This window comes from Anarhichas minor, unplaced genomic scaffold (assembly GCF_050575085.1).
Source record: "Anarhichas minor isolate MPS153535 unplaced genomic scaffold, ASM5057508v1 ptg000043l, whole genome shotgun sequence".
In the NCBI taxonomy this organism is placed as follows: Eukaryota; Metazoa; Chordata; class Actinopteri; order Perciformes; family Anarhichadidae; genus Anarhichas; species Anarhichas minor.
The window spans coordinates 5468433-5594802 of NW_027466489.1; the positions used below are offsets into that span (position 1 = coordinate 5468433).

A 126370-nucleotide genomic window follows, 5' to 3' on the forward strand; every position below is an offset into this window, starting at 1 on the left:
GGTTAAATAAAGGATTCATCCTCCCTCCTTCCAGCAGTAAAACTTGTTCTACTTCGTGTCTTCAGCCTGTGTGTGTGTGTGTATGTGTGTGTGTGTGTGTGTGTGTGTGTGTGTTGCTCACAAGTGTGTTGCAACTTGTATTTGTACATACATTCACATGTGCAGGGATATATAAACATTGGGATACATTATTGTGCATTGTTTCATGTAGTTGCTTTGTTTCATATCCACAAGTGCTTAAACTTATCACACTTCTCTGTGGAGGTTTATCCATGGCTACAACATTTTACTGTACACAGCAGAGAGAAAACCTAACTAAAATTCAACAAAAAGTGCCTACAAATTAACCCGATTCTTAGAACTGTGTTGGCACTGTCCAAGGACTGGAACATTGATGTTTGCACTCTGGGTTGACTAACCTGTGGCTCTGAAAACCATTTACAGTTCACATCGGGGACAAGAGTATTTGGCTTCATCTCTGTCAGTCTGCTCTTCTACTTACACAGCAGTGAATGACTGATAGCAGCAGCTCACAGGCTTGAAGCAGTTGGAAATGTATGAGAAAAAAGTGTCACCTTGTTCTGTGGGCTTGTGCTGTGTTATGAAATGACATGAAAAGGGATTGGCAAACAGCTGACTTGCACACAGTTGTCACGCAAAAAGTCGAGTTACTATTTTAAGTGTTGGAAATGTTGCATGATTTATTCAGACTGTTTGGGCAGAAAGTTGGAGGGGGGGGGGGGGGAGAAGTGAGCGATAGAATGACAGAGGACCTTGAAATTTTGACATGAGTGTAACGATTGATTCGGTTATCTTTCAGTTTGAGCAAACGCACAGTGTTTAGAAATCCAGGTTGTCACAGCTATGTAAAGTCTGTTGACATTATGGACCAAAGAGAAGTACAGTGTGTATTGTACAACCAATGCCAGACCTCCACAAAGTTGAATATACAATATGCTCAGTTGTTATCTTGCGCATACAATGCACATTGTTGGAGGTATTTAATCATCTGTTAAGGAACATCATTGCGATCATAGTACACAAACATATTCAGATATAATTCTTAAGATGTCAGTGCTTAACAGAAGAAAGAAACAATTTAGTAGTTTGTGAATTGCATCAGCCAGAATATGTGTAACTGATTTTTTTACCATTTTATTGATGTTCCACTGGATTTAAAATGGACATGAGTAATGCTGCAGAAAGTTCTTACTATCTGACTTTTTATCAGTCATGTTTGACTGTGTGTGTGTGTGTGTGTGTGTGTGTGTGTGAGTGTGTGTGTGTGTGTGTGTGTGTGTGTGTGTGTGTGTGTGAGTGTGTGTGTGTGTGCGTGTGAGTGAACTCTCCTGTGGTGGTGTCGTGTTACATCCCAAAGTGAACTGATAGGTCTCATCTGTCATCCTCTGGTCTGTGACTCATGCGAGTTATCTGTGATCTCTGAGTTAGTCTTCTCTCCTGCTGCAGTTTTTACCTGCTGGAAATGGTAATTTGAGACATTTTCTAAAGAATCTGCACAGCGAATAAGAAATGAAAAGACAAGGTAGTGCAACGGGGTTTAGAGTAATGCTGTGTTCGCACCAAACGCGACGTGAATTATTCTAAAAGGGATAAACAAATTAAAGCCATATTAGCATCTGATGTTCACTGTGTGCACATTTAGCCAATTTTAGTTCAGTCATATATTTCGTTTCCTATTCCCTATAGATAAAAGTGGTGTTTAATGTCCTTCAGATCAGTGGCGGCCAAAGCATCCCCAGTTCACATGAGTAGCTTCAGAAGACGCTTGAGAGTGAGAAGACCACTTAAAACATTGACACACGGTGTTTTCAGATGATGGGCTCTCGTAAAGGTGAAGCCTCTCCTCCGTCAAGCCCCCTTTAAAGTGAGGTGGCCTGTTTGTGAGCAGCTGGAAAAACATCCTATGAGTGGACAGCTGGATCTGAACAGTAGGAAATTGTTGTCGCTACAGGGTGAAACACTTGTAAGTTAGAGGAGCAGGGAGCAAAGTGAGCGCTGTGGAATTTTACCAGGTCAACTTTATGTAAGAGGACAGAGGATAAGAGTCATACAGCCAGAAACACAGAGAGAGAGACTGGAGCCAAGAGTGGAGGATTGAAATGCTGTTCATGGGGCAAGAAATGAAAGTCTGGGATGTCTGGTGCCTGAAGCTCTGTCTTCCCTGCATGACTCTGCCTCTATTAAGACCTGTAATTCATTTTTCTCTTTGTCATTGCTGAAGCTCTTCACTTCCGTCCAATGCGTGAGTCATACGGTTGTCAGTCAATGGATGATTTGATGTGGGTTTATTAAAGGGAGGCGCGCCTTTCTCTCTGACTCAATAATTGCTTCCTCCTGAAGACAGACAGGCTCAGCATCTGCTGTGAAGAATAGAGGAGGAGGTGAGGAAGGGAGGGTAGGTTGCCTGTTTTTAGAAGCATGCCAGCTGCCACAGTCTGACCCTCGGGGGTGTCTGTCTTCCTCAACACAGGTTAGGAGCTGCCCCATGCAGCCACATGCCCAGTCAGGGGACCTGACTGTCTCCAGTCATAGTCCTTTTCACGTTTACCACCACAAACATTTAAAGCATCTTTGCTAAGTAAGTGAGGTTCGGCTTGTGCTTCCAGCTGCATCATCTTTGTAAATGACTCTGTTTTCAATCTTTTAGGTCCATTTTGCCATTTTATATCTTTTATAAAAGTGTACCATCATCTCTGAAATCATACAAAGCACCTGAAGTTTTAAATGTGGCAAGATGAAACATATGCTTTCCAATACCTGACATGGGTAACACTCTGATTTAAACTTTAATTATTTGTCAACAACCAGCCTATAATATCTCCTGAAGTCATATTTTATATTACTGTGTTCTACTAAATTGTGATTCATTATCTGTTTATGCAGCAGCCGTCACTTATGTGTACCCACAGAAGGAGTTATAGTACATTAATAAGAGCTTATATCTGCATACAGCTGATAGTGTGTAAAGTGTCGCTGTTGCTTGTTTCTCTCCAAATTAAAAAAAAGAAAGATCATTTAGATTTTTGCCAGCCTCTTTTGTTAGATGTAATGGAAACACTGGCAAAGCTCATGACCCTGAACATCACTTAACCGGAGCAGCCTTCACATTACTGTTATCACTGGACCAAATTTTCCAGCAGTCACTGATGAGTTGCAGATGAAGGCAGTACCTCTGCAGTTTCCAGCTGCTCATTAAGGCTGCTTGACAGTGTATCACTATTTCAATTATTTTTAGTGCCGCCGGCCCAAGGGCAGCCGCGTGGGTGAGAGGAAGGAGGGAGAAACAGGAGACAGAGGGGGATGAAGAAAGGGAAATGGGTAAAAAGAAAATTAACACATTTATTATTTCAGGAAGGAGGAAGGTTTTCAAGTGTTGTATTAGCTGCATTAAAACATATAGGCCTCTATTCTGAACTCCTTTAAATGACCTTATTTTGCCATTGCAACATTAATCAAGCTGGAGTCTATTTAAGCTGTAACAAGACACTGACATATTATCACCTTTATATAGCGAAGTTGTTTGCAAACAGTTGCCTATTACACATCAAGCAAATACAGAGCAACATTAGCATTCATTTGGACTCCTGTTTCTGTCCGCCTATATAGATCCTCAATTCACGGCCCAATCAGCTCTTTGCTCTCCACCGACTCCTGAGGGAAATATCTGGTTCCTAAGCTGCTAAATGCTCCACAATGTTCACCAGCTAGTTGCTAACTTTGTTTGTCTTCTGTCTGTTGCTGGACAGACAGTGTGCAGTTGGTTTTTAGAGGTTCCTTATCCGATGCAACTGTCCAAGGACAGAGGATGTGGCATGTTGTACAGATTGTAAAGCCCTCTGAGGCAAATTTGTGATATCAATGTTTTTTAAGTCTGCCTTAAAACAATCACACAGCCTAAAGTTAGAGTATTTTGTGTGAGAAATTACTCAGGACTGTTTGCTAGCTGAGCTATAATAAAACAACAAAAACTGCTGAACATGCATTTTTGCACCGAATGAGGACTGTTGATTTGGTCCATCTCTTAAGAAGTTATTTCTTCATGCATTGATAGACAGTTAACGCTTTAATACACTGTTTCACAAAGTTTTTTTCTGCGGATCCACTAATCTATAAATCAAGAGAGTTTGTGCGTTATTGGAAAATTATGCACATGTCGAATGCTTTATAAGAAAGATCAAATACAGACAGAGTTAACATGCTATCTCATTGTTTCCATTTCCTCTCATCAGTTAAACAAACAGAATGTTCACCAGCCTATCATATTAGATTTAATGTTATAAGTAGGCTGCAATTATCAAAACAATACGAACATGCAGGCTCCCTCATGTGACTTAAAGGTCTACTGCAGATACAAATGTGAAATAAAAGACTATATAAAATATTCTTCAAATTTATTTGGCGACCTCAATGAAATCTCCTGCGACCCACATGTGGGTCCCGACCCAGTCTTTGGGAATAGCTGCTTTCATACATAAATGTATCTTTCATAAATACAGGCTTGTTAAAATTTTTTAAAATGTGATCCTACCTTTAACGACGTCCTCTGATCTACTATCTATGATACACTATGTGTTGTAGATGCGATACAGATCAGTATGAGTTCATATGATTTGCGGAAAGAAAAGTGGAGAGGAAACCCATGTAGAGAGATCAGTAAAACTCCACTCAGAAACATGCCAGTCTTATCTGGGCAGGTTCCGAACCACTGAACCACGAGGATTTCAAGTCATCGACACAAGCTGAAAAGCTGGCGAAGAGGCCTGCAGTTTATCGTGTATCCCAGATTTGGCACAATGTGTTCTAAACACAAGGTGATAGACATGTGAAAGTACTGTACTCACACCAGATATATTGCATTTTATCTGGATAGATGACTGAGTTTGTGCTCTTGAGACACAGGCTTTGCGTCACTCTGGTGACCTTACAGGAAAATCCACATTGCATTACTCCACGCAAGTGACAATACCAGTCATCACCATTATCGTACATTGGTTATAGCCCTTATGATGACGGGCTAGTACTGTGATATAGGGCTGGGCTCTGGGTTGGACTGAAAACCCCCAACTTTGTTAAAAACTCTCTGAACCTAAAAGGAAGAATGTCCTAATGTGTTTTTAGATCCTCGGTGTGTGTGTGTGTGTGTGTGTGTGTGTCTAATCTGAACATCCAGATTTAACTCTATCTCTTTTATGGTGCTTAACACAATCATTATCAGTGTTTGTTGTCCTTAAATAAGTGCAAACTCTACCTGTGTCTGATATCAACTTGCCTCCCAAGGGAGAGATCAGTTGTATCCAAGCCTGGTCTAAATCTGTCAACGTGTAAACACAGACGCCCCCAGCTGCAGACCCTCCGACTGTCTCCAGTGTGATGAATGATAACCTGCACGCTCCTCCTGACTGACAGCAGGCTTGCGTGTGAAGATGCAGGCTGCCTCATAACTATACACCTATGAAACCTGGGGAAGGGGGTGGTGTTAGAGGCCTCCCTTAAATTGCAAAACACCTGTATCTGACTCACACAGAGTTAATCACACACCGTCACGGCGCAGCAGAACAGCCTGCACTGTTCCACACTGACGGAAGAGAGAGAGAGAGAACAATGAGACGGACTCTGTTCTATCTATGTTAGACCTTTCATTTATTTTAAAGTAGCATGTATTAAATCATTCAATTATTCTTATTCTTATTAGGTGTTTACTGACACACTATACAACATTTCTCTCTACATCAATTTGTACCTTATATGCTGCACATTTCTATTGCCACTGTACCTTTGCTGTAAAGTAGGACTCACTGGATTGATGTGGCAGAGGATTAGTCTATGAGCAAAAGACTCGGGGCGGCATCTAGACATCCATTAGCAGCTGCGTGGGATATACTGTACTGACTGTGAAATCCACAGAGAGATGCATTTATATCAATTTAAACCAGGTGCATACTGCTGTATGGCTGGTGTTGGTCAGTGTGTGGGGGAGAGCACAGTCTGACCCACCAGCTATTGCTCACCACCAGACCCCGCTTTAGCAGAGAGAGAGAGAGAGTGTGTGTGTGTGTGTGTGTGTGTGTGGAGAGAGAGAAATAGAGATTGAGAGAGAGTTGAGTGGACAAAACAGGAGAAGGGAGGAGCTACTCTTCATATCTAAAAGATCTCAAACTGCATATGTTTACATTTGGTTGGCAGCAACAAGATTGAGACCGTTATGAAAAGAATGATGTGCACTCGGCAAACATTGTGTATGTACAGATGAGCGAGACAGACGTGAAATGTGAAGTTTTATTAGGGTAAAGTGGATGGTATAAATCGGGTACACCTTTAGTGTACAGTATGTGTGTGTGAGCAAGAGAAAAACTGTAAAGAGGAGATGTGTGTGTGTGTGTGTGTGTGTGTGTGTGTGTGTGTGTGTGTGTGTGTGTGTGTGTGTGTGTGTGTGTGTGCGTGTGTGGAGGAGTGTGTGTTGTGAGGGTAAAGTGGATGGTTGACTCCACTGGAATGCGGCGCTGACTCAGTCCGTCTGTCAGCCACGACCATGTTCGCTCTGTGGACTTATTCACACTCTGCGACCCTTTCAAGGGGGCGGCCTGTTGCCTCATGTTGGATTTCCGGCAGCAACTCTTGGAATTTCAGGGAACAGAACTCCAGGAAGCTCTGGGATATGGCTATGTTTGGGTTCAGGCTTTACTGTGCTATTGTAGATAAAACATGTCTGATGTTTTTTATTTAATTTGAGTCATTTTATAGGTTTAAAGGTAGAGTAATATGATAGGCATAAAAGGTAAAAAATAGTATTTCAGCTTTAAAGTTTCTATCAGAAATGTTGACTTCATTCACAGGCTGATAATGATCACTGATCTATAACTGATCAGAGACCAGTGCAATGAGCTCAACTGGTCAGCACTTTTAAAAAATCAAACTGGCGGACTCAAGTTCTCACGCTGCAAAGGTGCTGTCTTGGATTCCCCTATAGTATTTAAAAACATGATAACATGTCCTGCAGTGGCCCAATGTGTAAGAAAACATGATGAAGTGCCCTCTAGGGTGCCCTTCCAGTGGAAAAAATGCTATGCAATGCCATATAAAATGCGCTACTTGCTAGACAATTTTCGGCATGCTGTCTTATAGGAAGCATCCTAAAGAGACATAATACACAAGTGGAGAGATGATTTGATTCAGACTGTGAAGGTACAATCTTGGTGACCTATATTGCCCGTGACTGGCAACTTTTAGTCTAGCGCCACCAACAGGTCTGAGTTTCCACTTGTCCAACACTTAAGTGACCAAATTCCTCTCAGCCTCAGCTCTTTATTAATGGTAACATGGCACGCTAAGATGCTAATGTTATTGCGGTACACTAGCATGTTAAATGATGCTAACATGGAAAACATGCTTAATGCTGGCATGCTAACTGTGTGTCACTATGGTCACATTATTTCAACAAGCCAAATTAACACGTGAGCATGTTTTCATCTATTTAATGATTTCACTTTTTTGGTGTGTGACCAGCTTTATCGCCTCATGCGGCTGCTAGCGTTGACATTTTGTCTTTTTTAGAGCTTTGATTAATTTCAAACACAATTTTTAAACACAAAGTCAAAGCTCGACTGTTAGCCAAAACTTAAATCCTGCACGTTTTTACTAAAATCAGTTGGTTATCCAACAGAACCCCCACAGTGCTGTTTGTATTGTCTGTAGCAATCAGACATGTCTCATGTCAGTTTCTTGGCCTCCCACGCTCATATGTCACACCCTCTCCAGACAGACAGAGATCTGCTGTGTGTGTCTCGTCCTCTGTGGGTCTCGTCCTCTGTGGGCTCCTCATCAGATTGCTCCTCCCTTTCCAGATGATGGCCAGGGCAGAAAACAAGACCAGGACAGGTCATCTTGCGATTACCTGGGTCTCCTCTCCCTCACTGGGTTCAGACAAGTATCATTTCTGATGCTTTCTGTGAATTCAGTTAAAGTTTTGCTGTTGGGGAAATTTGTTGGATTTGCATGCAATTTGGCATGAATTGTTTCTGGACATGGATACAAAAAGTTGTAGGCAGTGGTGTAATGTATGTAACTATAACACTTACTCAAGTACTGTATTGAAGTACACGTTAGAGAGACTTTAAATTAGTATTTCTACTGCCTGCTTCTCTATACTTTACATTCAATATACATTTGCTCCACTGCATTTATGTAGCAGCTGTTGTTACTATAACTCAACAGATTTCTGTAAGATTTGACATGCAGGACATGTGACGGTTTTATATAATGTGATGCTTTGCTATTGATTAATTCGATTCTTCTGCTGATTTGCTGATATTAGGTTGTTATTTCATTAATGCTGCTGTTATTTGAATGGAGTTTTTTATAGTGTAGTATTAACACTTTTATTTACATAAAAGATCTGATTCTGTAGCTAATTTAAGAAGAAAAAATCATCAAATTATCTCTGATGCTGGTTAACTATATGCAGCATTCCTGCACTCTATATGAAAATAGCTTCTGCCTCTGGGGGATCTCTATGGCTGGGTTTTTTAAAATGCCAAACTGTGTTGAATTTCTCACTACTGACTCTCTTCACTTCCGCTGGTGTGCTCAAGTGTCAAGTACACAGAGTCTAAATCAACCAGATAGACTTAAAATATGTCTATTTGCAATTGATCCTGAAGGATCAGTGTCCACCCCCGAGCAAACAGCAGTTTCTCATAGCACTCGCCTCGCAGCCAACCAGGACTGTTGAAAGTATGTATGGAGACAGCCACATTAATCACACTCCCGTACAACATGTCCTTTTAAAGCTCTATATTTCAAATACAACCTGTGTGTGTGTGTGTGTGTGTGTGTGTGTGTGTGTGTGTGTGTGTGTGTGTATGTGTGTGCCCCTCTATCTGTCACCAGTGCAGAACTCTCTTGCAATGCCTCTCCTCGAACAGAATGCAGTTTGTGGCATGAAAGACAAACAATCCATGCACACACGCCACACAAACACACATGCACACGCACACACTTCCACACTACTTGAACCCTGGGGCAGAATGCCAAAGAGCTGGAGGAATGTGACCCGGTGACCTTGGCTTGCAGACTTCCACATGGAGACCGGACACTAGGATGGTGTGCATCGGAAGAGGAGGCTAGAATAGCTCCGGTGTCCGGTAACGGGAGACTGACTCTGTTTGTAAACTGTAGCCATATGACACACTGAGAGCCTGAAGTGCACATGTATATGCACAGATCCACAGGTGATGGAAACACATGTCCAGAGATTAGGAGGTGGGCGATGATGGGCAAAATGCAAGGGGGGTGCTAGCTTTGAGATTTGGTACATTTCTCCTGTACAACACTGGGTTAAAACCTTGCAGCAACACATTTTTCTACTTTCATAAATCCTGACTTTCCTGTTTGACTTTCAAATTTTTTTCTTTTTCTTTAAATACATGATTAGAACAGAGAGAGGCCAAGTTTGACTTACTCGGTAGTACTTCAATCTACAAATCTCTCAGTATAAAATAAAATTTTAAGTATTCCAGCAAGAGAAATAAATCCTACTTGTGGGTGGACATAGAATCAGCGATGCACGTGTATGCACGTTCAGATTACCAAATGCAATTTTCGCATTTGTTTCTGCACACATTTACTTGCATTGCCTGCCACACAGCGATCTCCATGTCAAACGGTTGCTCAATATGCTGACCTGTTTTTTTTCTCTGCTTCAGTGAGTGCATGCAGTGGGGATCCAAGTCATGCATCAAAGATGGTGAAGATAAGAGTGTACCACAGCTGCTAGAAATATATGTGACACTTTTTATAAACCTCATACCGGTAGGTGTATTGTCAGAGCATCGCAGCAACATGCAGCCTTCCTTTCTCAGATGTCTGTTGATATAAAAGGTTAGTGGCCACATCATCGTTTTAGTTAAATACTTTTACTGATTCCACAATCTGCATGTTTTCACTTAATCTTATTTGTTTAACGAAATAGACAGAAAATGTGTTTTCTGTAAATCTTTTTTCTTTTACTCTTCTGCACAGAAAGGCCAGGGGTAAACCCCACCCCTTGTGCTCAGAGCGAGGACAGAGATACAAGCGACAGATCAGGTCCAACCAGTCACAGATGACAAACCCTCAGTGTTGCCCCACCATTATCTGACAAACACTTGAGCCCTCTGCAAGAGTCTTTCTTTGAATAAGTTTGATTTCTTGCTAATGCAACCAACGTATTTGAATTTCTGTCATTATTTTGTAGATTAGTTTCAGCTGATTCATTTTTAAAGATATGTGGAACTAATAAAAGGCTCTGTAACATCATACTTTGTTGCTAAGCACATTTATATTCATATTATCAGCATAGTAGTATCAAATTCACTGTTCCAGTGTGTGACAAATGGTTTCATCTGATTCCCCACTTAACACTTGCTCATAAAGTACCTGACTACTCTGACTGAGGAGACAGTCAGCTTTTAAAGACTTAGGAGGCTGTCTCCAGACCTGTGTGTAGTTTTGTGTGTGTTACCCTATCAGTCTTGCTGAGCACACAGGTGCAGATCCTACCTGAGGCAGGCGGTCTGGTGCCAATGGGTTGTAAAACAATCAGACAGAGGTAATATAACCCTCTGCCTATCAAATAGCTAACAGAGCAGGAAAGGAACAGGGTGTTGATCCAGAACCAAACAGCGTACAGCCCCCCACACCTCCCCATCTGGCCCAGCATGATCTGTTTTAGTCGCTCTTCATCACTGTCACTCCAGAAACAGACTCCAGCCTTCCTTCACCCCGAGTAGAGCTACCAATCATACACACAGCCCTGAAAGTGACCATGTTATTTTGAAATGTACCTATTGGAAAGGTCTTATTTAAGACAAAGCAGCACTGTAAGAGTATATCAGCAGCTGAAAGACACTGTATACTTTGCTACCGAAAGCAAGCAAGCCCAGTGTAATGTATTTGCTGGGATTGATAGACTACAGTCTGATCCATTTCTATTCTCATATGTTTAGCAGAAGCAAAGCAAATCAAGCTGTGCCCGGCGCTAACACCATGGCATCTATTCAGGTCAACTATTGAGAGATGCCACTATCACTAGGGCAACAAGTAAAACAAACAATGTGTGGGTTTTGAATGTGTATGAAACACTAGACTCAAGTCAGTCAGCCACACAAAATGCAGCAGAGGTCTGCGCCCAGTTCAAGCTGTACTTTCAACCACGTCCTGCCTTTATGAGACAGTGTGGGTGGTGGGAGTTTAAAATCTGTCAGACCTTTTTTATCCCGTGTTTACCACAATGGGGAGCTCTGTAAACACATTGGTTTGCCACAACATTATTCCAACAAGCCAGCATGCTTGGATCCAGAGCACACTCAGGTCTCTCCAACTAGGAGCTGATTGTACTCCGAGATGAGCTGGCTCCTAACTGTTTAACTTTTCCCAGACTTTTGGTAACATTGTGGCTCGGAACAATGACAGGTCGTGACAACTTGGAGAAGATGGAGAAGTCTTTGAACATTTTCACACAGCTGTTTAAAATCCAAATATGTAATACCTCTTACCCTCCAGTGCTGTACGGTGCTCGTCCAGTTCTTCATCTGACTTTAGTTTTCTGCATCTGGCCGAGAGCTGGCACCTGCTCTTAATTCAATATAATGGAGACAAACACAACTTGGCCCCTGTTGAGTAATCAACTCATACACCAGGAAAGTTTTACATTTTGTGTCACTGTGTGGCTTCCGTAGTTTGAGAAGATTTCAACACATCCAATCAGAAAACACCCTAAAGCCCTGGGAGAGCTGGTAAGAACAGATTTATACACATCACATGTGTGTGTGTGCCCCAGTAAGAGTGCACACTAACCATTCTAGATGTCGTAATCACAGGCTCTTATCTAAGTGTCCATAGGAGGGAGGGTTTTATCAGCTTGGCTACACAAGCCGGAGAGAAACAGAGTGTTCACAAAGTGACTCGGGACACATGAAAACAGGAAAGAGAGGCCAGGTGCTAAAACAAAATATCAGGTGTTATATACGATCATAACAACTCACGTTGATAGCTAACATGGGACAGGAACAATAAATACTCTCAGAAAGGAGATTGCACCACAGCGAAAGCGATATCTCTTTCTGATTTTCTCTGACCACCACACAGAAATGATTGACCCTGTTAGAGCTGATTAGAGATTGCAGAAAAAGAGCAATAACAAGCACAATGTGTCAACAGTGTATATGACTACTGTTCAAACAAAGCACAAAACAAACAAATGATGGTCTTTTAGATGTAGAAAAGAAGTGATCAGACACACAGAAGTATAAAGTGTTGCAGAGCTCAGTTATTCACTGCTGAAGCATGCTACACACCCTTACTGTGTGACATGGCGTGCATGACTACAAGCTCTGACATTGTGTGCTCTCTGCAGGGTTGTATGTCATGATTTGGATAATTGTGTGTCCGCTCTAATCAGTCACTGGTCCCTGTGGCTCCAGTCGTGAAAGCTGCTGTCAGTGGTTTGGATGCTCCGCTCTGCTCCGTCTCAGGGGCCAGGCAGCACATCCTGCAGAGGAGTCCCAGTGTAATGTCCCTGTCCCAGAGCCGTGTGCCAACCAAACCGCATGAGTCAAGCCTCTGCGGTAAGTGTGGGTGGCTTCTCTCCTGTGACTACTCTCTGACCCATCTTTCTTAAACTCTCTCACACCCTTCCCTCTTAAACCCCCTCTTTTCCATGTGAATCATCAAGTCGATTTTTAGGAATGTTTAGCCTCAGAAATGCTCTCTTCAGTTCCTGACAAAGATCTGAGCAATATCACCAATACTACACTGGCTTTGGAACAACATGACACAGCTCTGTTTGCCGAGCTCTAGCCATGTCACATGAGAGATCTGTATTACGTCACATAGACACGTGCCTATGTCAACACAAAAGGCCAGAAGACAGCAGGGAGTGGTGCTCTTGTATAAGTAAGGTGTTCGGTGCAGGCCAGCATGTCCATCAGACCGAAGTCTGTCCCATTAAAAAAAAAATTCTTCCCCTGTGTGTCTACTGTTCTTCTGAGTAACAGGCAACCGGGGACTAGGCAAACACATCTAGGGTCGCGTCTGCTTCTTCTCACACAGAGTGCCAACAACATGCTGACATACTCCCATGAAGTGCCGCCTGTGCTGTGAGCTCTGCTGATGCTATATGTCCCACTCTTACGCTCGCAATGACACAAGGTGCATGTGGACATACTGCATGTGAACGCTCATAAACACAAACTCATCATATTTCATTTTCAAGGACCCCCATTCCCATTAGCTTAGTTTCCTACGTCAGGGGAAAAGCCAGAGGAAGCAGAGCTGTTGTTGTCGGCTGGGTGCTTCCTGCCCTGATAGAGGTTCAAGTAGAGATATCCCTGAAAGGAGCTGTTGGAACAGGGGAGAGAAGAGCTGGGTGTTTTGGACCTCTTTCAATGGCTTACAATCTTATCTGGCCTGAGTTTGGTATGCACCCACTAGTTAGAGCTGGGCACAGTTTGAGAGAATGTGTTAGAGCCTCCCCTGCTTCCCCTCTCCATTACAAATAGGAAACAATTTGCAGAGCTGCAGATAGCCCTTCACCAGTGGACTTTAATGTAAAAACACCTTTACATTCTGACTTTCATCATGCTTTCTCACCACACAGAGATCAGACATTTCTAAATAGTTTGTTCTTAATCTGAAAAGACTTTTTCTGAAAGATATCACAGGGATTTTTGTGGTGTTCGCAGCATTCCCGACAGTATTTCAAAGGAGCTACTTTCAGCATTTTAATGAGCATGAAGTTAATTAGTGAGTCCCGATGTGAACACTTTGCAAGCTCACTTCAAAAAAGATTGCAGGTATGCCGGATAAGCTCAAAGCACTCACTGTGTAGCAGCATGTTGTTAAATATAAACAACAGGAGTTTATAATATACCATCGCGTTCAACAAAGTAACTGTAACTCTACTCTCTTACTCTGGTCATGGCCAAGTAGGTGTGACTGCTTTTGCCATCATTGTTTTTTTCTGAAGCCCTTCAACGTGACAAACTGCCATTGTGTTCTCTTGGCGACGTCTGCTGCATTTCAAGATGCTTACTCTCTCGTTTATGACACGATGGTGGCCTGAGAGGCTCAATCTGTGGGAAAACACATTCATATGCGTGTTTGTGGTGGGACTAATATATACATTAGGCTCCTCATCCTGTCTGACGATAAGGGTTACGGAAATGGATATGATTAAATAATCAAAGGAGGAGCAGATGTGTCAAGACTATCATCGGTAGTCAGGATAGCCAAGCTTATCCTTGTCAAGGAAACAGGATTGGTAATTGGATGGCCGGCTATAGTCGCCTCCAAATGAAGGACACAGATACTGATGTCTCAGACGTCGCAGACACACATGCTCATGGAAAATTACCCACGCTTTCATCTGAGGCTTTGTGCTCAAGTGTATTCAGGGCAGAGTTATTCCAGGTTATTAATAAAGGCTAATTATCAGGCCGGATTAATTCAAAGAGCAATGTTTTCTATTGTCCGATGTATTATATGGTTAATCTCCCTAAAAATTCACAGTGGAAACCTAACATGAGCTGTTTATTTACAATACTTTCTCTCTGTTCTGCGAGAGTAGTATTGGTTAATGCTGTACAAAACGGGATGTCATACGTTTTATTTTTGTAAAACTAGAGAAATCGTTCCTATCTTTAATTCTTTTGAAAATGTCTCCTGAAGACAGACACGTTCGGGGCCTGGTTCGGTGTACGAGAGATAACATGAAAGGCTCTTTAACGCAAGCAGAGTGTCACAACGTGTCTTAACCACTTCGACATGAGCCCCTATTTAAAGCCAGTCCTTCAACAAAGGCAGTCTAAGGTCAGAAGCGCACGTATATGAGTGTGATATCTCTTAGAGAAGTGTAAAATGACACTCTTTTCCTGTGTAGTGGATATCTCACAATGCTTGTCAGTAAAGGGTAATCGGGGAAGGCTCCAAATGAAGGAGTAATTATGTGAGTGGGCTTTACAGTAAATATAGTTTCAGAGAGAGATTTGTGGCTAGAGGGTGTTAAGTATAGACTAGTGCTCTCAAAGTGTTCTGAAAATGAAAATGTTTGCCTGAAGCATGTACATGTCTGTACATCTGTCTGTGTGTAAACTCAAGTATGTGCAAGCGTCTATATGTGCACAGATTTTTTTCACGAGTCAATATGAGTTTACGTGCACGTCTGTGTAAACAGCAAAGTCTGTTTTTTCACTTGACGAGGAAGTAACAAGCACATTGTGCCCCGTGAGTTCGGTGCACACCTCCCACACGCCTTCAGGCTCCAGAGGCCCTTGTAGTGTTTGGTCTGGGGCGGCTTCCCGGCTGATTTACTTCCTGCTGGGGACCACAGCGGTGCGGGGAGGAGAGTGTCAGCAGGCAAAAAGAAGGCAAGGATAAACTGAGACGTATGGTAAATGCACAAGGCATAACAACAGTTCATTCTACATTTCATCGCCTCTTCAAACAGAAGCGGTCCGTCTTAGTGACCCCACTGTTTTAGAAACGGTTAGTTCACTGAACACACAGTAGACCTACAGAACAAAGCATGACTATATTTTGAGAAGCTAAATCACAATTACTCTGTTCCACGAGTAATTCGACCTCAAGAAACATCAGCTTAAATTGTTTCATGATTAAAAATAGGGTGTACAGCAGTGATAATTCATTTTTTTTTTTTTGCTGAGCTGTGAATAATCTGCTGGCTCCAAGATAATTATAGTCCTTATTTAAACTTGACTTTGAATGTTCTTTCCACCCAGCTACATTTACAAAGCAGTGAAGGTGGCTCCCTTGAAGCTTCTATTTTGCCTTCGGTTTTGTCTTGGCAGTACCATATGGTGTAAAATATTTAGCATTTTACTGTTGTTTCGGGAGTAAGTACAGTAAATATGATACAATATGAAGATGTAAATACTGAGTGTGCAGCTGGGTTGAGGTCTGGGGATTGCTGAGGCCATAGCATTTTGTAATTTAACATTGTTTTAATACGAATCAAATCTCCCAGTGACCCTTCCTGCCCTGTATAGAAGCATCTGCATTTATGTTTCTCCACACGTGTATTACTCTTAACATTTGTATATTTTCACCCCAGCATACAAATTTATGTAGTTTGCTTTACAATTGCATACAATGTTACATATTAATAAACTGAAAACTTGCACAACCCACCTACACACTGAGCCAATATTCATCCATTCAAATTCTTCTATTGTACTTGCTGTACTTTACTGTTTTCATCCTGTTTCCTTTTTCAAATTCTTATTTAAATTATTGGTATTCATTGCATTCTTTTTTTTTTTTTAAATCTCAGCCATAAGGGTTTTCCACCCTGAATTTCACTACATACTGTTTGTGTAAACACACCTTGAATATCCTTCAATCCTTGAATATATTTAGGTTTTTCTTTCACCTTTTTGTATATTGTTTATTTTAACGTGAAACATTAAAACAATGAAAAGGAATAGTTCTGTATAGTATGCATGAATACCTCTAAGGGACCTTTAATAAACACATTGATGCAGCTGTGACTGCCCAGAATTCAGTGTTCTCTGAAATAACACCATGGGTTAGTGTGACTTTGCATCAATGATGTTGTGGTGCTAATTAGATGACAGTTTAATTAATCATTAGCTTCCACTGTGAAACCCCAAGGCTCTAATAGTCCTCGTACCCTGAAAATTGAGTTGAGGACAGGACTGCATTCCCGCCCACGCATGGTTCTCCCTTGAAGCACCACATTTTGCCCCAAACATATGCGTCTGCACAGCCAATCTGCTCATAAGGGATGGAAAATGAGAGCTGGACCTCATCTGCATTCTCCTGATCCAGTAGGCTTGCTCGTTAAGAGGCTTGTGTGAGCGGTGATCCAGAGCGTTTCTGTTGTGAGGAATTAATGTGGCTCCTGCCCAGCGTCAGATCAGGTAGTCTGGCTGACTTCATCAGGGCCCCTAAATCCATGTGTGAATGGAACAAAAGGCCCTCTAACAAAGCGGATACTCTGCCCTGAATGACTCAGTGCCTGTCATCAGACCCTACTGCATGACATTATTCATACACACACACACACCGATACACAAATGGGGAAACGGGACTCGTTCAGTTCACTGACTGTAGCTCATCTGTGGACTGTATCCTTCATTACACATGTGTTTTTCTAGCCCTGTGGCTACTGATTTATACCTTTCTGCATTAGACGTGTCCCCTTTTGAGGGCAAGCCTGCGATCTTCTTGGTGGACAACATCTGAAATCTCTATCAGCGGACCCGGGGGCCTTGGGTCCTGCTGTGTGCTGAGTTTCTAATATCCCCCATGAGTGAGGCTGAGCCAGGAAATCAGTTGTTACCTAAGATTAACAGATTGCTACATTAAGCAAAACCTAAAACTTCTCCTCTGCAGGCTGACATCAAAAACAACGGAAACCTGGGATACTCATCGATCAAATACCAGAAACTCCTGTTTTGGACGTTTGAAATACAATACAGGCATTACATTGCGGGAAACAGGCTCTTCACTAGACCCTTTAGGATTCAATGATGCAGCCAGCACAGAAAATGAAAATGTAGGCAACAGATAGCTGATGTTCTGTGCACTGAACATTAGCTGTGAGGCCCGGAAAGGAGCCGGTTTCCATCTGCGTCAGTCAATCCTGTAGAGCTCCGGTGGTGCAGCCTGTGAGCAGAGTTGGCTCTGAACCAGCAGCTGGAGAACCAGCGTGAAGTTCTCCATCACACCACAGCTGTCGTTTTCACAGCTTCTCCCCGAACACCAGACACAAATGAGAGCGTTTGTGTGGGTGTCTGTGCCAGGGATTATGTGTGACTGTGAGTGTATGTTCCCATTCTTTTTACAACTGCCCGTAATCCAAAAAAGAAGAATTGGTGCAGTATGTTAGCATTACTTATATTCAGCCATCATAATCACGAGCATGACTTTGATTCAGCCTCAGTCATAGGATGAGCGCGCCAATAACTCCCCCGGTCTATGTCTGAAATGATCCTCGGGTCATGGAGACTAAACACACCCTGTCATCATCAAGGAGGCGGTGTGGCTTGCTCCACCCATTACTAACAGCAGGCTGTGGCGGCACTTGAACCACTCAACAAAACAATGTCGAGGAGTGATGCAATGATGACTCGTCGTTGCTGCTTTTGATTATGTTACTCTCCAGAATTGAAAATACCTGTGTGTGAGGCAAGTTACTCTTAATTTACCCTCCATTTCCCAGAAGTCTTTGTACCAATACAGGAAGTGATTAATAACAGAAGCAGCTGCAGGATTCTCAGGAGTTCGGTATGGTTACCAAGTAGAAGTGCTTTAATATGGTCGTATTTACATAGTGGAGAGAGATGACAGTCCGTTGCCTGGGGATTTGTGTATTGTTTCCACGGTAAGAGCCAAGTGTGTGTGGGTCTGCCAGACGAAACCACGATCCAGAACTAATACACGGCGATGTGTCAGCGTAAGTCTCAACTGTATTGCCCTAAACTTCACAGGCTGGAAGCTCAGCTCACCAAAGTTGTCATATGGAACTAAAAAGTAAAACCTACCCATGAGTTATTGGTGCATTTCCCTGTGGGTATTTAAGAAGTGTTTGACATTATTGGTGCTTACAACAGTTTATTTGTTAGCACTTGTCAAGAGTCACTAATTCTTTTACAATCAAGAAATACATAAAAATAAGTCAGGTCAAATCAATTCACCCCAACTATGAACAAATCCATATTTCCTTTACTTCCTTAGCTGTGCACATACTTTTAACTTTATTTGTCATAGTTTTGAGACATCATTTCTGCCACAAGGTAAATATAATGGAAGTGAATGTGATTATTTTCCCAAAAGCTTTGAAAATGTGCTTCCAAAGGAATAGTGTGACTTGATCAATACCACAGAGGTATAGATATAATAGGCTTTATGCAGATTTCTACTTCACCCCGGATTTTAACATAGGGTGATTCGTAAAGGTGTCAACATCGGCCACAATTCTCATGTCTAAAGAGAGGAAGTTGAAGACTTTGCTTACAATAACCTCTCAATTTAACAGAGGGACAGCTAGTTTATCACCTATTCACTGAAATCTTTGACAGACTCACAGGCTTGACGTCACCTTACTACAACACTGACCCTTCTGCTGCTGTGTTTATATCAGCGTGAACTTTGGACGTAGGCTAATTATGCACGTAATTTAATTACCTCTGCAGGCAGAAGCAATCAATGCTGTGACCTCCATAGTCAATAAATCATTTACACTGATAATACGCTGTTGTTGTTTTTTTCATTTCTATCTAAACTCTTCCCTTCCTGTTGTTGAGGGATTCCTAATAAGCTGAGGGACTGAAGCGTCACGCCGTAAGTATACAATTGTTCTGAAGTGTGAGCCACAAAGGGAAATTCCTTTCTGCTCCAAGTGCAGCTGAATGTGAGACGACCTGAAGGTGTAACTTTTTCGGGGGTTGGAGGATGCTGGATGTGGTGGATAAATTTCAGCATGAGTCATGAAGCAGAACCAAAGAAAAGGCAGTGTAACTTTTCCTGAGAAGGACATCCACTTTGGCACGATTTCTTTCATCTGACATCTCAAACTGTCATCAGAGCTGCTTCTAGCTGTGGGTGCTTATCTCCCTCCCTGACTTTTTTATTTTTTCCCCTCCCTGACTAACTTTATAAGGAACTTCCTGTGAGTGATGACATCACGATGTGGCTCACAAGCAGGGAGGGGAGGGGAAGGGGGGAAGGGGGGGAGGGGAGGGGGGCTGAAGTGGGAGTAGAGACTGTGAAGCCTATTTATCCCACTGAGTGTGTCTGTTTGGTGAAACATGGAAAGAGTTTTACCAACAGATTCAGAGATGTAAAGCAGAAATAAACATAAGCAGACGCTTTATTGAACTGGATTTGATTACATTTCATTCCTCCCACAATATGTATCGCCATAGTATTTCCTGCACCATCCATCACATCAAACGTGTAAATCATTTACAAAACTCTGATGCTCATATTATTCACATCCACACTTATCACCTAGCAAAAACCCCTTCCTCGGCTGGTCAACTGGCCAAGGGAATCCCAAAAATGTGTCTGAAATTATAAAGGGGGATTAGCAGTGGCCTGGTCCATGTAGGGGCCAAATATGTCATGATAAGCCTTTTGGCTTTGAGGGGCCCCCTTGCCCAAGCTGTAAAGGATTTACGAACTCAGGCACAAGAACACTCTGTTCTCTCTCTGCACCCACCTCTGCTTTCTGCCGCTATTGATTCAACATATGAGTTGTTTGTAGCCATTGTATCGCTGTGTTTGGTTAGCGTGCATGTCAGTGTTGGGTTTGTATAGCTCGGTTAGATTTGATGACATAGTTAATACAACACCACTTAAGATCTAAGTAGGCTAAGTGACTGAAAATAGAGGGTGTGCGACTGAGGGGTGGCGCATGCAAGATTATTCACATATTAGCCGAAACAGAAACAAAGAGAATTCAGTTGACATCAACCCTGTAGCCTGGGTTATCTAATTACACTGGGTTTAAGTGAACATCATGGCAGGTAAACAGGTCCAGCCAAAATAATCTGAATCTGAATCTGATAAGCGAGCTGCTAAACAATCTGGGCTCCATTCAGCTATCAGCTGTGCCGATAACAGTGTTTCTGGCTGTGTTGCTTTTCCCGTTGTCTGTGTTATCTGCCCTGGAGCCATCCCCATTACTGCCTCTGTCTCCCTGCAGATCCATGAAGTTTGACGTTTGACTGCAGCACGTATGCTTGCTGTTTGTTAAACCACACAGGAGGCACATTTGAAGTACAACTTAGGTCAAGACATGAACAGTTTTTTAAAGGCCAAACTACCAGGATGATGTGGCATCTTATAATTATCACTTCATACTGCTGCAAAGCAGAGTATACAATTATGAATAAACATCACTCCACTGCATCAACCAATCCCCATTGAGCTGTAGCCAAATCGCAGAGCAGCTGCATGTCCAACAGTCTAATTGCTGAGGTGTTTACTGTATCCTGCATGTCCCCCACTGCAGCACTTTATCAGCTGACTGTATCCTTATGTTCACACATGCTCTGTCCTCTAATTAAAGGCAGACTTTGATCACATCAAGTTAACGTAATGCTTAAATTAGACCTGCGTTTATGTCCCATATAGCCTACACTCAGCCTGTAGCCTACTGCCGCACCTACGCTGCAGAGAGACGTGGTGAAAATGAAGACTGCGCCTTTAAGGGCAAGTGTTCCGGGCGGAGCCAGCGCGCTTATAAAATACCGCTCACTACAATACTAGACTTATATAAAAGTGTCACAGTGTAGCAGGAGCGCCACCTATTCGCTGGCGTGCTGTCTCTGGTGCAATCAGACCATTACAGACTCAAGCAAACCAAAGAAACCGAGGAGCTGTTTTTCACCAAAGAGGAGTCTAGGAGCGAGTCGGCGGAGGAAAACTGCGGAGTTATTTAGGTGAGTTCAGAAAGAGGTTTGAAATGTCTGGTGTTGGCTGCTGTAAGTAGGAGCCCGTGTCTATTGTTTTGCATGTTGGTGCCAGCGCGACAGACACCTCTGATTGATGCAACATTGAGGTTGGGCTTATTCGTGTGTATTTTTGTTTGTTTGTTTATTTGTTTATGTGTATGTTTTCTTTCTAAGCCATTCAGAGGAGCGACTTGTCTTCAAGGCGACATTTCGAGGATTTGAAAAGTTCTTGGATAAATGAGCAACAAATTGGGAACACATTTTACAACTTTCACTAAATATATAGACCGTGTCTGTCTTCTATGATGGATATAAAATGTTTGAGCCCTTCCATGACTTTAAATCGATTGCAAACCTATAACTGTTTGTGTTTTTATGTAGTCAACATTATCCATTTGTTTTTAAATCTTTTCCGCTTCCACTAAAGGGAAATGACAAACTACTCTATATCATCATTACCTGTCCTTGCCAGATAGCTGTCTTGTGGTGTGAGTCACCTCCTTGCTAGAGGGCTTTTAACCATTATCTCAATCCGGTAAAGTGAGGGGGTGTGCGCGCTGTTTGCTTGCCGCACAGGTAGAGCGGGTATGGTTGCTCGGAAACCGCTGCAGGGGTGTCATGAGCGGGGTGTGAACTCTTTCTTTCAAGGTCTGTGTGACTACTGCAATCCTGACTCGAAGGCAAGCTATCTCCTACTGTCACTGCTAACCCCATTAGACCTCTTCCTTTCCGGCACCCATGGGCCCTATTTTATCTTCACACTCCCATTGAGCATGTCCACCTATTGTATAAACAGAAAGGCCAGACTCGACCATATAAAGACTCTCATTCTCTGGCCAAATGATCTGAATTAAGTGACTGGAAGTAAATTCCCTCTTAAGAGGGTCAATGCTCTGCACGGCACGTCATTTGTGTTATCCCGTTGCCTGTAAATTCTCCTGTGGTTAACTGCCAGGATGAACTGTCTTTGCACCTGTTGCAAGAGGAAGCACAAGCCCCCGGGGTTCATTATCGGGGATCATGTTGCTTCCCATCCCCGCCAAACCGAATCGACGACCCTGGGCATAGGGATTGCATGCCTTGGTGGGCAGTTTGGCTCATGTTGGTGCCCCAGACTTCCTGTTGTTTTAGAGCTTTGTTTCTCACCAGTTGTCAGTGCAGCGCGTAAATATGGCTCGTAGGAGACCAGGAAGGAGGGGGCCGTGTTCTTCTCAGTCATCACGTCAACATTATAAGGAGGACAGCGTGTCTCTGGGTGTGCGCACGCACCTAATTTGTGGTCTCTAGAAGAGATGACCACCAGGCTGACGGATGCACCTGTTTTGCTGCATTCTGAAAAATAGGACTTCTGATAGGGTGCTGAAGTCAAAGACAAACAAAGACGCCCACAGCTACCCGTGATACACTTGCTTGAAAATGTAAAGGCTCTGCCTACTTTGATATAACACCGTCTAAACTCATGTCTCCAGGGATTGTGACACGCTGAACAGGTTAATCCAGTGCGAGGTACAAATATTAGTTTCGATTTTACATACAAATTCTGACCCCAGAAATATCAAAATTCTGCCAGGTCCCTCCCCTGAATATTGTACACATTGTTTACTCAGCCCTGACACATACTTGACATGACTTGACCATTCAGGTCATTTGACTTGAGGAGTTCTTGCAACATCAGGTATATCTCTGGTAACTGGAGGAGCCCTTTCCTCTGTTGTTCAGGACAAGCGAGATTGCAGCACTGGAGCACGGCACAGTCAAGTTTAAAATAAACTGTAAACTTATTAAGAGGTGGAACAGCCTGTACAAATAGAAGTCTGAAAGTTGGTTAATGGGTTGACACATAAGATTGAGTATTGTTGAAATCTAGGCTCGTTGAATATAGCACTATATTTGAAATGTAAAGATCATTCAGTGACCTGGTGGAAAAATAACAATTGTATTTGTTTATCAATATAAGACACCAATTATTGTCACACAAAACTCTCTTAACTTGTATCCTTCAGGCCAGTTGTATAAATAAAGTAGACAAAAAAAACCCAATCTGCGCATTATACCGACGTTCTTACATCAAGATCCTTCTCCGTCATTTTGGTCTGTCGACTACTTTTCTGCTTTCTTAGTACAATACTCTGACCAGAAAGTTATGAACGACCGAGTCCTCTGTCCGCTTGGTGTGTTGTGACAGAGTCCTATAATCTTGCCAAAGTGAGCTTTAATCATTCCTCTGTCACAGAAGATTGTAGTCTAGTCTTGTTAGAGGGAAACAAATCACAAAGCACAAGGCCATGACTAAATATTTGGTTTGGTGGGCAGCAGAAAGGGTGTAGATTTGGGTAATTTGCTCTCTGTTCCAATATCAGGACTGTATTTATTTTTTAGCTTCAGTAGAGGATGTGGGCTCTGCTTACAAAGAGTGTTTTTCAATGTGCTACCCCATGTTCTGTTTCTCTTCATCTGCTTTTGCGTTCACCCCCCTTTTTCCATCATTCATGGCTGTATCTTGGCTGTGTTACAGGTACACCAGAAGCAGGGGCAGCCAGCCGGGTGATCTGAGTGTTTCCTGACTTTGATGCGACCCGAGTGTGCCTGGAGCATGTCCACAGTGGGCCTGACTGCCCAGGAGATTTCTTTTCCCATAGAAAACCCCTTCCTGAGGGGCAGCTACTGTCACAGCATGGCTGGATCCAAACCCTCCTGGAGCTATCACCATGAGCTGGACAAGTGAGTGTTCAGGTGCCAAGACTAACAGGCCCTTAGGGGATGTTTTGTTGAAAATCTGCATGACGTGCTGCACTTTTATGATTCAGGTCAGTCTGAGATTTATTGTAAATAAGGATGATGGGTTAAGTCCTTACTGGTACTCATTTTTTTTTTTTTTTCTTCCTTTTTAAACAGCTTCTACTTCAGTATGAACACTGCACACTCGGATCACAGCTCTCGTGCTCATCATAAAGGGCCACCTCCACCGTCTCTAAATTATGAAAGTAAGTGCATGATCTGTCATCTGCACAGTGCAGGTCTTCTGAAATACACACGCGCTGCTTTGGATGTGCTGTTTCTTTGAATCATCTGCTACATACATACTAGATTCTGCTCATGCATTCCTGCCTTGCATAGAGAAAGCTAGTAGTTCATGCAAGTGTTTTTTTTAGTAGTAAATTGTGATTGTCATTAACCAACCGTTATAAGTTGATACTGCGTTATTAATGTAATCTTCCTTTTCCTCTCTTGACAGGACAGAAACACAGTCCCAGTTCACAGAGATTACCTCCAAAGAAATCCCGGCCCTCCCATCTCTCCTTGTTCTGCAGTGCCGAACCGTCCTCCCCAAGTCCTGCTGATGACGACCAGGTGGTCCCCTCATTCCAGAGGCTCTCGGTGTACGAGTGCAGCAGTCCACCACAGACGCCAGACAGATGCTCCAAGCCTCTGCCCCCCATCCCTCCACAAACGGACATCTCCCCTGAGCAGGCTATGGACAAAGAGGTAGAATTTTTCACAAGTTCGGACGACAGCCGCTGCCTTGTGTCAGATCAGTGTCCCAAATCGTCTCCCTTTCGATATGGAGTCCCCAGTCGAAGGAGCTTCAGGGACTGTGGGCAAATTAACTATGCTTACTACGACGGCCCATTAGGACCGCAGAGCCAGAGACAGCCCAAGCAGCAGCAGCAGCAGCAGCAGCAGCAGCAGCAGCAGCAGCAGCAGCAGCAGCAGCAGCAGCAGCAGCAGCAGCAGCAGCATCAGGCACATCCTCCACAGGAAGTGCGGGAACAGTATGAGCTGCAGCGACAGGAACTACCGGAGCCAGCGGTCTGTCAGAGACAGCAGCAGGACAAAGCTCAGAGGAGACTGCGACGCTCGCACTCTGGCCCAGCTGGATCCTTTAACAAGCCCTCACTGCTGCGCCTCACGTGCCACAAACGCCACACCCAAAGTATGGATAAGGCCGAGGTACCACCCCCTATCCCTCCACGAACAATCAAGACAGGAGACTACCGCCGCTGGTCAGCAGAGGTCTCGTCTGGGGCTTACAGCGATGAGGACAAACCACCCAAGGTGCCACCAAGGGAACCTTTGTCTAGAAGCAGCTCCCGCACTCCCAGCCCCAAGAGCCTCCCGACATACATTAATGGGGTGATGCCCCCAACTCAAAGCTTTGCACCAGATCCTAAATACGTAAGCTGTCGTGGTTTACAGAGACAGAACAGTGAGGGCTCCCCCTGCATCCTCCCTGATATGGAGAACGGCAAGAAGGCCAGCACCACACATTACTATCTCCTGCCTCAGCGGCCCGCTTTCGTGGACTCGCCTTGTGTAGAGAGATTTCTTCGGGTCATGGAAAGTCCTGCAGCTCGCAATACAGATGTATCAGACTCTGACTGGGACTGTGACACCAGGAGGAAAGCACATGTGGATTTAGTTTGAAAAGTTTAAGTGGAAGTAGCAGAGGACTCTGTACATGAGCAAAAGCCACTTGAAAAAAATGGTGAAACGGGACGCTAACAACCCTCAAACTGCTGCTTTTACGTTTTATTTTTTTAACCCCCTATGTATTCTGAACACACAGGGTATGTGTGCACTGTATTCAGTTACTGGTAATGCTAAGTAGCTATCACGGCTGAGATACATGACGTAAAAACTGTATCTCTGACAATAGACTGTGGGAGAATTCCACATTGTAGAGCTTACTTTCTATATGATTTTTTTTTTTTTTTTTTTACGGTATTCAATATTGTGTGGTTTTTGCTGATGTCGTGGTACAGTCAGAGGGTACAAGCGGGCCTTGAACCTCATGTGGTTCAGTGTTTTTCTGTGTCTTGAAGGTTGAGGATGTTTTGTGAGATGCATTGACGCTGCTTTTGTAAGGGACAAAAGGTCAGTAATTTAATCATGAATCACTTAATATATGAAGTCTCAATACAAGGCCAATTAATTTTTTAACAAAATGAAGGATATTAGCACACAAATCTCTTTTCTGTTTGCTATTGTACATCAACACTGATGTGGTTTCCCTGCCTTGATGAAGTTTCAGTCTTACTCAGGCTACTATATCTGTGTAAATGAATGTTTCCCACATGGTACATTTTGTACTCAGAGGTGGGTACATTACTGGTAGCTACGAGTGTTTCCATTGGAGTGTCTAGTGCAGCTTATGTGGTGTAGTTGTCTGTTGATGAGACTGAGTGTGTGTGTGTGTGTGTGTGTGTGTGTGTGTGTGTGTGTGTGTATGTATGTGCGTGGACATGTTTGTGCATACGTGCATGTGAGCATCAGTTGGAAAAGTGTTCCGGTGAGACTTTATACAAATTAGTTTCTACGATTGGTAGAAACTATCAACCATACTTGTTACTGTGCTCTGCTTATTTGCAGCACCTGCTTTTGAGTACAGCCCTCTAAAAAGTGATTGCTTTCTTTCAGTGTCCAGGTCTGTTTTGTTGCACAGAAATTGGCCTGTTGAACATGAAGTGAATGCGATTCTCACTGAAATTCCATGAAACAGTTGGAGGAGCTTATTCTTGTTTTTTGGTCAAGCTGTGAGCAATTGCTTGGAACTAATTTGCCTCAAGTACTACCTCCCTTTGATATAATCCCATATTTCACATACTCCCCCATTAATAAAGAAAACATTTAAAATTATAATCTGCAAAAGACGAGGTAACCAGCTCTGTATGTTACCTGACAAACTGCTTTTTAATTCAAGTACACTTCACTTAAGAGTAACACAAAGGCAATTCTAACCGGATATCCTTAAAAAGAGATTTTAGATCACGTGGATCTTAGATCACAGAGATGTTAGGCTAACCTGTTAATACAGACGTGCAGTACAAAGACAGTGCAGGGTTTGCAGGGTTTACCTACCTGACACAGACTTTCCTGTTCTGCTCATGCATTCCTGCCTTACATGATTGCAGTGGGTGTGGTCTGAGAGACTTTGGCTGCTGGCAGCCTAGAAAATATATGGTTTTTATTGTTGTAGATTGTTCAAGAAGCATCAGGATGATATAGTAAATGTAGCACATGTATTGAAGTAACCCTTCCCAAACTGAACACGGTGTTCAGTTTGGGAAACAGATAACTGCTAAGGTCAAACGGTCATTGAAATATACTTTCTCTCTCCCGCCTGCTCACACAACCTTGCCAACACAATGTTGCTTTTGACTTAAATGTCTGAAAAAATGTTTACATCATACACTGATACTATTTAATCTTAAGGTATTCATATGTCTTATTAGAAATAATAAAACTGAATGAAGACTAGTTTATCATGAAATAACTTCTCTGCTGTGGTGAAGACATGCACTGGGAGAGTACAGTATGCTGTGTACAGTATTTAACAATTCCATTTGTTATGAATAGTTGATGCGTATATTCTTTAAAAAGAAAGCAAAATAAAATGACTTATTTATAACCCTGCTTCATTCTGTTTCTTGAATCTGTCGAGTCTGAACTCTCAACTCAGCTGTTTGGCCTGTTTTATCACCCACACACCCTCATGCTGTGCCTTATTGTGACTGGCCTCTATCCAGAGAAAGAAGAGTGACTTAAAATGGTCGACTGACAGGTAAACAGTGTATTGCCTTCCTCTTCCTGGTTATAACACGGTATCCTCCTGCATGACTGCTTAGATGCTCTGTGGTAGCTAGCTTTTCGCCCACAGGTTTCTTAAGTACTTAACAATGTTGCAAGTGTTTTACTCTTGACTCAAGTCCATGTGGAGCACTAGAGGTCAAGTAATGACAAAATAAGCTGCAATTACAATGTCCACCATAACCTCTCAGCAAGGCAGTGACCATTTCTGTAGGTTTGTGGTTTTGTTTTGATAGCAATTGATTTAGCGCTATCGTCTTAATCGAACAAAAGGCGGTAGTTTGAACTATCCAGGCCAAACCTTTCACCTGGTTCACTTTTAGGGGAGCTGCTGGGCGACAGCATGGGTAGTGACCAACTAAAGACAGGCTGCTCATTTTGAACGTCTGTTGGGGGCAAGAATGAATCCAAATGTGGTTTGTGATTAGCTTCTGAGTAAAACACATTATTGCACTGCAGTGGCACTAAAAGGGATTGTTGTGCTCTAGGTCAGAGCTCAGACATGTTTAGGCTCCACTTTCACCATTTTCATTACTACTTTTTTTTTATTGAACTTGGCAAAAAAAGGTAGAAGGGATCATTACAATTCTTCGTGAAATGAAGTCACTTTGTCCCTCAAACTGTTTCTATGGCTGATTCTGTCTTCTTAAACCTTTATTTCCTGACTGAGCTTGCTTTAGTCGACAACTTGAATCTTTTACTTAAATATATCATTGGATTTTGACCCTTACATGGGCTCAATTCAGGGATCGAGCATATAGGACTTAACTTCCACTTGTAGCGTCTCAACTACATCTCTTTTTTTTTTTTTTTTACAATATTTTCAGTTAATTAAATAGAAGTCATTGAATGGCACTGCTGATGGATGAACAAGTGCAACACATTTTTCATGATTAAAATTATGACTAATTATGATTACTGCCTCGTGTCCTCTGCTGATTAGTCTGCAGGTGTCTGAGTGGAAGAGAGCATGCAGGTTTTCTGAGACTGGCTCTTAACACATGTCTGCACTGCTGCAGAAATAGATACAGATATACAATCAAAATTTGAGCGGGCAAAGAAAATGACATCAAATTCTGTCATAAAATTCTGCCATAAACAAAGAGGTATGCTGGGAGGCCTCTGGCTCAGGCCCCAGTGTGTCTCTGCAACTGCAAGGTATATTGGTATCTTAATAAAGGTAACACTTGCGGGAGGTCTGCAGGTGTCAGCATCAGCATATGTTACTGGGTATATTAAAATGAAGATGGACAAAACTGTACACTTTTAGAGTGGGTGAGATTTGAAACGTTTTCAGGTAAAACACGTTGCATGTCCCTGTAGGTATTAATTCAATCTAAATCCAGCAGTTTTTTGGCTTTGATTTAGGACAACAATCAATCAGATCTCTACACACGTTATATAAACGTTGCCATTCAAAGAAAACCACAACACATTGGTCTATTTGACCTCATGCACGTATTGACGATCAACGCTTTTATTATAAAACAGTACCACTATTCATCCACCAGATAGAGACATAGACCACATAAAAGGCTGAGGAGGCTGTTCGATGCTCAAGTAAGACAGAGTGCAAATAATGAAGTACAGACGGTAAGAATCGACTTAAAATGACACAAAGACATTGGAGTAGCCATAAGCAGTGTTGACATGCCCTGGAAAAACAATTGCATAATTTATGGTTATGGCTGGAACAAGTGAAGTTTATTTTTTCTGTTCTTCATTGTCTGGTTCAGTGAGTTGTAGAGTGATACGATTTAATGCTATACTATCCTCAACTTTTGCAATGACTTCTTGTTAGTGTTGGTAGCAGGAAGTAGCAAAAGCGCTAGCACCACTATGCACCAGGGTTATTCCAGGGTTTACACACGTTTCGGCTAAACAGAGACATATATACTGTTATTATATGAAACATTCTCCAAAAGGCACCAACACCACAAACATAACCAAGAGGTCAAATTCAGTGACTTCAATTAGTTGAGGTGATGCATATAGGCCAACAATTGAAATTGAGTATCAAGCAGCTATTGTTATCTACACACAACAAAAAAAGTAAAATATGAATTAGTTAAATGCAATCTACGTCTTCAATAGTAATGTACTGTAAATCCGAGCTATATAGAGGCAAATTCACGATCAATAACCTAAAACCTTTAACGATCAAAATAGCTTATTCTGCATGTTCTGAAATAGTTCCTACTCAACAACATATTATTCCATGTTTAAGACAATTCAAACTACATGGCATTTCTAATTCATCGATAAAACATCTGCAATGTTTTCCTACGTTCAACTATATGTTATTTTTATAAACTTCTTTCTCTTAAAATGATGCCCATTTTTGCTCTTCATTGTGAGTGAAAGGGGTAGTTAACAGCAGGCTTTTGTGGCAGTGTCACAGGATAATATCTAACAAAAAATGAGAATCTGAGCTGGGAAAGCTGACCCGTATATTATAAATAAAATGTTGACAGTGAATCCAAGGTGCTATTCTTGGAATATTACTTGTGCTCACTCATATCTAAATATACTTTAGTTATAGCAAGAGCAATTTGTCAAATTTTCAAGAGAAGTTGAATTCTATGGTAGCTTTTCCCCTGGGTACTCTGATTACACTTTCCAAAACAAACAAAAAAACATGCAGCCAGATAATCTGAAAAATCAGTGTGTGCATTGATTTAATGTAACCTTTCCTACCATTTGCTGAGTGGTGGACAGAGTTGTGAATATTCCGACTGAAGTGCTGCTTGTTCAATTTTACTCAGGTCAGAGTACTTGTAAAGAAAATATAGCACATCAAGCGAAGGTAAAGAAATTGGTTACAAGTGTCTCCTATGAGTCAACCATAGCTGGACACAAACAGCCATCACTGACTCCGATTGAAAGACAATCAGTATATTGCTGTTGGGGACCAGCAGTGCAGATGTGCACTAGTATTTTGAGGTGCAGTTGCACAGTTTAAAAAAAACATACCAATCATTATCATAACTAGTAAGATCGGTCTGTAAAGCTATTATTACCTGATGCTGACAGTACAGAGTCCCAATTCTACAACAGGACAGTGATGGTCACTGCTGTGGTTGAGTAAACAATGACACATTTTCACATCTCTCATTTGTTTTATAGATCATATATGTATTAAACTCACTCTATCTCTGTGCCTCTCTATTCACATATTGCAAAGGCAAAACATCATTATAATGAATGTGTGTATGCCATCTAGTGACAAGATATTGTACTGACTCTGAGGGATGCAAACATAAACCTCTTAGGCTGACAGTCGAAGTAGAATTTTGTATGTGTATTGGATTGCAAAAAATTTGACAGATGTTTGTAATTTGTTCTAACCCATGTATTTGAATGCTAAAGATTAACTAACTGCTATGGCAAGTGCATACTGCAGATATATCACAAAGTATGAGAAGCAGCAAGTTGGCAGCCCATTGCATTATTTTGCATAACACCAAAAACACTGAGATCTCAAAATCAATTTGCTCCAAACCCCATGTCAACGCTGATGAGAACTACATTCATCTAAGCTTACTTGAAATTATTTAAATATGATTTTATTCTAACTATGTTACTCCTGGTCATAATTACATGTAGAACCTCTCTGAATTGAGAGCATTTTCTACATATTTTAAATTAGTTTGTGCATTCTTCGTAAATGTAGACGTACAGTGCAATGCTTGCAGCAAAAACGCATTTTACGGACGATAATAGTGCTGAAACAACCCCAACAACCAGTTTCAGGAAGATTAAATATTTATTAAATGTTACATTTTTACCTTTTGTTTCTCAATACTTCACGGCAGCATTGCTCATTGACAACAAATCAACATTTAAAACACTAAAACAAATCCTGGCAAAAACAATTTGATGTAGTGTGGTGTGAATTAACTGGAATCTAAAGTGACATGTTCATTTTTATATATGGACACAAGAGGCAACAGTAAACTACAACAAATATAAATACAATCATAAAAATCACAACAACAAATCACTAGTATAGAATATCATGTTAAATGTAAAGTCGTTCGCTTATACCGATCTGTAAGCATGGAAAGCTATTGTAATTAAAACAGAAAGTTGCGGCCTTCATGGGTTGATGTTCCAAACCTCTGGACGTTTTGTTGTGACCTGGAAAGACACAAGAATGATCACATTTTAATATCAACATTTTAACTACAATCATTTATCTATCCTTGTACGCAGGAATATTTCCATAGTACTGTCATAGTACATAGTAGTAAATCCCATGATTTAGAATAGTACACAAGATATACAACAATACCTGCATTTGGTTGTCAAAATTGATTGATGTGGAAGAGGCTGCAAATCCCAAGTTGTGATCTCCTGGGGAAAATAATTGATGTTATTGACACTGTGAAATCGTTGAAATTAAAAAAATCCCCAAAAATCTGTGATTACTAAAAAAAGAGATCAGGATGCACCTGTAACAGAGAAGTCAAAGAAATCTTCCTCAAAAGCAGACAGTCTTCTGTGATAGGAGTTGTCTATTTTCCTAATATAGAGAGACAGTTTCATTAGTTTCACATGGCAATGTTTGTAACTTTACAATTACAGATAACTTAATTTGCATATTACTGTAAAGGAAGATGCATTTTAGGCATCATAACTCACCAAATGCCCATATGTTTCTTTTTGACGATGATAGCAATGACAATGATAATCAAGAGCAAGAGTGCTGCTGTCAATGATCCAAACAGTGCACCGTAGAAACCTGGACCCCGACGGAAGAGGTCACACTGTGGGCCATAAAACTGCTCAAGGCTAGACTTGTAGCACCTGGATTGAAGGGTGAATTATATTAATAAGATTAACATTATGAGCTAAAATGAAAGACATATTTAAACTTCTTGCTATTAGATAAGATGAACACAGAGTTTTTTGCTTACCTACATGTTGGCCCTTTCTTAATGTCATTGTGACATTCTCCATGTTGATGACAGTAGTCAGGGTTTGTTTTGCAAGGTCCAGCACACTGCCATTGACCACTTACAATGTCGGCAGTATAATTAGCAAACTGTGAGCAGTTTACATAATGCTCCAGATCTGTGATATCTGATTGATAAAAAAAAATATGTATTCAGCATTTTGTACAAGTATCATAATGCAAATATAGAAATGATGACATGCACGAAACAGTGACTGTGCAAAGCAGCAATAAGTAAAATGTTTAGAACTGACAGAGTACACTTACTTGTAATCTCAGGTGTCTGAAAGGTGAGACCATTTAACTGGACTTCTGAATTGTTAAAGGCCTGAGAAATCTTATTGAGATTACTTGTGTTATTCAAGATATCTATCAACACACCATCAAGCTGAGTGTTGACAAACTGGATTTGAGTTTCATTGTTTGGATAGATGTACTCCACCACGCTCTCTGCAACAACACTTCCTTGTCTACAGTAGAAAAATAGAAAGATATTACCAAAAGAAAACAGCTTGTGCTTGATTAAAGAATAATTAAAATAACTGTATGAGTAAAGTTCATGAAAAACGTACGTTAATTTGATGACTTGTACTTTTTTAAAGGTTTGTGGATCTGCTTCTTTGCATAAGGCTTCAAGCTGCAACACAGAACAGATGTCACTATAGCACGGTAAAGCTATAAATACAATTCTGTGATTATTAACATAAAAACAGCATAGAGCAAAAAATAAATGATAAACAAAATATCTTTATATAGTATCAGTTACTGCAATTATTGTCTAGTAAATAAGTAATAAGGTATAAGACATGAATAAAGGCTAATAAATACAGAAGACTACTATCATAAAGTCATGCAACCATAATTAAAAAAATGTATATACCTCCCGCTCTAATGTTGTGATGAATTCTAATGATTGAGGTGAGTTTAGATTATTGAAAGCCGGCAAAAAATGTATGTTGACGATTTCCAAAGTAAGATTTGCTTTTCGAGTTGGTATTGCTCCGGTATCTGCAAAAGAAGATGACAGCCATAAAATTGACATTGCAAAATCATAATAGATGTTCTAATAACATTTTACAAAACTGTGGTAAGAAATACAAATGCCAGTATCAGACACATTTAATGTTGACATACTCCTGAAATCCTATAATTTAGCTGCATTCATTATTTTCTGAAATCTATTTAATGTTTTAAAGAACTATAATTGAATATGATTAACCTCACCGACACGTGCAGGGATGCCATTAATTCCAAAAGAACATATGTCTCCGAAGAAAGACGCTTGACAGTGGCAGTGACATATTCCAAGTGTCTGGTTGAATTTACAGCTACCCCTGACACAGTGACAGTCCTCACACTGAGGAGTTGTAAATTGTTGCTCTGGCGACGAAGGCACCATTGTTGTAGATTTTTTCTGTCTAGTCAATGGGGTCAGAGTTGTGCTGGTAACTGCTGTTGTTGTTTCAGGTTTTTGTTCAGTTGATGTTTGAGTAAAGTCTTTAGTCATTAGGGGGGATGTAGACATTGAACTTGCCGATACCGCTGTATTTGTGGTGGGATTGATTGTTGCTGTGGAATGATCAGTGTTGGTAGTGCTGCTTCTTCCATTTGAGGTGAGTGTTGATGTTGACTCTGTTGAATCCGTTTTCCCTGTTGGCATCACAGTCGTACCGGTTGTATATTGTGTCTCCGTCGATGAAGACACCATTGTTGTAGTTGTTCCTGGGCTAGTCAATGGATGCAGAGTTGTGCTGGTACCTGCTGGTGTTGTTTCAGGTTTTTGTTCAGTTGATGTTTGAGTGAAGTCAGTAGTCAGTAGGGGAGATGTAGACATTGAACTTGCTGATACCTCTTTATATGTGGTGGGATTGATTGTTGTTGACACAGTTGAATCTGTTATCCTTGTTGGCCTCAGAGTCGTAATGGTTGTAAATTGATGCTCTGGCGATGAAAGCACCATTGTTGTAGATGTTCCTTGGCTAGTCGATGGGTCACTAGTTGTGCTGATAGCTGCTGTTGTTTCAGTTTTTAGTTCAGTTGATGTTTGAGTGAAGTCACTAGTCAGTAGGGGGGTTGTAGACATTGAACTTGCTGAAACCTCTGTATTTGTGGTGTGATTGATTGTTGTTGACTGATCAGTGTTGGTAGTGCTGCTTCTTCCATTTGAGGTGAGTGTTGATGTTGACTCTGTTGAACCTGTTTTTCCCGTTGGCCTCACAGTCGTACCGGTTGTATATTGTTTCTCCGTCGATGAAGGCACCATTGTTGTAGATGTTCCTGGGCTAGTAAATGGATGCAGAGTTGTGCTGGTACCTGCTGTTGTTGTTTCAGTTTTTAGTTCAGTTGATGTTTGAGTGAAGTCACTTGTCAATAGGGGGGATGTCGACATTGAACTTATTGCTACCTCTGTAATTGTTGTGGAATTGGTTGTTGTTGTGGAATGATCAGTGTTGGTAGTGCTGCTTCTTCCATTTGAGGTGAGTGTTGATGTTGACTCTGTTGAATCTGTTTTCCCTATTGGCCTCACAGTCGTACCGGTTGTATATTGTGTCTCTGTCGATGAAGGCACCATTGTTGTAGATGTTCCTGGGCTAGTCAATGGATGCAGAGTTGTGCTGGTACCTGCTGTTGTTGTTTCAGTTTTTAGTTCAGTTGATGTTTGAGTGAAGTCACTAGTCAGTAGGGGGGTTGTAGACATTGAACTTGCTGAAACCTCTGTATTTGTGGTGTGATTGATTGTTGTTGACTGATCAGTGTTGGTAGTGCTGCTTCTTCCATTTGAGGTGAGTGTTGATGTTGACTCTGTTGAACCTGTTTTTCCCGTTGGCCTCACAGTCGTACTGGTTGTATATTGTGTCTCCGTCGATGAAGACACCATTGTTGTAGATGTTCCTGGGCTAGTCAATGGGTGCAGAGTTGTGCTGGTACCTGCTGTTGTTTCAGGTTTTTGTTCAGTTGATGTTTGAGTAAAGTCTTTAGTCATTAGGGTGGGTGTAGACATTGAACTTGCTGATACCGCTGTATTTGTGTTGGGATTGATTGTTGTTGACTGATCAGTGTTGGTAGTGCTGCTTCTTCCATTTGAGGTGAGTGTTGATGTTGACTCTGTTGAATCTGTTTTCCCTGTTGGCCTCACAGTCGTACCGGTTGTATATTGTGTCTCCGTCGATGAAGGCACCATTGTTGTAGATGTTCCTGGGCTAGTCAATGGATGCAGAGTTGTGCTGGTACCTGCTGTTGTTGTTTCAGTTTTTAGTTCAGTTGATGTTTGAGTGAAGTCACTTGTTAATAGGGGGGATGTCGACATTGAACTTATTGATACCTCTGTAATTGTTGTGGAATTGGTTGTTGTTGTGGAATGATCAGTGTTGGTAGTGCTGCTTCTTAAATTTGAGGTGAGTGTTGATGTTGACTCTGTTGAATCTGTTTTCCCTGTTGGCCTCACAGTCGTACCGGTTGTATATTGTGTCTCTGTCGATGAAGGCACCATTGTTGTAGATGTTCCTGGGCTAGTTAATGGGTGCAGAGTTGTGCTGGTACCTGCTGTTGTTTCAGGTTTTTGTTCAGTTGATGTTTGAGTAAAGTCTTTTGTCATTAGGGTGGGTGTAGACATTGAACTTGCTGATACCGCTGTATTTGTGGTGTGATTGATTGTTGTTGACTGATCAGTGTTGGTAGTGCTGCTTCTTCCATTTGAGGTGAGTGTTGATGTTGACTCTGTTGAATCTGTTTTCCCTGTTGGCCTCACAGTCGTACCGGTTGTATATTGTGTCTCTGTCGATGAAGGCACCATTGTTGTAGATGTTCCTGGGCTAGTCAATGGGTGCAGAGTTGTGCTGGTACCTGCTGTTGTTGTTTCAGTTTTTAGTTCAGTTGATGTTTGAGTGAAGTCACTAGTCAGTAGGGGGGTTGTAGACATTGAACTTGCTGAAACCTCTGTATTTGTGGTGTGATTGATTGTTGTTGACTGATCAGTGTTGGTAGTGCTGCTTCTTCCATTTGAGGTGAGTGTTGATGTTGACTCTGTTGAATCTGTTTTCCCTGTTGGCCTCACAGTCGTACCGGTTGTATATTGTGTCTCTGTCGATGAAGGCACCATTGTTGTAGATGTTCCTGGGCTAGTCAATGGATGCAGAGTTGTGCTGGTACCTGCTGTTGTTGTTTCAGTTTTTAGTTCAGTTGATGTTTGAGTGAAGTCACTAGTCAGTAGGGGGGTTGTAGACATTGAACTTGCTGAAACCTCTGTATTTGTGGTGTGATTGATTGTTGTTGACTGATCAGTGTTGGTAGTGCTGCTTCTTCCATTTGAGGTGAGTGTTGATGTTGACTCTGTTGAACCTGTTTTTCCCGTTGGCCTCACAGTCGTACCGGTTGTATATTGTTTCTCCGTCGATGAAGGCACCATTGTTGTAGATGTTCCTGGGCTAGTAAATGGATGCAGAGTTGTGCTGGTACCTGCTGTTGTTGTTTCAGTTTTTAGTTCAGTTGATGTTTGAGTGAAGTCACTTGTCAATAGGGGGGATGTCGACATTGAACTTATTGCTACCTCTGTAATTGTTGTGGAATTGGTTGTTGTTGTGGAATGATCAGTGTTGGTAGTGCTGCTTCTTCCATTTGAGGTGAGTGTTGATGTTGACTCTGTTGAATCTGTTTTCCCTATTGGCCTCACAGTCGTACCGGTTGTATATTGTGTCTCTGTCGATGAAGGCACCATTGTTGTAGATGTTCCTGGGCTAGTCAATGGATGCAGAGTTGTGCTGGTACCTGCTGTTGTTGTTTCAGTTTTTAGTTCAGTTGATGTTTGAGTGAAGTCACTAGTCAGTAGGGGGGTTGTAGACATTGAACTTGCTGAAACCTCTGTATTTGTGGTGTGATTGATTGTTGTTGACTGATCAGTGTTGGTAGTGCTGCTTCTTCCATTTGAGGTGAGTGTTGATGTTGACTCTGTTGAACCTGTTTTTCCCGTTGGCCTCACAGTCGTACTGGTTGTATATTGTGTCTCCGTCGATGAAGACACCATTGTTGTAGATGTTCCTGGGCTAGTCAATGGGTGCAGAGTTGTGCTGGTACCTGCTGTTGTTTCAGGTTTTTGTTCAGTTGATGTTTGAGTAAAGTCTTTAGTCATTAGGGTGGGTGTAGACATTGAACTTGCTGATACCGCTGTATTTGTGTTGGGATTGATTGTTGTTGACTGATCAGTGTTGGTAGTGCTGCTTCTTCCATTTGAGGTGAGTGTTGATGTTGACTCTGTTGAATCTGTTTTCCCTGTTGGCCTCACAGTCGTACCGGTTGTATATTGTGTCTCCGTCGATGAAGGCACCATTGTTGTAGATGTTCCTGGGCTAGTCAATGGATGCAGAGTTGTGCTGGTACCTGCTGTTGTTGTTTCAGTTTTTAGTTCAGTTGATGTTTGAGTGAAGTCACTTGTTAATAGGGGGGATGTCGACATTGAACTTATTGATACCTCTGTAATTGTTGTGGAATTGGTTGTTGTTGTGGAATGATCAGTGTTGGTAGTGCTGCTTCTTAAATTTGAGGTGAGTGTTGATGTTGACTCTGTTGAATCTGTTTTCCCTGTTGGCCTCACAGTCGTACCGGTTGTATATTGTGTCTCTGTCGATGAAGGCACCATTGTTGTAGATGTTCCTGGGCTAGTTAATGGGTGCAGAGTTGTGCTGGTACCTGCTGTTGTTTCAGGTTTTTGTTCAGTTGATGTTTGAGTAAAGTCTTTTGTCATTAGGGTGGGTGTAGACATTGAACTTGCTGATACCGCTGTATTTGTGGTGTGATTGATTGTTGTTGACTGATCAGTGTTGGTAGTGCTGCTTCTTCCATTTGAGGTGAGTGTTGATGTTGACTCTGTTGAATCTGTTTTCCCTGTTGGCCTCACAGTCGTACCGGTTGTATATTGTGTCTCTGTCGATGAAGGCACCATTGTTGTAGATGTTCCTGGGCTAGTTAATGGGTGCAGAGTTGTGCTGGTACCTGCTGTTGTTTCAGGTTTTTGTTCAGTTGATGTTTGAGTAAAGTCTTTTGTCATTAGGGTGGGTGTAGACATTGAACTTGCTGATACCGCTGTATTTGTGGTGTGATTGATTGTTGTTGACTGATCAGTGTTGGTAGTGCTGCTTCTTCCATTTGAGGTGAGTGTTGATGTTGACTCTGTTGAACCTGTTTTTCCCGTTGGCCTCACAGTCGTACTGGTTGTATATTGTGTCTCCATCGATGAAGGCACCATTGTTGTAGATGTTCCTGGGCTAGTCAATGGGTGCAGAGTTGTGCTGGTACCTGCTGTTGTTGTTTCAGTTTTTAGTTCAGTTGATGTTTGAGTGAAGTCACTAGTCAGTAGGGGGGTTGTAGACATTGAACTTGCTGAAACCTCTGTATTTGTGGTGTGATTGATTGTTGTTGACTGATCAGTGTTGGTAGTGCTGCTTCTTCCATTTGAGGTGAGTGTTGATGTTGACTCTGTTGAATCTGTTTTCCCTGTTGGCCTCACAGTCGTACCGGTTGTATATTGTGTCTCTGTCGATGAAGGCACCATTGTTGTAGATGTTCCTGGGCTAGTCAATGGATGCAGAGTTGTGCTGGTACCTGCTGTTGTTGTTTCAGTTTTTAGTTCAGTTGATGTTTGAGTGAAGTCACTAGTCAGTAGGGGGGTTGTAGACATTGAACTTGCTGAAACCTCTGTATTTGTGGTGTGATTGATTGTTGTTGACTGATCAGTGTTGGTAGTGCTGCTTCTTCCATTTGAGGTGAGTGTTGATGTTGACTCTGTTGAACCTGTTTTTCCCGTTGGCCTCACAGTCGTACCGGTTGTATATTGTTTCTCCGTCGATGAAGGCACCATTGTTGTAGATGTTCCTGGGCTAGTAAATGGATGCAGAGTTGTGCTGGTACCTGCTGTTGTTGTTTCAGTTTTTAGTTCAGTTGATGTTTGAGTGAAGTCACTTGTCAATAGGGGGGATGTCGACATTGAACTTATTGCTACCTCTGTAATTGTTGTGGAATTGGTTGTTGTTGTGGAATGATCAGTGTTGGTAGTGCTGCTTCTTCCATTTGAGGTGAGTGTTGATGTTGACTCTGTTGAATCTGTTTTCCCTGTTGGCCTCACAATCGTACCGGTTGTATATTGTGTCTCCGTCGATGAAGGCACCATTGTTGTAGATGTTCCTGGGCTAGTCAATGGATGCAGAGTTGTGCTGGTACCTGCTGTTGTTTCAGGTTTTTGTTCAGTTGATGTTTGAGTAAAGTCTTTAGTCATTAGGGTGGGTGTAGACATTGAACTTGCTGATACCGCTGTATTTGTGGTGGGATTGATTGTTGTTTTGGAATGATCAGTGTTGGTAGAGCTGCTTCTTCCACTTGAGGTGAGTGTTGTTGTTGACTCTGTTGAACCTGTTTTTCCCATTGGCCTCACAGTCGTACTGGTTGTATATTGTGTCTCCGTCGATGAAGGCACCATTGTTGTAGATGTTCCTGGGCTAGTCAATGGATGCAGAGTTGTGCTGGTACCTGCTGTTGTTGTTTCAGTTTTTAGTTCAGTTGATGTTTGAGTGAAGTCACTTGTCAATAGGGGGGATGTCGACATTGAACTTATTGCTACCTCTGTAATTGTTGTGGAATTGGTTGTTGTTGTGGAATGATCAGTGTTGGTAGTGCTGCTTCTTCCATTTGAGGTGAGTGTTGATGTTGACTCTGTTGAATCTGTTTTCCCTGTTGGCCTCACAATCGTACCGGTTGTATATTGTGTCTCCGTCGATGAAGGCACCATTGTTGTAGATGTTCCTGGGCTAGTCAATGGATGCAGAGTTGTGCTGGTACCTGCTGTTGTTGTTTCAGTTTTTAGTTCAGTTGATGTTTGAGTAAAGTCTTTAGTCATTAGGGTGGGTGTAGACATTGAACTTGCTGATACCGCTGTATTTGTGGTGGGATTGATTAATGTTGTGGAATGATCAGTGTTGGTAGTGCTGCTTCTTCCATTTGAGGTGAGTGTTGATGTTGACTCTGTTGAATCTGTTTTCCCTGTTGGCCTCACAGTCGTACCGGTTGTATATTGTGTCTCCGTCGATGAAGGCACCATTGTTGTAGATGTTCCTGGGCTAGTCAATGGATGCAGAGTTGTGCTGGTACCTGCTGTTGTTGTTTCAGTTTTTAGTTCAGTTGATGTTTGAGTGAAGTCACTTGTTAATAGGGGGGATGTCGACATTGAACTTATTGATACCTCTGTAATTGTTGTGGAATTGGTTGTTGTTGTGGAATGATCAGTGTTGGTAGTGCTGCTTCTTAAATTTGAGGTGAGTGTTGATGTTGACTCTGTTGAATCTGTTTTCCCTGTTGGCCTCACAGTCGTACCGGTTGTATATTGTGTCTCTGTCGATGAAGGCACCATTGTTGTAGATGTTCCTGGGCTAGTTAATGGGTGCAGAGTTGTGCTGGTACCTGCTGTTGTTTCAGGTTTTTGTTCAGTTGATGTTTGAGTAAAGTCTTTTGTCATTAGGGTGGGTGTAGACATTGAACTTGCTGATACCGCTGTATTTGTGGTGTGATTGATTGTTGTTGACTGATCAGTGTTGGTAGTGCTGCTTCTTCCATTTGAGGTGAGTGTTGATGTTGACTCTGTTGAATCTGTTTTCCCTGTTGGCCTCACAGTCGTACCGGTTGTATATTGTGTCTCTGTCGATGAAGGCACCATTGTTGTAGATGTTCCTGGGCTAGTTAATGGGTGCAGAGTTGTGCTGGTACCTGCTGTTGTTTCAGGTTTTTGTTCAGTTGATGTTTGAGTAAAGTCTTTTGTCATTAGGGTGGGTGTAGACATTGAACTTGCTGATACCGCTGTATTTGTGGTGTGATTGATTGTTGTTGACTGATCAGTGTTGGTAGTGCTGCTTCTTCCATTTGAGGTGAGTGTTGATGTTGACTCTGTTGAACCTGTTTTTCCCGTTGGCCTCACAGTCGTACTGGTTGTATATTGTGTCTCCATCGATGAAGGCACCATTGTTGTAGATGTTCCTGGGCTAGTCAATGGGTGCAGAGTTGTGCTGGTACCTGCTGTTGTTGTTTCAGTTTTTAGTTCAGTTGATGTTTGAGTGAAGTCACTAGTCAGTAGGGGGGTTGTAGACATTGAACTTGCTGAAACCTCTGTATTTGTGGTGTGATTGATTGTTGTTGACTGATCAGTGTTGGTAGTGCTGCTTCTTCCATTTGAGGTGAGTGTTGATGTTGACTCTGTTGAATCTGTTTTCCCTGTTGGCCTCACAGTCGTACCGGTTGTATATTGTGTCTCTGTCGATGAAGGCACCATTGTTGTAGATGTTCCTGGGCTAGTCAATGGATGCAGAGTTGTGCTGGTACCTGCTGTTGTTGTTTCAGTTTTTAGTTCAGTTGATGTTTGAGTGAAGTCACTAGTCAGTAGGGGGGTTGTAGACATTGAACTTGCTGAAACCTCTGTATTTGTGGTGTGATTGATTGTTGTTGACTGATCAGTGTTGGTAGTGCTGCTTCTTCCATTTAAGGTGAGTGTTGATGTTGACTCTGTTGAACCTGTTTTTCCCGTTGGCCTCACAGTCGTACCGGTTGTATATTGTTTCTCCGTCGATGAAGGCACCATTGTTGTAGATGTTCCTGGGCTAGTAAATGGATGCAGAGTTGTGCTGGTACCTGCTGTTGTTGTTTCAGTTTTTAGTTCAGTTGATGTTTGAGTGAAGTCACTTGTCAATAGGGGGGATGTCGACATTGAACTTATTGCTACCTCTGTAATTGTTGTGGAATTGGTTGTTGTTGTGGAATGATCAGTGTTGGTAGTGCTGCTTCTTCCATTTGAGGTGAGTGTTGATGTTGACTCTGTTGAATCTGTTTTCCCTGTTGGCCTCACAATCGTACCGGTTGTATATTGTGTCTCCGTCGATGAAGGCACCATTGTTGTAGATGTTCCTGGGCTAGTCAATGGATGCAGAGTTGTGCTGGTACCTGCTGTTGTTTCAGGTTTTTGTTCAGTTGATGTTTGAGTAAAGTCTTTAGTCATTAGGGTGGGTGTAGACATTGAACTTGCTGATACCGCTGTATTTGTGGTGGGATTGATTGTTGTTTTGGAATGATCAGTGTTGGTAGTGCTGCTTCTTCCACTTGAGGTGAGTGTTGTTGTTGACTCTGTTGAACCTGTTTTTCCCATTGGCCTCACAGTCGTACTGGTTGTATATTGTGTCTCCGTCGATGAAGGCACCATTGTTGTAGATGTTCCTGGGCTAGTCAATGGATGCAGAGTTGTGCTGGTACCTGCTGTTGTTGTTTCAGTTTTTAGTTCAGTTGATGTTTGAGTGAAGTCACTTGTCAATAGGGGGGATGTCGACATTGAACTTATTGCTACCTCTGTAATTGTTGTGGAATTGGTTGTTGTTGTGGAATGATCAGTGTTGGTAGTGCTGCTTCTTCCATTTGAGGTGAGTGTTGATGTTGACTCTGTTGAATCTGTTTTCCCTGTTGGCCTCACAATCGTACCGGTTGTATATTGTGTCTCCGTCGATGAAGGCACCATTGTTGTAGATGTTCCTGGGCTAGTCAATGGATGCAGAGTTGTGCTGGTACCTGCTGTTGTTGTTTCAGTTTTTAGTTCAGTTGATGTTTGAGTAAAGTCTTTAGTCATTAGGGTGGGTGTAGACATTGAACTTGCTGATACCGCTGTATTTGTGGTGGGATTGATTAATGTTGTGGAATGATCAGTGTTGGTAGTGCTGCTTCTTCCATTTAAGGTGAGTGTTGTTGTTGACTCTGTTGAATCCGTTTTCCCTGTTGGCCTCACAGTCGTACCGGTTGTATATTGTGTCTCCGTCGATGAAGGCACCATTGTTGTAGATGTTCCTGGGCTAGTCAATGGGTGCAGAGTTGTGCTGGTACCTGCTGTTGTTGTTTCAGTTTTTAGTTCAGTTGATGTTTGAGTGAAGTCACTAGTCAGTAGGGGGGTTGTAGACATTGAACTTGCTGAAACCTCTGTATTTGTGGTGTGATTGATTGTTGTTGACTGATCAATGTTGGTAGTGCTGCTTCTTCCATTTGAGGTGAGTGTTGATGTTGACTCTGTTGAACCTGTTTTTCCCGTTGGCCTCACAGTCGTACTGGTTGTATATTGTGTCTCCGTCGATGAAGACACCATTGTTGTAGATGTTCCTGGGCTAGTCAATGGGTGCAGAGTTGTGCTGGTACCTGCTGTTGTTTCAGGTTTTTGTTCAGTTGATGTTTGAGTAAAGTCTTTAGTCATTAGGGTGGGTGTAGACATTGAACTTGCTGATACCGCTGTATTTGTGGTGGGATTGATTGTTGTTTTGGAATGATCAGTGTTGGTAGTGCTGCTTCTTCCATTTGAGGTGAGTGTTGATGTTGACTCTGTTGAATCTGTTTTCCCTGTTGGCCTCACAGTCGTACCGGTTGTATATTGTGTCTCCGTCGATGAAGGCATCATTGTTGTAGATGTTCCTGGGCTAGTCAATGGATGCAGAGTTGTGCTGGTACCTGCTGTTGTTGTTTCAGTTTTTAGTTCAGTTGATGTTTGAGTGAAGTCACTTGTTAATAGGGGGGATGTCGACATTGAACTTATTGATACCTCTGTAATTGTTGTGGAATTGGTTGTTGTTGTGGAATGATCAGTGCTGGTAGTGCTGCTTCTTCCATTTGAGGTGAGTGTTGATGTTGACTCTGTTGAATCTGTTTTCCCTGTTGGCCTCACAGTCGTACCGGTTGTATATTGTGTCTCTGTCGATGAAGGCACCATTGTTGTAGATGTTCCTGGGCTAGTCAATGGATGCAGAGTTGTGCTGGTACCTGCTGTTGTTGTTTCAGTTTTTAGTTCAGTTGATGTTTGAGTAAAGTCTTTAGTCATTAGGGTGGGTGTAGACATTGAACTTGCTGATACCGCTGTATTTGTGGTGGGATTGATTAATGTTGTGGAATGATCAGTGTTGGTAGTGCTGCTTCTTCCATTTAAGGTGAGTGTTGTTGTTGACTCTGTTGAATCCGTTTTCCCTGTTGGCCTCACAGTCGTACCGGTTGTATATTGTGTCTCCGTCGATGAAGGCACCATTGTTGTAGATGTTCCTGGGCTAGTCAATGGGTGCAGAGTTGTGCTGGTACCTGCTGTTGTTGTTTCAGTTTTTAGTTCAGTTGATGTTTGAGTGAAGTCTTTTGTCATTAGGGTGGGTGTAGACATTGAACTTGCTGATACCGCTGTATTTGTGGTGTGATTGATTGTTGTTGACTGATCAGTGTTGGTAGTGCTGCTTCTTCCATTTGAGGTGAGTGTTGATGTTGACTCTGTTGAACCTGTTTTTCCCATTGGCCTCACAGTCGTACTGGTTGTATATTGTGTCTCCATCGATGAAGGCACCATTGTTGTAGATGTTCCTTGGCTAGTCAATGGGTCCCTAGTTGTGCTGATAGCTGCTGTTGTTTCAGTTTTTAGTTCAGTTGATGTTTGAGTGAAGTCACTAGTCAGTAGGGGGGATGTAGACATTGAAATTGCTGATACCGCTGTATTTGTGGTGGGATTGATTAATGTTGTGGAATGATCAGTGTTGGTAGTGCTGCTTCTTCCATTTGAGGTGAGTGTTGTTGTTGACTCTGTTGAACCTGTTTTTCCCATTGGCCTCACAGTCGTACTGGTTGTATATTGTGTCTCCGTCGATGAAGGCACCATTGTTGTAGATGTTCCTGGGCTAGTCAATGGGTGCAGAGTTGTGCTGGTACCTGCTGTTGTTTCAGGTTTTTGTTCAGTTGATGTTTGAGTAAAGTCTTTAGTCATTAGGGTGGGTGTAGACATTGAACTTGCTGATACCGCTGTATTTGTGGTGGGATTGATTGTTGTTTTGGAATGATCAGTGTTGGTAGTGCTGCTTCTTCCATTTGAGGTGAGTGTTGTTGTTGACTCTGTTGAACCTGTTTTTCCCGTTGCCCTCACAGTCAAACCGGTTGTATATTGTGTCTCCGTCGATGAAAGCACCATTGTTGTAGATGTTCCTTGGCTAGTCAATGGGTCCCTAGTTGTGCTGATAGCTGCTGTTGTTTCAGTTTTTAGTTCAGTTGATGTTTGAGTGAAGTCGCTTGTCAATAGGAGGGATGTCGACATTGAACTTATTGATACCTCTGTAATTGTTGTGGAATTGGTTGTTGTTGTGGAATGATCAGTGTTGGTAGTGCTGCTTCTTCCATTTGAGGTGAGTGTTGATGTTGACTCTGATGAATCTGTTTTCCCTGTTGGCCTCACAGTCGTACCGGTTGTATATTGTGTCTCCGTCGATGAAGGCACCATTGTTGTAGATGTTCCTGGGCTAGTCAATGGGTCCCTAGTTGTGCTGATAGCTGCTGTTGTTTCAGGTTTTAGTTCAGTTGATGTTTGAGTGAAGTCACTAGTCAGTAGGGGGGATGTAGACATTGAAATTGCTGATACCGCTGTATTTGTGGTGGGATTGATTAATGTTGTGGAATGATCAGTGTTGGTAGTGCTGCTTCTTCCATTTGAGGTGAGTGTTGTTGTTGACTCTGTTGAATCCGTTTTCCCTGTTGACCTCACAGTCGTACCGGTTGTATATTCTGTCTCCGTCGATGAAGGCACCATTGTTGTAGATGTTCCTGGGCTAGTAAATGGATGCAGAGTTGTGCTGGTACCTGCTGTTGTTGTTTCAGTTTTTAGTTCAGTTGATGTTTGAGTGAAGTCACTTGTCAATAGGGGGGATGTCGACATTGAACTTATTGATACCTCTGTAATTGTTGTGGAATTGGTTGTTGTTGTGGAATGATCAGTGTTGGTAGTGCTGCTTCTTCCATTTGAGGTGAGTGTTGATGTTGACTCTGTTGAACCTGTTTTTCCCGTTGGCCTCACAGTCGTACTGGTTGTATATTGTGTCTCCGTCGATGAAGGCACCATTGTTGTAGATGTTCCTGGGCTAGTCAATGGGTGCAGAGTTGTGCTGGTACCTGCTGTTGTTTCAGGTTTTTGTTCAGTTGATGTTTGAGTAAAGTCTTTAGTCATTAGGGTGGGTGTAGACATTGAACTTGCTGATACCGCTGTATTTGTGGTGGGATTGATTGTTGTTTTGGAATGATCAGTGTTGGTAGTGCTGCTTCTTCCATTTGAGGTGAGTGTTGATGTTGACTCTGTTGAATCTGTTTTCCCTGTTGGCCTCACAGTCGTACCGGTTGTATATTGTGTCTCCGTCGATGAAGGCACCATTGTTGTAGATGTTCCTGGGCTAGTCAATGGATGCAGAGTTGTGCTGGTACCTGCTGTTGTTGTTTCAGTTTTTAGTTCAGTTGATGTTTGAGTGAAGTCACTAGTCAGTAGGGGGGTTGTAGACATTGAACTTGCTGAAACCTCTGTATTTGTGGTGTGATTGATTGTTGTTGACTGATCAGTGTTGGTAGTGCTGCTTCTTCCATTTGAGGTGAGTGTTGATGTTGACTCTGTTGAACCTGTTTTTCCCGTTGGCCTCACAGTTGTACTGGTTGTATATTGTGTCTCTGTCGATGAAGGCACCATTGTTGTAGATGTTCCTGGGCTAGTCAATGGATGCAGAGTTGTGCTGGTACCTGCTGTTGTTGTTTCAGTTTTTAGTTCAGTTGATGTTTGAGTGAAGTCACTAGTCAGTAGGGGGGATGTAGACATTGAACTTATTGATACCTCTGTAATTGTTGTGGAATTGGTTGTTGTTGTGGAATGATCAGTGTTGGTAATGCTGCTTCTTCCATATGAGGTGAGTGTTGTTGTTGACTCTGTTGAACCTGTTTTTCCCGTTGGCCTCACAGTCGTACTGGTTGTATATTGTGTCTCCGTCGATGAAGGCACCATTGTTGTAGATGTTCCTGGGCTAGTCAATGGGTGCAGAGTTGTGCTGGTACCTGCTGTTGTTTCAGGTTTTTGTTCAGTTGATGTTTGAGTAAAGTCTTTAGTCATTAGGGTGGGTGTAGACATTGAACTTGCTGATACCGCTGTATTTGTGGTGGGATTGATTGTTGTTTTGGAATGATCAGTGTTGGTAGTGCTGCTTCTTCCATTTGAGGTGAGTGTTGATGTTGACTCTGTTGAATCTGTTTTCCCTGTTGGCCTCACAGTCGTACCGGTTGTATATTGTGTCTCCGTCGATGAAGGCACCATTGTTGTAGATGTTCCTGGGCTAGTCAATGGATGCAGAGTTGTGCTGGTACCTGCTGTTGTTGTTTCAGTTTTTAGTTCAGTTGATGTTTGAGTGAAGTCACTAGTCAGTAGGGGGGTTGTAGACATTGAACTTGCTGAAACCTCTGTATTTGTGGTGTGATTGATTGTTGTTGACTGATCAGTGTTGGTAGTGCTGCTTCTTCCATTTGAGGTGAGTGTTGATGTTGACTCTGTTGAACCTGTTTTTCCCGTTGGCCTCACAGTCGTACTGGTTGTATATTGTGTCTCCGTCGATGAAGGCACCATTGTTGTAGATGTTCCTGGGCTAGTCAATGGGTGCAGAGTTGTGCTGGTACCTGCTGTTGTTTCAGGTTTTTGTTCAGTTGATGTTTGAGTAAAGTCTTTAGTCATTAGGGTGGGTGTAGACATTGAACTTGCTGATACCGCTGTATTTGTGGTGGGATTGATTGTTGTTTTGGAATGATCAGTGTTGGTAGTGCTGCTTCTTCCATTTGAGGTGAGTGTTGATGTTGACTCTGTTGAACCTGTTTTTCCCGTTGGCCTCACAGTTGTACTGGTTGTATATTGTGTCTCTGTCGATGAAGGCACCATTGTTGTAGATGTTCCTGGGCTAGTCAATGGATGCAGAGTTGTGCTGGTACCTGCTGTTGTTGTTTCAGTTTTTAGTTCAGTTGATGTTTGAGTGAAGTCACTAATCAGTAGGGGGGATGTAGACATTGAACTTATTGATACCTCTGTAATTGTTGTGGAATTGGTTGTTGTTGTGGAATGATCAGTGTTGGTAATGCTGCTTCTTCCATATGAGGTGAGTGTTGTTGTTGACTCTGTTGAACCTGTTTTTCCCGTTGCCCTCACAGTCAAACCGGTTGTATATTGTGTCTCCGTCGATGAAAGCACCATTGTTGTAGATGTTCCTTGGCTAGTCAATGGGTCCCTAGTTGTGCTGATAGCTGCTGTTGTTTCAGTTTTTAGTTCAGTTGATGTTTGAGTGAAGTCACTAGTCAGTAGGGGGGATGTAGACATTGAAATTGCTGATACCGCTGTATTTGTGGTGGGATTGATTAATGTTGTGGAATGATCAGTGTTGGTAGTGCTGCTTCTTCCATTTGAGGTGAGTGTTGTTGTTGACTCTGTTGAATCCGTTTTCCCTGTTGGCCTCACAGTCGTACCGGTTATATATTGTGTCTCCGTCGATGAAGGCACCATTGTTGTAGATGTTCCTGGGCTAGTAAATGGATGCAGAGTTGTGCTGGTACCTGCTGTTGTTGTTTCAGTTTTTAGTTCAGTTGATGTTTGAGTGAAGTCACTAGTCAGTAGGGGGGTTGTAGACATTGAACTTGCTGAAACCTCTGTATTTGTGGTGTGATTGATTGTTGTTGACTGATCAGTGTTGGTAGTGCTGCTTCTTCCATTTGAGGTGAGTGTTGATGTTGACTCTGATGAATCTGTTTTCCCTGTTGGCCTCACAGTCGTACCGGTTGTATATTGTGTCTCCGTCGATGAAGGCACCATTGTTGTAGATGTTCCTGGGCTAGTCAATGGGTCCCTAGTTGTGCTGATAGCTGCTGTTGTTTCAGGTTTTAGTTCAGTTGATGTTTGAGTGAAGTCACTAGTCAGTAGGGTGGGTGTAGACATTGAACTTGCTGATACCGCTGTATTTGTGGTGGGATTGATTGTTGTTTTGGAATGATCAGTGTTGGTAGTGCTGCTTCTTCCATTTGAGGTGAGTGTTGATGTTGACTCTGTTGAACCTGTTTTTCCCGTTGGCCTCACAGTCGTACCGGTTGTATATTGTGTCTCCGTCGATGAAGGCACCATTGTTGTAGATGTTCCTGGGCTAGTAAATGGATGCAGAGTTGTGCTGGTACCTGCTGTTGTTGTTTCAGTTTTTAGTTCAGTTGATGTTTGAGTGAAGTCACTTGTCAATAGGGGGGATGTCGACATTGAACTTATTGCTACCTCTGTAATTGTTGTGGAATTGGTTGTTGTTGTGGAATGATCAGTGTTGGTAGTGCTGCTTCTTCCATTTGAGGTGAGTGTTGATGTTGACTCTGATGAATCTGTTTTCCCTGTTGGCCTCACAGTCGTACCGGTTGTATATTGTGTCTCCGTCGATGAAGGCACCATTGTTGTAGATGTTCCTGGGCTAGTCAATGGGTCCCTAGTTGTGCTGATAGCTGCTGTTGTTTCAGTTTTTAGTTCAGTTGATGTTTGAGTGAAGTCACTAGTCATTAGGGGGGATGTAGACATTGAAATTGCTGATACCGCTGTATTTGTGGTGGGATTGATTAATGTTGTGGAATGATCAGTGTTGGTAGTGCTGCTTCTTCCATTTGAGGTGAGTGTTGTTGTTGACTCTGTTGAATCCGTTTTCCCTGTTGGCCTCACAGTCGTACCGGTTGTATATTCTGTCTCCGTCGATGAAGGCACCATTGTTGTAGATGTTCCTGGGCTAGTAAATGGATGCAGAGTTGTGCTGGTACCTGCTGTTGTTGTTTCAGTTTTTTGTTCAGTTGATGTTTGAGTAAAGTCTTTAGTCATTAGGGTGGGTGTAGACATTGAACTTGCTGATACCGCTGCATTTGTGGTGGGATTGATTGTTGTTTTGGAATGATCAGTGTTGGTAGTGCTGCTTCTTCCATTTGAGGTGAGTGTTGATGTTGACTCTGTTGAATCTGTTTTCCCTGTTGGCCTCACAGTCGTACCGGTTGTATATTGTGTCTCCGTCGATGAAGGCACCATTGTTGTAGATGTTCCTGGGCTAGTCAATGGATGCAGAGTTGTGCTGGTACCTGCTGTTGTTGTTTCAGTTTTTAGTTCAGTTGATGTTTGAGTGAAGTCACTTGTCAATAGGGGGGATGTCGACATTGAACTTATTGATACCTCTGTAATTGTTGTGGAATTGGTTGTTGTTGTGGAATGATCAGTGTTGGTAGTGCTGCTTCTTCCATTTGAGGTGAGTGTTGATGTTGACTCTGTTGAATCTGTTTTCCCTGTTGGCCTCACAGTCGTACCGGTTGTATATTGTGTCTCTGTCGATGAAGGCACCATTGTTGTAGATGTTCCTGGGCTAGTCAATGGATGCAGAGTTGTGCTGGTACCTGCTGTTGTTGTTTCAGTTTTTAGTTCAGTTGATGTTTGAGTGAAGTCACTAGTCAGTAGGGGGGTTGTAGACATTGAACTTGCTGAAACCTCTGTATTTGTGGTGTGATTGATTGTTGTTGACTGATCAGTGTTGGTAGTGCTGCTTCTTCCATTTGAGGTGAGTGTTGATGTTGACTCTGTTGAATCTGTTTTCCCTGTTGGCCTCACAGTCGTACCGGTTGTATATTGTGTCTCCGTCGATGAAGGCACCATTGTTGTAGATGTTCCTGGGCTAGTCAATGGATGCAGAGTTGTGCTGGTACCTGCTGTTGTTGTTTCAGTTTTTAGTTCAGTTGATGTTTGAGTGAAGTCACTTGTCAATAGGGGGGATGTCGACATTGAACTTATTGATACCTCTGTAATTGTTGTGGAATTGGTTGTTGTTGTGGAATGATCAGTGTTGGTAGTGCTGCTTCTTCCATTTGAGGTGAGTGTTGATGTTGACTCTGTTGAATCTGTTTTCCCGTTGGCCTCACAGTCGTACCGGTTGTATATTGTGTCTCTGTCGATGAAGGCACCATTGTTGTAGATGTTCCTGGGCTAGTCAATGGATGCAGAGTTGTGCTGGTACCTGCTGTTGTTGTTTCAGTTTTTAGTTCAGTTGACGTTTGAGTGAAGTCACTAGTCAGTAGGGGGGTTGTAGACATTGAACTTGCTGAAACCTCTGTATTTGTGGTGTGATTGATTGTTGTTGACTGATCAGTGTTGGTAGTGCTGCTTCTTCCATTTGAGGTGAGTGTTGATGTTGACTCTGTTGAACCTGTTTTTCCCGTTGGCCTCACAGTCGTACTGGTTGTATATTGTGTCTCCGTCGATGAAGGCACCATTGTTGTAGATGTTCCTTGGCTAGTCAATGGGTCCCTAGTTGTGCTGATAGCTGCTGTTGTTTCAGTTTTTAGTTCAATTGATGTTTGAGTGAAGTCACTAGTCAGTAGGGGGGATGTAGACATTGAAATTGCTGATACCGCTGTATTTGTGGTGGGATTGATTAATGTTGTGGAATGATCAGTGTTGGAAGTGCTGCTTCTTCCATTTGAGGTGAGTGTTGTTGTTGACTCTGTTGAACCTGTTTTTCCCATTGGCCTCACAGTCGTACTGGTTGTATATTGTGTCTCCGTCGATGAAGGCACCATTGTTGTAGATGTTCCTGGGCTAGTCAATGGGTGCAGAGTTGTGCTGGTACCTGCTGTTGTTTCAGGTTTTTGTTCAGTTGATGTTTGAGTAAAGTCTTTAGTCATTAGGGTGGGTGTAGACATTGAACTTGCTGATACCGCTGTATTTGTGGTGGGATTGATTGTTGTTTTGGAATGATCAGTGTTGGTAGTGCTGCTTCTTCCATTTGAGGTGAGTGTTGTTGTTGACTCTGTTGAACCTGTTTTTCCCGTTGCCCTCACAGTCAAACCGGTTGTATATTGTGTCTCCGTCGATGAAAGCACCATTGTTGTAGATGTTCCTTGGCTAGTCAATGGGTCCCTAGTTGTGCTGATAGCTGCTGTTGTTTCAGTTTTTAGTTCAGTTGATGTTTGAGTGAAGTCACTAGTCAGTAGGGGGGATGTAGACATTGAAATTGCTGATACCGCTGTATTTGTGGTGGGATTGATTAATGTTGTGGAATGATCAGTGTTGGTAGTGCTGCTTCTTCCATTTGAGGTGAGTGTTGATGTTGACACTGTTGAATCTGTTTTCCCTGTTGGCCTCACAGTCGTACCGGTTGTATATTGTGTCTCCGTCGATGAAGGCACCATTGTTGTAGATGTTCCTGGGCTAGTCAATGGGTGCAGAGTTGTGCTGGTACCTGCTGTTGTTGTTTCAGTTTTTAGTTCAGTTGATGTTTGAGTGAAGTCACTAGTCAGTAGGGGGGTTGTAGACATTGAACTTGCTGATACCGCTGTATTTGTGGTGGGATTGATTGTTGTTTTGGAATGATCAGTGTTGGTAGTGCTGCTTCTTCCATTTGAGGTGAGTGTTGTTGTTGACTCTGTTGAACCTGTTTTTCCCGTTGCCCTCACAGTCAAACCGGTTGTATATTGTGTCTCCGTCGATGAAAGCACCATTGTTGTAGATGTTCCTGGGCTAGTCAATGGATGCAGAGTTGTGCTGGTACCTGCTGTTGTTGTTTCAGTTTTTAGTTCAGTTGATGTTTGAGTGAAGTCACTAGTCAGTAGGGGGGTTGTAGACATTGAACTTGCTGAAACCTCTGTATTTGTGGTGTGATTGATTGTTGTTGACTGATCAGTGTTGGTAGTGCTGCTTCTTCCATTTGAGGTGAGTGTTGATGTTGACTCTGTTGAATCTGTTTTCCCTGTTGGCCTCACAGTCGTACCGGTTGTATATTGTGTCTCCGTCGATGAAGGCACCATTGTTGTAGATGTTCCTGGGCTAGTCAATGGATGCAGAGTTGTGCTGGTACCTGCTGTTGTTGTTTCAGTTTTTAGTTCAGTTGATGTTTGAGTAAAGTCTTTAGTCATTAGGGTGGGTGTAGACATTGAACTTGCTGATACCGCTGTATTTGTGGTGGGATTGATTGTTGTTTTGGAATGATCAGTGTTGGTAGTGCTGCTTCTTCCATTTGAGGTGAGTGTTGATGTTGACTCTGTTGAACCTGTTTTTCCCGTTGGCCTCACAGTCGTACTGGTTGTATATTGTGTCTCCGTCGATGAAGGCACCATTGTTGTAGATGTTCCTTGGCTAGTCAATGGGTCCCTAGTTGTGCTGATAGCTGCTGTTGTTTCAGTTTTTAGTTCAGTTGATGTTTGAGTGAAGTCACTAGTCAGTAGGGGGGATGTAGACATTGAACTTATTGATACCTCTGTAATTGTTGTGGAATTGGTTGTTGTTGTGGAATGATCAGTGTTGGTAATGCTGCTTCTTCCATATGAGGTGAGTGTTGTTGTTGACTCTGTTGAACCTTTTTTTCCCGTTGCCCTCACAGTCAAACCGGTTGTATATTGTGTCTCCGTCGATGAAAGCACCATTGTTGTAGATGTTCCTTGGCTAGTCAATGGGTCCCTAGTTGTGCTGATAGCTGCTGTTGTTTCAGTTTTTAGTTCAGTTGATGTTTGAGTGAAGTCACTTGTCAATAGGGGGGATGTCGACATTGAACTTATTGATACCTCTGTAATTGTTGTGGAATTGGTTGTTGTTGTGGAATGATCAGTGTTGGTAGTGCTGCTTCTTCCATTTGAGGTGAGTGTTGATGTTGACTCTGTTGAACCTGTTTTTCCCGTTGGCCTCACAGTCGTACTGGTTGTATATTGTGTCTCTGTCGATGAAGGCACCATTGTTGTAGATGTTCCTGGGCTAGTCAATGGGTGCAGAGTTGTGCTGGTACCTGCTGTGTTGGTAGTGTTGGTAGTGCTGCTTCTTCCATTTGAGGTAAGTGACTCTGTTAAACCTGCTGTTAAACAAGACAATATTTGTGCATGATGAATGTATTTGTTATTGCACATCACAGCATCTGGCATCACCATTAAAGTTCAGTCAAAACTTAAGTTAAAATTTATTTCACACATTATTCTGTCTTTTCATTGTTTCAACAATGTTTACTTGGAACAATTCCCAATTTTCTTGCAAATCATATCATCTTCTTGAGTTAGTTTTTTCTTCTTAGCATCGTTATCTTCAATAGTACAGAGGCTGGCTTTTAGACTTTGATATGAGTCATATAAAATGGATATCACTTCCTCCAACACTGATTAGGATATATTTTCATTATCTCGTGCAAATATCAAAAGGCTGTAGTGTAATGTTTGTATTCTTACACTATTCTGTTTCTTCAATTATTAACTGAATATGCCAGTAAATCTACAGTCATCACAGTTATTTCCCCCTTGTGTGCACTCTATTGCTTTTATGGAATTTAGGTTGCGCCTATGAAAAAATGTCCAATCCTGAGATGATGCAGTTATTAAAAATGTACTGAAAACGTATATAAAAACATATAAATCTGCCCTTTGCAAGTAATAGAAAAGGTGATTTAGATATTGTATAGGTTTGTGAATAAGCTACCTAAACTGCACCCACAAAACATTACTCCAGGTGAATTTTAAATATAAAAAAACTACTAAATGAATCACCAAATTCAGTCCCATTTTATGTGAACATTAATGTTCCAAAAAACTCATATATTGAGTACAAAGTATTGTGTGTGATGCTTAATTTGCATGTTAACAACTTGGACAGAGTTTGCACTTTCTGCATTAATTGTAGGACTAAAATTAATCATGTCAAAATGTCATAGCACGATACATACATACTGTCAAATGATATCAGTGTGAAAAATAGTATATTCAAAATACATCTTCAGTAAATTGATAGGTATATAGGCTCACCTGGTTATGCAAAGAATACGATAAATCACAGACTTACCTCTTTTTTGTGTTAAGAACACACAAAATGCCATCAGCACAATGACCACAAAAGTAAGGTTTATAAGAGAACGCCTCCTCCAATTACAGGATCCCAAATTAATCCACTTTATCATTTTCCAGGCCATTCAAATAATCATCCAAAAGATGTAATGTTGAAATATTTCAACTGCTGCAATGTCTTTCACTCCATAAACATGTATACAGTATAATGAAGCAGAATAATTGAGTTATGCAATTTTCAGTCTTGCACTAGACTTAATCTCCCCTTATAAAAGTCTGCAGATTGTCACTTAAGTCTGATCCTGTTGGTAGTGGTATGCCATATCACATTTCTTCTATCATTATCAAATATACTCTGTGTAATTAATGATCAACTGCGGTTGTTACTGATGCAGTGCACTCCCTAGGCAAAGAAACAGATTACTTCCTGCTCACTATGTCAAATAATAATAATGCAATAATTTCAAAGTAGAGCCGAAAGAATTTGGGACCATTTTTAAAATTCTATAAAGAATGTTGGAAACGAAAAGGAGCGTGTTTGGATTATCAGCATTTAAGAAAACTAAATTATTGACATCAATATAATTATTAATGTGTTTGGGGGCAGAAATTGAAACACTAAATTTCTTCACATGTGGAGGGCACATGGTCAGATTCCAACAAAAATAATCATACAGTATGTATTGACTTATAACCAACATTTTTCAGCAATAACCTGCTGCTTTATAGTTACAGTTGTATTTGGGAATGCTCGGTGCTCCAACATGTTAAAGAATCAAACTGACCTTTACACCACAATCCTTAAAGAAATGAATGACTATTTTAAGTTTTGTTTGTTTCTGCAGGACTTTCAAATGTCACCTTGCGTTGTCAAGTGCATCTTGACTCAAATTAGTCTTTTAATAATTACCTGATTGACGTGAGCCATACTTGTTGTTTGACATAAGCATGCAAGGATAAACACTTTGTAGTACTTCATTAAATGACCTGTCCACAGAGCTCATTTGAGAGCTTTTTGTGAACAGAGCCGAAACAATAAAGTACAGATATAAACACACGTGTTTGCTTTCATTGTATTAACAAAAGATAACATGCACATAGTGCTGTCTGCAACCTTATTTCTACAATATGACCTGTTGATGAAGACATGTGCTGCTTAAGGTTGTTAACCACACAGTTAAGTATGGAGTAATCATGTTTTAGAGATATCTAAATGATATGACCATTGCTTTTTCCATTGTAATGGTCAAATATATTCTGAAATTGATTATTTACTGTGTGTATGATTTGTTTTTCATTGTAGTGGTCTTAAATACAAGGTCGAGCTTACAGCATGACCGAAGGTAACTGAATACGGTCTGTAAATATTCACTCTAATGAGAAACAAACGGCATTAGGCTGTTTCCTATGAAGCAGCAAAAACATGATTAACTGCATAATGATTCAACAATATTGTTAACTAACAGAAGTCATGTAACGGTTAACAGTAAGTTTTCAGTTTACAAAGTTTTCAATAACACGCAGGTCAGCATACGGGTGGAGAATTTGCTATTGAGCCTAGAAGAAACTAAGTGCTGTAAAGCTTGTCAATAATCACATCAGCAAACCCACTCACTTCTGATTTCCCTCTATTCTTGTGTTTGACATAACTAAGGCCCACCAAAATGCTTCAACCATTGCCATGGTCATTGATGTTCAAATCCCTATTTGAATGCAGCATTTTTGTTTTTTAATTAAGCTATGCTTTACCCAACAAAATTTCCAAATAACCCAATAAATAAGATATTGTAATCTCAAGTTATTCATTATGCATCAACATGAATTGTGTTGTCATTGTCAGACGGCCAGTGCTGTGTAGAGGGTATGTGGGTCATTTCAGGACTGTCCCAGGCACTGAGACGCAGCGGAGCACTATAGAGTTTCAACAAAGCCAGGTAATAAATATGTTGGCATGGCAACGGACTATTAGTTATTTATTAATTTTAAAAGGAAGAAAACAGACAAAAAATGAAAGATGAAAACACCCTCCGTGAGTCAGATTCAAAGTAAACTCAAATATTTTTCCATAAAAGGTCTTGAAAATGTTAGACAGAGGATGATAGAAAAAAAATCAGCTTGTTAAACTCAACCAAATGGAATAATATTGAAATATTTTATTAATGTTTAATAAAACAGTAAATACACACAACTGTCTCTCGTGGCACTCCACTCATTAACATAACCTCAAACTATTGCATTTTATCAAGAATCAGTTTCAATAACAATTGTCCATAGCTGCTACTAGAGCAACTAGAACTACAATATGCCATATCTGACATAGCGTCAAGCAGTCCACCAAACAGGTTAGGAAACAAATAGATCAGTTCCCTCCAAATGACTGTGACGCACACACGCGCACACACACACACACACACACACACACACACACACACACACACACACACACACACACACACACACACACACACACACACACACACACACACACACACACACACACACACACACACACACTTTAATTCCCACACTTAAGCCTCCTTCTGTCCCTCCTGCAGACCATCTTCTGTTCCTGTTGCTATCAGCTCTGTTTGCGCTCTCCGACGCTCCGCCTCTGTTATCGTCATTGGGTGCAGAGGGAAAAATCCTGCCAACCCTGCAGAAAGAGATAGCGGAGAGGGGCAGTGAATATCTTAGAGTCAATATCTTTCACTACAAGCTTTCCCAACTATAGTTATTACATGAATGTTGTCTAGTAGATTTCAAAATATTTTGGAGCTGATGCATCTCTTTTCATTTGAATTTCTCGTTGCCAATTTCTGGAGAACCGAGTAATACCTGATGTTCTACCTGCTTGTTGTGAACGTAAAAGCACATGTAATCTGTATCTGTACAATCCTTTAAACGAGAGGGCATGGATGACATGCTTTAGGGCCCAGTGAGAACACATAATAATTCTAGACAGTCGTCATCATTTATGGTAGCAGATCATATAGAAAACAAGATTTCAAAGAATGGTCAACACAGAGGTAAAGCTCTAGATAGAAATTAAAGGTGTAGGTGCTCTTAAAGGTTATGGATGGCCCTCATTAATAAACAAATCACTAAGAGCAGCACAGTTATCTGGACAGGCAGAAAACAGCAATGTTGATCCACCTTAAAAGCACATGCTCATGTAGTGAATACACACCTAGAAGTTTGGCCACTGGCATTGTAGGGTGTGCGCCACAGCCGATCCAGTACTTGATTCGGTCGAAGTTGAAGCTGACAAGTTTCTCATTGTGGATGTTGGGGAGGGGGTCGTAGGTTCCCAGCTGCTCTAAATATTTACCATCTCTTGCCCTTTTGTTGTAAGCTGCCACAACTCGATAAAAAGGTCTGTTTGCTTGTTTGTGGCCTGCGAGAGCCAATCGGATGACAACGTAACCTCCGTGGTACTTCTTAAGCAGGAGTGATGCTGCAGAAGGAAATGAGCACAGTAAGCATTGCTAAAGGGAAATGAGTTGCTTGTAATTGTTAATGTGGATAATGCACTCTTCACTAAAGGCTGTAACTTCAGAGATTTTGACCATCTTGTTTAAGTAATTTCCAGTTAAGCATAGTTCATGTGAAATTAAACCACAGACTGACCTCTTGCTTTTACAATCCTAAGTGACGGGAGGAGCAGCAGTGAAACGTTCACGTCTTGCTTTGGTTTAGTGTTCTTTATTTGTATTATCTTGTATTGTGTCTGTTGCTTTTTCTCTATTATTGTAAAATACTTTTTGACATTTGCTCTATTACGGTGAAACTCAAACACCTTATTGATGTGAATGGGGTGGAAGAAATGTAAGCGACATCTCTCTCTTCACTATACAACAATATAAATAAAAACAAAAGCACCTGAAACTGCCTCTTGTAAAATGACCACGGAGTTAAATCAACATCTCTAAACCACATTCGCTTTCGCTGGATGAACCTAGTAAGTTGGAAACTGAATGTATATGTACATTATAGACTATATCGTGGCAAAAACAGTTAGTTGATTCATCGACTGACAGAAAATGAATCTATAATTTAATCGATTAACCATTACACTTGCATAATCAAGCAACAATTGCAAATATTCTTGCTTCTTAAAGAGTTTTCTATTGCATATCATTGTGTTTTGATAAAACAAGACATTTGAAGACATGTCCTCTTGTGATGGGCAGTTTTCACTATCTTTGGCATTTCACAGATTAAGTGTGATCGACTGATCAATCTGTAACAGGGAAGAATTGTTAGCTGTAGGGTTACAGTCATATTGATACACTTTATATATGACAAGTTAATTCTGTTAACTGCTGACGAAGCAGCAATAGTTAAGTGAGGAAGCTGTCCCGGCTGCTTCTGCTAAACGTGTAATCCTTACAAAATACACGAGAAACGTGTGACTACACATACTCTAAATGGTTTATGTACTTGTCTTGCTAAAACTCTGTCCCGGTCGTTGCTGCTACAAAGACAGAAACATCAACACCGTCCGGATGTGCCCGTTGTGTTCACATCTTATACTCACATAAATGAACCATGGTGTTGGCTCGATTATCCTGCAACAACACAAAAGTCAACATTAAACCGAAGTGTGTATTAGTAGTAGGTAAATCATTTACTTTTCAAAACGTCATGCACCAAGAGGTGCCCAGCCCACATGGGTTCACAAGATACTACAAACCTAACAAACAAGACCAGTAACCCAATGTGAGCGAGAGAACACATTTAATACTACTTCATGCACGTCAAACACAAAACATCCCCTTAAGTTAGACATCGCAGATAAACTGATATAATGGACAATAGAAAAAAAAACTCCTTTTCATATTAAAGTGTCTTTCTTAACAACGCCAGCAGTGAGTCTCATAGTGTTAGGTGTTAATTATCCTGTGATAACCCTGAACGCATCATTAAACAACAGAATAGCTATGTAGCTGTTGCTAACGGCTGACTTCTAAAGGGCTGTTTGAGGACTAACGTCACGTGCGGCTCAGAAATGAGCAAAAAAACGAGCAAAATACCTCTGCAGGTGTTGGACCGAGTGAAGCAAAATCTCCCCAGTTGTCGCCTTTTCCTTTTTGCTGGCCAGGTGATATAATCAACCTTAATAACTGTATGTTTACAGCAGCAGCAGAAATGTGACATTTGTCAGTACGCGGCCATGTTTAAACAGGAAGTGACGTACGTCACATGCGTTACTGCATCATCGTGACGCAAGATGGCGCTGTTGCACTGCTCCCCACTGTACCGCAGCAAACTAAAGGCCTGGCTTGCAATACTTTGTAGCCTGCTGTTAAAGTCTATGCTGTGAACGCTTTTGCTTCAGAGTGAAATATTTTCGGACACATTAAAACTATTTTGAAGAATTTATGTCAGCCTTGAAAATGTCCCTCAACTTAAAAAATAACTTAATAAAAACATGCCATCACACATTACATTCAAGTTTTTATGGTGTGATTTTACGAATAACCTTTGGTCATGGGTGGTAGAAGTACTCCGATTTTTGAGTAAAAGTAGTAATAGCACACTGCTAAATAATATAATATATTACAAGTTAGGTTTTGCATTTAAAAGTTTAAGTAGAATTACATGACAAGTTGTATCGGCCAAATTATACTTGAAGTATCCAAAAGTAAAAGTAGGCCTACTCATTACACAGAATTGCCCATTTCGAGTGTTATAGTGCTAATATTATATACGGCTGTTACTACATCATATTATTGTATTATTATTAATATTATTAGTATTGGTATATTAAGCAGCATATAAATATGTTAGCTGGTAGAGGTAGGCCTACTGATGGGTACTTTAATTTATGTCATATTTTATGAACAGATTTAGTTTTGTATGTCAAATCATAAACTAGTAACTACAGCTGTCAGATAAATGCAGTGGAGTAAAAACTAGACTACTTATACAATATTACCTTAGATGTAGCAAACAGCGAGAATGCTAAAGTTATGTAAAATCACTTCAGTACATTGTATAAGCTCTTTGGTTATATGTGCTGTCAGACAGGTCATCTTTCACATTCTCTTTTCTATCATTTCTGTTCTACATGTATTGTGTGTCTTACATCAGTAACGCATTGAGTTTCAAATCAGTTTCCCCTGTTGACCCCGGCAGAGATGAAACACTTGTTTCCTGAGAGCGATCATGAATTCAGGGGTCATTGCTTTGCCTGATGTCGTCTGAGTGCACAGAGATTTCTGCCCACTGGGAGCACAAATACCCCCCCCCCCCCCCCCCCAGTCTTGGAACATGGTGATTTCACACTCCTGTTGTGTAAAGCTTGTTTTTCTGTGTGTGTGTGACAAACACATGGTTTTCTGCGAGGAGAGGTCACAGAAGACACACAAAAGAGATGGGCCCTCGTTTGTAATTCTGAAAATATCCTTCTGTCCCTGCGTGACTCCTCATAAATAAAGCCAGTTATGACTTACAAACAGACAAAAGAGACATTACTTAGAATGTTTATAAAACACTTTTTCATTTAATTGATTTAACTCCCATTACGTCACATTTTTTTAAAAGTTTTTGTAAAGAATACATTCAAGGTTGCTACTTTATACGTTGCCATTTATTTTGTAATGTAGTTTAACTAACTTATCAAGTAAAATCTCTCTCTAATTATGAACTAATAATACAGAACTCTGTAGCTAGGATGTTGTTGCTGATTATTTTGACTATATTTGAAGGGAAACATGAGAAATCCTGAAAACAAAATGCCAGAATGAGAAGTATAGCACACAATGTTTAAAACTAATATAATTGACCTAAGTATCACACTACCCAAACTCTCACACACGTGTCTAACTAAATTTATAAAGAAAAACAAGGATGCGAGTTTGAAAAGATTCGAAAATGTTGTCAGTTTGGTTTGTCACAGATTTAATTTCAGCAACCAAGATGAACAACAGAACATTAAACACTTGGTTCTCATCAACCAGGGCTGAGATTTCAAGAGGAAAGCGTCATTATTGAGTTGACCACGTTTTTTCTGTGGAAAAATCTGAAAATGAATAGAGGCTTTACACAGTTAGGAAGCAAACAAAATTCATCTTACATGGTGAATCGGCAATGCGTGATTATCTGAACGGTGACATTGATTCTAGTTGTGGCTCAGTCTCTCGTGAGGACCCCATGCTCTTTGGGATACCAAGACGAGTTGTTCCTCCTCTAATCATCTGTGACAGTTCAGTTAGAGACGCTCAGATGACCAGATATTTTACTTGGAAAAAGCAGGATAAGTCTTCTTTAAAGGTTGAGGCTCCCCCAGACATTGTAGTTAAAGATGTCTTAGTTTAATTTGATTATGTGGAAGAAGAAGACAATACCACTAATGTCTTCTGAACACCATGCTTGATCTTACATCGTGCATTTAACTCTTACTACTTCTGTAAGCTGAATTAAAGTAACATTTTAAATTGATGTGAGGCCATGGGTTTGTTATATGGTCCCAAACCTCTGCATACTGTGTATTACATATATACCAGCTCAAGTTTAGAATCACAAAATCACTTTGAATCACTTTCGGCAGTTATTTCCAAAGCTGCAAAGAATTATATGGTTTGCTTGAAAGGGGGCCTTTTGAGAAATTTGTTCAAATAATTAGAGCGAAGTGTAAATGTTGATGCAGAACTTTGGTCAGACTTGTGTCAGCTATTGTTAGTTCAAGGTACATATTTTTATATTCAGAACTGCGCCTCACACCCCAGAAGCTGCATAAATCTGAATTGTGTTTGAGATTGAAGTTCACACTTCACACACAGGAATTAAAGGAATACTTTGACATTTTGGGAAAGACATTTATTCATTTTTTGGTGGGGAGTCAGATGATAATTTTTTGTACTCATATCTGTCCATTATATATTAAGCTACAGCCAGCTGCTGCTAGCTTTGCACACAGATTGAAAACAGGGGGAAAGAGCTAGCTGGCTTGCGCTGTATGAAGGCAACAGAATCCGCCTACCAGCACCTCTACAGCTCACTAATGAAAATTATATTTAGTTTGTACAATCCCAACGTAAACCAAAGTTGAAAAGAATTGACAGTGATGGACTATTTCTTGAGTAGAAACTTCCTGGAGTCTCTCCTGGTCGCAACTACTCATATGTCTTGGTGCTAAGCTAAGCTAACCCGCTGCTGGCTGTACCCTTCTATTCATCGACCATTATGTGTGAGTGGTATCAATATTCTCATCTTTCAAGAAAGAATACAAGTGTACTTTCCAAAACGTCAAAGTATTGTAGAACTTTGTTTATTGAATTATAAAGGGGTATAGTGTCTTCTTAAATATTGATATGTTTCCTATATTGGTGGTAACTGTAAAATGTGATCATCTTTGTCTGTTTTAAAAAGAAATCCTCCTTGTGGATTCTCTTCTGGTGTATTTACTTTAACTGTTTTCCAGTTTTACGTGCCTGTATGTTGGCGTGGGTAGTGTCTGGAAAGATGTCCGTCTATCTTTTGTTGTGTTTTGAAAGAAGAATAAGAAAAAGACATGGCCGGATGATAATTCAATATCATAATTTATTGTTTTTCAATTAAATCGTATCGTGATTAAATCATATATTGAGGTACCGTGATATACAATTATGTCGGTAAATTACATTTTTCCCCCTATAATTCACCTTGAAACTGTTATGTTCTTAGTCAGTACTTTTCATTTGCCAAATAGTTAATTGAAACAGAAGTATACAAAATAGGCTTTATCATGTGTGTATTTCATAAAGACTTTATTTGTTGAATTGCCATAAAACATACTATATCGTGATATCGGACAGGACATCCTATCCGGATATTGTGAAGACATTACTTTGTACAGTTTGAGCAATGTTGACTATCTAATTCACTTGCATGCCTTTGAAAGGTTCAATGAAACTATTGGAGTACCCCAAAGAAACCCATATGAACAATAGGGAGTGCATGCAAACACTAGGTTCAATAATTGATCAGGAGCCAGATCACAACACAAGAGGCCATGAGAAATGTCTCTGACCGGGGCAAGAGGTGAAAGTCACAGCAAAAGTTAATTTTTATTTCTTGTCTGTGGAACATTGAAATACCACCAACAACCTACAGGGATCAACTCTAAGTCCTTGTGATAACCACTGAATCACTCCAACTGAACGCCCAAAACCATTTCATGCTACTTGACCACCATTTCTGCACCAAATAATACATTTTACGAAGTAGATTATCAGTAAAACAGCTGGCCAAACTGCTCATCATCATTGAAGGAAAATCAACGTTTGTTGTTTTACGTTTAGTTTTTGAAAGGAATAGCACACGCATAAGATTGTTCAGCTCAGTTCGTCGTAATAATGGATCTTTTCAATCACAGGAGCCGTGTGACTTCTTGTCTGTGAGCTCTTTGTGATGCCCCGTGCTTTTTTAAGCATCTGTGTCCAGCGTGAGCAGAGATAGACGTTATGGTTACGGAGAGCACCTAATGGAAAGACAGGATTTGGTCACAGACGGGTGGTCAAGTGATCTTCCTTCTCTGGAAGGATCTTTCAGAGGGTTGTGGTGAGACTAATTGTGATAGCATGCAAAATGGAGGCATCACTTTTATCTTCATTAACAAAGAGACTTTTTCTTTTTCTGTTACTTATTTTGCCGAAGATGTCTCTACTATTGCAGCCACTGATTAAAAGCAGAAATGTTATGTGTTCTTTGGAATTGAGAGGCATGTGGTTGCTTGCCTCGGTCAACAAAGTAGGGAGTGTTGTGGGTGATACACAACCTATTTCATGAGACAAATGTATTAAATACTAACACACACTAACTAATACTGTTACTTTGAACAGCTTTTATTTGTCACTAATTATGTAGTAACTGCATTCATTTACCAAAGCAAACTGTTCTCTGGTTCCATTTTCAAACATTTGAGAATAATAGGTGTAAAATGCTGTTTTCCTCAACCTCTTCAACAGCTTTAGCTTTGAGAAATGAACCAACTCTTGTAGGGCTTAAACACGGTCTGATGGGATATCATGTAAGTCTTCAAAGACCAGGATAATATTTCAGAAACAGGAAGTTCACAGGATAATCGTGTTAAACTCATTGAAATTGGGTTGTAAACTACACTTTCAATCATGTTTTAATGACTTTATATCTTCTTCAGCACCAGAAACAGGGAAATGTGCACAAAAAAAATCGATTTGGCCTAATAAAAAGCAAATGTTTGTGTCCATGTTTGTACTTGTAGAACAAACATGTCGGTCTGATTATAATGTGAGCTCCCCCTTTTAGAAAATGACATTTTGAAGCCCCAAACAATTGCCCGTTTAACAGTTGCACGTTGCACTCAATCAAAGACAAAGAGAGAGCTGAGGAAAGTGTAATTAATGCCACAGTCCAATGGTGGAATGTGTGTAGTTTAGAGGTGCTTATACCTTCCTCAAGGATTTCCATTTTCTACTATTTCGACTGCACTACTGTTCTGAGGGAAAACTTTTTACATCTCTACATTTATTTGACAGCTACATTGCGGCTGCAGATTCACATACATATCATGCGATCAGTATATCAAATATGAGAACTTGTTACAGATTAAACTACCAGTCTACAAAGTACTAACAGTTACCTTCATCTCGAGCAGCAGTAAAATGCTTCTTACATATCTATGCATCTCCGAAATTTGTAATTTTGCTTTTTTATTTTGCTGATCATACTTTTGGACTACATTTTGATTGCAGGACTTTTACATCGTGGTACTACTACTTTTACTTAAGTACAGGATCTGAATACTTCTTCCACCACTGTCAGCGTCCAGCTAGTACAAACGGCGTTCACATACTCACTGATTTCTCCTTTAATTCTGTTTATGTCTCTTTACTTAATCAATTTCTATGTTCAGCTCAGCGGAGTAAAATGCACTGACATCTCAGCTATGCATTCATCAGTTTGCCAAAGTCATTTAGTTATATATAATACGATCTGTTTTTTTTTTAAAAAACACTCTGAACCTCTGTTCAGAAATGATAATACATTTTGATAATAGATTTTTTTGAAAAGCCACTAGATTCACAATTGACATGAAATGATTAGCATCCGGTGAGATTCAGGATTCCAGATCTTTATTGTCACTCCGATTATACAAGTACAATCGTGTGAAATGCTTTCGCTGGGAGGCTCCATAAAAGAAAATAACAAAATATAATCCAATAAATATGACAACACACACATAAGAAGCAATACAAATCTCCTTCTAAGACAACAAACAAACAGTAAGAGTTTGCATACAGGGTAACTATAGCCTGTTAAAAGTCATATTTTGGTCAAATTCAGTAAGCATATCATTTTGTGACTTCTGCTATAAGGGTTTGTGACCTGCTTCCTGTGCTGCTGCTCTCCCCAGGCCTCAGCTGGCAGAGCTGAAACGGCAGAGCCACACTGGTAGGTTGTGTGAGAGGACAAGTGGATTTGGCATGCACATCAGAGCGTGATACCCAAGAATTTTGGTCCTATCACATGCCACACACACACACACACACACAGACACAAACTCACACAAGTACAACACGCACACGGAGCATTCTTGGTCCTGTAAAATGGATTGTAACACTGGCCACTGTAATGAAATGATGCCAGCAACCCACAGTATTCCTTTACAGGCAAACTCTCTATAGGTTTCAGTGTACTCTGTGTGTCCAGTGTTGTTACAGCATTAAAAGGAGTTTTAGCAAATGTATATTTTTACATCGTAAATAATCTGTGTTTCCTGTTACTGCAGGCAGAACGGTAAAGCAGCCGTACTTCATTTTCCTTATGTTCAGTTTACTGGACAGAACACAAACAGGTTTGACAAACTTAAAAGAAGATTTTGTTTTCCTTTGACCAATTTTAAAAAACGTACCAATTAATAGAAAAACGCTGGTGGTTGTATAGTCAAACCTTTGAAGGGATTTTGAGCAAAGTGACAAATATCAACGGGGACAAATTCTTCCAAAATACTCGTTTGCTGATTTAGTCTCAGTCATGTTCATACATGCTTCAGGGAAATCTGTTCATCTGTGATCTTTCACATTTAGGTGTAAGTGCAACCTGTTTATTGAAGACCCAGTAGCAATGCAGAGATTACTCCTTGTGTAGCTGTAATGATGCCCCTCTCTTAGGAAACTGACACTAAACCAAAAGGTGTCTTATCTTAGGGACATCGTAGGCGGCCATGACAAGTTATACACCATTTCAAATGTTGCATTATCTGAATGCGTTTGTGCCGGTCGGAGGCGAATCATCAAAGACACGAGATCAGCGGTTGGCTTTGACATGGCACCTTGTTTACGCACAACTCAGAGAAGCAGGCATCGCGTTAAACTCTCACGACCAACGCCGTCCTCACACACACAAACGTTTAACAAACTGGTGTTGAAGTGAAAGTGTGATATCTTGTGACAATGAAACAGAAAGAGGTGCTTTATTGGTTTTCTGTTGTGTTGAACAGAAGAGGACAGGTGAGCTCTGCTGTGTGGTGATAAGAGCCTCGGGATATGCAGACAACAGGTCTCTTAACGCATTGTTTAAGGAGGATAAAGGAGCGCTTTTGCACCTCCTGAGACGCTGAGGAGACAACAGCCATCATCGTGTCTTTGTCATGTGCCTTGTATTTTGTACTGATCTGTTTCCCTGTTACTTCCTGGCTTCAAATAGGGAGATAGCTCTTCTTCGAAGACTTCAGATTGTCTGTCTTTGTGCAGTGAATTCTCCACCGCCTCCATTGTCTTCATTCTTTCCTCCGGACCGCTATCTCCAGTGTCGCATCCCCAGTTTGTTCTGCTTGTGCCAAGTGAGGGTGCTGTTGAGGGTACACTGAATTCACACTATAATGAACAGTGACAGGATGTCAACCCCCAGCCCGCTGCTGCCACCCCTGCACCCACCTGCACCCTTCCAGCTGAGTCTGCCTGTTTGTGTGATGTCACCCGCACACCTCGCTTCTTTCCACAGAGTTGTTTCTCTCTGCAGAGCCGATCTGATGGTGTTGCAACAAGGAGGCAACATTCGCTTTCTTTTTTTCCCCAGCTTTGTCTGATATGAGTGATTTTTCTTCAAATTTTTACCACAGTTGCGCCATCATTTGGTATTTTCCATGTCCCGTTTGTCCTCGCTCTGATACCTCTGATCTCCTTGGAAATCCAGAGAAAGCTGCCCTCTCTAAGTGGCCTTTGGCTGTGTTTGATCACTGGTTGAGTTATAGATGTCTCCGTGAGTCATAACTCAGACGCCAGACTCACAGAGACAACATAACATATGTTGTTTTCCCACTCCCCTACCACACGCTGTGTGTGAATAGAGTATGCCGTGATGTAGGAAAGAGTAAGGTCTTCGTGGGATGTCTTGTACAGAAGAAGCTACCAGGCTTTTTGTCTTTAAATTCAACAATGTCTACTTGTGACCAACCAAAGATCAACCAAACGACTGGAGCTTCTCTCTCATTTTAAGGACTTTTGAGGCCTGAAGAGGTAGACATTTTCATTGTTTAGCAAAGGAAAAAGAAAAATGAGAAGAAAAAAAAAGATAATTTTGTGTAACAGATCTTTTTTTTTGGGTTACAATACATTCGGTCCTCAGAGCATCAGGATTCAAAAAGGAACTGTAATGCTGGATTGTTGTCTTTATGGTTGTAAGAAACGGGGTTGTCTGTTGTTCTTTTGGAAAAAGTATTACATTTTCCAAACTGCCTCGCCTTGCTGACTTTATTTTGTCTTTTTTATATATGTTCTGTATAAATCCAGCAAGGAGGAGACTGTGGGAGTTCAGACAAGGTTCACACGTTGGCTAACTTGTTCCAAATGAGTGTGAGGAATGCTCCTTGCTCTCCTTATTAACCAAACAACACCTTGTCAGACCCTACATGCCTGTTCAGCACTCCTCCCTGTGCCACACATAATGAGATGATTATCTCAAATCAGCTTTCTTTAGTTAAAGTTACAACCCAAAGTAAGCTTTTAGCCAGTCTCCTCCTCAGAGAGCATTTTATACGCTCTCTCTCTCTCTCTATCGTGATAAAATATTTCCCATAAGGAAGTGATTACACATTTAGATAATTCTGAGCAGATGTGAAAAAGTCTCAACAAGTTAACAAGGCTGTGGTGGAAGTGCAGATCTTGTCAGTGTTGAAGCAGAAAGAAACTCTCTGAAATGACAGTGGAGGTAAACTATGAATGGACGGAAGATGGTGGAAAAACGATTGTTCACTATTTTTTGGGGCTTAATGCACTCAGAAACTTCCTCCTTGACATCTTTGGGTGGCAGTTTATCACACGGACCACGGTGTTGTTACACGCAGGCAGATCTCACATGCTACAATTTCAAAGTCGACATAGTCGACATTGGAGAAGCTGCTTATGATTTATGTGTCGAGTACAGATGTAAGACTATTTTTAAAAACAGAACTTGCCTTAAGCATTAATATAACCACAAAATGGAAAATGCTTCAGGAAAAATAAAAATTCATAAATTAATTTGTCTTCAGGACAGCAGGGATCATAAGACAGCAGGAGACTATTTGTCTGAATGTTTACTGTGTTTTGGTTTTTTTTAAAAACTAAGTTGTGTATTATAAAAACAGGATGTTAAACAGGTTTCAAGGTCTATATTCTCCCATTTAAATGGGCCCCAAATTTGAAAATAAAAAACAAGGTTATTCTTTTTTTCATTTTATCAACAGTACGCAGACAATGCATGAACAGAGGAATATCATCTCTGACCGACATCTTTCAGAATGTGAATTTGCTGTCGTAATATCTGCTGTACTGCAGAAATAAAACAACACATAATCTAAAGATATTCTGCAAAGCATTATCTAAAGACAAAAAGTGTTGTTTGGTTGCATTCAACACTCCCCTCTCACTTACTGGAAGATTAAAGCACAGTTTAAATACAGTGCAAAATACTGTTTGTATACACTTAATGCTTGTGCTTCTCGCCTTTGTTCGGCTCAGACAAAGATAAAGCCTAAATTGGCGATGCCTCTCATCAAAGGTGTTTTCTCTTTGTGCTCCTCAATGTGAATAGCTAAACGTTGTGTATAGAGAAAATAAATGTAGATAGGAGATGGGGGGAAAGTGTTCACCTACAAGCAAAAAAGAAACTTTGGTAATTGCCATAACACAAATAATGAGAGGCTATGTAGGAAAGTGTTTGAAGAGCGGTGCTGATCAAGATAAGATTGCAGACAGTATCATGAGAGAGAGGAAGTGTTTTTCTGTCTGCTGCAGCTGAAAGGAAACTTAAATGACAGAGTTACATATATGAGCCAGACGCTGAGCCGAAGCCTGCAGAAACAACCAGGATAAATGGAGTTTATGGTGTGACGGGGACGAGTGGGATGCAGATGCCACTTGTGGTCAAATAATACAAAAACATTCACTTATTCGCACAAAAATACCGAAACTGGAGCAGTACACAGATCACATAAAGGTGACCAATGTGGCTTTTCTCCAAATAAATCAACTGTTTGAAAACGTGGAACAGTAGTCGCCCACTAGTGGACATGGCGCCACAACAATGTTAATAAACAAACCAACATGCTAAAAGAACTCTGAAAATATGGACCAACTGCAGGCCTTTGAAAGATTAAAATCAACTGTTAATGCTGCATTTTATAGCTCTCAGTGTTTTCTTCCTGGAGTTCTAATGAAAGTAAAACTGGCTCAAAACGTTTGAAGAGGGGGCTGTAATTGTTCTATTTGACACTTCTGGATTTAGTTTACTGCAAGCTGAAGTTACTATGAATTTAAGGAGGCGTCATCATTTTACATCATCTGGCCTCATTGAAAATTACCTTGAACATGGTGTTACATCAAGAACAATTTGAGCACAGACCAACAAAGAACGCGACAATGAAGTGCAATTCAAGTGCTGCAATACATGCTGCCTTTGGTGAGCTTGTATGTCTTTTTCAGCTCTAAAGTTGTTTGTTTGTTTTCATTTTTAGGGTTATTGTAGTGGTGTTCGTGTAATTGTAACAGCACAGTATACTGGACCAAAATTCTTAAAATACCTAAAAACAAACAAAAACATTAGATTGCAAGATTAACTGTTGTTTACATATTTCAGTCTTACAAATGTCTTTATGTTTGCGAAGGTATTATACAAACTGAAAAACATCATATTTCATTTCATAATCATGTAAATGATCCAACGTTTCTCTGCACACTGCAAACTCTTTTCTTTTGGGAGTAATCATCAACAGCTGCATAACAAATGAATAACAGGCTAATAATGATTAGGTTAACAGAGGCCAGACCTGATATTAGCTGGGGTTATTAGCTTTATTTGCGTGTCTGTGTGATTTTAAAAAATATATATATAGCTTCAGAGAAACAGAGAGGTGACATATTTGTAAAATAACGTGTTTTCCATAAGAGAAATGTGCTATTGTTTGGATTTCGCTTGATTGATGCTTGACTTAATCCAGTGCTCTTTGCGCCTTCCCAGGAGGGTGAGGCGCTCTCTTTGTGCTTCTCTGTCCCATGTGAAGCAAACCAAAGCGGGAGAGTGAGGGTCATAGCTATTCGGCAGGGTACCAGATCCTTCCCACCGGCACATCTGCATGTGAAATCGCCATTTCACCCCTCCACACTCCCTAATTGTTGCTAAAATTATTTGTGAAATTGCCTTCCACCAGGAGTGTTTTCCACGGCAATTGTCACACAATTGTATATGCACGGTGGGCCCACAGAGTTCACACATGCACCTTTTATTTTTTGCCACATGTGCTCTTTTTATTCGTGTTTAATAGTGGCGTATTATTTGTTTTTAACAATTACCTTTAAGCAATTACTCTTGTTCGTACTTGAGGGCAAGTCAACCTGTTGTCATCAATAGCGGGTCGATCCAAATGTTGTAATTACCACAGCGGATATAGGAGCGATTTACACGTTCATGCTGCGCACATTTACTTAATTGAAAGGTTAACAAGCCAAAAGCATCTTATAGTCCAACCTTCCCCAGCGCTGCTTGTGCGCAGCCTTTGTCCGTTCAGAAAGCGCATCATCAACTCCTGACTCAAGTATTTTGGGCCGCGATTTTTATTCTCATGAAGCTCTGCGTATATTTACCGGTGCATTTATGGAGGAATAACGTGTCAAGTTGTATCAATGATATAATGGTTTTGGTCAATTGATTCAACTAATAATATTTTTTTCTGATTATCGTATTTTATTCGGAGTTTGATTCTTAATCAGCAGGCAATACATAAATTGCAATTGTGTTCGAACAAAATATTACAGTTTCAATGTAATGCTATAGAAGTAGTTTGTATGCAATATATTGTTCAATTGCTCGAGTTTCGTCTATATCAAGAAAAGAAAGAAAGAAAGAGAAAGGGAATCGAAATATCACCATTTAAAAGCATTAATATTCCACCGGTTCGAACAGCTGAATGTCAGGGAAGCAGACACATTTTGAAAAGACAGGCTTTAGAATAACATTTAGACATAATAACATTTTGAACTGCTTTTTGGTGTATGGAGTCAAGGAGGCAGCAATGAATTAAAAGTGGAATGTGTTGCTCTGATTGGTCGGTCGGCTCCTGGCTAAACCCACTCGCTTTCATCCATAAAAGAAAGGCCAGGGAGCCTATGGGAGCGCTCGGCTGTCTCCTCCTACGACATGCACGAAAGTTGGCCACTTAAACTACTTCCCACCAGCCAGCAGGCATTATACTGAACCCAAACTACACCAAGGGAAAAGAATAACAGTGCATTTTCTCCAACTCATACACACAACTTTAAGAGCTCCATTTTGCAGACTTCCCAGTTTGAAGAGGTTGTTAATTTATTTGCAGCAGCTGTTATCTTTTTAAATATATATTTGGCACGTTCATCGCACCAGAGGAGAGCATCATTTTTCCCCGGTGGAACAAGGACTTGTCCAGATTGTCCGCCTGGGATTGGGATTTGACAGCAGACCGAGCATCATATTGATCATTTTGAAGACATTCCGCTTTATAAGTTGGACTGGAGTCCGCTTTGTTTGTGAAGGTAGCATGATGGCTACACTACCAGGAACGATGCCTCGGATGATGCGCCCTGCGCCAGGCCAGAACTATCCTCGAACCGGCTTCCCCCTGGAAGGTAAGATAAATGTCAACGTGTGTTTGATGTTTGAACTTGTGCTGTGTGACAAAACTCATCAGCACTCCACTCTGATAGTCACACGCGGCGCAGTGCGTAACTGGCGACATGCTGGGAAATAAAAAGGTGGGTGAACAAATTCGACCTCCAGTCAGTGATGATTAAAGTTAACAACCTGAATCAAAAGTGAATTATATTTGTAGGGAAAGCATCAGCTCGTGCTTTGAAAATAACCCACAGCATTTTAAAATACCTCACACTCGTGTGTTTTGATTCAGCCAGATGATATTTTCTAGGAATTTATGTGTTCGGTCTTTATTTGTTTGTAACTACATTTTAATTTATTTGTATTTAGACAGATCTATACTCTCAGTAATTCCTTCTTATTATACATAATCTGCCCGAAATGTAGGTATTAATTACGGTTTTTAATTTGTTATTTGCGGATTTGTTTTATGTTTTTAATGCTTTGACTTTTAAATGATTGGTTGATCGTATTTAAAATAATAGGTGCAGAAAATGTTTTATTTTCAATTATTTTTTGGACTAAAATAATTGAAGCCCACCTGACAGAAATGTATCTTCATAATACTTTAGATGACAGGATAAGCAGCCTTTTTTGATTTGTTTTTTTGGGGGGATATTAAAGCAACATTTATTTTAGTCCAGCTTCAATTCTTACAGACACACACACACACACAAAAAAGCAATCTAATTGGTAATTTTTTTCTAACTTCGATGCCCACACTCAAGTCGTCTGAACATATGGGCGGAAAAAAAGATCACTTCGTATTTGCATGCATTTATGGAAACAGTTTTCCCATTACACCCAGTTCGTGCTCAAGTGCTCTGGACTGAAATGTACAAAAACCACGTAGCTCGCAAGTTACTCGAGCTGCGGGATTTGTTCAAGTGTCCTGCTGCTGGAAATGGCAATAATACACACAGCAAAGAGATGACTCAAAGGATCACATCAATATTTGTACAGCATGACTAGGAATAATCAAGGTTGGAAGTGTCAGCCTCTTTAGTGTCTCTTGAATGTGAAATTGGATCCTGAAGTGGCCTCGGATACATGCTGTCAGCCAGACTGACGCTGGATGAATTTGGCAGGAGGCTCTCTTGAAAATGTATAATATGATAATGTGCGTAAACTGCGTCCCATTAAAAAAAGTCAGCAACACAGCAAACACGCCGCTATTTGACTATAACTCAAGCCCATTTCGCTTCACACAGCCAACATTGAAGTGAACATTTAGTTAGAGGACAGGATGTGTTGTTGTTGTTTATGTTGTTTCTGAGACTTTTATTGTTTATTGTGGCGCAGTATCCACCCCTCTGGGCCAGGGTAGGGTGAACCAGCTTGGCGGTGTGTTCATCAACGGGAGGCCCCTGCCAAATCACATCCGACACAAGATAGTGGAGATGGCCCACCACGGCATCCGACCCTGCGTAATCTCGCGACAGCTGCGAGTTTCTCACGGTTGTGTCTCCAAGATCCTCTGCCGATACCAAGAGACCGGCTCGATCCGTCCGGGAGCCATAGGAGGCAGCAAGCCCAGGGTGAGTGGGATCCATGAACGGGTGTGTGGGTCGCGAGGTGCACGACACCTGAGTGATCTTGTGTTTATTACAATGATTATGATAGAGGGCACAACACGACAAAAAAAGAGTAGATCTCCTCTTTTGGGATTTTTTTTGGCTGAATATTAATGATAATAATCAAACTACTTTTACATGTCAGCCCACCTGTAACATCATTTATTCAGTACTGGTCATAACAAACTTTGTAGCTGATATTTTGTTTCTTGCTAAATATTTTAATGAATTAAAAAAAACTGAAAATTAAAAACACCGAGGAGCCAATTCCCATGATAATAATTGTTGTCTAAGGTGCTCAGTATTGCTTGATTATACAATATTGTATTTATTCAATACTAAATAATGGTAATATTATTTCCATTACAGTATTTTTTTTATTTCGTTTATAGTGTCTTAATGGTTGGCCTATTATTATTTGGTCTCATAATATTGCCACTAAATAAAAGATACATATTTTATAGTTTTGTCTTTTATTTTCAGCAGCCTAAATTTTAGGATCACAGTTTTCTTTATCTTTAAAAATGCCTCTCAATTAAAACTGAAATGTCTTCCTTTGTTTGCCCATTTCCTCCCTTTACATAATTTCAAACCTAAAGCAGGTGGCAACTCCTGACGTGGAGAAGCGTATCGAGGAGTACAAGAGAGAAAACCCCGGTATGTTCAGCTGGGAGATCCGGGATAAGCTGCTGAAGGACGGGGTGTGCGACAGAAGCACAGTTCCTTCAGGTGAGGCTTCATCTGGTAAGCTGCACTTTTTTTTTCTTATTACGAGCGAGCACTGCAGCATCACTTCTGAACATCACTTTGAATCCAACATGTTTTAAGCCCCAGTTACTGATAATAACATGTTTCAGTGTAGCAGGAAGCACACATACAGCTACGTGACCCAGAAAAAAAATCACCCTTTGCCTTTGGTGCTCAACAGATAATTTTCATTATTGTATTTATAGTGTAATTTTTCCTTTATTAATATAGACCTTTTTTTCGACGCAGCTTCTTCATGTAAAACTTTTTTTCTGTGCTTTTTTTTGTATGGTAACCTAAAAAAAATGTATGATAGGATTACAATGGTTCTTTTATGGGTTTTAGAGCTAATTTACTTTTTTGTTGCCATTAGTGAGCTCCATCAGCCGCGTATTGAGGGCCCGATTTGGCAAAAAAGATGACGAGGATGACTGTGATAAGAAGGATGAAGATGGAGAAAAGAAAACAAAGCATAGCATCGATGGCATCCTCGGTGATAAATGTAAGTTAAATTATATGGCCCTTTTGTATATGTCTGAAATAACAAATTATTGTTATTATTATTATTATTATTTAGGGTAAATTGCAGCCTTGTAAGCAGGGAGCAAATGTTCTAACTAGACTTCCCACTTTACGTCCTCTTGGGAAATTGCCCCACATCCGAGCTGCAGCTAAACGCAGAATTTATTCCTGCTTTTAACTCCGAGCCAGCAGTTGTTCATTCACTCAATTATTTATGAGAGTCTTGGCAGAAGGTATTTAACTACTGGAAATTAATTTGTGTAGCGAATTCCTCCTCATTCATTCAGTCATTTAACGACCTCTAAATGACAGCTGACAGTTGACCCAATCACAATCGATGTCAGTTCACTGACATTTCACCACTTGTTCATATTATTATTTGCTTTATTAGTAATGCTGCGAGGAGGGGAAAATAAAGCGTTGACGCAAGTATTTGCTGCCAGTGTATAATATGTATTTACATTAATATTTACAAGTTTATATTAACCTTAAATGTATTGGTATCTCCTGTGGCATACAATGTATTTGTAGCATGTTTTATATATTTTTAAAGATTAAATATATTATTACAGGTGAGAAATAACACCCGGGGGACATTGGAAGGAATTATAATTTAAATTAGATAATGTGACATTTTTCGTATTCTAAGTTTTTAAATAAGAGTAGAGTTGTTTGACATTTTCAAAGATGAACGTCATATTTTATTGTCATATTTTATTGTCACATTATGTTCAGTGTTTCACTGTTTGTTTTATTGTTATGGAGTGAAAAATGCACAGCTTCCAAACGATATAAAGGTTGGCTGAATGGGGTTTAGATAAGAGTCCACAAAAGCCTAGTTTTCCCTCAGAAAGACACTGCCAAAACATTTTCAAACTTGAAGATGAACTTCACGACCAAAACCTCCCCTCCATTGACGCGTTTCTAAAGTGAAGAGTCCGAGGTACAAAAGCAAATCCTGGAAAGCAGGGCAGCGAAAAGGAGAGTATGGACCCGTCCATTCTCATTCAAAAATCGGGTAAAAAATAGAGAAAACTTTGGACAAAGGGCAAGGAGAGACATAAAAGGAGATGAATTATTCAGTACGCCCCGCTGGTAGATAGTTTTGTAATTCTATATAATGGCCGTTTGGAGAAGAATCAGTTGATAGCGTGAAAACGGTCTCTTTTCTCTGTCACACCACGCATTAATGTTACCAGAAGAATATCACAATTTTGTTGCAAATGTTTCAAGTGTCCATATAGATGGTTTGTAAAACCTTTTGGCTATAAATTACCAAATAAATGTTGGAGAGTCTGCTCGTTACGCACAACTCTGTCGCGTAACAACGAGCACATGTTTTCTGAGCGATGTGATAGTTTGACTTGTGAAGTGTTAACTACTTTATCATTGCATTATTATTGCCTGTCTACTGTTGGTGCAAAAATATCCACATAATGTCCCTGCGTCTATTTTTTTTCTTAGTGCTTCTTGTGTTTTAAATTGGAACTCAATTACGTTGCTATAAAAAGAGACGCATCCTCTGCGTAAAGCAGTTTAGACTACCGGCATCCGGATGGCATTTAATAATGTTAATACTTATTAGAGTAAGCACTGGAAACGATGGTTGCTGAATAGGTGGCTGTGTTCGTGCCGGGTGTAATAGCTCGCAGGCATGGTAAGAAATGTATTTATCCCCAATCAGCCCCTCACTCTCCGAGTTTGAAGCACAGCCCTTATGTGGAGAGGGGTTTTAAAGCAGATTAAACAGAGCCTTTTATTTCTTTTCACTTTCATCTCTGAGCGGAGCTCACAGTGGCTCGCCCAGGGCACAAAATTCATGAGATTTTTTTTTTTCGTTTACTTATCCAGATTTTAAGACTTTATTTATTTATCTATTTGTTTATTAGGCATGTGTATTTGATTTTCTCAGGGGTTACATCACGGATTTATCCCAGCTCTAATCTAGATTTATTCAGCGTGTATTCAAACTGCTAAGCATTTTACAATATTGTAAATGTTATTTTGTTGCTTGGAGTCAGCTGTTATTCCTCAGAAACATGTAGCGGAAGTTAAACCAACCAAAGCTCACCGGATATGCTCCGAAAATAGTTCGATTTTATCACACTATATTGGCCCTTTTTGTTATGATAATTGTTGATCGTTTGTCATCACCGAGCGGAGATCTCGGTCCACTCACCGTTCCTTTTGTGCCGAGATAAGTTAGTGCTCACGTTAATTGTCATGTGGGCTACAACTTTTAAATGATTCGGTGCCAAAATTAAATCACGCGCCAGATATTGTGGAAAGGTTGCGCTACATCTGTGCAAACTTGGACATCCTTTTGTTTAGCGCCACACCGATCAGAAAAAAAGGTGAATCAGCTGTCCGGCGTCCATCTGCCACACTAACGCAACCAACCTGACCGTCAGATGAGGCGCAGACAGGCGATGGACACTTCAGCAAATCGCAGGATTACCTGGGGTCCTCAATCTAATTAAACACATGTCAGGTGGGATTATTTCCGAGCATCAGGGAAGGAAAGTGACAGAGCAGCAGAGAGGTGGGAGGAAGTCAGACAGACCAGAGATCCAGGTTAGGGCTGGCTAAAAGGAGGTTACGAAATGTAATTTGTAGTGGAATGCATCTGAAGCGTAAATCTCGACGTACATTTAACAAAAAAATCCATTTCTCTTTCTGTACCTGTAGGATAAATAGTTAATTTACGTCATACGTCAAGCAATTACGCAAAAAAAAAAATCGGTTTGTCCTCCGCAGGTAACTGCAACTAATTACAGAACAAAACAAAGAAACACAATATTAATATGTCTTGCTGTTATTAACGATAAACACGCAAATAGTGATTAAAAAGTGTCGAAAGCTGCCGCCTCCACGCTCTCCACGTCACCACCACGCACGCACTAACACACGCACACACACGTTCGCGCACGCACACGCTGTCTCTAAGTGTATGGTAATATAATGTAGCTATATTTCGGGTCTAAAGCCGTGCTGAATGAGAAGGACAGGGGAATGAAGCGAGAGACCACTTCAAACAAATCCATCTGGAACAGTGTGTGAGAGAGATTCAGTGAAAGTATGGGGAAGTTATTTAGCTATTAATAACGTTTTTTCCTCAGGCATTGAGAGTGACTCCATCTGCACTTTCTCGCAGCTATTTGGCTGGGTGGAAATTGAGGGAGACCCAAATGTTGGGCAGAGATAACATACCCATCATAGCCCAGACCCTGCGCTGTGCTTCACTGCATTAAACTCGGATTAACCTCCCCTGTCCCCGCAGCCACTCAAGCCATATTTCACTGGAATTTACATCGGTAGGCCTACATTTCTTCTTATAGAGGGGGCAGCAGTGGAAAGACGCGACATTACTGATGATGATAATAATAATATTAATAATATTAATATTAATAATCGAAGTGCTGTTTGTTCTCTGCAAAACACATTTGTTTACAGAGACAAATTGCCTAAATATTTTATTTCTCAAGATGTCTGCCTTTGGCTGTGGTAGCATCTCTGCATTCAAAAGAGAAGTTTCTGTTTGTGTTCCGTGTGGTTCAGGTGATGTTTAGTTGGCATGGATGACAGTTAGGCTATTTGTAGTCTTTCTCTTGTGATTGTAATAAACAGTGACAGGATGACATGTCTCTTGGACCATATGCTGCTCAATAATACTTGAAATAATAACAAAATTGGATAAGTAGTGGGCACATTAGCTATTTTGATTTGAAGTTATTTGGTTGTGAGCTAACTGCAGTATCTCAGTCATGAGATATTAGTGTAACAAACTGGGCTAAAATCATAGTTTTTTTCTCCATCCATTAAGGCTTGAGAAGGTTTAACACAAAAATATCAACAACAATTCCACGAGAAGGAAATGGTGACATTTTTTTATTCAGCATATTTCTTTTTTTCTTTAACAAACGGTGGTATAATTTGTTGTTAATGACATATCACTATATTTTGTGGTGAAGAGCTATACTACCAGTGTAACAAATTAGGCTATTGGTTCCAGCAAGGTAACATGAGCAAAGCGTGCAACATAATAACACGAAACCCATTGCTTATGAGTAATGAGTAATGCATCAATTTGAAAGAGTGCAGTTTAAGCTTGTAGGCCTACCACCACACTGCAGAGACGTTTCAGTGTCAGGAGCTTTAAGTGTCAGCTGCATTAGGCTAAATTAAAAAAAATGGAGTAAGCTTAAATTCATTCTGTGCTGGCATTTGACTTTGATCACATCAGAAATATTCATGGAAGCACAAACACAGGCTCTGCCACCATTATCCAGGCTGACAGTGATACCTCTCAAGGCTGTCTATTAATTAAAGTGGCGCTTACCATGTGGGACGACTCCCTATCTGGGCACAAAAATGGTTTTTCCATCTCTTGTGGGGCTCTTGAAAAGGGGCAATCTTTCCTCTCCAGCTTCTTGTGGGAAATTTAAAAGTGTACAGAGGAAGACATGGGGATTTCTAGCTCATTTATAAAGAGGAGTTTATAATCCTTTCCTGCTTAATAACTTAAAAGGATTCAATTTCTCCCCTCATTTATGGGGTTATGATCACACATTGTTAAGCGCAGATAGTAGCATTTCAAGGTTAACATTTCCTGCTCTAAAATATCAGAATATAAGCTGTAAACCCATAGGTGCCCTTTGTTTAGCCTGCAATTTCCCCCTACAAATGCTGATAGGCCCATTTTAGATGTTGTACTATTAATGTGATAACAAGGACGAAGCCGAGGAAGACCAAGTTGATAAGATGCCTCTATGCCAATGAGCATTTTTTAATGATACAATATTTAATTATAGCATATAATTTCACCACCGAGAATTAAACTCAGTAGGCTTACGAACACTGAGGATTGAATGTCTGGTTGGGGGTCTCAAACCATACGAGACAAATTAAAGGGGAAGCGTTGCCCTCCAGGTATCCTGTCACAACAGTAGGGCGCGACTCTCATTTCTGTCTGTGTTTTATTCCGCCAATTTTCACTACGGGGCTCCGGGATCCTGCCTGCAGGGCTGTAGTCCAAAATATCTTGTCTTTTTTTTCTTTGCCTGAGTTTTACCCTCTCGCTCTCTCTCTCTCTCTCTCTCTCTCTCTCTCTCTCTCTCTCTCTCTCTCTCTCTCTCTCTCTCTCTCTCTCACCCTTTCCCTCTCTCACTCCTTCTCACTGACACACACACACACACACACACACACACACACACACAGAGGCACACACAGCCTCCTCACGTGCATCACACATTCATGTCAACAGGTGGAGGTATTAGTAACACAACCTTGTACTTTTAGGTAGCATAATTGTGTCTTCAATTTTGCCATATATATGATTTGTTCTTGGGATAAGTCATCTTAGAAATATGGGGGATCTTAAATGGATAATGTCATTAAAAAAATAAGTCATAAGTTTATTCTGAATTGATAGTGTTTCTAGAGGTAAATTCATTTTGTGGTAATATAAGGGGAGATTATGTTGAAACATTTTATTATACATAAACATAAAATACATACATTTTGGGAAGTATTTTATTGTTGACAGTTGATATTGTGGGAAAAGTTGTCTATATATTACCCCATTATTTTCTATATTAACCAATTATTTCACACATGATCCTATTATTCTATATTTGACCCTATTGTTTTATATATCACCCTATCATTTTATATATTACCCTATTATTTTATATATTGCCCTATTATATGTGACAAATATCAACTACTCTAACATCAGATATTTTACACTTTACACGCATACAGACTCAATTACAATGTAAATATTGTGTCAGTGTTAAGTAGTTTATTGTTGTTATTATGATCATTATTATTACTTTTTTATGTTACCATTTTATTGTTATTATTATCATGTTAGTGTTACCAGCCTACTGACATCGCCTAAAACATTTACATTTCCACTTGAGGCGTTAAATGTATTCCCCAAATTGCCACCGCTTTGTTAGCAGTGATGTTTAATTGGCTGGAAGAAGATGAATGAGGCTGACAGGAATCAGCTGTCCACAGATTCCCCTGTGAGTCTGACTCGGAAATCATAACCTGGCCGGCTTTTCCTCCTCTGAAACCAGCTCGTTGAACTTGTCACATCTAATTAGGGTGTTAAAACGCACCGAGTGCATCGGTGGGAAACAGTAGGTGGTTGGTCCGGGGCAGCCAATAAGGCCTTTTTGGGTCAGATGGTGGAGGTGGAGGGGGGTTGAGCAGCGTGGTTGGACGGTGATGTTGTTGAATTGGACCGCTGCGGGGTCTTATTTTCTAAGCAGGCCTTCTTTTCCGCTATTACTTCAATTATGGCCATCCAGCAGGCTAAACAGGCCAGCCTGCATGGACTGTAGCCTGCTTTAATTAGGTATGAAATTAATTATAGCAGACATCTATTAAAGACTTTTAAGTTTGGCTAATTTTCTTTCCACCGAGTTTAAAGGTATAACAGTGGATTAATGGCTTACACCCAAAATTACATTTTATTGCATCCCATCATTTCTGCCTGTCAAACAGGTGTCAGGCAATCTTTGAATTTATAGACACAGAAGAGAAAAATAATATCATTCATTTGCTCTCTTTTTTCACCTTCAACAGAATCTTGATAAAGAAATTAAAACGCGGGCATTTGAAATCCAAATCTAAATATATTTAATTTACAATTTCTCCTCGATATTTATGTTTAAATTTCGGGAACAACGTTTTGACTTTAACTGCCTGACTTAGATACTCCTCCTGTGCAAATGCGAAAATAGAATTGTCTTAGATTCCCATTTTAAGAGGCCGCGTTCTCTTTTTATTGAAACCTTTTTTTCTTGTATTGATACAAAAAAAGTCCTGTGATGTCTGACAGCCTACTCTCACCATTGTTGGATGAACAGCCACTAGAAGAGGGAGGAGAAAAGGCCCTTCTGTTATTTTCTGTCTTGAGACTTGCTGCATAGGCTATTCAGGCAAGTTGATGAACTCCTCCAAAAAGTTTATTAAGGGGCTGAAAACAATAGGAACTAAAGCTTTTGGGTGCCTGGGCAGACAGTTTATAAACTAGCTGCTATTGTGCCTCAAAGGCAGATGCATGAATACTTTTGAATAGGGGCCTTCAAACTGACACGATCCGGCTGGACAGCAGCAGTTTTAAATGGAGAGAGGGTGCTTCTGCTGCAGCTCAGATCTCTGCTTCTTTTTGCATTAATGTACATCTGCAAAGGAAGGGGGAGGAGGAGGAGCTGGGCACTGTCTGTCAATGGCCACGCTGGTTCTCCCTTGGGCTTTACACTTTATGTGTGCTTAAAAAAGTTAAAAGAAGATATGTGTATTATGTTTGGGTAAACAAGCACTTTCTTAGACTTTTCTCTGAGGAAATTATAGTATATAGAAACAGAGTATGTCCTCGTGTTTATTTACTCTTGAAGAACCGAGGTCGTTTTTATCAGCGTCGTATTTGGTGAAACGCAAGCCAAAGAAAGTCTGTGAATCATCATAAAAGCAGATGTTTTAATACCTTGCATCCTATTTTCTCCTACTACTAACATTATATTTTGGGTGTGGAAATCACGCTGAGCTGTTATGTTGATACCAAGAGCAGACTGTGACAATTGGTCTTCCCTGTTGCTGTGCTGAATTTCAAACAAAACACTTTCAACTATTCCTGATCATTTATTCGCCCGTAAGGAAACAGAAAGCAAGGCAAAGAAAACGGTTGTGTGCTTTGGCGACGTGGATTCACTGTTGATATGTTTTTTTTGAATGGGGCGCGCTGGTTACGCGCACTCAAGGAGATACATTATTCCCCTCCTTTTCAGTAAACAATAGACTGTCACTCTTTATCCCTCTTCCCTCCTCTGTCCCTCCCTCTCCAGCTTTCTCTTTTAGTCCTCTCAGTCTCTGGCTCTGTGCCTCACAACATCAGAGGGAGTCCAGTGATTTGTGACCCCAGCAACCCACACTTAATCTCGCTAAAGAGGGGGAGCATCCAGTTTGCAGCTTGGCGGGCCCCAAATAGACCAAGCCTGCTCTGGCAGGTGTCAACATTAGCAAACAATTGGTCCCCAGTCCCATGCCCCGTACCCCAGTGCGACACTGAACCTAAACTATTTGAGGCGGCGCTGAAAGGAGCCACATAATAGGGAATGTGGAGGGCGAGGAGAGGAGGGGGAGGACAAGGGAGAGATTACACTCTCAGACAGCTATTAGCAGGGATGAGGCTTTTCTAAACAAACAAAAAAAACAAAAAAAAAAGAAGACGATCAATACTGTGTTAGTTTACCAAGTGGAGTCATCATTGTGGCTTTGGAGTATTTATTTTCTGCTCCATTGTTTTTCTCGACTTCTCAAACGTCTGTGGGCCGTATTGGCAATCCAATTTAGTCTGCAGGGGGGGTCCCTGGGAGGCCTATTTCTTCTCCCGGGCAGTTGTGTGTTAGTTGCGGATTTCGCTTGCAGTGGGCAGTTCATTCATAGATTTGGTGTTGTAATGAATCCTGATTGGTGAGTATTACCTTCGACAGTGGACGATGACTGGGCTGCCCGGAGGGAAAACAACACTCAGGGCTGACAGTGCTCTGCTTAGCCCTGTGGGATTGCAGTCCCTCTACTTCATTAGACAGGAGTGTCTTAGCAAAGGGACCAGAGGAAATGGGAAGAGAACGAGTTGACATGTGGACTGTCGCTTCTCTCGAGTGGATATGTGTCTTGACAAGAGGGCCAATGTTTTTTTAAAGGCCATTTATTTATCTCTCACTGCTGATTCCCAGCCATGCCACGAGGAGAGACAAGTGTTCTCCGCAGGGGAGATTATTTTCAAAGGTTTTAATGGAAAAACCTATAATATCGGACAGAAATCTCACTTAATTGCTTTGAGATGTGGTCTTAGCGTCTTTCCTTCTGCCAGAAGAAAAAAAAACAACCAGCTCAGTTCAAGTAACATCCACTAAAACAAACCTCCCGGTGCAGTTGTTCTACTCGCATCATTAGACGAGCTGCCATCATTTTGCTGCAATAAACAAACGTAATTAACTGACCTCATGACCTCTACAGACAATGGCGCATGTTGTCAGAAAGCAGCAATAACAATGTCAACGAGCAATAAAATGATTTTGAGCATTCATGGCAGAGAAGAAGCCCCAAACGTAGACTGATCAGACTTTTAAATGCAATGTTGTTTTTGTCTCGACTAGGTGAATTGCCGAAGGGGACAGACAGTTTACAGAGTAATTTCAGCTTCAAGCAGTATCTAATTAACCATGTAATTCCATAAATCATCCTCATTTTGTCTAATAAGTTATCTACCAAACAACAAAATGTTGTTGCCGGCTGTCAGATAATGCCAAACAATGACAAAGGCCTGTTAATTTGTGAAAGATCCACCAGTAATTCGTCAGTATATTTATGTAGGCCATATCGGTGAGAAGACAAGTATTGATGTGCAGTTGCCTCTTTGGTTTCATCCAAATATAATCTCTCTGCTGATAAATCTGTACCATCTTGTATTTGACTCAATTGGATTTAACAGTCTTTATTCTGTGTTAAGTTTGATAGCATGCTTTTTAAACCCTGTGAGAGATTTTTGAACTGTAATTTTTCCCAAAATATCCTACAATACAATTCACATTTAAGATAGTTTTGTTTCCCTTTTGTAGTTTTAAAATTATGATGATCGATCGTTATTAAACACTAAAAATGTGGTGTTGCAGTCCTTTCATTACACAAATCTATTTTGGTTAAATGTAGCATTCAAATTTTATGTTAAATCCCGCTCTTAAGATTTTTCTCTTCAGCTTGAATAATATAGAATAAACTACATAGTGTAATTGAATTTCCTGCCTGTCTGGGGTAATCTTAGTAAAAATGTTAAGATGAACATGGTAATAATAAGCGGGACCTTTGGCAGGAATAGATCTTTGTCTTGGCGATTAAACCATTGTTACTCTGCCAAACAATAAAGCTGAAGGATCACACAAATGAGTATACAGTACATCTCAAGCTTTATTATGTCCATGTTAAATTGTGCAATGGATGAGCAGGTCAGAGCCACATCATTTATTGAAAGAAATGTAGTTTCCTCCAATTCGCCTTGCCACCTAAGGTTGTCAAACTCTGACAGCTGGCACAGATCGGGGACAGTGTGTTGCATTATGACCATCCACTGGTTACCATGGAGCTGCATTAGAAAAGACAAAAGGCATTTCTGGCTAATTTTATTACAATACAGGAATAGTCCACATAATGTGCAACAGTAATTACGTTTAGCACAGTGCGCCCGTGCGCTCCCTCAGTGATGAATGAGAAACATTGACCATGGTCTGCTAGTTTAAAAATCGCCATTAGCCTATGCTACTTAGGGCCAGAACATTTCACATTTTATGCTCTTGATCAGCTTCACCACTGAAATATTCATTTGTTTTAATTGTGCATGGTTTTTTTTCACAACCACAAAGACAATAAACATGTTCCCTAAGTGTTGCAAATCAGAAATGTGTTTTTTCCCACCAAGTTAAATGTGTAAGGGGTTGTCCAAACAGTGGGGTGGAGCTCCTGTCCTGGCCGACAAAATAACAACTTCAAATGTTGTCCGCTATTTTCAACTAATGGGCTTATTTCTGCATCGTCAGTCATTCTCTCCTTGGGGAACATGTAGTCTCAGTATGAAAAGCTTTGCTACTGTGCCACATTACAACCCCTCAATATGGAGGGATCTCAGAAATTAATGCCAAGCACTGTAATGCTTCACTGTGCCCAGGAAAAAAAGCTCTTTAGAGGAAATATTCATTAAATTAATATAAAGGAAACACTTTGTTCACTTGTAATTCACTGAATGTCAGTCCACTGTGGAGTGAAATAGTATTTTTCAAGATATGTTAAATAATTTCAGCTCGTATAAAAGGTTATGAAGCCATTTTTTCTGAGGTTTCAAAACCTGCTATGCTGTTTTTATTTTGCACAGGAATAAATTAATATTCAGACGTATTAATCTGTAAATAGTAATAGCCATAATAGTGCTAAAAACAATCAAGTAAAGTGTCGCTTTTTTATTAAAGTTTCCATCATTCTGCACAACTCTTTTTTTCCCTACTCGTGTCCTTGGTGTCGCACAAACTTTTCCACAATATTTGCTACCCAGCCTTGTCCAGAAAATTAGGAAACTTCCCTTGGGCACATAAAAATGTCCGCTGTGCATTCCTATACTGTGCCCAGTAATCTGTCTTTGGCTTTGTTGAGAAAATGATTTGTTCCTGCAGGAGACCTCGGCTCATAGCCCTGAGACGTTACTGTTTGATTTCCTGCGTAGGTTTTTAGAGCTTTTTGCTGGGGGACCGAGGCTCTGGCTCCAGTGCCATTTGGCAGAGACCCCCATGGGCTCCTTTTTTACTTTCTTGTGCTCTCTGTTAATTTCATTACTTTCGCTGTGACCTCAATTAGCGAAGACTCTTGCTCAAGCGGTGACATTCTGCTTGACAGAAGAGGAAACCTGGTGCAAAGCTCAGTCTTAGTGAGAGGGAAGTGAGAGGTGGCACAGTCTTCCTAACAAGGTTCATGTGTGGTGTCCTCTGGAGTCTTTGTGGGTCGTGTGGCTCTGTTAGATCCTTTCTAGTTCTGCTTTGTTATGTCACAGTATGAAATGATATGATAAGTTAGCAAGTAAATTGAAAAATGTGGGATTTTGCATTATGTGAATGATGAAAATGAACATATTTGCAACGTTAGAAGTGCATTTTTTTGTGTGCAAGTCTTTCAAAACAATAATTTATGTATTAGAAATAAAAAATAACCTAAACAGCACTATAGAAGCAACAGTATTTGCCTTAAAGTATGTCTTAGAGTTAAAAACAAGTAATTATATTGTTTAGTATCCTAGTTTTAGTCTGTAGTATATTAATAAAATAAAAAATCCCACTCTCCAAGCCCTTCACGCTTTCACACTCAGGCAGCGCAGAGGCATGGGGAGTCAATATGTCAGCGTTTATGGATGCCCTGCGGAGCTGCACAGGGCTGTCAGGCCCCTATTCATGCTCTAATGGCCCCCCGAGGAGCTTGTCTCTCTGGGCTGAAAAGGCCGGGAGGCCCAGTGGACACCCTGTTGTTGGAGGTGAGCGTGCGCTCTCATGGACGCGCCGCGCCTTCATCCATATGACAAGAGCCATAAAAGAGCATCGCTCTCGCTGCTTCTCCCTCTCTGTCTCCTCTGCTTTCTCTTGCGTCTCCCCCACCCTCCCTCCTCTCTCCCACTTTCTCCCCACCTCAAACAGAGAAAAGGGGGCTAATTGTTTGTTGTGAGAGCCAAAGATTATAGAGCCTCCCATCTTTCTTCCTCCCTTGCCTTTTTCTCCTCTTTTTCAACGGCGCCCTATTCCTTTTCTAAAGAATGAGATTTTGTCCGAGAGACAGAGGAATTCCTCAGGAATGTTGCCGTAAAAGAGTCTAAAACTGACACTGGCAATGAGAGGTTGTGCATTTGGTGGCAAAAACAAGGCGGCCGTCTCTATTTTCATCAGGTAGCTTTTTAGTCTGTTTAAAACGTCTTCTTGTAGCTACAGACTTGAAGTTGCACTAAACTTTAGAGCTCTTGTTCACCTCTGCTTTCCTTTCTCACTTGTCCTGTCTTAACACTTGAAATAGATTTTGGGTGCCCTTGGCCCTCGGCCACCAGCTATGAACTGGTAATTGACATGATAGGCGTGAGACAAAGCTGAATCCAATGACATCTGTCCATAAAGGTGAGCTGAGAATGATTTTATTTCCGATAGACGGTGGATTTTTAATATCCTCATGTAAAGTTACACATCTCATCCAGATTCAATTTCAGCTAAATGTCAAATTACGGCCCAGAGAAGGTCACTGACAACCAGAGGAAATTGATGGTGCATTTTGGCATGTTACCAAGTAAACAGTTAACGTGATTTTGCAACGTATGCAGTTCGGTATGTTGTTCGGAATATTTTAATCTAATATATGAATAAATTCTGATTATGCAGAGGCTACGCTCGCTTTTAGAGTTTTGTTTTTGTTTTTAGAGTTTTGTTTTCGCACTCGCAAGGAGATAACTACAGGAGAAGATTATTCATAGAGAATTTGTCTTTAAACCATTCTGGTTATCGCTGTCGTCTATCTTGTATTCACATAAGGTTCCTATCTCAGATACATCCTTCGGTAAATGCCTTGAATCACATGCCTCCTTTAACTTGGCAAGCCCTTTGGGATGAACAGGGAAGTGCATTAAGCGGAGATGCCGCACCATTCTCGGAAAAATGCAAATTGGGAAGTTGTTAGTTATTTGATGTTGCTGCGTGATCCCCCCCGCCCCCGAAACATCCCTCCACTCCAGTGTTGGTGGTTGAATCGCATGCAGTCCTGGGGACAGGCAGGGCTGTTTATATGCAGGCCTGGAGCAGCAAAGACAGCACAGAGACAGATGCATGTCAGAGATAGCAGATCCCATCTCAGGCAGATGCCTCTTATCACAGGCCTGTTTGCATAATTAGGCCTTTTGATATTCACCCCCTCTGACTGACAAAAAGTACAATTGCAGTATCAACTACGACAAAAGGTAGGCACAAAATAAACAAGTCAACATAAATAGGGAGAAAAGACGCGGTGTTATTTTTGTCCTGTGGGAAAAAAAGAGGGAGGAAAAACACCATTTTATACGAAATCTGCTGTCAGTCACAGTCAACTGGTGTGACTCGGTGCTCAGAGGCTGGTCCTGTGAATGCCTGCAAAACACAGAGCGTGAGGCCTGATTGTAATTATGCTGGAACTAATATGCTTTTCAAAATGAGCCATTATGAGCTAATGCTGCACTGCCAAAGCCCTGTCTGTTTTTGTCCCTCTGTCTTGGATAGTTTGCAAAGGTATGGCTGATATTGAGGCCATGGGTTATGATATCAGAGACAGTCTGACTAGGATGAGCACTACTTAACTTTAGGCTAATACTGCTCACAGGTGAGTCAGAGATGAGGGATAAAAACACCGGACTCCTTTCAAAGACATGTTCTCCAACATGTTTCTAATAGAGAAACTTACGATATTTGATTATTACTACCTTTTAGTTGCATATAGAGGGAGTCATTTATTTTTATTTCATCGTCTACATTTGCAAAAAGTACGTCAGTGTTGTTGCTGTGTTTAAATTTTGGAATTTTGTTTGTTTTCATGGTGGACTTTGCTGTTTTTCCCGTTATTAAAAGGCCTACACATCTGAGTCGAAGTAGCCTGTAGATATACTCATTTTCAGAATAAAGCTTATTTACCTTTTTTTCTTGGTGTAATTCATACTGACACAATTTTATAAAATCACTTCATAGATTTTTGCTCCCACTGATCGTAATGCTTCATGATGCACATTTACTCAAGGCCATATAGGTTTATCTTTCTCTAGGAATCAGATGCAACTGTTTCGTCAACATTGTTCAACAACCTGGTAGACATGACGTTTATTGCTCTTGTTATGTATCATAAATCTGTAACCTTACAGATCACTTGGCTAATTGCCGCTATTGAAAGGACAGCTGTGTGTTTAATCAGCATTACCTCAGCGCTGCGGGGGGTAAAGGTGGAGGGCTGAAGGAGTCCGAGGGGTTGGAGGGAGAAGAAGAGAAGGAGGTGGGGAGGGGGTCGATAAGAGGAGGGGAGGGGTTTTGAGGAAACAGGGTGATGATGAGGATCCCATCTGCCGGTAGTCTAAGGAGTCTGTCTGTGGGGTCAGCAGAGGAGCATCAGGGGAGAGAGCAGGCTTTAAACCTCATAGTAACTTTAAAACTATTAACTAGCACCACAAGTCCTTCCAAAGGTCTGGTCAGAATTAAAGCATTATTAGAGCAAAGTCACACCAGGGCGAAACAATGTGGTGGTTGTCTTTAGCGATTATTTCTAGTGTGGAATCAAACACATTAATTGAAACAGTTAAAGGTTCTCAGTTCGAAATTCAGAGCATTAATATAGCAGCACTCAACTATTTGCCATGCAGTGAATGAAATCACTCTCCCTCTTTGTGTGTGTTTTGTGCTTTGCCGGGTGCCTTTTAGTGCATGTGAGTCTCTCTGTTGTGCCCCACTGGCTAGCTAATGGCCACCACTCTGCACTGCACATATACGGCAGTTACCGCTGATAATGGCGTCAACCGTCACGGAAGCGTAGCACCCATCCTCCGGTCCCCCCTCAGATAAACACCGTTAGCTCCTCCAGCACTGTTGGCTCTATTTACACTGTTAGCACTGTTAGCTGATAGCCGCCGACTCAGCTGTCGCCATGTTGAGAGCCGTTGGAAGCAATTCCTCTGCTCTGAATTTTGAATTGAGAATCTCACTGCAAGTACATTGATTGTTAGTTGTCATCCATTGTGCATCCATTATTTGTTTTCCGGTACAATATTGCCTCGATCACAACATGCCTTTAATGCTGCATGTGGCTAACAACACCTTTTTAATGTTTTGTCAATTACATGCAAAACAGTCCTATTATAGTTCAGGGATTGATCGTCTTCAATTTAATCTTTTAAACAATTTCCTGTATTGAAACCACCGCTACCACATGTCATGACATTCATTACAATTTAAGCTAAGGTAGCTTTTACTCAAACCATACCCAGTGTTATTTCAAATCTTAATCAAGCACTTACCTAGCGAAAGCAATGTGTAAACCTGATTAATTCCTATTTATAATAGGCACAGTTTTAAATCAATATTAGGGAAACATCTCAGAGGGCCCCTGGAGGAGAGTACACGGCGGTAATCATGCCCACTGGATGGCACATAATTAGATTCTAATTGGATGATAAGTAATGAGACAAGGCATGAGTGGTTTATCAATATCCCATGAACCTGTGAATGGAATTACCACCGTCGTATTATAGGAAGGTCTAATCAGAATGTACCTTTTTGTGCCGAGCAGACCATTAAGGAATTGACCTCGACAGCCCTGCAGGGATTTTGTTCCCTGAGTCCTATTTTGTCTGTGATTGTTAACATTGGCACATCTGTGAGGAGAAAAAGAGACATGAAATTAAGATTTTAAAGTGCTTTTGTTGGTGAAAAAAAATGGTTGTTTTCTCTCTTTATTCGGACATGTATACAAGCCAGTTTGTAAGTCATCTTCGCTTTGGTCGGACTACAGTAACACCACTGATTGTAAACTAGAAATCAGTGTCAGGCTCTTTCTTACACCAACATGGAAAGCAGCCATGTGTCTTAACGTAGTCGGCATATAGATGAGTTTTACATCCAACCCCAATCCCAGTTGGCCCCGTGCAGCGTGTGCCATTTTCCATTTTCTCTTGCTCATTACCAACAGGGCTGTTGACCTTGTGCTTCTGGATCATGTACAAGAGCAGATGTGTTGGCTCATAGGGCTTAATGGAGAGCAGCAGTACAACCTATTGTCTGCTGAGGTTTATCAGTCATTAGCCTGATAGCATGCTAAATGTGACACAGATTGCCGCAGCAGTTTACTTGCAAAATGAAGTCTGTGAAAGCGCCTCAAACAAAGGGGAGGAAATAATTCGAGGAGGAGAGGACTTTCGTGTCTTCCTCAGAGCCCCTTGAGTATGTGTCTACTCTGGCCCCCACGTCTTCCCGTAGGACACAGAGGTGACTTTGGAAAGTGATCTGCAGACTGCTGGGCTGGTCTCAAGTGTCGTCATGCCAAGTTACCGGGCAAATGGAATACGCATCCTCATGAAAACCAACAAAGGGATATGTGGTGTATGTACATATTCAACTTTGTATGTTCAAGGGTGTTCTGCAGCGGAGTGAGCCTGTGCTTCAAGAATCAATCTTTATTAAAAAGGATAAGACTGAAGAATTGATTTAATGAATGCGGCCTCATGTCCTGCAGCCACATGTAATCCGCAGAGAATCATTGAGCATGAGCTCAGGGGGACAAAAATGTTCGTAGACGACTCATAGAGTGGCCTGTAATGATAGTCTCCATATAATCCCATAATTCCTTGTTTAATTAAACTCTGGAGCTGGCCTTGAGACTCCGCCAGCTCTGTTGCTCTTTTGTTCTCACAGTTGTTATTTGGAGGCTAGGTTTGAGTATTCTTTTGTCCACTTATGTTGAAAGATTTGAATGGAGTGAGCTATAAACAGAGATCGAAGCTGTAAAACAATGAGTTAGGTGGTAGGGACTCAGTCGGGCAAGACATTCAGGTGAGCATTATAGTTTTCATTCGAGTTGAATAGTGAAGGGCTTCTGTCAAAAGCAGAAATCTCTTCATACACCCTCTTCTTCAATATCTTCCTTTATTTTCCCTCTCCCACACTTTCTGGACTGTGCATGATGCAATCCAACTAGGCCTGGAGCAACACTGGCACATCACGCCGCCTTGTCAACGTCTCAATGAGGAAATTATGAAAATATGAATTTTATGACATGAAATGAAAAGGGCCATGTAGTTTGAATAGACATGCAGAGGAGGTGAAAATGATGCAATTTTCTAAATTCAGTTATAATGGTAATGTGCAATGGTAATGCGTATTTGCTGTCAAAAATTTCCCTGTCGGCCTGGATTGTACAGCTTTGTGCTGTATCTATATTCCTCGAGCAAAAATTCAGCTTAGTTGAATGCCTAAAAAGTAATGTAAAATATGTTCTAATTCATTTAATGACAGCAGATGGAAACACATGGGACTGAATGGTTTTGGTGTGATATTGTGTTCTATTTTATACACTTTGGCTGAGCTGTGTATGAGCAGGGTGCCCTGGGCCAATGAGAGAGAAAAGCAGGGTGAGGAGCAGCAAGGTGGCCTGTGCAGATTAACCCCTCTACCCACCGACACCCCCGCTCCCCCTCAGCCCTCTGCCTTCACAGCCTCTGGGGCCCCTCACAGAGGCGGGATTGTGTATCAGGGCCTCTTCTATATTAAATAAATATCCACAGATTAAGATAATATTCTCCCAGTTGTATATTCAGAGAGGAGTTGCTGTCACTTGAGTCCTCTGTGTTGCCAGTCTCGCTCTCTGGAGCAACAAAAGAGGCTCCAAAATGCAGATAATGCTGTTAGAGTCCTTTCTTGATCAGTTGCAGCTCAGATTTGATGCTATTTTCTACAAACAACCCCTCAGTTGATTAACACAAAACACTCCTTTACTTGATTTCATTACATGATCACACAGATGGTCCTCTGTCTTTTTCTTTTCAACTCAGGTAACCGCACAGACGAAGGTTCGGATGTAGATTCAGAGCCCGACTTGCCCCTGAAGAGGAAGCAGAGACGCAGTCGCACCACCTTCACCGCTGAGCAGCTGGAGGAGCTGGAGAAGGCTTTTGAAAGGACACATTACCCAGATATCTACACCAGAGAGGAGCTGGCCCAGAGGACAAAACTCACAGAGGCCAGAGTACAGGTACCAGTGACAGAACCAGTGAGACCGAGCATTGTGCTGCAGTTTGCCTGCATTTCGTTTCACCCAAATTATTTAAATATATACATACATATGGTTGTACCGATGCAGAAGGGTTGAGTTTAATTTGTCTCTGACATTTCTGCTTTCAACCAATGCAAATGCATGAATTTGCCTGTCAAGATATTTACCGCAACATTATAAATGTCCTTTTTACTCTGGATAACCAAAGAACAAACTGTAAACCCTTTTTATGGGGACTATTTCTTTGATAGAAAATCCCATTGAAAACCATGCTGTGTAATTGATCATCCTAAATAACAAAGACGTTAGACTGCTAACAACTTACCTTAGACGAAATTTGATTCATCATCATTGTATCATTGGGCGGAGACCGAAATTTCAGAGACGGAAATCTCAAAACCTGGGCAAATAAAACCGAAGATCTCTGCATGCCTAAAGGTAATTGAGGAAATGTGTTTTTTTCATATTTTGGGTGATCCAGTGCTTTAAACACATGCTTACTTTAAAAGCTCCACCTGCCAACATCAATGTGCTGTAGTCACTCAGAGACTCCTGAAGAAAAAGTAGCTCACATTATGTTTCACCTTGTGTGGGCCTCACAAAGATCTGTGCTGCCTGAACAGCAAATACCATAATTTCCCTAAACGTACGGCCAAAAGCATAATGTCTTATGTTCTGAAAACGTAAGAATATTGCCCTTCTTTCAGCACTGGATTACTCATTTGTCAGGAAGAAGTTCTTATCGTATAGTGCTGTACTTGTAAGGGAGTTTGCTACTTATCATTAGCCTTCATGTTCAAGATGTTTCAGATAAATACTCCCAATCTTCACACCTCAGATACAGGAACCTGTCTGACAGCCTGAGTGCTCTGCAGTTGCATGTTGAAGGAAGATATGTACAGTAGAGTTATAGCAGCAGCTGTTCTTCCAAAGACGGAGAGAGGGAGAAAAAAAGAGGAGAGGAGAGAAAGGGAATGCATTCCTGATGGATTTCTCATTTCGGCCTTTGGCCAGGATCTCATCCCATCACTTTCAAGCTCGCCGCTGCTTGTAAAACCCTCCACATATCACAGAGGGTTCCTCATCCTCTCCAGGGACCCAATGCCCCGACAACAACATTAATCAATCAGCCGCCAGTAAAAAAAAAAGGTCTGGGCTACCCTCTCCTCTTACCACAGTCGTTCACACTCCCTCTGAACCCCCCAAACTCCTCACCGCATGCTGACTGTTCATCCCACTACAAACATGCAGTTGGGGTAACTAATTCCACACATGTCTTTGTCCGTCTTAAAAACCTCAACACGCAAGGATGTCCAAAATGTCTGAGTGTTTAATGCCTCACTCAAGGGAGGAGAAATTTATCTCATGGCTGTTATATGGCGATATATTAGTTTTTATTTTGGAGTGTTAGAGTATATGTGGACAAGAGGTTGAAGAAGTGAAAGCATCAATAATTTCCATTTAAAAAATTGACTCTAATACTGTATATTCTGATAATATGTATCTAGAAAATACCAACAATCCTTTGATTTATTACATTAATTCATCATTTTTAAAGCTCACAGTAAAAGCCATGTACAAATGCATCAATCTCGTGTCATTCAAAGTCAGCATGGAGGACAGTAACACCTCAGGTTTCAAAAACAAAATCCATTCTTGTATTAGCTGTGTATTTCTGGAGCCTACCTAAAATATCAAAACATGAAAGTGAGAGAAAGAAAGAAGACAGAGTGACTGCTGTGTGTTTGCTGTTAGATAATAGACTTAAATGATGTCATGTGAAAACCTAAGGAATTTGAGTCAGGGCTATAATTTCTTAATGCTGTTTTCCTCATAATCTAATTTTTGAAGGCTTTGAACGTCTCTCAAAAGGTCAACTCAAACTTCATTTTATGAGAAGGTTAGTCAAAATAAATAATGCCTATATAGTTTTCTCTTAGCATTTTCCCAAATATATCTCAAAGGAATAACTATTCTTTAAGTTTTTTTTACAGATTTTCAAAGACAAACACTAACAGCTAAAATGTTTCATGGAGAATTAGATAATAAGTTTATTACTTTATTAGTTTAAATGTGAAATATACGGTGTGTGTGTGTGTGTGTGTGTGTGTGTGTGTGTGTGTGTGTGTGTGTGTGTGTGTGTGTGTGTGCATGTAGGTGTTGTTTGCATCACAGCGTTCTGAAAATGTCCACCAGCTGGGCTTTTACACAGGTACCCAAAAGGCCCATCATAGGGCAGGAGAGAGGAGACCCTTTGGCCTGAGAGCAAAGCTTCTGCAGCACAGCTGCAGTGACGCATCTTCCAGATGTTGTTCGCAGACAAACTGGTGTTTGGGGCTGAGAGAGAAAGAATAGGCAGGGGGTGTCAGTGCTCCCACAGTCTCATATTTCAACTTGAATCAGTGTCCACGGTCATGGTTCACTGTTACCCATTTGTCATTAAACATGGTGATAATGTGCAGAGTCATTTTTTTCAGGTTGGATTCGGAGGTAAACTGTACTTGTGAGTCAAACACGGCTGCACTGGCACTAAAACGCCACAGCCCAAAGCTGTGTTCCAAATTAACCTGCTAGATTCTTCTGGAAGTGATGAGTGTTTGGCTTAGCGCTGACTCACAACCTAAACTCATAAACAGAGCTAACTCCCTCGTGTCTGCCCTCGCCTGCCATTTTAAGACCCTTTCACCATCCATCTTTATCAGCCCCGCTGCCCCTTTCAGCAGAGCTACCAGCGCTCCTTCACCACCATGAGCCCAATGGTTTTATCACCCCAACGGACAAATTGTGGGATATGATCCGTATCTCTCAGCAATTAGTTCCAGGCTGTCTCAGTGAGAGGGGATACTGCCAAGTCCACCTTCAGTATGTGCTCCGCTGATGCAGTGTGAGCTGCCACTTTCCATCTGATAACCCCTCAGTTTTAACCGGAGCATGGCGGCAAAGCTCATTCCATGAGGTGAGCTATTAGAGAAGAGGGCATCATTTGTGTCTGTTTCCTCTGCAGGGTGGACCAGGTGAGGGTATCACTGAGGGGGGAGGGGGGGGGGGGGAGCAGGCAATAGGCTGCAGGCCGCCGTAAATCAGCGCTCTCAGATGAAGCAAATTACATTCTTCTCTATTTAGACTGAAGTTTTTAAGAGAGTGACTCCTGAGACTCGGCTGAGGCTCATCATCTCAGCATGCCGCCTCCGGCTCGCTTTACCGAATCTGTCACATAGATCCTCTTTCATTACCAATAAACATTCTGCATGTAGCTATTATACTTAGTGGAATCTAATAAGGTATAAGCATTGCGTTTTACGAAGCATGCAAATCAATTTGGTAAAAAAAGTTTCTCTCTTTATCTATGGCTTGTGCTGGCCTGTTGATGCAATGGAATGAGCAGAGGGAAAAGACCGATATGAAGACTGTGCACTGGTCTTCATAGCTTTATGTGAAAGACCAGTATAGGCAAATTCCAACTCAAGTTTTCAACACAGCTAGTGTGAAGATAATCCCATCGGGAGGTATCAGGAGGTACTACACAGTTTCTTGATTGTTATAATACCAGTAGAGTACCAGCGGCAAGAGAGAAAATTACAATGGAGCTGAGTGGTGACAACCAAACCCAACAGGCAACTGTATTCCCGCCAGTATGGGTTTATGTTTCATAAAGGAATAAATAGGATTTGTGTAGATTGTAGGGCAGAAATTGTTGCAATGCATCAGTGTGAATGTTCTAACAGTTTCTTATTATTAGAATTTAAATGACTTTGGTACAGTGCTTCTGTACTCCTGATACTTATCAAGCTAATCCCACTCTCCTCTCAAATTCACACTCCTAGCTACTTTAATTAGCATAGTGCCAGTCTGGAAGGCAAGCAGGGAGGGAATCAGTGAGCGAGAGAGAGAGAGAGAGAGAGAGAGAGAGAGAGAGAGAGAGAGAGAGAGACAGGGGAAAGAAGAGGGGAAGCAGAGGAGGAGGGGGGGGGGGGGGGGGGGGGGGGTATTGCGTGGTATGAGACAGAAGAGGATTTGTATGTTGAGGCTGGTTGCATCACCCCTCTGTGTTTTTGTGGATATGAAGTCAGCAGCACATTTTGTTTTGTCATTATCTCGGCTCTTGGTATTCATCTACCGAATGTTGCAAATTGGCTCCTGAAAGGCGTCACACATTCAGTGCTCGTCTTTGACAAAATAATTCATGGAGGATTGTCTGAACGGGGAATTCTGAAATATCAGTGATCCTATTTAAGAGAAACAACAGAGAGAGATTTTTACTGCAGTGCAGTGTCACACGTTTACGGTGTTTGTGAGTGCACATTATCGCTGATCGGCGATAAGAAAATGCAAAATGCCACTTTATCGCTTCGATTCTGTCGGCGGAGAGTGAATGAGAGATTAAAGGCACATGAAGCGATGCCAGCCACCAAGCTAGGGACAAAAACTGAATGTTTTTTATTTGAGGTTTGCAACTAGACCCTCTTCTAGTTGTGCTCTACAACAACCTTCACCCTCCTCCAACTATGTCCTTCCTCCAAGCCTTCCTCTTTTGTCTCACAAAGCAGGGCTAAGCTTGACTTCTGTAAGATGGGTTACTGTTCCTCCATCCTCCCTGCCTCCGAAAACTTTCCCATAACCATTCAGAGATGCAGTGCAGACGTATCCAAGTGCACTGGATGCGGGGAAACCTTTTAGTCCGTGAAAAGGAAACAGAAGTGAGCCACGTGAATTCGGCGGCACACTTGTAGGTAGATAGGGGAGACATGGAGGAGCGCTGCAGCTCTCTGTACTGCAGAGAATTAAACCGGATTGGGGAGAGCAGAGGAGAATCTGTGGTCCAAGGTGACTTTGTGATCAGGTTCCAGAGCACAGCCTCAAATCCTTAGCTTCAGGCTGTGGGTTAGTCTATGTGCGCGCAAATGTGTGTACGTAATGTATGCATGTGTGTGATAGCGTATGGACACTGTGGATCGCCAGTTGTGTACATGTTGCTGAGAGCTCAACAATCGTCCACTCAGTCAGCGGGGCATGCCCATATGTTAAAGTGGACGCACTGCACCCGGCTTTTGTGCTCCCTAACGAAATAGATAGATAGTTAGATAGAATAGTTGAAGCAAGCCTATTCATTGCCTAAGAATACTGTAAATAACAATAAATTATGAGGGTACCCTTCATTGACTTTCCTCTACGTTACTTTTTTTGGCAGCTGTAGGGATTGTGATCGTCAACCATGTCCTCTTGAAGTGATATTCATAGTTTACTAATTTGAAACAGCAAACACATTTTGGAAGAAACATTATGCACGCTGGATCACATTTTCTATCAACATGATAAGGAAACATCACAATATACTTTGTGAGACAAATGTTTAAGGACAACTTATTTAATTTATCGTCCCCACAGTATCTGCTTGAAACAACTTCTTTATGGTTATGCTTAGCCACTCACAGCACTTGGTCAGGGTTTAAGATCAGGTTATTGGTTTGATACGTATTGAAAAATCCACAGTGACTTGAAGTACAAGACATAGAGTGTAACTAAAACCACAATCTTTGTGTGTTAGAAAGATAATTGCAGCTTTGTATTTACAATTGATTTTTTTTAAATGTACATATAAACTACAGTGTTAAAAACCATGGGATCATAATTGTTAGAGAAATAGTTTTTTTAAAGAAAATGTCTAACATTGCGGCGGAGCGACTGCAGATAATTCCACGTATGCACTGGAAACAATAGTAGAGAGTAGAGTTCGGAGTTGAAGAAAGAACTGAAAATGCAACACTGACAAAAGGAAAGTGGCAAAAGCAAAGAGCGGAATTCAACGTTTAAGTGTTTTGTGTCTGCCGTGATGGAACACCTCCTTCCTAAGCTTGGATGACAACGGGGGAAGGAAGTTAAAATGAACATAAAAGAGGGGTGGGGTGAGTGGATGAGGTCGGAGGTGAAGTGGCACTGCGGGGTGGGGTGATGGGGAGTGTGTGGAAGAAAGGGGTGTGCCCCCCGTGCCCCCCTCCCCTGGGCCAGGCAGCTGTTTGTCTGGCCCAGTAGGAGCTTAGTTCAGACCTTGGACTACGCTCCACTACATCCCAATAGCAGAAATTTCAGTGGAGCCACTCACCACATTTGTTTTGGAATAGCTGATTGGGGGATTCAAACGGGGTCTTTACAAGCTATCAGGCCTGAGATAAAGATTTCCTGTTGGTTTTCCCGTTGCGTGTTTGAGGTTGGTACACAGTCATCGCCTGTTGCATCCAATTTTCTTTCTAGTGAGCGCTCAAGACTAAACCGAAGTATAGGCAAAAAACCCAAACATCTGGTCTTTGTAGAGGCAGCGACTGTGTGAGAAAAGAACCACATTCAAATTAAGATATCCATTGGGCTGAGATCCCTTGTAGGCCTATACGAGTTTATATGTATGTTTGTGTGTACAAAAAGAGGCAGTCCCCAAAAAGCAGTGAGTATGTCGCTGTGTAAGTCCCCTTGAAAGTGGCCCTCTTTAAGACCTGTTTAAAAGGGACGCCCCCTCTTTGTGTCCACTGTTCTCCGTGGCGTATGGAGGGGCTTTTGTCCCCCTCTTTCATGTGCTCTCACAAAAGCCCGGGCCGTTTGAAACACAACAGTCGATGAACTGCTCTGACAGTGTATTAAACTCTGATGAATTGCCTGTGCGAGGCATAGATCAATGTCCTTCAACCCTTAGCACACAGTGAAGCCCGGGCCTTGTCTTGGTTAAATGGAACAGGTTGCTGGCTCTTTTCAAAAGGGCCTGATTATATTCATGTTTTGTTGAAGCAGAAGCCTTTTTAAAATGTGTAAATCTTTGCGGTTGAAAAGAGTCCTATTTTTCCCCCTTTTCATTCAGGGAATTGACATTGTGTGTCTGCGCTTTGGTCCAGCTCGTTTTGTGAGCGTTTTGCTATTTGCAACTCTGTGTCTTGACTCTAAAGTTTAAAACGGTTTCTTTCTCTTTAAACTGACTTTTAAAGCTTTAAAAACAACCACATTAAAACAGCAAAGCAGTTATTGTTTCGCTGTGTCTCCGGAGAAGTAATGGCCTCTCTCAAAGCATCCACTTGCTTCACAGACATACTTGAGGTGTGTGATTTGGAGGCTAGTAGCCTACCTCTGACCTTTAAATGACTTCTCCCCTCTGAAGGGGGCTTAGGGCAGCCTGTTTACACAGATCACAGCTTCAGCCACTTAAGAACAACAGGGATGGACCACCGAGCCTCAATGGCTGCTCCCACAGGGACTCTCTCAACTACCACCAGCACCACCACTCACACTAACTGGCAGATTAATCACAGGTGGCAGGAGCCAGCAGACTCTACTGAGAGTCTACTGCAGTCAAATGGAGTTTGAGTGAATGGAAAATGAAACAAAAACAACTTGTAACCTGCAGGAGCTCAACATTCATTTTAGCTGTGCTTTCATTTAAAGTTGTGTGTGTTTGTGTTCCTCTTCTCAGGTGTGGTTTAGCAACAGGCGAGCTCGGTGGCGTAAACAGGCCGGGGCCAATCAGCTAGCGGCCTTCAACCACCTGCTTCCTGGAGGATTCCCGCCCACAGGGATGCCAAGTTTACCAACATACCAGCTACAAGAGTCCAGCTACCCCGGCAGCACGCTATCACAGGGTAAGAGCACAAAATATGTCAGACCGGAAAGATACAGTATGCTCTGTACTTTGAGTTTAACCTAATTTTAGTAAAGATTACATTAGTCCTATTTATTAGTGGTATGCCATCTATATTTTATGTTCATGTGAATAACATTATAAATGATATATGAACCATGTGCAGCTTATAACAACCATGCAGCAAGTAGTTATGTTTACAATTACATCTTTGTCACAGTGAAACAGAAATGAGCCTTCACCTAATAACGTCTTTGCATAAAGAGACATCTCTCATTGGTGATCAATTTTGCAGAAGGACACTTAATGTGTGCCTTGTGAGTTAGTGACCTTCGACTTTGAGGCTGCTATTTGAGGATTCTTGCTTAGCTCCAGTTTAAGTGTGTGTGTTTCCCTCGATTCTCTCTTACCTGTTGTTGTTGTTCTTGGTGTCAGAGGGCAGCACATTGCACAGACCCCAACCCCTGCCTCCATCCTCCATGCACCAGGGAGGCCTGACTGACGGAAGCTCTGCATACGGTCTCTCGTCCAATCGCCACGGCTTTTCCAGCTACTCCGATACTTTCATGAGCCCCTCAGCATCCAGCAACCACATGAACGCTGTCGGCAACGGGCTCTCCCCACAGGTCAGTCCAACAAGTTTCACCTCCACAAAGGTTACCAGTTTATATAATGTTCCCACAAATAGGTAGAATTCTCATCCATCAGTCTACCACCCTCCTCCTCCTCCTCCTCCTCCTCTCGCTATTCACAATATTTAATTGTATTTGACTGAAATTAAAATTCAGCAACAGCATGTTCAGCAAAATAACTGCCAGTGTAGGCTTTTATGTTCGCCTTCCAAAGCCCTGGATTTATTTTAGCTACTCTAAATTGCTACATTTGTAAAACAATTGGATTAACATCAACAAATTAAAATTCATCTTGATAGTACCGCAAGTACTCAAGCTGCTCCAAACAGCGATTTCGACTTTCCTGGGACATGTAAATCCTTGCGCAGCGCAGTGAGAACACATGCAGATGAAATAATTAGCTAAAGCTTATAAATGTAGACCCATAATCTTCTTCACGTAATTGTCTGCAGCTGGAAGACTCACGATTTTCTTCATCTCTTTACTGCATGATTTCCATGGCAGCTCTATGTTCAGAGTGTCAGAAGCGATGTGCTTTCTTCTTGTGAGGTTTGCTAGTAGTACTTCACATGCTCCTGTGCATTCCTGTAATGATAAAGAATATTACCCAGGTTTCTGGGTTTCCTAATTGCAGTTTAAATCCCCCAAATATCTTCTTTACACAATCTCCTCTGTGCCATCTTAATGTGTTGCACAGTATGTGCAGGTTTCTTTCCTTCCTCTTCTGAAAAGCGCTGGATTTAACATGTTAACCTCTTTGGACACCTCAATTAATGAGCGTTTAAATCCGACTCCATGGTAAGGGTTGAGCTTTAAGTAGCACAGAATGAAAAATGATTTGTATTGATGCAAATCGTGTGTACGGAGTGAATTATACACAATTACCCGTCAATACTGGCCAGTCTTGCCCACCCTCACCAACAAGATGTGGTTAACAGGCAGAAAATAAGATTGAAATGGTGTGTAAGGAGTTGAAAATGAATTTCAATGGCGCATTTGTCCGCAATTACCCCGTCGTTCACACGTGTTTTATTGGGAGTTTTTTTTTTTTTTTCTTCAAATATTTCTCAAAGCAGATTGGAAACATTCTTGGTATTACCCTCTTTCTTCAGAGAAGAAAGAATTAAGGATTTTGTGACAAAAAAGAGATTTTCTCTCCTGCTAGAGCAACGGAGGATAACATGGAGGCTCACAGCGTGTTTGATTGTTAATCGTGGCACAGGGGCTTTAACTGCTAATGCTCTCACTGCAAACCTGCAGAAAAACACCAGGAACATGGAGTCGCTTTTTTTTTTTTCATTAATGGCTCTCTCTAATACTGGCATGGGGTGCAGTGTTGCTTTCTCTCACTCTCTTCCCAGGCATTCAAGAATGTGTTGGGATATTAAACATTTCCTGTCATAGTGAGGATTAGGACAGGAGCCTTTGGGCAACTGTACAGCATGGATTTTCACTATTCAATTACTCTATCAAGTGTGTTTTAAAATAATAAAAAAACACCTGAAATGCATTTTACCTGTTTTTTAATTCAGGTATTTATTTAGAACTTAAATTGTGGATTTTATTTTATTTTTTCAAATGCATGTGGTGTAGATGTTTTGATGGGATGTTTGCACGGCACAAAATTGAAATGTATTGAATGCATGCGGAATGCTGTGTGGCATTCCCATCAGTCTCTCAGCATGGAGATGAATGTTCCCACTGACAGCAGAATCAGAGTTCACTTTCTGGTGCAGTGTCCTGCTGGGCTGGGAAGCCCCCATCTCTCTCTCTCTCTCTCTCTCTCTCTCTCTCTCTCTCTCTCTCTCTCTCTCTCTCTTCACATACATGCAGCTATCCACAGCACATTAAAAAAAACAACTCACAAAATCAACACAAAGTTGACCTCGTCCATGTCGGACCTTGTTTTGTCTTTGCATTTAAACAAATTTCAATCAACGAAAAAATCAGTTTCAACTTTGGAAAATGATCGACACACGACTTCACAGTTGATTTTCCGTAGCTTACAGCGAGTGTCCTGTTTTCCCTTTCCTCTAATGGGAAAAAAAGCAACATAAAGAAAGTCTCTATCGAGATGGAATTGAGAATTTGATATTGTAAGTTACAGAGAGCATCTGTTTGCATGAGATATGCTTGTGCATTGGTATGTGCAAGCTATTTCTTCAAGTGTCTGGCATTGATGGCCTAGCGGTTGCTGTAAAGATTGACAAAAATGCTCTGATTCCCAGTAAATGGGCTGCGGTGGCGTGGTGCCAAGTCTGTAATGGAATCCTGCAACGTTCAGCGATCCCGACAGGAGCTCGCGTCCATCCCAATCCCATAACCTATCCCGACAGCACACATTTTCCCATTACAGGCGGTGGCAAAGCCGTCTGCACTCAAACTGGTTGCTGTCATTGTGGGATATACAACGTGTTTGGCTGGTTGAGGGAGCAATATATTAGGGGTGAGAGTGAAGCTGTGCATGGCTGGGCAAAAGGTATGAAACCAGAAGTGTGTTTTGTTGTTGGTCTTGTTTCGTTTAGCGGCACAGCAGGGGTTGGCTAGAAGGAAAAGGCAAGGGCACAGGGGACAGGCATGCCAGTATTTTTCTATCTGTTGTTACCTAAAGATTTAAGCTCACGTCTGCTTTTTCTCTGTGGTATTTTTCATTTTTAATATTCCACTTGAAATAGGCCTTTGTCTCGGCCTCAAATGGCCACCATGATGCTTCAAATTTGAATTTTGCATATGTTGACTGAAAAACAACAGGACAGGCAGTCGTCCTATAATTGAAGAGGGCATGCTTTGACAGCCAACACACAGTCATCTATTAAGAATATTGTATACGTTCGACAAACCCTGGTAATGTGAAACTCTAAAGAGCCTTTTAGATACTTCTCAAATGCTTCTTTGAAGCAGTGTTCATGGGCATTTTATATGTGGGGAGACGTTTGTGCTGAATTCCTCATTATTGCATGACAGGGACACCTGCTGGGAGAGGAAAGGAAACAACTGCACGGACTGGGGAGCCGAAGCGATGCAAGAAGAGCTCAGTGGCAGAGCTTGGGTTTCACTCCTCAGAGAAATTTCTAGAAGTAATGACATCGGGGAATAATAAGAGCTGAAAGCATTTCTATTGCAGAGTAAAAGCAGGAATGCACTACTGAATGCGTTGCAGCGATGCTGTATGATGCTATTTAAAATGCTAGGGAGAAGTGATCAGGAGAGTGGGAAGTCAAAGGTAAGATAGATAGAGATTTTATTTCTGTTTTAATCAAGGAAGTTTGCAAAGTTTTGTGAGAAACTTTTTTTTCTGTTTAGCAGTTTTATGAAAGTGTTGTGTGTTTTGGAATGACAAGGATGTGTGTGTGTGTGTGTGTATCTGAGGAGGGCCTTTGGGCTGTGTGAGTGGGCCGGGCCTCCACACACACACACACACACACTCACACTCACACGGGATCAGAGGCAGAGCGGCTCTCACCCCTGCCTCCCTTTGATCTGTGTCCCCAGGCCTGCCTGCCCGCGCGGCGCTGCACCGTACCACGCACGCTGACACCATGCTCACCAGCGACTCCCCACAACTGTCTGAGAGAGATAAGCCAGGGGAGACTCCAAACTGTGCTGCTGCTCTTCCATTAGCTAGCGCAGACGCTTCTTTTAAAAACGGGATGAATTATTTTTAAGAAGCAAGCTCTGCCGTTGCCAAAAAAAAAAAATCGAGAGGGGAAAATATACGGAACAATCTGGAGCTCTGGCTTCATTCCGCCTCCCTCCCTGACTTCTAACAAGACAGTCTGCACCTGAATACCAATGAGAGGGGGAGATTCATGTAGTCCCCCACATTATTAAAACTTGGGCATTAAGCCTCTCACCGGGCACTGTGTCAGCTGGCAGGCTCCACTGACAACAAATCAAAGGGGATGAGCACATAGCCTGCATTCATAGCTCAGCCACTCGCAGAGCAAGAGGGGGAATACATACTGGTTAATTAGAACTCCCATTAAAACAAATACTGTTTCAATTTGGCAAGTATAAAAAAAGATGTAAGAGGCTTTCAGAAAAAAGAGACCTGCTGTTGGCAGCTGCCAAGAAAATCCAGGGACTGTAAATCATATCCACTGGCTATACTGTTTCTGCACAGATTATTAGTGTTTGCTGTTGTTTTGCAACACTTTTGAACTCTGAGGAAAGATTCTGTGTCTGTGACACCAGAAATGCACCTCTGCACACACCGTGGTCGTCGTCGTGTTGCGTTGGCTCTTCGTCTTCTGTATCTTGAAGAGACTTATATCTGCACGGACTGTATCGTTTTTAAGAAGTATGACTGAGCTATTGGAACGGGGTTCTCATTCTAAACTCAACGCTTCATGACACCTTACAGAACCAAAGAGCGCTGCTCACGCGGCACATATAGCTGCAGCTTTACACGCAGGTCTCATTTGCTAGCAGCTGACAATACTGCAGGCTTCCAGCCGTCGGTATACCTGAGCCATTTGTTGCTCCACACATCTCTAACGGCTCCCGAGCACCAAGTGAAGCCATTTTCTTTTCCATTCCAAAATATTTTCAGTTGGAGCTTTATGTATTCATGATCTATTTTTCACCTACCAACCTTCCTTCCCTCCATTTGGCTTTTTGTCATCCCATGATGCCTTGCCAATAGTGCTTTGCTCTTTCTCTCTCTCCCCACCTTCCTCTCTTGCTCCAACTCTCTCCCCTGGAGAGGCAGCTCTTCTCCCTACGCCCAGATGAAAGGCTATGGCGGACAATAAAAATGCTATTTAAATGCAAGGGTGTTTGTGTGCGGGTGAGAGATATTTCCTGCTGAAAGTGAGCTGCTGCATCCTGATAAATAGTAAATATAAGGGAATGTGATTTACATTTATCTTGCAGAGGCAGCCAATATGAATTTCAGTAAATCCTAGAAGATGGGGATTTAAGGAGGAAATTGACTGAGACTGATTCACATGCTGTGTGTCCTACGCAGTTGAAATGCCTATAAGGTGGAGAGTGATACTGCCTTTATTAAAGTATAGGCGCAGACATCGATCCTATCTAAAATACCTATTACACACGGACATGCACTGTGTCACATGCTCATCTGCGGCAATTCCCAGTCTCATACATACACAATTTGAAGGTGACTTGTACTGAAATAATAAGAATATTATTAATAATAAAGAGCTGTGACAGCAGGCTGCTGGGCATGGTGAGGTGTCTGTGGGGCATACGCTGGGTGAGACCATATCTCTGGGGTCAGGGGTCAGGGTGCAGGGGGTTATGGGACGGCTGGGGAAGATGGAGGGCCGGTTCACTGTGAACCTGTCCTGCTAGCCGGAGGTCTCGGGTTGTTGTCTATCTGCATGTGGTTCCTCTTAGTTCCAGATGCCACTCTGACAGGTGCATAGCTGTGATTAATACTCTCTCTGACTTCTTCTCTCTCTCACGTTTTCTCATTCTGTCCTTCCTTCCCCCTGTCTCCTCCTGCATGTACTCTCATTGGTTTCCTGGTCGCTGCTCCGCTGTGGACTTTGCGTTGCTTGTGACCCTTTTGCAAAGTTGATCTAACACTCACAGTTTGCTTAGCCTTTTAAAAAAAGGGCTTGAAATACAAGTATCTATTGCCAGCATGGTTCATTGCTCGTGTCTCTTTCTCTCTCCTCCTCTTTTCCTCCCCACAATATGATGAGAATGTGGGAGGAGGTTGGGTCCTCAGCTGGTTGTCTCATGCAGCAGCTCTCCACACTCAGTCTCCAGCTGAGAGCTATTTCACTATTTATTTACATGTAATTATGGCTATGAGGTGCAGATATTAACACTGTCAAGAACAATTTGACCTGACATTTTTCGCTAGACCTGGCCCCTGCGGTTTTTAGCAAACAACCCCCACCCTCCTCCTCATCTTCCTCCCCTTTTTTTCTCCTTCTCTCCCTCGATCCGCCTCGCTTTCCTTCTGGAGCTGCTCCCGCACACACACACACACACACACACACACACACACACACACACACACAGACCCTGCCTCGCTGAAACCACTCTCCTGGAATCAGAAAATCTGCCGTTTAATTTAAAAGAGGCGTTGGTGCAAGGTGCGGAGAGTTGAAGTCTGCCTGTGTGTGTGTGTGTGTGTGTGTGTGTGTGTGTGTGTGTGTGTGTGTGCGCGCTTTGAAGGGGCCTCTCTTGTTCCCAGTGGCTGAATCCATCCCATAGTTACTCAAGCATATCACTAGCAGAGAATAGAGGATTGCTCCCCACACGTTCTCCAATTGCAGTCCAATAGACGGCATATTAACCTCTGGTTAGCGCGGGGGCCAAGTTTATAGCTTAAACTGTGGGATGTTTAAGAGGGAGGGGGACCTTCCTTCAGCTTGAGCAGCTGTACTTTCTTCAACACTAAAACTAACATGCGCTAAAGTGGGCTGGAGAGGATTTAGCTTAATGAAAATTTGCAAGGAGAGAGAAAGAGGAGGTATGGACAACCTTTAAAATAAATATCCCTTTTCCACTTGTTTTAACTTCCTTTGTATGCATGAACAGCTTCACAGGGAGAAGGGACACAGGCGCAGGATGGCTAACATGTTGTGAGGAGTGACAGCTTGTTACAGTGCCCACTAATCGTCCTCATCTGTGCCTGACTTGTCAGTGCCCAGATTCTGTCAGTGCCAATCAGCCAATTAATTGAACACAATTAGCAACCCCCCACCTCCTCCCCCATACAGACCACATTCTTCAAAGGCTCATTTCTCTCCCTCCAGCACCCTTCACCCTTCCTCCCATTCTACCTCTCATTCTGTCTCTTCATCCTATGGCGCTGGTGGAAGACACTTTTCAGTTTTTATTAATGTGCCGCGGCCAATTAACGCAGTGGCATGCAGGCCAGAGCTCGTCATCTGCTGCCTGCCACCATCCCGGCTGTCTGCTGCGGCCCCGCGCCACCCCTCGCGCCACCTCCACCGTGACCAAAACGCTTTAATTCAATTTATGCAATCACTGTTATTTTTAAATAGTCATTTTGTCTGCTCAGATGAGGGGCCTTACTGCCCACTGGGCCGGCCCTCTCATGTGAGGGACGGGGGAAGGGTGGGACGTTGTGGGAGCAGGAGTCGAATGACTTTGGGGTCCCTGATATTTTCATCTGTTATTTATTCTTTCATCTCTGTTTTGTTTCAGGTTATTAGATGTTTGATTCCGATTTTTTTAGAAGAGGACTTGATCCAATGATAGTTTAAGTTTTATTTTGCAATGTTGTTAAAGAAAATATCAGGATTTTATTTCTGCATACGTATATATATATGTATATGTATTTTTTATTTTATTTTTCTTTTTTATTATGTCTATTTTCAATATTTTGGCAGTTCTCAAAGTCAGACACTGGATCTTTATGACTGCTGGGTGTCAGAATTAAACAGTATATTCTCGTCCCGTAATCACACCCTCAGGACTGGCCTTCAAATATTGATCTGAAATTCAGTGTCATCACTGTCTTTAATCACTCTCTGCTGAAGCGACTATCAGCCAGGCAGATCTGCTAAGGTGCAAGATGCTATTCTGCACCGCCCAGATAACTTACAGACATTTGGAGTGCTCATTTTTCCCTGTCTGCCCCGGTGACCTCTGCCTAACTTAAAGGTACATCTTGGGGGCATTTCGATTCGGGCAGAACAGGGTGCTATCGGTGACAGAGGAACTAATCCAGTCTTGCGCAGATTAAGAGTATTTGTGGAGTGGGGTGTGTTGGAGCTGGCGCCTGGAATGGAACAGAAGGGGCTCCTATCAGCTCTCCAGGCAGGCTAGCCCTCAGGCCAGCGCAGTCCTACAGGAGTCTTTGTACTCCCCAAAGCCTCCACTTTCCTCTCGCTCACTCTATATCACTTTCTCTCCCCTCTTCTGCCCCTCTCGCCCTTTTTCTATAGGCTATCATATTTTCACTGCTCCGGTTCCTTTTTCACATTTGTGAATTGTTGTTGTTTTAGTCCAACACAAGGGTTCATGTGCCCACTTATTATCGTCAGGTGCTTGAACGAGAACTAAGAGTTAAAATGTAATTTTTCTGACTCACAATTTTGAGGCTATTTAAGTTCATACTCCCAACTATAAAACAACATAAATGCTACTTATTTAAATATTGTTAAAGATATTATAACTCAATTCTCAAAATCCAATTACAACAACAACTTTTAATGAAACAAATGTGTTGCAGCACATCTGCACTCTTTTTCTTTGCAGACTTTTCCCCCTTCTTTTTGTTTTTACTTTTTTTTTTCTTGTAACACTCACTGTTTCTCTCAGCTCTGTCTCTGTCATATTGTTTTATTCTGGAAAGAAATCCAACAAAGAACATCTCGTCAAACATTCACGCAGACAAAAACAAATGTAATTTTACTGTTGAAGAAATTAGGGAGGTATGAAAGGGCCTCTTTTTGTGTTTCAAGTGCGCTATTTATTTATCTGAAAGGATGCACATTGTATCAATTTACACTCCCCCATTCACTTCGCCACAGGCTGGAGGGCTCAGAAGTTGAGAGAATTAATTACTTTTTTATTATTATTTATAAAGTAATCTATCTGTAGAGAGGGAGCGGAAAAAGGAGAGGGTGAGGGGAGGGGAGTGAGAGAGGCAGGGAAGGCCCTGGAGCATTGTCCTTTAAACTAGGTCCTGGCTCACATTATCTCCCAAACCAGCACTCACACAACGTCAAACAACAAACGAACTCTGGGCTGCTGAGGACGCTGTATGCAAGAAAAAGAGAGGGAGGTGGGGGGAGAGGATAGAAGAGGAGAGGGAGGGACGGTGGGAGGGTGGAAGGGAGAGACGCAGTGAGAAAGTCTTCTCTAAAAGAGTGTAAAGACTATGTTAGGAAAATAATATGGCTGTAAAAAAATTGCATTCATTTAAACTCCACAAGTCTTGTTTAATGCACCTGTGTATATACTGAGAGGAGGTGTAATTTAGTACTTGAGTGACATCCTGGTGCACCAGACCCCATTCAGTGAAACTCCATCAAATATTGCATTGACAATAACCATGTCAATCCAAAAACCACATTCCATTCATATCTACCAAGCTGTGTGCATGTTATATATATATATATATACAAATCTTACAAAAAGCTTTTTATTCCTCTCTGTGAATAAATTCACTGGCTGTGACTTTGCCAGCAGGAATACTACACTTTGTGCCACAATTTAATATCTATAAAGTCTTGTTTTACATAGTGAAAGAAAAATGTGCAGGTATCTGGCTGCAAATGGTTTCTTACGAGTTATTTGACTAAGCATCATTCAACCCCTGAATGTGAAATGAGAGAACTTTATGGGGACACCAAAGTAGCAAAGCCATGTCATTTAAATTGACCTATGAATAAAACATAAAATACTGAAGATGTGAAGAAGACACAACAACAACACATTCAAGCATGGCACTAAATTCATCTCTATCAGTACCTCCATCAGATTGAGAGGACAATGTTTAAACAGCATTCATTTTTGTTACAGTGGTGTGAACACAAAATGTAACTGACACACAGCTAATGAGAACCTGATGACTCCAGAAGAGCTTACCTTCTCCCCACTTGCAAAACTCAAATCATTTAGACAGAATCGTCTTTGGGGGAAGGACGACTGAAGGATAGCGACGTCCTCACAGATGACAACACTTGTTAGACTCTAAAGTGGTCGACCCTTCCTAATTCGCTAAAATAGAAGAGCTGCTACAATGTCAGTGATAAGAAGTCATTTTCTTTTGAAGAACTTTCATGAGCATGAATAATATTCGGCCCAATTGTTGGCTATTCTATTTCACGAAGAAGCGATGTAATCAAGCTTCAATTAACCAATGACTAAAATGGACTCATGCCCTCCAGCTGTCTCTCTCAGGACCCTCACAAGCTCTCCCCCCTCCTTCACTCTCAGCCATCACAACGCATCAGGAGACATACTCCTCTCTAGCTCCTCGGAGTGTGCAGCTCGGCTCCATATGGGAGGAAGCATCACATGTGTCCAGCATGAAGAGAGCCATGAATCTCCCTCTTATGGATACATGTCACATGCTTTGTCCGCGGACCACAGATGTGGAGGGGACGAAGGGTGGGGGTTTCCATACTGATAGAATTAACATGTGGAAATGACTAACCAGCTTTTATGTTTCTGATGTGCTTCGAGTGCTTCGTACTTCCTGGGAGGCCTTTCCTGAAGATATGATTCATTTGCAGAATATTGTAAATTTTCCCTCTGTGGGATATTCCTGACTTAGTGCATCATTTGTGGACTTTGTGGACATTTGCGCCTTGCCCCTGCATTGTCTCTATGTTTGCAGCGTATGTGTGCATGCACGCATGTGTCCGTTCATGTGTGCATGTATGCAAACATATGTCTGTGTGTGTCACCCCTGTGTAACCACCTCCATGATGGGCTAATTGGTTTAGCAGCCGAGGGGCCAAAGGCCAGTGCAGCATAGCAAAACTCAACATGAACCTGATGTTGAAGGGAAGGCTTCCATGCTATAGGAGGGAAGCATGTGTGGGACAATTCCCTTTTTTACCACCCCCTCCCACACACATACTCCACTTTCCTTTTTCACTTAAAGAAACTCGCAGCATAAGAAAACTAAATTCTTCACAGTGTTCTGGGCCGCTGTGCTTCAGACTGAGGGAGCACTAGAAGTAATCTCTTCCATTTTAACATATTTTGAGACCTTCTTCTGACGAATGTCACATGCTATTACATTAATCTAGAATATTGAATTGGAAGCTTTTATACACTATGAATAATATACACACTGTGATATTCAAGCGAGCCTCAACCTGCAGTATCAGCGGGCCCCTCAGCAAGGTTTGTGGAGGCTACTTTGTGTGGGGATCTGAGGGGATCATTTACCAGTTCCAACTCCATTACTATTCATGAGATGGGTAGGCTAGGGGCGAGGGATTAGGGACTCCCTTGGTGCTTGTTGTGCTGTAGGCTCGGGCTCAGGCCTCAGGCTCCGGGACAGGGGCTGTCTGGCACGGATGGTGGGTCTATTATCACCCTGGGACCCTTCTGTCCCTCAGCAGAACACTTACTGGCAGTGCCAGCTAATGGAAACAGTCTCTCTTGTTCCCTTTCTCCTTTTTTTTAACCTCATCACTCTCCTTGTATCCTTCCCCCTGCTCTTTAAAAAAAAATGGGGAAGTTTTTTCCTTTCCCCATTTCAAAGTTGAAATGGTGTATTTCTATTGGCATCTTTACCGTGAAGTGCTAGGATGGCACTATATTTGCAGAAAAAAGTACTTTCCCTCAACTCCGTCAATGCTTTGATCCTCAATTTTCCAAATTTTGACATCCTCCGTTCCCCCTTCCCCTCCAGGTGATGAGTATCCTGAGTAACCCCAGCGCCGTACCCTCCCAGCCCCAGCACGACTTTTCCATTTCCCCCCTGCACGGCAGCCTGGAGAGCTCCAACCCCATCTCAGCCAGCTGCAGCCAGCGCTCTGACACCATCAAGGACAGTCTGGCTTCCTCTCAGTCATACTGCCCCCCCACCTACAGCACCACCGGCTACAGCGTGGACCCCGTCACTGCAGGCTACCAGTACAGCCAGTATGGCCAGAGTGAGTAAACCCTGCATTTATATACTATATGTTTGTGTTTAGCTTGAGTTGTTGCACTTTTGTCTTGTCATGTGTCCGAACGAGTCGTTCCTTTACATCCTCCTCTTGAGTTAACTAAATTCAGAAAGCCTATGAAGTGATGCCCAACTCCCAGGCAAGAGAGCCTCATGACCTTTGCACCTTGGTTGGTGGAGGCAGACACGTGCTCTTGATAAAGACCCCCCCCTCAACCCACCACCAACACCACCACCACCACCATCCTCCTAGAGAGCTGCCTTAGTCACACCCCACTCCACTTGGATGGGAAAGAGGAGAGGGCTACTTCAAAGAACGGCACACCCTCAGGGGCCACAGTGTCCTCTTGCCCACCTCTCTCCCTCTTTCTCTCTTCTCCATCACACACACACACAAACACACACACACACACACACACACACACACACACACACTTGCACACACACCCTCAGGGCAGGAAAGAGTTTGCTTTATTAGATTAGCATAATTGACTGATGCTGTCACAGCCATTCATAAGAGGTAAAATGAAGCACACTTCCTCAACAACCCAGCCAGCGCCAGCTAGCCGACATTTGTTTGTATTTATATGCAGCTTCAAGTATGATCTGCTGCATTGTGCATCTTTTTTGTTTTTTATATTGTTCGTGTCGTGTGTGCACGTGAGCGCGTACCAATGCTGTGTGTGTGCGTACCAGTGTTCTGTCAGCAAGCAAGAAACTGATGGCAGTGCGGATGTGAGCTGATGTGAGGTTAATTAAGATGGTGATTGAGCACAGTAGATGGGTAATGAATGGAGGAGAGAGGAGAGAGCTGCTGTCTGAGGATGAAAATGATCGGCCATGTGGAGTGTGGAGGGCATGAAATCAGAGATGCCAAGTGTAATGAAGACTGGCACACAGAACACACACGGGGACCCGTCTGAGTGACAGCATGGAGACTTTTACCAGGATGCACATGCTCCGTGCCAGCAGCGTGCCAACCTCAGACAAGGGACAGGGGAAGGGTTTTTTATCTTTCACTCTCACTCTGTGAATTGTTTTTCCTTTGACTCACTCGCTTCTGCCACAACTTATTTCAGCTTCAATCAGAGGATTGAAATGAGAGTGAATGGGACATATGTCTGAGGAATCTACCACCTGTCTGACATGAGGTTTTTCTTTGTGTCTGTTTGTCTCTGTGCAGCTGCTGTGGACTACCTGGCTAAGAACGTGAGCTTGTCCACCCAGAGGAGGATGAAACTTGGAGACCACTCGGCCGTGCTGGGACTGCTACAGGTGGAGACGGGACAGGCCTATTAAAGCCCCCCCCCCCCCCGGGATGCGCCCTGCACCACTCTCCTTCGCCCTCTGCCACCCTTCTCCATGCTCCATCAAGTCTGGACTCCAACTCCGGCCCGCCTCTCTGCTGCTTGCTCTGCAGCCCAACCATGACATCAGCGCACAGACACTTAGCCTCGCTGTGTATCAGAGAAAGTGACGCTTGCGGGTGTGACAAGACACTTTGGGGAATTGAACTAAACTTTTCACGCCATTGTCAACCACCAGGCGGCTCTGCACCCTCTCTTCTAAATCTCTGTGGGTCTCTGGCTGCTCCTCAAACACCTTCCCTAGCCCCAAACCCTGTTTTGTTTTGCTCAGAAGGCCAGACAGCACCCAAGAACACCAGAGGATGGTCGGCCGCCTTGGCGCTTGTTCCTGTTTGTCATGACTGCAGTCCAGCAAACATTTACAGCCATCAACAACATGTACTTTGACCTTGCTGTTCATCGTAGTTAACAAAGCCAATATCATTTGAACGACTCTTATTCTTGTTCCATTTTGATATTGTTAAGATTATTGTTGCTGTTATATGATTATGGTTAATGTGATTTATGTTGTTCTTTGATTCCATTCGTATCTCTTTTCTCTGTTAGATGTTGGTGCGTAAAACACAGTGTGGATGACTGAGACGATTTGGGAGTGAGTGTCTGTTGCTTGTGCATGTTTTGCGAGTCGGCACAGTCACACAAAGAGAAGATGATTGTTTTCCAAGCTGCTGTACCTCTGCCTGTTCCCTGAGCTCTAATGTTCGTGAGCGATTTGACCTTCCCACTTTCATATTCATCTTGACATTCCTAAAGAACTTGGCCACTCTGTGGGAAGTCTGGCTGGATGGATTCTGCAGGGAATTAAAGCAGCGTTTTGGTGGCCAATAGCTTTCCCCTTCTAACCTCCATCCCATCCTTAGCCGTGGTCCATGGGGAGGGGGGCATTGTTTGCAAAAACAGGATTGGGGAAATTAATGTATTTTGTTTAGAAATATGGACCTTGCCAAGGAGGGCTAGCTCAATTCCCCCATCCCCCCCCTCCACTCCTCCCAAATCCCATCTGCCAGGGAACCCTGTGTGACTTTAACAGCAGATTAAATCACACAAAATAATGTCAACGCTAATTCACAGTGACCCTTCCCATTACTAGCCAGTATTTCTGTTTTTATAGAGTAAATAGCAAATTTTGTAAATTCACTTTCAGTTGGTTTCCACTCTCAGACTAAACAAGCATTCCTTCAAAACATTCCTCGTTCTCCATCAACGAATAAACTACAAGCATTCCAACGCTCTCTGTTTTACGAGATTAAAAAGTACACAAGCTGTGCCATTCACATGCACTCTGGAAAATCATATAATCCAGTCAGTCGTGAAAGGGCACAGGTAACACCACTGATTGGCCCCCCTCTCTGGTTTGGACCAGAGCGCCCCCTCCCCCATAATCCTCCGCTTTGACGTTTTCACTGAAATGTACAAAAATAAGAAAACAATTTAAAGAATAGTGGATATGAGACATTTGTGTAGCACTAATAGTTGACTTTTGACACGATCCAGGACCAGCCGCTCCCTTGAGATGTGACTATTTCTTTGGCATCAGTGTGACGATGATGAATAGTTCACTTTATCTTAACACAGGATTTGGTCCTCAGTCGCCTTTTAAAAACTGAAAACTGTACAGTAGCTGGAGCAGATTGTGTATTGTTTGTTTATAAAGAGTATGTTTTATACTAAAACAAAACTACGTTGAGTGGTAGGTAAGCAAGAGATCTGTGGAAGTAAATGTTTGATTTGAGTTTCCTTAACTGGCTTGTTTTCTGTTGGTTTTGTTTCTATTGTATTTAATTGGTTTACCTGTTTCGACCAAAAGTTTTGTTCCTGTTTTTTGGCCCAGGTAAGAATAAATTTGTATAAATTAGTAAAACATAAATTCCATAAAAAAAAATTGTCTAAAAGAGGATCCAACTGAGCTCAATGGAAAATGAAAGCTTGGTAACACAGATAGACTCCCTGGACCACAGGACCGCTGTATATTTGAAAGGTGGCTGGATGAAACATGTGTCAGAGCATTTTGAGGGTGTTTTTAACCGCCTGATCTCACAGACTGATTATTAGTGCAGACCAGACTTGACTGGACCACGGACCTAACACACCTGAACCCTGAAACTTGGGTGTGGGACTTAACCAACGGTTCAGGGCGGTGACGAAGCTGGCGAACACGGCCTCTCTGCTCTGGGAAACTGAATCGAGTCTCGTTTGATTTGTGGACCAATACGACTTCAGGAGAAGAAGTCAAAGCAACGCTGACTCCGCACTGAATCGCAGCAGCTCCAACTGCTGCGCTTAGACGCCTCACTCATGTGTATATTTTAAAAAGGAAGAATTTTAGAATCGTCTTTAGTGTATCAAACCCATTTCTAACACTCGCGTCAATAAACATTTGGATATTTAAAGCATACAACTCCTTTTCCCCCCTCCCGACTGTTTGACCCTTAACCTGTTTAGTTGCTTTCTGACATCTGTGCTTTGCTTTACTCCTTTTTCTGTTTCGCATGTGTGTATATTATCATGGTATAATTTATTCTGCTGTATGAAGTATTAGAGTAGTGGGAAACTTGTACTGGTATTTACTACCTTCAGCCTGTTGGTGTGTTTACTGTAACACTGGCGTAACTGTTATCAATTAAAGATCCAAAACTGATTCTGCCATTTGTCTCTTTCTTTTTAAATTGTGTGTGTTGATTGTTTTCCATTTAAAATAAAAATGAAACAGTCTCTGTCTGTTTGTATGTATGTCCTTTGATTTTCTCGTCAAGCGTTCATCCGATCGACTTCACACATGGCAGGTGTATTGCTGAGGACCCAAGGAAGCGCATTCTCGAGTGTGAAGCTGTTTTATATGAGCGGCTCTCCAAGCTGCAAGCAGCAATACTGGAGGCCAAGCAATTGGCCGAACAGGCACTTTTTTTTTATTGTGTGTCAAGTTTGTCAATTGATCTATTCCATGAAATTAATTTACAGCAATATCTATAATTGAAGTAATTATTTTAACAAAAAACAAAACTTACAATTCTCACCTTTCAGCTTTTTTAAATGTGAGAATTTGCTGTTGTATATCATGGTGAATTGAATATCTTTAAGTTTTTAAATGTTCGGACAAAACATGCAGTGTGAAGACATCGCCTTGGGCTTTGATGGTTATTTTCCAGTATTTTCTGACTTTTATCAAAAACAAAAAATGTAATGATTAATCAAATGTGGTTGCAGCCTTTGTGTGAAGTTGGAATGAGCCTTGTGCACATACTGTTTACATGCATACAGATGCATATTGCCTGTGCATGTGTGTGTGTTCTCTATGTTCAAGTACATCAGTGGGGCCAGCGGACCACCGGTAGACTGTTCCAGTGCTAGTGATGTGATTAAGGAGTGATGAGAGCTCAGACGTGTTAGACTCAGAGACACAGACTCAGAGCGTGTCTGGTTGCAGCTGTAGGAAGTCTTTCATTGTGCACCACTGTCCAGCAGCGCTCTCTTCTCCCGGTGCTGACCGAGGAATGTTGTCTGCAAATCTCTGCGGTATGGTGTGAATGCAGGGGAACTAACCGATGTGGTGTGGAAGCATCCGCAATGTTTCATATTACACGTCAGAGCAGTTGAGCTCATTCAGTTTTTACCATCAGCACTGCTGGAGGTATATATATCGAACACGCCATCCAGTCCTGACTGATTTTAAACACTTCAAACATGTTGTATCTGCTGCCACTGTAGCTATAAAATGTCTATAATCTCGTGTAAATTAGCAAAGACAGCAAATCATGGCAAGTTGTGCTGCGAGAGATGTATTTACCTTTTCTATAGTGCAAAAATATGAACCAATACATTACTGTTTATCTGCAATTAAATGAAACTAATGAAAGGCATCGCGAATCACAAGTATTAACATCATTAACATCAAATTGTATTAGGACATAGATTTGATGCTAAATAAAGCCAGGACTCATCTGAATAAACTTATATTTAGACAGTGTCATCATGAGGTAGCTATCGTTCATATTTAGTACTTTGTTAAATCATTTTTAGATTTGAACGTCTCAGCTAGTATAAATAGATGCAGGATATTTAGTATTCGCTTTAGATTTACAAATTCAAATCAGCTTCAAACTGCAATTTTATCACCACATTTTATCATCGAGGCTCAATTTGATGCAAGTGGAAATTATCTTCAGTGTCTAATACAAAATACACGTAAAGAAATAAAAGATAAAAGTGTTCTTGGGCTCTGGAGAAGCACGTCAGGAATATGGTCAATAACTACATTGGTATTTTTCTGTATGAGTTCACTCATGTGCGAGACCTCCTCTCAACATATTTACAATGCATTGTTAGGTGGCTCTCTGCCTGCTGGGTGTCATCCCTTATATATTCCTCTAAAAGTTTGTGTTCTGGTTGTCCAGATTAGACCTTGGCATGTGCTATGGTTGTCCCCTTTGCTCCAGCTTGTCTCCTGAGGTGCCGGCCCTGGAGGTTTGTCTCCTACTGGTCTGCTGTCACTCAGACTGGACGAAGTGGCAGCTCAGGCAGTGGTGTGTGGGAGAGCTTTGTGACACTTCCCTCATCTCCTCCTTTGATCCCCTAATTGATTGACTACAGGAGCAGAGGATAAACAGAGCCCACAAGAGCCGATTCCACTCGCCTCTCTGGAGTGGTTTAGATAAAGTGCAGAGGCCCGAGCTCTCCGTTCCTCCTCTCCCCTCTCTATATGGACATACGGCCATTGAAGGTGGCTCTGTGCCACGGTAGCTTAGCCGTGGGCTGTGTCCTCAGACCCGGGGCTTGCGTACTGCCCCTGTGCATAAATGGCTAGCGGTAATGGGTTTGTTTAGATCACAGGGATGGAAATGAAACTCCTGAGCCTCACCGTAGAGACCAGGAGGCCCTATCGCTCAGAAGGCAGCGATAGAGAAGTCACAGCCTCACCCGGGTCATACTCACTTTCAAACTGAGCCATGGAATAGAGGCTCTGATTCAGATCTAATTTAGAACCAGGCCCCTGAACCTGCCCATGCTGTGATAAATAACCTGCTGCTGAAGACTCAGAAAAGCCATGAAGAAGAGGAAGAAGGTAAACCACCAGCGAGGGCATCTAGTAAAGAAAAACAGGGCAAAAAATGTCTCCATTTTAAAGAAAATATGTTTGAAAGCATGACTTTAGAATGATTTATACCAGATATGATAATTATATTATAATTATACAAATCTGTCTTCAGAAAGAGAGCCGTGTGCAGGTATGCTAAGAAATGATTAAGAGATGCTCTGGGGGTCTTGGTTTTATTCTTTGAGATTATGTGTCACGGGGAGTAAAAAGCTCCCAGCTGTCGCCATGAAAGCACTTACAGAATAATAATCCTCCAAATCCTGTAATTATGCCAGCATACGCCGTGTACCTGAGCCTCAGCTTTGTGCTCGTCACCTCAAGGATCCCACTGACACAGACACAGACGCACAGCTTGGTGTGCATATATCTTCTACCCAACTGTGTGCTCTGCATAGGGAGAAAATCTTATTTTCAGAACATTTGAGGTATTTTGAATTTCATGGTTACCCTTCTTAGGTATTATAGATAGACAATCTGTCATGTATAAGTAAAAAGCAGGAGCTCAAATAGGGTATTGTCATAGCTTGAAGTCGTGTGATTTACCAGAAACAGTGTCCAACTTATAAAATATTTCACCTATATAGCATTTCCTCAGTTTATATTTAATATGAGATATAACTTGACATATTTGCCCAATATTGCACAAGTGTTAACATACATGTACAAATGCACACACATACACACACACACACACACACACACACACACACACACACACACACACTAATGCACACCTCCCTTAAAGCAGCTTTTTTTTTAAAAAGAACAAAAAGGAGAAGAAAAAAGTCCAAGTAAAGTTGTAAATCTAAGAAATCTGAGCGAGATAAAAATCACTGTGAAGCCAAGCTTGATTTACATTTAAAATCTGAGCTGTGCTCTCAAACTAATTAATATTAATAACAAAATGGAAATGAGTGCAGTGGCGGCCCTAAGTGAAGAGCAAGCTGGGTGCATTCAGACAGGAGATTCATATATAAGCCCTTTCTCAGGAGAGGTGGGCTCTAAACAGGCGTGACGGCAGGGCATAGACCGCCATACACAGTGACAATTTTTCTAGATAATAGCCTATCACGCAGGATACAATTTAAATTAAAAAATGCAATTTTCACCTTGAAATGAACAAATGATTACAGTTTCTACACAAATTAAGGCATCCAGGCTGTGCCTCAGTACTGTGCCAAGGCCATGAAACCTGACATAATTACCATGAAATACATTTTCAAATATTTGTATTTTGTCCATCGCTTTAAAACATGCCACTCTGCCTTCTGTGGGTTTGTGATCTCACCTTCTGGGGGAAATACATAAAAAAGAGAGAAAATCATCAGAGATGAAAAGCTCTTCAACAGGAGAGATAAAAATGTGGAAAAAAACAACCTCCCATACACACAGTAAATCAGCGCAGCTCTGCACAGCGGTCCCCGGAGCTATCTCTAAAAGCCAAATTACTGCTCCTTATCTAAGGAATCATATCTACTAGTTATCTGCTCCTGAGATAGGCTCCTCTCTCTCTCTCTCTCTTGTGCCTTGTGCTCATCGCTAGAAATGCTATTTATTTGTGATTACAGACACCCTTTGAATAAAAGATGTTTGTGTTTGAGATCCAAAGTTTCGGCAGATTCTGAACTCTTCAGATTCTTCAGAGAGGAGGGTTTTTGAAGGCAGAACACCTTATTTGGGCAGGGTTGCTAGAGGTGGTCTGCTGCAGAGAGAGGGATGAAAGTGTAGCCGATGGGAAATATGAGACAAGACCTCAACCTTCTCCGACGCTTCATATCACATATGCTTTCGGAGGGGATTCACACTGAGATGAGGTGTCGAATTGACTTTAAATGCAGAACCTTATGTTTGAAACACATGGAGACAGGAAGTTCTGGCATGTATTTTGTAGAAAGCTGCCAAAAGCTGCAAAGTTGGAGTTTTTGGAGTTTCTCTACTCAGAGATAGTAGTGCCCTTAACGGTGACGAGAAACATGAAAGTAAAACATAATGTTTCTCGCAAATAAATGGGGATGTAACACACGCACTACTACAAACTACTCACGTATTAACGTGAGTGTTTTAAGATGAACACAAGCATTGAATGTCCAAATATTGAGCTTGACCTTGAATAAATGGGCAAAACCTTTTATTGTAATATTCATATTCCAAAATCAAAAGCTACTTCACACCCCACTGAAAGATTCCTTAAACTTATTTTGAGAAAAGAAACTTTTTAAGACAGAGAGCCAGGGTGTATACAGTGTGTTAAGACACATCTTTTTTTAAGCTTGCTCTTTCTCCTTCCATTTCTTACCTTCCCTCTCTTTCCCTCCATCTGTTGAAGTTCCTCAGCCAGAGAGGCGCACATCAGATTTCAATAGTTGACCTCTTAATGCTGAGGTCAGTGCTGCACCGGCAGCGATTTCACACTCAAGATGAAAGGGAAATGAACACTGAGGATGCTGGGGGGTGACAAGGGGCCCTGACCACGCCAGCCATCGCCACGCTAACCGCTTCACTGCACCAGGCTGGGATCTGAGAGGAGCCACGGAGGAGGTGTTAAGATTGAGGTTTGTCACCTGTATAACAATGGTTAAAGTCACTGACCTTAAGACAGATATGCACTGATTGTCTTTCAATGATGTTAAAACTCTGATAAACACACTTGTGCTATTGATTTCTGATTAAATTAACAGAAGCAGGTCAAGCAGCTCCGCTAGCACCGGCAGGTCTGGAGAGCTGAGATCTCATGTGGCTCTCTGTGTTTCTACGAGCTACTGAACCCTGATAGAATTTTCTTTACCACCCATGAGCCGGGGCCATCTTAAGAGCCTCCCGATGCTTAGCGTCAGACCTGCCCAGTTGCAACCGCTCGTTACTGGCGCATTTCTCCGAGGCCATTATTGAATGAACACTGAGACAAGGCTAGCAGTGAATGGACAGTTTGGTTACACCGCCGTGAGGCTTGAGCTCCTCAGAGTAATGTACCGCTTAAGTACCTGTCAGGTTTATAAAGGAGGGAGTAGACTGTGTAAATGTGTGTGTAAATAGAGTGTCAGATCAGGACCCCAGGGAGCAGAGGTGGGGAGTGTGCATGAGTGTGTGTGTGTGTGCTCTTTTGTTCACCGATGCATATGTGACTGCATGTGTGTGTTAGCGTGTGTGCATGCAAGTGTCACAATAATGATCATTTAACCCTCCTCAGCATTCCCCAGGGCTCCACGTTCCCTTTTCGACTTCGTATTGCTCCCGGCTCCCCCTCCCTCCTTCTCTCCCTCTCTCTCTCTCTCTGTCCCTCTCCCTCTCTCTCTCTCTCTCTGCCTCCTCTGTCTGCTCCTCACGGCTGGGCACAGTTGGGGAGCAGCTCCTTATTCATTCATGAGAGAGGCACCGGATAAATAAAAAGGTTCATTACTGTGCTAAAGTGTTACTAATGACATGTACCTGCCACTGAGCACCTCCGAAAATCTAATGTGACACACTAGAATGGAAAATCTATTCTGCCGCGCCAAGGCCTCCAATGGTGCTAGCACATACTCTATGGAAATTTCTCTCCGCTTGCCCTCCATTTGTGTCTCTCTAAAACCAATATTTACAATCCCATAGCCATTATGTCCTACTACGCCCTCTGCGCCTGCTGTTGCGACCTCCATATTAGCTGAAAATTGGACTTTGCAAACTTAGCAGGGGGGAAGAGACTCTCCTCGTAGATGAGAGGGGGCAGCACCAGGGGACTCAGCGTGGTGCTTGCGGTGCCTCTTAACTCCCTGCTGCCCCAGCCCTAAACCGTCAACACCCACCAAATGGCACACAGAAATACAGAGAAACACACCGTGATTCATTCCATCATCTAGTCTCTTCAATACAGTCAAATACACAGTGTGTAATAATAAGCAATTGCAAATAAAACACCGAGTGACAGTTAGAGAGACATCTATGTCTGAATTTCAATCATAAATTCACTAGAAATCTACTTTGTGTTGTTTCACTTGAGTTCTTACTCCTAAAATGTGTCACTTGATCGCGTACATTCAGCCACATGCTTTATGTGAATTATCACTGAAGCAGCAAGAATAATTTTGCAATCGTCTGATTAATAAAGTCAAATGTTATCGGATTGATAGGAGAAAGGGTGGAGGAACCACCCACAGTAACAGCACTTAATGTCTGAATCACTAGTACTGCTGTTTAAAGCAATGCCAACAATGTCTTTTTAAGATGCTATTTAAATCAGATGCAGTGTTTCTTTGAAAATAAAACATAATGGATGTTTTCTTATTTATTCACAATTGTTTTTTATTTACCAGGCTTATTTATCATTTTTGATATGTTTGCCGCACATACAATCTGATACATTAATTGATTACCCTGTAGGTTCATAGATAGCAAATGTTAGTAAATAAAGGAGCATAAACTACTGTACGATGTATAATTCTCAAGCAAAATAACTGTTATTTTGCAAACTTTTCACTTTACATTACAATCATTTAAATTGTTTTCAATCTAAAATTACTTTCAAGACTTGCATATTCAGAGGAAATGCTGCTGCGTTACCCTTCCCCGTCCATCTGTTTCCTACATTTCAGGAGCCATTATAAATCAGGTGCTCACACACACATTAAAAACACTATAGAATATAAGCTTTAATCTGAGTTCATTATATGATGTTGTACATGATTTGTGTACACTGAAAAGTTAAGAATAAGATTCTGTCATTATTTTTCTCATTAACCACGCATGACAATATTGTAGCTTGATGAATGCGCTATCGACTATGTTATTTGAACAATTTGATGTTACAGAGTGATAACATTTACTTTAAATGGTTGTACACATTCAGTACCAGTTTCTGATGCAATGCAAATGAGCTACAAAATGTGCTTAACAGACATGAAATTCAAAAACAATTTTTTTAAATGTGGACCGAGGGATCTTTCTAAGTTTCCTCATCCGGTGTCATCTAAATAATAAACAAAGTAGCACATTGGTGTAATTCTACTGTTTTCCACAATGTGAATTTGCATAGAAAATAAAGTATGATCTGAATATA

At 41.6% G+C, this 126370-nt stretch overlaps 5 protein-coding genes across 8 annotated transcripts; 2 read left to right on the forward strand and 3 right to left on the reverse strand.

The window, feature by feature from the left end:
- The first annotated feature begins 21264 nt into the window (after nucleotides 1-21264).
- errfi1a (ERBB receptor feedback inhibitor 1a) lies at nucleotides 21265-27911 on the forward strand. Of its 2 annotated transcripts, XM_076111033.1 has the most exons (4): nucleotides 21265-21485; nucleotides 24013-24218; nucleotides 24393-24481; nucleotides 24733-27911. In XM_076111033.1, exons 2-4 carry the CDS (start codon nucleotides 24067-24069, stop codon nucleotides 25920-25922), a joined length of 1431 nt encoding a protein of 476 aa, XP_075967148.1. In that variant the 5' UTR covers nucleotides 21265-21485; nucleotides 24013-24066; the 3' UTR covers nucleotides 25923-27911. The 2 variants fall into 2 exon arrangements, with proteins under 2 accessions (XP_075967148.1, XP_075967149.1); XM_076111034.1 differs by lacking the exon at nucleotides 21265-21485 and having other exon boundaries at nucleotides 24194-24304.
- Nucleotides 27912-31928: 4017 nt separating this feature from the next.
- LOC142970748 (mucin-3A) lies at nucleotides 31929-34441 on the reverse strand. The gene is made up of 9 exons (XM_076111169.1): nucleotides 34375-34441; nucleotides 33923-34050; nucleotides 33615-33679; nucleotides 33310-33512; nucleotides 33005-33170; nucleotides 32730-32894; nucleotides 32540-32610; nucleotides 32380-32441; nucleotides 31929-32225 (listed from the first exon to the last, which is right to left on the reverse strand). Exons 1-9 carry the CDS (start codon nucleotides 34439-34441, stop codon nucleotides 32184-32186), a joined length of 969 nt encoding a protein of 322 aa, XP_075967284.1. The 3' UTR covers nucleotides 31929-32183.
- Nucleotides 34442-40379: 5938 nt separating this feature from the next.
- Nucleotides 40380-52584, reverse strand: LOC142970749 (uncharacterized). Its single transcript, XM_076111170.1, has 9 exons — nucleotides 52438-52584; nucleotides 51378-51433; nucleotides 50428-50528; nucleotides 50327-50343; nucleotides 49622-49666; nucleotides 47809-47837; nucleotides 44913-45008; nucleotides 44639-44699; nucleotides 40380-40469 (listed from the first exon to the last, which is right to left on the reverse strand). The coding sequence occupies exons 1-9, from the start codon at nucleotides 52582-52584 to the stop codon at nucleotides 40380-40382; spliced, it is 642 nt and encodes a 213-aa protein (XP_075967285.1).
- Nucleotides 52585-57849: 5265 nt separating this feature from the next.
- Nucleotides 57850-60893, reverse strand: mrps16 (mitochondrial ribosomal protein S16). Its single transcript, XM_076110880.1, has 4 exons — nucleotides 60750-60893; nucleotides 60254-60284; nucleotides 58904-59170; nucleotides 57850-58369 (listed from the first exon to the last, which is right to left on the reverse strand). Exons 2-4 carry the CDS (start codon nucleotides 60264-60266, stop codon nucleotides 58245-58247), a joined length of 405 nt encoding a protein of 134 aa, XP_075966995.1. The 5' UTR covers nucleotides 60267-60284; nucleotides 60750-60893; the 3' UTR covers nucleotides 57850-58244.
- A 12836-nt stretch (nucleotides 60894-73729) lies between these two features.
- pax7a (paired box 7a) lies at nucleotides 73730-116351 on the forward strand. Of its 3 annotated transcripts, none has more exons than XM_076110954.1 (9): nucleotides 73730-73817; nucleotides 75145-75380; nucleotides 76016-76160; nucleotides 76537-76665; nucleotides 94828-95027; nucleotides 102499-102664; nucleotides 103099-103289; nucleotides 114622-114865; nucleotides 116063-116351. In XM_076110954.1, exons 1-9 carry the CDS (start codon nucleotides 73730-73732, stop codon nucleotides 116176-116178), a joined length of 1515 nt encoding a protein of 504 aa, XP_075967069.1. In that variant the 3' UTR covers nucleotides 116179-116351. The 3 variants fall into 3 exon arrangements, with proteins under 3 accessions (XP_075967069.1, XP_075967070.1, XP_075967071.1); XM_076110955.1 differs by having other exon boundaries at nucleotides 73733-73817; nucleotides 76016-76145; XM_076110956.1 differs by having other exon boundaries at nucleotides 73733-73817; nucleotides 76016-76145; nucleotides 94840-95027.
- The last annotated feature ends 10019 nt before the right edge of the window (nucleotides 116352-126370 follow it).

What these genes read in the sequence shown, in the direction of transcription:
- errfi1a (XM_076111033.1), top strand. Translation starts at nt 24,067, where the DNA reads ATGCGACCCGAGTGTGCCTGGAGCATGTCCACAGTGGGCCTGACTGCC. An exon ending in TATCACCATGAGCTGGACAA is followed by an intron (nt 24,219 to 24,392) that starts GTGAGTGTTCAG and finishes CTTTTTAAACAG; the next exon opens with CTTCTACTTCAGTATGAACA. An exon ending in ACCGTCTCTAAATTATGAAA is followed by an intron (nt 24,482 to 24,732) that starts GTAAGTGCATGA and finishes CTCTCTTGACAG; the next exon opens with GACAGAAACACAGTCCCAGT.
- LOC142970748 (XM_076111169.1), bottom strand. Translation starts at nt 34,441, where the DNA reads ATGGTGCCTTCGTCGCCAGAGCAACAATTTACAACTCCTCAGTGTGAG. An exon ending in GGACTGTCACTGTGTCAGGG is followed by an intron (nt 34,051 to 34,374) that starts GTAGCTGTAAAT and finishes CTTCTTTTGCAG; the next exon opens with ATACCGGAGCAATACCAACT. An exon ending in CTTTGACTTCTCTGTTACAG is followed by an intron (nt 32,442 to 32,539) that starts GTGCATCCTGAT and finishes TATTTTCCCCAG; the next exon opens with GAGATCACAACTTGGGATTT.
- LOC142970749 (XM_076111170.1), bottom strand. Translation starts at nt 52,584, where the DNA reads ATGACTAAAGACTTTACTCAAACATCAACTGAACAAAAACCTGAAACA. An exon ending in GAGGTTTCAGCAAGTTCAAT is followed by an intron (nt 50,529 to 51,377) that starts GTCTACAACCCC and finishes CTCAAATGGAAG; the next exon opens with AAGCAGCACTACCAACACTG. An exon ending in ATGTCTACACCCACCCTAAT is followed by an intron (nt 44,700 to 44,912) that starts GACTAAAGACTT and finishes CTCAAATGGAAG; the next exon opens with AAGCAGCACTACCAGCACTG.
- mrps16 (XM_076110880.1), bottom strand. An exon ending in GCCAGTGGCCAAACTTCTAG is followed by an intron (nt 58,370 to 58,903) that starts GTGTGTATTCAC and finishes CTCTTTCTGCAG; the next exon opens with GGTTGGCAGGATTTTTCCCT.
- pax7a (XM_076110954.1), top strand. Translation starts at nt 73,730, where the DNA reads ATGATGGCTACACTACCAGGAACGATGCCTCGGATGATGCGCCCTGCG. An exon ending in AACCGGCTTCCCCCTGGAAG is followed by an intron (nt 73,818 to 75,144) that starts GTAAGATAAATG and finishes ATTGTGGCGCAG; the next exon opens with TATCCACCCCTCTGGGCCAG. An exon ending in GTACAGCCAGTATGGCCAGA is followed by an intron (nt 114,866 to 116,062) that starts GTGAGTAAACCC and finishes GTCTCTGTGCAG; the next exon opens with CTGCTGTGGACTACCTGGCT.